This window comes from Carcharhinus amblyrhynchos, chromosome 1, assembly GCF_965287045.1.
Source record: "Carcharhinus amblyrhynchos chromosome 1, sCarAmb.v2.hapA, whole genome shotgun sequence".
Classification (NCBI taxonomy): Eukaryota; Metazoa; Chordata; class Chondrichthyes; order Carcharhiniformes; family Carcharhinidae; genus Carcharhinus; species Carcharhinus amblyrhynchos.
The window spans coordinates 33,110,319-33,229,104 of record NC_137324.1 but is presented as its reverse complement, the minus strand read 5'-3'; the positions used below and the strand labels follow the sequence as shown (position 1 = coordinate 33,229,104).

The 118,786-nt window shown below is 42.4% G+C and overlaps 1 protein-coding gene across 1 annotated transcript; it reads right to left on the bottom strand.

Annotated features, from left to right (window-relative positions):
* Window positions 1-10,287: 10,287 nt before the first annotated feature.
* smad4b (SMAD family member 4b) lies at window positions 10,288-115,074 on the bottom strand. The gene is made up of 12 exons (XM_080208208.1): window positions 114,901-115,074; window positions 86,886-87,322; window positions 70,172-70,346; window positions 66,353-66,382; window positions 60,361-60,591; window positions 53,106-53,225; window positions 47,505-47,618; window positions 43,694-43,744; window positions 27,228-27,411; window positions 24,744-24,912; window positions 21,221-21,359; window positions 10,288-13,728 (listed from the first exon to the last, which is right to left on the bottom strand). Exons 2-12 carry the CDS (start codon window positions 87,123-87,125, stop codon window positions 13,517-13,519), a joined length of 1,665 nt encoding a protein of 554 aa, XP_080064334.1. The 5' UTR covers window positions 87,126-87,322; window positions 114,901-115,074; the 3' UTR covers window positions 10,288-13,516.
* Window positions 115,075-118,786: the final 3,712 nt, after the last annotated feature.

Below are 118,786 nucleotides of genomic sequence, written 5' to 3'. Positions count from 1 at the left end.
CAATGGCAGGAGAGTCCAGAACCAGGAGTCACAGACCGATGATGCAGGGTAAACCATTTAGGATGGAGATGAGAAGACACTTCTTCACCCGAAGAGTGGTGAGCCTGTAAATTCATTACCACAAGAGATAGTTGATGCCAAAACATTGATTATATTCAAGAGGGGCTAGATATAATACTTGGGGTGAATGGGATCACAACTGATAGAGAGAAAGCAGGAATAGGCATAATCATGATGAATGGTGGAGCAGGCTCAAAGGGCTGAATTGCCTCCTCCTGCTCCTTTCTGTGTTTCTTCTACAATCATTGTCCGGTATATGGAGATCGGCTTACCTAGAAATTACCCAATAGATTTTGGTTTAAGCTGTCTTCCTCTGTGATGTGCAAACCTAACTTTACCTTGGGTCTAGTATCTACAAGTGTCGGTCAGATTTAAAGGAGCTTCAATGCTTCATGAGCAACATGGAACATGTTTGCAGAGGAGTTCATATTGCCTGGCCAGTGCTTAGCTCAGTAAGAAGTCTCACAACACCAGGTTAAAGTCCAACAGGTTTATTTGGTAGTAAACACCACTAGCTTTCAGGGTTTAACCCTTCGTCAGGTGAGTACTTAGCTCTACAGAAGGATCAGGCATTATTCTATTTGAAAGATACAATATTTTTAAGTGTGACAAAGAATAGTGTAATGTTTTAGCAAATTTGCATTTCACTGGAAAACCAAGTGTTTTGCAGTTTCTGAAAGCCTTTAAGCAAACATTCTGACATTATATATTCAATGCCCAAGGACTTAGCTGAACAATGCCAACTGACTGGGCTGCAAGGTTACTCATCAGCGCCCCCAGATGGAATAAGGTGCAACAATATTTCAGGATATATTTACTGTAATTGATTTGAATTTGTTACCAAGCTGAATACGAACAAGGAACAAGACTAGGCCATTTGGTCTCTTGGGTTTGCTCAGCCATTTAATAAAATCATGGCTGATCTGATGGTAACCTGTAATGGTAATCTGCATCCCACCAACCCCACCCCCACCCCTCCCTCAATAATCTTTCACATCCTTACTTATTGACAACCTATCCACCTCTGCTATAAAAATATTCAGACTCTTGAAGAGTTCTAAAGACTAGGATGATAAATAATAGTTAGCACTGCTGTGCCAGGGATGCGGGTTCAATTCCAGCCTTGGGTGACTGTGTTGAGTTTGCATGTTCTCCCGCACATTTTTTGCAGCTGATCTATCTAAGCTACACACCTTGGGACACTAAGGGGCAATTTAGCATGGCCAATCCACCTACTGTTCACACTTTTGGACTGTGGGAGGAAAACGCAGCATCTGGAGGAAACCCAGACAAACACAGGGAGAACATACAAACTCCACCTGACGTATTTCACACTCCTCCCAGTCCCTTTGCAATGATGCTGACCTTGCTTCACATTTCTCCCAGTCCCTTCGCAATTATCTCAGCCAACTTTACATTCCTCCCAGTCCCTTCACAGTGACCCTGACCTAGAACATAGAAAAATCACAGGACAAATAGGCCCTTCGGTCCATATGCTGCGCCGAACATGCCCCTACCTACTATGCTTACCTATAACCCTGTATCTTTTTAAAGTCCCATGTACTTATCCAAAAGTCTCTTAAAAGATCCTATCGAATCCACCTCCACCAGCACTGCCGGCAGCTGATTCCATGCACCCACCACCCTCAGTGAAAAACTTACTCCTAACATCTCTTTACCTACTCCCCAGCACCCCAAACCTGTGTCCTCTTGTGGCAGCCATTTCAGCCCTGGGAAAAAGCCTCTGAGAATTCACCCGATCAATACCTCTCAACATCTTATACACCTTTATCAGGTCACCTCTCATCCTTTGTCTCTCTAAGGAGAAAAGACTGAGCTCTCTCAACCTATCCTCAAGAGGCATGCCATCCAATCCAGGCAACATCCTTGTAAATCTCCTCTGCACCCTTTCTATGGCTTCCACATCCCTCCTATAATGAGGTGACCAGAACTGAGCACAGTACTCCAAGTGGGGTCTGACCAGGGTCTTATACAGCTGCAGCATTATCTTCCAACTCCTAAACTCAATTCCTCGATTGATGAAGGCAAGTGCTTCACACTGCTCCCAGTCCGCTTCACAGTGATGCTGACCTACCTCACACTTCTCCTGGACAATATCCAGGCTTAAGCTGACAAGTGGCAACTAACATTCACGCCACACAAATGCCAGGCAATGACCATCATCAATAAGAGACACTCCTTGATTTGGTTTGACTTGTTACATGTATTGGTATTCAATGGAAAACCATCCCTCGACATTCCATGGTGTTAATGTCACCAAATCCCCAGCTGTCAACAACCTTGGGGTTATTAATGATCAGAAACTCAATAGGATTTGTCACATAAACACAGTGGCTACAACAGCAGGTCAAAGACTAGGAATACTGCGGTGAATAACTCAGCTCCTGACTCCCAAAACCCTGTCCACCATCTACAAGGAACAAGGCAGAAGTATGATGGAATATTCCCCACTTGCCTGGGTGGGTGCAGCTCCAACAACACTCAAGAAGCTCATCCAGGACAAAACAGTCCACTTCATTGGGTTCATCTACGAACATCCACTCCCTCCACCACAGAAGCTTTATAGTAGCAGTGTGTACTATCTACAAGATGCACTGCAGAAATTCACCAAAGATCCTTAGACAGCAGCTTCCAAACCAATGACCGCTTCCATCTAGAACAAGGGTAGCAGATGCATGAGAACACCACCTGCAAGTTTTCCTCCAACTACTCACCATCCTGACTTGGAAATTTATCACCATTCCTTCACGATCACTGGGTCAGAATTCTGGAATTCCCACCCCAACAGTATTGTGGGTCAACCCATAGCACATGGACAGCAATGTTTCAAGAAGGCAGCTCACCATCACCTTCTCAAGGGCAAGTAAGGATAAGCAATAAATGCTGGACAGCCAGCAAAGCCCATGTCTCACAATTGGATAATAAAAATGCGGGCCTGTTTCACACTCCTCCTGGTCTGCTTCACAATGATACTGACCTGCTTCACATTCCTCCTGGTCTGCTTCAGACACCTCCTGGTCTCTTCAGTGAAAATGATCCGCTCCATGCTCCTCCTGGACCCATTATAGTGACACCAACATGCTTCATATTCCCCTGGGTCCAATCTAACATAAAATTCAACAGTTTACAGTATCTATCGTGATACTTTAATAATGGTCAAACATCATATTACTGTACTGCAAAGGTGAAATCTTAATTATAAATGTAATTTAGTACAGTATACTTTAAATAAGTTATGAATCCTTCAGGTGTCTCAGGAGTCCAAGATTCAATTGTCAGTGTTCCAGATACAGAATCCCTCTTAGTATGTATAATTAAACAGAATGATGGATGAATATATAGGATTAATTTACACAACACTGCAGCAAAACTACTACCATCTAAGGTTTGCTGCATGTATTCATTGTGCATTATGCCAGCACTTTTTTTTTCATTAATTCGTGGGACATGAGCATCACTGGCTAGCCAGTATTTATTGCCCATCTCTAGTTGCCTTTATTCAAAGGGCAGTTGAGTCAACTGCCCTAATTGAGAACTTCAAGTTTTTAGGAGTCCAGCTCACCAACAACCTGCCCTGGACCTTCCATGCCAATGCTATATTTAAGAAAGCCCACTAACACCTCTACTTTCTGAGGCGACTAAGGAAATTTGGCATGTTCACTATGACTCTCACCAACTTTTACAGGTGCACCATAGCAAGCATTCTTTCTGCTGTATGATAGCTTGGTATGGCTCCTGCTCTGTCCAAGACCACAAGAAACTACAAAGGCCAATTCAGCATGCAAACTAGCCTCCTACCCATTGTCTCTGTCTACACTTCCTGCTGCCTCAGAAAAGCAGCCAGCATATCAAGGACCCCATGCAGTCCAGACACACTCTCTTCCACCTTCTTCCTTTCAAAAAATTATAAAAAATAGTCTAAGGTCATGTACCAACAGATTCAAGAACAACGTCTTCCCTGCTGCCATCAGACTTTTGAATGGACCTACTTGATATCAAGTTGATCTTTCTCTACACCTATGACTGTAACACTACATTTAGCACCCTCTCGTTTTAGCACTTCTCTATGAATGGTATGCTTTGTCTATATAGTGCACAAGAAACCATACTTCTCACTGAATTTATTATTGTCACAATGTTTGTATATAATCAAAAACCACATTCCTGTGGTCTAGAATCACATGTAGGCCAAAGCAGGTAAGGATGGCAGATTTCCTTCCCTAAAGATGGGTTTTTCCAAAAATCAACAATGGTTTCATGGTGATCAGTAGATTAATTCCAAATTTCTTTTATAGAATTCAAATTCCACCATCTGTTCTGGCGCAATTTCGAACCTGGCTCCCCAGACCATTAGCAGAACTTCTTGATTAATAGTCTAGCTATAATACCACAATGCCTTACTCATTGTACAGGAACATCAATAAATGCTTATTTAAATTAACTTATATTTATTTATCAGAACAATCTTTTCATACTTATCCTTAGTAAAAGCAGAGTTAAATTCTCAATTGGCATATTCAGGTGAAAATTGACCTGAAGTGAATCTGTTGCCGTGACTGGGTATCTGTGTCCAAAGTCATATGGAAGGAAGGGGAGGAAGTCCTAATAGGGACAATCAGAAGTCAGGCATTATATTTAAAAATAGGAACTCAAGTGGTAATCTTGGGATTAATGACCACGTCCTGCTCTAATTGGTGATGGGAAAAGCAGATTAGGAAGGTGAACATATGGCTGATGAACTGGTATGAAAAGGTGGAGTTCCACTTCCTGGGGCACTGGCACCAGTACTAGTGATGGGACAGGAAGTAAATGTGCTACATAGAAAAAAATAGGCCCTTCCAGCCTGCTCCGCCATTCATTTTGATCATGAAATTCATTATGCTGATCCCACTTCCCCCACCCCAATGTTCAGGCCTCAAGTACTTTCTGTGGGACAGCATAGTGATTAGCACTGCTGCCTCTCAGCGCCAGGGATCAATTCCAGCATCGAGTCACTATCTGTGTGCCCTGCGCATGATCTTCCCATATTGGCATGGTTTCTTCCAAGTGCTCCAGTTTCCTCACAGTCCAAAGATGTGCAAGTTAGGTGGATTGGCCATGCTAAGTTGCCCTGGGGAAGTAGCAGAGTAAATATGTGGGGTTACGGGAATAGGGCCTGAGTTGGATTGTTTTCGGTGCAGGTTTGATAGGCTGAATGGCCTCCTTCTGCACTGTAGGAATTCTATGAATTCCACAGATTCACCATTCTCTAGGTGAAGAAAGTTTTCCTGAACTCAGTTTGAGGATAACGGGTAAACCTTTCAGGGCTATGACCCCTAGATCTGAACTCCCCCACCACTGGGAACATTCTTTCTGTATCTACTCTAATCCTGTTAGAATTTTGAGTTTAAGATCCCCTCTCACTCTTCTAAACTCCAATGAATCTAATCCCAACCAATTTAGTCTCTCCTCATGACAGACCTGCCATCCCAGGAATCAGCCAGGCAAAGCTTCACTGCATTTCCTCTATAGCAAGGGCATCCTTCCTCAGATAAGGATACCTAAACTGTACATGATACTTCAGATGTGACTTCACCAAGCCCCTGTACTGCTGAAACAAGCTGCACCTGAACCACAGTGGGACCAGTGTTGCAGCAGAAAGGATAAGTGCATGCTGCCAGTAGGACTTTTATTAACTAGTAAGAACATAAGAACTAGCAGCAGGAGTAGGTCCTCTGGCCCCTTGAGCCTGCTCCGCCATTCAATAAGGTCATGGCGGATCTCTTCGTGGACTCAGCTCCATTTACCCGCCCATTCACCATAACCCTTAACTCCTTAATTAACTTGCATCTGAATTGAATGGCAGCATATGCTCATGGGGCTTGAAGACCTACTTCTGCTCCTACTTAATATGTCAACGTACCCTAGAACATCCTGTGGTCTTGAAAGGTTCTATACAAGTCTGTCTTTATTCCATGATTTATTTTCAACCCCAGTGCCCTCAATTGTCTGGTCTCTCACACTTACTTTTATGACTTTTATCAATGCTAACAAGACAAAAGTGATGAAAGACCTGCAAGATTCCAATTAAAGGAGATCAGCTTGAACAGGCTGATACATAAGAACATAAGAAATAGGAGCAGGAGTAGGCCATCCAGCCCTTCGAGCCTGCCCCGCCATTCAATAAGATCATGGCTGATCTGTCGCTGCTCAGTTCCACTTTCCCGCCCTCTCCCCATAACCCTTAATCCCCTCTCCTATCAAAAACCCATCAACCCGCGTCTTAAAAATACTTAGCGAGGCAGCCTCCACCACTTCAACGGGCAGAGAATTCCAGAGATTCACCACCCTTTGAGTGAAGAAGTTCCTCCTCAACTCCGTTCTAAACCGCCCCCCTTTTATCTTGAGGCTGTGCCCCCTAGTCCTACTGTCTTTTTTGAGCGGGAAGAGTCTTTCCACCTCTATCCTATCCATCCCATTCATCATCTTATACGTCTCAATGAGATCTCCTCTCATTCTTCTAAACTCTAACGAGTACAAGCCCAGTTTATTCAGCCTCTCCTCATAGCTCAACCCCCTCAACTCCGGTATCAGCCTAGTAAACCTCCTCTGCACTCCCTCCAAGGCCAAAATATCTTTGCGCAGGTGCGGCGCCCAAAAATGCACACAGTACTCCAGTTGCGGCCTCACCAACGCCCTATACAGCTGCAGCAAGACCTCCCTACTTTTATATTCAATCCCCTTCGCTATGAAGGCCAGCATCCCATTCGCCTTCCTGACCACCTGCTGCACCTGCAAGCTGGGTTTTTGCGACTCATGCACAAGGACCCCGAGGTCCCTCTGCACCGTCGCCTGCTGCAGTTTTTCGCCTCGTAAGTAATAGTCCTTCCTACCATTTTTCCTACCAAAGTGGACCACCTCACACTTGCCAACATTAAATTCCATTTGCCATTTCCTGGCCCATTCGCCCAGCCTATCTAGATCCTTCTGCAGACTCTCCACACCCTCCGCACAATTTGCCGTTCCCCCAATCTTGGTGTCATCAGCAAATTTCGACACTCTACACTCGGTTCCCTCCTCCAGATCATCTATATAAATGGTAAAAAGCTGAGGCCCCAGCACCGACCCCTGGGGCACTCCACTAGTCACCATCCGCCAATCCGAATAGCACCCGTTGACCCCCACTCTCTGTCTCCTATTTGACAACCAATCCTCTATCCACGCTAACACCCTACCCCCAACTCCATGTCCCTCGACCTTCTGCAATAACCTCTTGTGAGGCACTTTGTCAAACGCTTTCTGAAAATCTAGAAAGACCACATCCACTGGCTCTCCTCTATCCACCGCCCTAGACACATCCTCATAGAACTCCAGTAAATTTGTCAGACACGACTTCCCTTTAATGAAACCGTGCTGCGTCTGCTCTATCAAGCAATTCCCTTCAAGATGCCTCGCAATTTCCTCCTTAATGACAGATTCTAACATTTTACCTACCACAGATGTTAAACTAACCGGCCTATAATTCCCCGCCTTTTGCCTGGCACCCTTCTTAAACAACGGCGTAACATTAGCCGTTTTCCAATCATCCGGCACTTCCCCGGAATCCAGTGACGTTTGGAAAATAACCACCAAGGCATCCACTATCACCTCCGCCATTTCTTTCAGAACCCTCGGATGCATTCCATCCGGTCCTGGGGACTTGTCCACAATCAGCCCCTCCAGTCTGTCGAGCACCGCCTTTCTAGTAACAGTAATGTCATTAAGACCCTCCAGTCCTACCACCTTTCTATCGCTAACACCCGGCAAATTATTCACGTCCTCCTCCGTGAAGACAGAAACAAAAAAGTTATTCAATACCTTAGCCATATCCCCATCCCCTACCACTAGGTCCCCTTTCTCATCCTCTAAAGGACCAACATTCACCCTAGCCAGCCTCTTCCTTTTTATATATTTATAAAAACTCTTGCTATCCTTTTTTATATTAAGCGCTAGCCCAGCTTCATAGTTTCTCCTACCCTTCCTTATCAACTTGTCAATCTTTGTTGACATTTAAACCTCTCCCAATCCTCTTCTCGCCCACTACTCTTAGCTACTCTAAATTCCTCCGCTTTTAGTTTAACACTTTCCTTCACCTCCTTTGTTATCCACGGCTTATTACCTCTCCTCCTACTATCCTTTTTGACCATCGGAATAAATTTCCGTTGAGCACCAAGAAAGATCTCCTTAAAGATCCTCCACTGCTCCTTAACAGACCCTCCCTCCAATGCGCTCTCCCAGTCCACATTCGCCAATTCTTCTCTCATCCTACCGCATTTCCCTCTATTCAAACAAAGGACGCGTGTCCGGGAACCCACTTTCTCCTCCTCCATCTGCACCAGAAACTCCACCATACAATGATCACTCTCCCCAAGATACCTTTAACATCACATAAGATGCAGAATCTTTTGAGCTAGAATTAACAGGAGTCATGGCTTTGTGAACTCATTTAAAGTAGTATGAAACCACAGCATCTTTATTATACAATGAAAATTTGTCTTCGGAAAGCCCTTGTGAGGCCAGTGACAATATGTGGCAATACGAAGTTGGCACATAAGAAAAATGATGAGGCTTAAATAAGAGCATTTGAAATGACTCAGATACTGTGTGCGTCAATGAATGCCAAGCCGTGGTTGCTTACAACGTGTAAGGCACTGACATCAAGGAAGTTTGCATACTTTGAACATACAAGGTGAACGGCAGGAGTGTTTGGAAAGAGGTAATGCAAAGCAAAGCATCTGGAAAACATGCACAAAGACGACCCAAGGTGGCATGGATGGATGATATAAGAATGTTAACCAGCATCACCTGTGGGACAGGCAGCAGAGAATAGAAATCAATGAAGAAAGATCATTCATATTATAGCCAATCCTCAAAATGAGGACCAATGAAGAGATAGACTAGGAAATGACGGTGTAAACTAGTCTCCAGAGACTTTTATAAGTTATCTAGACTTGTACCCATAAAAATTTTAGCATGCAGCGTGGTCTCCGTAGAGAAAAAAAATCATTAAAACATGAAGTATTATTACAAGAATGGTGAACCTTCTCTCTTTAGGGGGAGATGGCTGTGTCGTGGTAATGTCACTGAACTAGAAATCCCTAGGTGCAAGTTAATGTTCTGGGGGCATAGGTTCAAATTACACCACCATAGCCAGTGGAATTTAAATTCAGGGGATAAAATCTGGAATATAAAACTAATTTCTGAAATGCTGAGCATGAAACTACTGTCAATTGTTGTAAAACCCATGTGGTTCACTAATATCCTTTAGGGAAGGAAATCTGCCCTCCATACCTGGACTGGTCCACACTGGACTTTAGACCCACAGCAATGTGGTTGACTCAACTATCCTCTGAAATTGCCTTACAAGCCATTCAGTTCAAGGGTAATTACGGATGGGCAACAAATGCTGGTCGTGCCAATGATACCCATATCCTTTGAAAGAATAAAAAAGGTATCATATGCCATTCCTCCACCATTTGAGTATAGGCATCCCATTGACAAGCCTCCTCCAATTATAATCTGTAATTGATTAGTGAATGTGTAAGCACAACCTGAAAGATGCATCTTGCTTCTGCTCAATCCCCATCCTAAGTGGAGATAAATAACTCATAACTCATGCTAGTGCAAACTCATGTCACATCACTCTGAAGCACTGAACATAGTTGAGTTTTTCAGAAAAAAGTGGTGAAACGTTCAAATCCTCCCACAGCTGAATGTTGCTCTAAACTCCATTAAGGATAAAACTTCAATTATTGATAATGTTTAGTACTTTCCTATAAAAGTCTATCGCTGAATTCCTTTGTACTTGTTACATATTCAAAACACCACTAGAAGCAGCGTAAAAAGACAGCCTACCTGAGAAAGATGGTAAGTACCTGCATTATATCTCAGTTCAATATACACAATTAGTTCTGGTTTTTGAAATTAATCGACTGTTTATGCAAAAAAAAAATCAGCGTTCAGAGACACATGACTTGGATCTGTTAACTTAGCCAATGCAAATCAAATACATCAAGAGACATGATGCATCTGGAAAGCATTCTTACAGTCTACACCCACAGAATGTAATAGAATCAGGCTACATCATTTGGAGAAAGATTTACAATGTTTCAGACTGAACAGAATTATTGACTTTAGCTTCTTTTAGATAAACAAGGTAGGCTGGTAAAAGAAAAGGAGGAAATAGTATACTTTGCGAACATTTTATTTATACTAGTTGCTTAAAAGATAAAATGCATACATTGCTTGTTCCATTCAGAACATCTGGTGACATTTGCCAAAGTTGTTCTATTCCAGATTTCCATTGCTATCATGTGCAGTCAATGCCATTCCAATCATCAGAACAACAGACATCAGAATGCCTGATTCACTATGTGTTTCAATGTTAACGTCTTGCTATTTCAATACCGTAACTTTAAACAATTCGTTTGGTCTTAAGTTTGGGTAACATTTAATTGATCAATATAAACAGGCAGGATTTTTCACATACCTATAGCGATGAATAATTTCCCCTTTGATCCTAAACAAAATGCTCAGTCAGCTCAGAATCCTTCTGCTCAATCTTTCGTTACAAAGGAATAACATTGCAGATCTTATATTTTCCCCTTTTTTAGACTTAGAAGATCAGTAGTCCTTTGTTAGCTTGTTTTATATAATGATTCAAAAGATCTATGATTTCCATTTTCTTTCAGTTCTCTTAGTCAGAGAACTAAATAAAGATGTAAAAATCTGAAAGGATTCAAGTAAAAACTGACTTGGACCATGAAAGGGGAATTGAAAGTTTAATTTTTAAATCAGTTTTTAAAGTTGAATGCTTCTACAGCTCGAATGAAAAGTATCCCTAAATTTAATCGTAGACCGAGGAAGAAAATTATAATTTTCAAAATATCCACAATGTAAAATGCAGGATTTATTCAAAAATGTTCTCCCCCCACCGCCCCCCCCATTCAAATAATTAAAATATCTCTTAATTGCATGAGACAGGCACTCGGTTACTTTGAGCTGATAACTATTATTTCATCCAACTCCTGCAATGTCAATGAATGATCTCTTACACATTAGTTTTAATAAATATCATAACCCAATGCAACTTTAATGTAAGAAAAAAAGGCCATCTTAACTATTCCTAGATAGGCATTTCAGATCTTTAATCATATACTTTTTCTGTTCTTAACTACCCTAATAATACTTGGTTCCTAGTAGTCTCTACAAATGGTGCCGAAGCATAGTATAAAGATTTGCAAAATGTACACACATACACACGGCAAAAGGAAGAACTAAAAAGCTTATATCGGCAATTTCCCCACTCTTTTAGCAAACTGTCTTAAAAACTTTACAACAGCATATCACTTGCAACTTAACAGCTAGTAACCAGAAAACAGAAGTCAATCCAGATTCAAAATATTTAGAGTGTGAAAAGAAACATCTGTACTGGTGTTATGATTCATTACATTCCTAGGTGGTCACATTTCCAATACAGACCTTCCATTTGGCTGACAAGCATTTCAAAGGCATAGTAATTGGTTTTGTTGTTCAAATAATTAAAAAACAATCTAAATTAGTAGCTTCCCATGTTCAGTTTTAACTCCTGTAAAAATTACATTTGTTTCATAAAAGATACACTTCAATTTACATTTGGTTTCAACTGGAATTGTAACATCAATGCATTTCACAAAAACCAATCAATCAGCAGATGCAGTGAAGAGCAGTAAAAACAATAAAGCTCTTAAATTAATATTAAAAATGTTGTCACTAACATTTCAATAATGTGAAATGTTCACAGGCACACTTGTTTTGGGTGCATCCTCACTCTCTTCCAACCTGGATTTCAGTAAATAATGCAAAGCATATGAAACTTTTGTACAATGTCCATCTGCACTGTGAAAATATTAAACAATACAATTATAGATTGTGACTGTCCAAATTTAGATTCCATCTGGTGAGAGCATTTGCACTCTATAACACTGCTGGTAATAATGGCGGAATTAATTTCAGACAATGTCAAATAAGATGCATTTTGGTACCAATATTATTAAATAAGCCAAGGAAGACACTGCAGAACATCTTGTTAAAAAGAAAGTTCAAGCTTCCATTTCTACAGTATAAGAATGTGTTAAAAACAGACAGGGTCAAATAAAATTTGATCTGGCTACAAAACACAAATGTCCTTGATATTGATCTTAACAAAATTCGCCATCATCTAATGCCGAAAAATGTATTCCTTATAGGGAACATACTTAAAGAACACCTTTTCCTTGTCACCCCTAACTTGCTATACACAGATTTGGGTGGTGGTGGTGGGAGGGGGTCTGTGTGTGTGGTGAAGGGATGTTGACACAAAGAATAAACACAAATGTTTTAGCATCAGATGCGCCAGATAGCAGAGAAAAAAATGTTCCACCTTTTTTAGTGTTACTAACAAGATCTGGATTTCTGTAAAAAAATATAAGGTTTTTAATTTTTTTCTCCCAGATCAGAAACAAGCATTTCTTAAACCTCCTGTCTCTGGTCATAAGCTGTGCGTAATTTGAAAACTTTGGCCAAAGCAGCCAATGTTAAACAATGGCCAGACCCACATGCAAAAAAAATTAAAGAAAAAATATAGAAGCAAGCTACAGTATTAAAGGTGATGAACAAACTGTACAATACAAACATCCCTCTATAGAGGAATTCTCTCAAGGGTGCAGTATAAAAAAGAAATTTTTTGTTTGAATAAAGTGCAAATCAGGTGTTCTTTCAAATAAAGAAAGCCTGGATCTGTAAATGTGGCTGAAGAGACCACTTTGCTGTAATGCATGTATTCTTTTTTCAAAATCAGGTTGGCATCCACCTGTTCTTTCAACCAGTTTTTGACTGTTCTGGAAATTTCTAAATTGTGAACCAGAAATCAATTTTTACCCTCCCCCACTTAGTACTGCCTGTTCTGACATGGAGGTATTAGTTATTAAGGTTTTCAATGTACTATCAGCAAAACTATCAGAACTCAAACAATGATACCCTCATTGTTCCCACATTTTGCCCCATCCTCCCAGTTCAGCTTTGGGCTTGGAGAAAAGTGGCTAGCTGAATGATCTGAATAGCCTTTTGCAGCACCAAATCAAGCATTTTTCACAGCATTTGATTGTATGATAACCATTATTGGTAACTAATGCAGTCTGTAATAATTAATACAGGCTGTGAATCATACTGGTGGAGTTTCAAAGTAGGAAACAAAGACACAAGCTCGAATACTGAGGTTTCTGTCAAGAGAAAATAAACAGTAGTTTTGCTGTTTGAATTTTTTTTTGCATACCTACCAAAAAAGTTGTTCTGAAAGAATATGCTGAACAAAGGTAAAATATATCAGTTTATTATCAAGGTTGAACTCTAGTCTTCTTCCCACCCCACCCAAGCAAGACAATTACTGTTGCAGAACGACTTAGTCCAGGGGCTGTGGTTCTGCAATTGGCATGGTGTGAAGTACTTCATCCAGCAGCTGAAGGGCACGATGTAGGTGAATTTCAATCCAGCAAGGAGTCTCTTTGATGCTCTGCCTTGGATAGTCAGGTCCCCAGCCTTTAACAAAACTCATCCTGAGAATACAGAGACGGCGCAAGTCATCCACTCCTATTCCAGCTGCAGCAGATAAGCCTGAAAATACAACATAGATTAGGGGCTTCGGTTAAAAAGCATCAGAATAGTTAATACATTGGGACTATTCTTCAGAATAAAAACAAAGAACTGGTAATGCACATTAGGTTGTTCAACACATGAAAAGAGGATGTTTTGTTTAGAATCATCCAATGGTTATAGCACACCAAGAGGCCAAATATTAACCGGGATAGTTTTACGATAGAGAGGAAGCAAAATTTTTAAATTGCACTCAGGAGAATATTTTTAGCCAGTATGTAGAAAACTCCACAAAGGAGGGGCAATTCTGGACCTAATGTTCGGAAATGAGCCTGGGCAGGTGGAAGGCATATCAGTAGGTAAGTATTTTGACTAATTTTACTAAGATATGATTTGGCCCAAATAGACTGGGAGCAATAATTTGCAGATAAAACTGGGTCAGAGCAGTAGGAAGCCTTCAAGGAGGATATAGTGAGAGTACAGGGTAAATATGTTTCCCTAAAACCATAACAACAAAGACCAGAGAACCCTGGGTATCATAAGACAAAGATCAGATTGATATTGATTATAATCAATATTTGTGCGGACCTGGAAGATGTGGGTACAGTCTTTGATGAATACTTTGCATCAGATGTAGACAGGATGGAGGGCTGTGAAATATTAGAGGAAAGTGATTGAGAGAGGAGGTAATCACAAATTTAGCAGCCTTAACTGGATAAATCCACAGGCCCAGATGAGATGTATTACTGGCCCTTGAGGGAGGAGATACCAGGAGCACTGGCAGTAATTTTCAAACCCTTTTCGGCCAGAAGTGAGCTGTCCAATGACTGGAAGACTGCTAACATTATGCCATTGTTTAAAAAAAGAGGTAGGAATTGTCCTGGAAACTAAAGGCCAGTCAGCTTAACTTTGGTGATGGGGAAGTTACTAGAAATAGTTCTGAGGGGCAGAATATAACTGAACTTGGGTAGACATGGATTAATCAAGGATAACCAGCATGGATTTGTCAAGGCACAGTCACACTTGACAAAACTAATCAAATTTTTTGAGGAGGTAACCAAAGTGTTGATGAGATCAACATGTTTAATGTGGGCTATAGACTTTTTAGCAAGGCTTTTAGTAAGGTCGAGAAACTGGTCAAGAAAATAAGGTCCCATGGGATTCAAGGCAACGTGGCACATTGAATCCAAAACTAGCTGAGAGGCAGGAAGCAGAAAGCGATGGAGAGAGATGTTTTTGTGACTGAAAGTCTGATCCCACTGGCACTCGGTGCAGGGATCCTTTCTATTTGTGGTATACATTAATGATTTGAACTTAAACATGGGGGTATAATCAAGAAGTATGTGGATGACATGAAAATTGGTAGGGTGGTAAATAGTGAGGAGGATAGCCATAGACTGCAGAGGATATCAATGGACCGGTCAGGTGGGCAGAGGCATAGCAAATGGAGATAACAGACTTGGGGAAGACTAACAAGGCAAAGGATTACACGATGTATTGTGTGACCTTGGAAAGTGCTGAAGATCAAAAGGACCTTGGAGTTCATATCCACAGATCCTTGAAGGTGGCAGAGCAGGTACACATGGTGGTTAAATGCGGCATATGTGATACTTGCCTTTATTAACCGAGGCATGGAATACAAGAGCAGGAAGGTCAATAATTGAACTCTATTGGTTAAGCTGTGTACCGATCTAGTCACCACACTGGAGGAAGGATGCGATTGCAGAGGAGAAGGGTGCAGAGGAGATTTATCAGGATGTTGCCTGGGCTGGAGGGTCTGAGCTATGAGGAAAGACCGGATAGGCTGGGGCTGTTTTCATTGGAGATTGAGGGTTGAAGGTTTTAGATATATGGATCACTGGGATGTCTTCTGGGGAAGATGAGATTTGTACAAGGAAGGATAGGTTGCACCTAAACTGGGAGAGACACCAATATCCTGGGTGGGAGGTTTACTAGTGCTAATCAGGAGGGTTTAAACTAGTATGGCAGGGGGTGGGAACCAGAACAACAGGCCAGTATGTGTAAGGAGTGGGGAAAAAAGTGAGACTAGTGCAGGCAGAAGGAGGCCTCAGGGCTCAGCGGGTCTGGAAGTCTGGAATGTGTTTGCTTTAATGCAATTATAAGGTAAAAACGGATGAACTGAGAGCCTGGATTAATGCATGGAATTATGATGTTATTTCAAGTATAGAGACATGGTTAAAGGAGGGACAGGACTGGCAGCTTTACATTCTGGGATATTGTTGTTTTAGACTGGACAAAAGGGGAAACACAAGCGATGGAGGAGCTGCGTTGTTGATTAGGAAGCACATCACAGCTGTGTTGAGGGAGGACCAATCAGAGGGATCTTGTATTGAGACATTATGGGTGGAGCTCAGGAATAAGAAGGGTATCACAATGTTGGAAGTGTATTACAGACTTCCCAACAGCCTGCAGGAGAGAGAGGAGCAGCTGTGTAGTCTGATACTGAAAAGGTCTGAAAAAAACAAGGTGGCTGAGGTGGGTGACTTTAACTTCCTCCATATTGACTGGGAATCCCTTATAGTCAGGGGCTTGGATGGAGAGCAATTTGTTAGATGTGTTCAGGAGGGCTTTTTGCTATAGTATGTTGATTGTCCAACCATGGAGGGAGCCATATTAGACTTGGTACAGGAGATTGAGCCAGGCCAGGTGATCAATGTTTCACTGCGGGAGCATTTTGGGCTTAGTGACCATAATTCCATAAGGTTTCAGTTAGTCGTGGATAAGGTCAAAAGTCCTCGGATGAGGCTGCTTAATTGGGCGAGGGCCAATTACATCCAAATTAGACAGGAACTTGGGAATGTGGATTGGGAGTAGCTATTTGAGGGCAAATTCATGTCTGGAATGTGGGAAGTTTTTAAAGGCCAACTGTTGAAGTGCAGGACCGGCATGTCCCTGAAAAAAACGGAAGGATTCGGGAACCATGGATGACAAGAGGAATTGTAAGCTTAGTCAAAAGGGAAAAGGAAGCATACAATAGGTCTAGGCATTAAAAACTGATGAAGCCCTTGAGTGATATTGTGAAAGTACAAAGAATAAAGAACAAAGAAAATTACAGCACAGGCATAGGCCTTTCGGCCCTCCAAGCCTGCACCGACCATACTGACTGTCTGAACTAAAACTAAGTAGGAAGGAATTTAAACGTGGAATCAGGAGGGCTAAAAGAGACCATGAACTGTCTTTAGCAAACAGAGTCAAGAAGAATCCCAAAAGTTTTTATGCATATTTTACGAGCAAGAGGATAACAAGAGAAAGAGTAGGCCCCCTCAAGGACAATGGAGTTAAGTTATGTGTGGAGCCACAGGAAGTGGATGGGATCCTTAATAAGTACTTTGCATTGGTATTCACCAAGAAGGACATGATGGATGTTGAGGTCAAGGATAGGTGTGTGAATGCTCTAGAGAATGTCAATATATCAAAGGAGGAAGTGTTGGGTATCCTAAATTGCATTAAAGTAGACTGGAGCTGTGCCTGGAGCTGCATAAGATCTATCTCAGTTCACTGCAGGAGGCAAGGGAAGAAATTATGATGTTATTGCAATTACAGAGGCATGGTTAAAGGAGGCACAGGATTGGCAGTTTAGCTGGGGTCTTAACAGATATCTTCACATCCTGTTTGACCACAAGCAAGGTTCCAGAGAACTGCAAAATGGCCAATGTTGTTCCCTTGTTTAAGAAAGGAAGCAGGAATAATCCACAAAATTACAGGCCAGTGAGTCTGATGTCAGTGGTGGGGAAGCTTTTGGAGAAGATACTGAAGGACAGGATATATGCATATTTGGAAGAAAGTGGATTAGTTAGTGACAGGCAGCATGGTTTTGTACAAGGAAGGGCATGTCTCATCAAATTGATTTGAGTTTTTTTGAAGAGGTGACAAAGATGACTGATAAGGGAAGGACTGTGGATGTAGTTTATATAGACTTTAATAATGCATTAGACAAGGTCCCACATGGCAGACTGGTACAAGAACGAAAATCACATGGGATTTGGGGTGGGCCGACTAAATGGATACAGATTTGTTATAGAAGACAGAGTAGTGGTGGAAGGTTGTTTTTCCACAATGGAGAAAACATAATGGTGTTCTGCAGGAATCAGTGCTGGGACCTCTGTTGTTTGTAGCATATATAAATGATCTGGAGAAAAATGTGGGGAACCGATTTGTAAATTTGTGGATAACATGAAGATTAGTGGAGTTGCTGATGATGCCAGGAATTGTCAGAGGATACAACAGGATATAGATAGATTGAAAACTTGGGCACAGGAATGGCAGATGGAGTTTGATCCAAACAAATGTGAGGTGATACATTTTGGAGAATCAAGTTTAGACATGAATTATACTGTAAATGTCAGAACCCTTAGGAACATTAACACAGAGGGATCTGGGCGTGCAGGTCTACAGTTCCCTAAAAGCGGCAATACAGATGGCTTTTTACCATTTATATAAATGATCTGGAGGAGGGAACTGAGTGTAGGGTGTCGAAATTTGCTGATGACACCAAGATTGGGGGAACGGCAAATTGTGCGGAGGGTGTGGAGAGTCTGCAGAAGGATCTAGATAGGCTGGGCGAACGGGCCAGGAAATGGCAAATGGAATTTAATGTTGGCAAGTGTGAGGTGGTCCACTTTGGTAGGAAGAACTATTACTTACGGGGCGAAAAACTGCAGCAGGCGATGGTGCAGAGGGACCTCGGGGTCCTTGTGCATGAGTCGCAAAAACCCAGCTTGCAGGTGCAGCAGGTGGTCAGGAAGGCGAATGGGATGCTGGTCTTCATAGCGAGGGGGATTGAATATAAAAGTAGGGAGGTCTTGCTGCAGCTGTATAGAGCATTGGTGAGGCCGCAGCTGGAGTACTGTGTGCAGTTTTGGGCGCCGCACCTGCGCAAAGATATTTTGGCCTTGGAGGGAGTGCAGAGGAGGTTTACTAGGCTGATACCGGAGCTGAGGGGGTTGAGCTATGAGGAGAGGCTGAATAAACTGGGCTTGTACTCGTTAGAGTTTAGAAGAATGAGGGGAGATCTCATTGAGATGTATAAGATGATGAATGGGATGGATAGGATAGAGGTGGAGAGACTCTCCCCGCTCAAAAAAGACAGTAGGACTAGGGGACACAGCCTCAAGATAAAAGGGGGGCCGTTTAGAACGGAGTTGAGGAGGAACTTCTTCACTCAAAGGGTGGTGAATCTCTGGAATTCTCTGCCCGTTGAAGTGGTGGAGGCTGCCTCGCTAAATATTTTTAAGACGCGGGTTGATGGGTTTTTGATGAGAGGGGATTAAGGGTTATGGGGAGAAAGCGGGAAAGTGGAACTGAGCAGCGACAGATCAGCCATGATCTTATTGAATGGCAGGGCAGGCTCGAAGGGCTAGATGGCCTACTCCTGCTCCTATTTCTTATGTTCTTATTTAAGGAAGTATATGGCATGCTTGGGCACTGAGTACAAGAGTTGGGAAAGCATGTTGCAGCTATACAAAATCTTAGTTAAGCCGCATTTGGAGTAGTGCGTGCAGTTCTGGTCACTATACTACCAGAAGCTTTGGAGAGATTGCAAAGCAAGTTCATCAGAACGTTGCCTAGTCTTGAGGGTGTTGGCAATGAGGAACACCTGAATAAACTAGGATTGTTTTCTTTGTGAGCAGAGACCTGATAGAGGTTTACAAAATTATAAGAGGCATATGCAGGGTGGATAGTCAGAGGCTTTTTCCCAGGGTGGAAATGTCAATTACAAGGTGCACAGGTTCAAGGTGAGAGGGGGAAATTTTAAGGGAAATGTGCAGGGGAAGTTTCTTACACACAGAATGGTGGGCGCCTGGAAATTGCTGTCAGAAGAAGTGGTAGAGTCAGGAACATTAGCAGCATTTAAGAGGCATCTGGATGGATACATGAATAGGAAGAGAATAGAGGGATATGGACCAAGTTAAGGACAGAAGGTTTTTTTTAAGTTTAGTTAGAACATCATGATTGGCACAGGCCTGGAGGGCTGAAGGGTGAGTTCCTGTGCTGTTCTTTTGAATCTTATGCTTTCAATTCCTTCCTAAAGTGTGGTGTCCAGAAATGGATACACTATTCCAGTAGAAGCTGAATAAGGATTCTATACAGGTTCATCATAACTTCCTTGCTTCTGTACTCTTGCCTCCATTTATAAAACCCAGCATTCTGGATTGCTTTATTAACTGCTTTCTCAACCTTCCCTGCTTGTGGTCAATGAATTTAGCGCACATACACCAGGTCACTTCGCTCCTGTACCCCATCTTTTAAAATATACCCTTTATTTTATATTGCCTCTCCTTATTCCTGCCAAAATGTATTATGTCACACCTCTGCATTAAATTTCTTCTGCCATTTCTCCATCCATTCCACAAGTCCATCTCTGTCCTTATCACTATTCTCCTCATTGCTTGCAACACTTCAGTTTTCTGTCATCCAAAAATTTTGAAATTGTTGCCTTCATGCCAAAACTCTAGCTCATAAATATTGTTCAAGAGAAGATATGCTCCTAATACAAACCTCTGGAGAATGCCATTATACATCTTGCCCATTTCGAAAAACAACAACTCACCACTAATCTATTCCCTGTTGTTCTGTCAACTTTGCATCCTTGTTGCAACTGTTCTTTTTTTCATGGGCCTCAACTTACTGACAAGTCTATTACATAACATATGTCATCTGTCTTTGCAAAGAGAATCAATTGCATTGTAGCAAGCAAGCAATGTAGCAAGTATGTGTTACCTCATCAAAAACTCAAGTAAGTTTGTTACACACAATTTGCTTGTAACAAAAAGATAAAAGCAAAATAATGCAAATACTGGAATCTGAAACAAAACCAGCAAGTTTGACAACATTTGTGGAGAGAGAATAGAGCCCAATTACAGCTTCCCCCCTCTACATACAGAGCATAAATCTCGTCTGATTTTCTTTGCTCTTCACTCAGATTCGAAATGTTGGCGACCCCTTATTTTTAAACAGTGACTATTCGTTCTAGATTCTCCCACAAAAGGGAACATAAAGACTCCTGAGAATCTTACATATTTCAATTAGTCACCTCCAGTGGCTACAAGCCTAGCCTGTCCAACTTTTCCTCATAAGACAACCCAAGTCTGGTAAATTTTCTCTGAACTGCTTCAAATGCATTAACATCCTTCCTTAAGTAGGGTGACCAATACTGTACACTATTCCTCTGGCTTGCAGCTTCCCATGTCTGCTCCCTTCCTCCCAATCACTGCTTCCTTCATCTGCTCTCTCCCACTAACTGCTTCTCTTTCCCCACCCCCTCTCTCCCAAACTCTTGCTGCTTCCTGCTACTGCCCCTCTCCCAAGCACTTGCTATGAGCAATATTATAATTACATATTATATGCATACCACAAGCCAGTTGAACACTGGTGGTTTGCGAAAATACTGAACGAAGAACGAGTAAGTTAGGTCATTAATAGGCAAAGTGTCTATTTTCTCAACTTTATGTTTTGTGCAATATACTGAATGTCAATGGGCATGGTAACTTACTGATAGCCGGGGCAATGCCTCCCACTGAACCGGGTCCAGGGATGTTTCCAGCAACAGCTGCTGCTTGGGCAGCGGCGGCAGCCTGAGCAGTAGCAGCCTGTTGTTGCATCTGACGGTGACACTGACGCAAATCAAACACCTGGAACACAAACAAAATGGATTTTAAAATGGCTTCAATTGAAAACGCTGAATTATTAATTTAAAACTCCAGTCTTGCTTGAGTGAGCTCATCCACCCAAATGATCAATACCAGCAGTTAAACTTCTTCCTAGCCCTGTCTCAGAATAACAAACATTCAACTTCTCCCCCCCGTGGGGAAACTCTTGGCTCACAATAGCTCAGGGATTCTTCAGAATTCACCAAACTGGGAACTAAATGAGCCAAGTCCAGAGCTCAGAGCCACGCTGTGTAACTTAAGCTTTTTATTTAAAGCATGACGTGATCACAGCTGCTGTTTTAAATTCAATTCCAAGACTTCGGACAAACTTCTTTCACTGTAGAATACCAGGAGTGAGTGGTTTGGAAATTAGCTATGAAGTGTCATGTTTGGATGTCAAGTGCCTGATGATATTGGCCCCAGATGAGGGGCAAAAATCTTGCATTTTTATAAAATGTATATGGGAAATCCTTTTACCTCAGAGCAGAATAATGAAGAACATTTTCAAAGAATTTTCTATTAATCTATCACTTTGCACAACCAACAGTCTTACGAGAGAACATTATGCACTTATGTTAACCATGGCTAACAAAAACAATCTGGTGTCTACGATCATTTTTGTCACTCATCAGCTCAGCAAAGCTGTACATGTTTGTAGACAATTCTGTTCTGGTGCTTAATCTGTGCTCTGGAGTTTTGCATGCAAAACATGCAAAGCAGCACAACACTCAACGATCAACTGGTCAATGCTTTTGCTAAGGCACTGGCACAGCCATTGACCGATGACGACATCCTGTGATTTACTGTTGGTTGCCAATTGATGCAAAGTAGCAGACACTGACATTACACAGTGGAGGTGAATATTCACTGTAGGTGGATCACAATTAAATTTTAGCAGAAAACTACAACACTTGCTGTACAAAAATTTTAAACATGCGTCTAAAAACTAACTGATCCATTACAGGAGCTAAAAGTTGGAAGTGACAGATACGACAACAATATTGATTCTTTGGCTCACTTCTACAGTTAAGTTGTTGCTACCACGATAGAAAATTTCTCCGACTTAGTCGAGCAGCTAAGACCATCAGTGGAAAAGTACTGCTTTTGTCTCAAGACTAGCTGCATGACAAATCCCAGGCTGGCAGCTAATTAATGGGTTCCTTTTCTTTGTAATTCTTTTCTGGGGCATTTATCGCCATTTGCCGTCTTTTTCTCTAGTCTCTCCTCAGACTGATTCAACACTGAAAGAGGCCATTCATATGAACAAGGTGCAGGAATAGGCCATGTGGCCCTTCTCTACCATTCAATAAGATCATGGCTGAACTGATTGTAACCTCCTGCTAACAACATTTCACCCCCTTGTTTATCAAAATCTATCTATCTCTGCCCTAAAACCAAAGACTCTGCTTCTACTGTCTCTTGAGGAAGCAAGTTCCAATGACTCACTACCCCCAGCAAAAAAAAATTCTACTCATCTTTCTTAAACTAGCAACCCCTTATTTTTAAACAGTAACCTCAAATTCTAGATTCTCCCACAAGAGGAAACATCCTCTTCACATCCACCTTCTCAAGACCCGCAGAATCTATTATGTTTCAATCAAGTGCTTCTTGATCTACTAATCTCCAGTGAACATAACACTAGCCTGTCAAATTTTTCCTCAGACAACCCACTCATTCCTGGCTTAGTTTGGTAAGCCTTCTCTGAACTGCTTCTAATGCATTTTACATCCTTCCTTAAATGAGGAGACTAATACTATACACAGAACTCCAAGTGTGGTCGTACTAGTGTCCTGTACAACTGAGGCATAACCTCCCTATTTCTGTGTTCGATTTCACTCGTTAACATTCTATTAGCTTCCCAAATTATTTGCTGTATCTGTATAGATTCATGAACTGTGATGATAGCAGTGCATTTAACCTCCAGGGAGACAATGGCCTAGTGGTATTACCGCTAGGCTATTAATCCGGAAACTCAGCTAATGTTCTGGGGACGAAGGCTTAAATCGCGCCATGACAGATGGTGGAATTTGATTTCAATGAGAAAAAATCTGGAATTAAGAATCTCCTGATGACCATGATGCCACCGTCGATTGTTGGAAAACCCATCTCTGGTTCACTAACGTCCTTAGGGAAGGAAATCTGTCATCCTTACCTCGTCTGGCCTACATGCGACTCCAGAGCCACAGCAATGTGGTTGACCCTTGTCTGCCCTCTGAAATGGCTGAGCAAGCCGTTCAGTTCAAGGACAACAGGGGATGAGCAATAAATGCTGGCCAGACAGCATCACCAATGTTCCACAAAAGAATAAAAAAAGATATACACAAATTTTTAATGTTTATAGGGGATGTTTAAAAATTCAGCTTTATGGTACAGGCAGTTGGTACGTATGGATGGAATGCAACTCAGATGCTGGTAAAGCACATTAATTATTCATTTTAGCAATGCAAGGGGTTATGTTAAGTGGAGTTAATGGATGTTTGTTTACTTAAGTTCCCTTGGGATTTCTGACTGGAGTGATTGACAGGGTCATGTGACAATGTAGTTAATGTGCAGTCCTGGGTCTGGAGCAAAGAGAAAGGCTTTCACAGAATGCAGTTTAGTTTGCCGCTGAAGCCTGGTCAAAGTTAGAAGGATATTGCATGTTTCTAAAACTCTATGTTTCCCTGAAAGCTTCAAGACTGTATACACTCATTATAGCAGGCATATTTATGGCTGCTAACTGTATTTAAAGTGGCATTTAACTCTCTAAAAGGAATGTGGCTTATTTGGAATGAAACACTGATAAAGAGCACAAATGGACTACTCCTACTCTATTTTCTATATTTTTGAATAAAGGAGTTCCACTTGCTAATTTCCAATCTAATGGCAACTTTTCCAAACCTAGAGAATTTTGGAAAATTAAAATCAAGCAAGTAAATTTAAGTAAGTGAAATTGGGTAGCGTGAAAAGGGAAGATCTGTGCTGGGATGGAAGACAGAAGACTGGATTGGTGAAGTACCAAACAGACAAATAAAGAAACAAAAGATATGTCTAGAGGAGGTGTCATTGGCAGTATAATGAAAAGCTACCACTAAGAAATAAAAACAAAGGAAAAATGTGACTAAAACCAAAACAAGAGCAGAAATTATGGTCTGAAATTGCTGAACTCAATGCAAGGTCCCAAAAGCTGTGAAGCTCCTAATCAAAAGATGGGGTACAGTTCCTTCAGTCTGAGTCGTGTTTCAGTGGAACATTGCGGCCAGGATGATAGAAATGATTTATTCAAGAATAGCAGGTGGGAAGGGTGAAAATGGAGACAAAGTGAAAATGGAGACAAAGTTAAAAAGCAGACAAGAGCAAGAGAACATTTAATCCAATTCAACCAACCTTAATATATGCACTTGGATAAATCTTGTGAACTGCATCACCAGGAGCACGCCCAGCTTCTCGATCCAAATAGTAGCTCTGCACAAAGACTGCATGATCGCTCAAACATCGCACCCAGACATCTCCTTCCCCTTTGCATTCCAGCTGCACGCCTTTTCCAATATGCAATCTGATAACAAAAGCAATCAAGCAATAAAGAGGCTTTAATGCAAGCTCAAGTCAAAAGAAATATAACCAGTATTAAAAACTCAAGTTAAGAGTCAGAAATATTATGCAACTATTTGTGGCAATAATCTAAGTCTGAGAGATTTTAGACATTGTTTTTAAAAAAAGGACAGGCAACTATACAACCTTCGGCTCATTACAAATTGTTCCAATTTAGCCACGCAAGCCTAAAATAAACAGGTCTTACGGACACTGGTGAGCTCCAAGAGCAGCTTTTCGATACAAAATAGTTGTCTTAACAAACACATTCTGCTACATGTCATTCTGCCATATGTTTCAGTTGTAAATTTAATCAAAATTTTCCTCTTCAGATTTTCTATACTCATGAACTAAAATGGTAGCACAAACTTTCAGCAAAGTCAAACAGTGAGGAATCTGAAATCAAGACTCTGGTTATGATTTAAAAAAACTCAGTTTAAAGTTTATCTATTAGTGTCACAAGTAGGCTTACATTAACACTGCAATGAAGTTACTGTGAAAATCCCCTAGTCGCCACACTTCAGTACCTGTCAGGTACACAGAGGGAATTCAGCATGGCCAAAGCACCTAACCAGCATGTCTTTCAGACAGTGGGAAGAAACCAGAGCACCCAGAAAAAACACAACAGGCACAGGGAGAATGTGCAGATTCCGCACAGACAGTAACACAGCCGAGAATCGAATGCGGATTCCTGGCGCTGTGAGGTAGCGGTGCTAACCACTGTGCCATCCTTACGCCACAACCTCCTTATGTTTAATCTACAAATTGTCCCTCCCAAACACAGTCATATTGGATTTGAAACATTAACTCTGTTTCTATCTTCATAGATGCTGCCAGACATGTTGAGATTTTCCAGGACTTCTCATTTTTATTTCAGATCTCCAGCATCTGCAGTATTTTGCTTTTATATTACGAAACCAATCATTCGCATTGTTCTAATTAACTAAAAGATGGAATGCATAAATGTAAATAACAATGGGAATCCAAGATTCCCAGTTTCTCACTGATCTTACAACATTTTTTTCTGTGCTGCTACGTGGCTTTAAACATCTTCCCACTTACTAAAACTTAATGCAGTCAAAATTGGAAATGTTACAACTGTAGTGTAATTTTCCGAAATGACTTACAAATGAGTTGCTTTCTCGTGACATTACAAATGTGCTGGCTGTGAACCAACTATTAACGGAAAATCTAATTTAAGGGAAACAGGTAAGACAATGCTGAGTGGAAGTGAAGAAACCCAGTATACTGCCAAAACTTTTCAGAGGATGCATATCCTACTTTCAGCAGGTTTGTGCATCCCATTGGGACATGCAATCTGGCTAAAGCATATTTGGCATAATGGTGTCAGGATTATTAAATGCAAGGACACTTTTCTGTTTTTGTTTTTGTAGTCTGATTGGGCACTAACCACAAAACTAATATCCCAATTTGCATCAAACAAATGCCACTTATTGAGTCTAGGTTGAAAATGTTAATTAGCCAGACACACGTCCACTTGTACACAGATACATTTCATAGCTATTTATACTGTACCAATAATACAAACAATTGTCACATGCTTCATAAATGCTACGTATTAGCAGGTATGAGCACACACTTAGTCAAAGATATTGATTTTAAGGGCTGTTTTGAGAGTGAAGTGGAAGGGTTTAGATAGGGAATTCCAGATTGGTGGTCCTCTGAGGTTGAAAGTTGCTATTGGTGAGTGAATGAAAGGGAAAAATGTAAAATAAGCTGGAGTGAGAAATGAAGTGTTCGGGGTACATGACATTGTAGAACTAATGGTGAAGGATAAAGGGAAGATCTAGGCCATGAAAGCATTTAAATAAGTAATGTTTGTGCTGAAACAAAAACTTGTCAAAAATACATGCATTCCATTGTACTGGATTTGGAGTGATTATATCTTTAGAGACTGCATTAATGTAGTCTAACTATGATGGTGGCTATACAAGAACAATTTTCAAGGAATTCCTCTCATGAGCCTTGGACTAACCTGACCCTGCAAATGCATGCTGTGTTCACAGAGATATATCAATACTGCTAGCTTCACACTTCTCTCCCACAGAAACTAACAGGGACTATGCTACACAGTTTTGAACAGGTGAAGAGATTTCTTTTGCAGCAGTTGACATTTTCCTGAATTCAAAGACATCAGAAATCTACATTAGATTAAAACAGTATTTTACTGCAATGTTTTAGTTTGAAATACAACATATAATTCAAATAAATTGCATCAAAAACACTCTTCCACTCCTTCTCCCACACATTTTTTTTTACCTGGCTCTCTCAATGGCTTCTGTTCTATGAACATTGGAGAGTTGGCCCAGACAGAAGCGGTCACCTCCAGAGGGATCCACATATCCATCAACAGTAACCACAGGACAGCTAGATGGCACTTTGAAGGTTTCACCGACCTGCACATCCATCTCGAAGTAAGCAATTGAACACCAGTATTCAGGAACTAGAAATTGGATTACACATATACATTAAACCTTAACAAAATCTGTCTGTTGCATACTTGGAAACTTGTGTTTAATATTGCTGGATACACTAAGCGTTAGCAAGAAAAAAAAACTATGTTTTGTACCGCAACTGACAAACGGAGAGCCTGCTACTCAACATGTTTAGAATTTTCACATTACTGAAACTGAAAAAAAATTACAGATCTCAAAATAATTGGAATCCAAGGTCGCTTGGCTGGGTTGCACTGACAAGAAAGCATGTACCTATTTTAAACACGATAACTTCACACTCCTCTCTTAAGTGTGTAATTACTTGCACTCAGGTTATGTAAAAAAAACTAAATTTTTTCTTTGTTTGTCCTTTGTTCTTTGTTTTTCTTTTTCTTTGTCCAATCCAATCAAGTCAAATTAAAGCCAATTCAGAGTCCCAACAAGTTGGGACATTCCCGATCCAAGCTGACAAGACAGGGCTCTCACCACCTGTCTTGGGCTTGATCTACATGATCCAAGCTGATTGGAGTAGGCATAGCTCCTCCTCCAAGGCTTGATCTAATTTGCATCTTAGCCAAAAGGCCGAGATGCCGCTTTAAAAACATTGCTTCAAATGAAGCTGAAATGTAATCTAATGACTTCAACCAAGTGCAGCATGTCGATACTACACCTGATCTTAACCAAAAAAAATTAATTCCCTTTCACCTCCTGGGCCTGAATTCAAACAAAGTGCATGCCGTTTACATTGTTCATGATCCTAAAATGACCATACCTATTTATATTAAGTTTATTTAACGTGGGCTTACAATCCAAAACTTCTAAGGGTAAACACATATTTAGATTTTTCTTCTGTGACACTCAATGGAATAAAGGAACAGCAACACATTGATCAGGCATTTTGTAATCTTCTACATCAACACTTGATTTTAACAACTTCAAACATAACTGCTTTCTTTTTTTTAGCACTGCAGGTATTGATAACAGTTCTGTTGTTGCCAGTTACAGATCCTCTGGAGTTGTCTTTTTCACTACCTTAAAATGCAGTGAGTGGATGGTGGGGCACTGAGTAAATTTGAGGAGATACAGATTTTTAATTAGCAATTCCACAGATTCACACCCTTTGAAGGAAGTAGCTTCACCTCATCTCTGTTTTAAATCTGCTATCTCTTATCCTAAAACTATGACCTCTTGTTCTAGGTTACCCCACAAGAGGCAACAACCTCTCTTTATCTCACTTTGTACTTTGTTAATCCCCTTTATAATCTGGTATATCTCAACTAGATCTCTTCTCATCTGAACTCTGGAGAGTATCGGCTTAAACTGCTCAATCTCTCTTCATAAGACAAACCCTTAATCTCTGGAATCAATCTAGTGTGCCTCCTCTGAACTGCCTCCAATGCTACCACATTCATTCTCAAGGAGACCAAACAGTGCATACTACTTCAGATGCAGTCGCACGAATGCCATAAATAGATGCAGAAACACTTCCCTACTTTTATACTCCATTCCTTTTGCAATAAATGTCAAAATTCCATTTGCCTTCTTTATGTCCTACTGCATCTACATACTAAGTTTTCTGCGATTCATGTACAAGACATCCAGTTGCCTCAGAGAAACATTATGAAACTTCTCTTGATTTAGATAACAAATTGCCTTTTTATTTTTCTGACCCAAAATGGATAATCTCACACTTATCCACATTAAACTACATCTACCAAATTTTGGCCCACTCACCTAATTTATCCGCATCCATCTGTAAATTTCTTATTTCTTCATCGCAACTTAGTGTCCACCTATTTTACTGTCATCTGCAAATTTGACAATGGTACTTACTATCCCTGCATCCAAATCCTTAATATAGATTGTTTGATTTCATTTATTATTGTCATATGAACTGGGATACAGTGAAAAGTATTGTTTCTTGTGCACTATATGGTCAAAACAGACCGTTCATAGAGTACATATAGAAGGAAAGGATAGGGTGCAGGATATAGTGTTGCAATTACAGGTAAGAAGAAGAAAAAGATGAGCTTAATATATAACAGGACCATTCAAAATGTGATGACAATAGGGAAGAAGCTGTTCTTGAGTCTGTTGGTAAATGTTTCCAGATTCTTGTATCTTTTTCCCAACAAAAGGTGGAAGAGTATTGTCCAAAGTGCATGGGGCCCTTGATTACGCTGGCTGCTTTCACAAGGCACAGGAAGTGTAGACAGATTCAATGGATGGGAGGATGGTTTGCGTGACGAACTGGGCTACTTTCAGAATCCTTTGTAGTTTCTTGAGGTCTTGGTCAAAGCAGGAGCCATACCAAGTTGTGATACGTAGAGATAGGATGCTTTCTATAGTGCATTTCTAAAAATTGGTGAGAGTCATAGTGAACATGCCAAATTTCCTGAGCCATCTAAGGAAGTAGAGGCGTTGGTGGGCTTTCTCAACTATGGCATCGGTGTGGACCAGGACAGATTGTTAGTGATCTGAACACCTAGAAACTTGAAGCTCTCAACCATCTCCACTCCAACACTGTTAATGTAGATAGGGGCATGTCCTACCTCTACGTTTCCTGAAGTTGATGACTAGCTCCTTTATTTTAGTGATATTGAGGAAGAGATTATTGTCATTGCACCATTTCACTAGGTTCTCTATTTCTTTCCTATATTTTGTTTTGTCGTTGTTTGAGATCCAACCCACTGCAGTGGTGTCACCAGCAAACTTGAAAATGGAGTTGGAGGGGAATTTGGCCACACAGTCATAGGTGTAAGGGGCTGAGGACACAGATTTGTGGGGCACCAGCATTGAGGATAATCATGGAGATGATGTTTTTAACCTATCTTTACTGATTGCAGTCTATGGGTTAAGAAGTCAAGTATCCAGTCGCAAAGGGAGAAACAGAGCCCAAAGCCACAAGTTTGGAGATGAGTTTTGTTGGCATAATGATATTGAAGGCTCAACTGTAGTCAATAAGTGAGAGCCTGACATATGTGTCCTTGTTATCCAGGTGGTCCAGGGTTGAGTATAGGGCCAGGGAGATGGCGTCTGCTGTGGATTTATTCTAAGAACATAAGAAATAGGAGGAGTAGGCCATCTAGCCCTTTGAGCCTGCCCGCCATTCAATAAGATCATGGCTGATCTGAAGTGGGTCAGTTCCACTTTCCTGCTCTCTCCCCATAACCCTTAATTCCTTTGTCTGTCAAAAACCTATCTACCCGTGACTTAAATATATTTAGCGAGGTAGCCTCCACCACTTCAACGGGCAGAGAATTCCAGCGATTCACCACCCTTTGAGTGAAGAAGTTCCTCCTCAACTCCAATCTAAACTGCACCCCCCTTATCTTGAAGCTGTGCCCTCTAGTCATGCTATCCTTTCTAAGTGGGAAGAATCTCTCTACCTCTACCCTATCCAGCCCTTTCATTATCTTACACGTCTCTATAAGATCCCCCCTCAGCCTTCTAAACTCCAACAAGTACAGCCCAGTCTACTTAGTCTCTCTTCATAGTCCAACCCCTTCATCTCCGGTATCAGCCCAGTGAACTTCCTCTGCACTCCCTCCAAGGCCAAAATATCCTTGCGCAAGTGTGGCGACCAAAACTGCACACAGTACTCCAGCTGCGGCCTCACCAGTACCCTCTGCAGTTGCAGCAAGACCTCCCTGCTTTTATATTCTATCCCCCTCGCTATAAAGGCCAGCATACCATTCGCCTTCTTGATCACCTGCTGCACCTGCAGACTGGGTTTTTGCAACTCATGCACAAGGACCCCCAGGTCCCTCTGCACTGTAGCATGTTGCAGCTTTTCGCCCTTTAAATAGTAAACCCTCCTACTATTATTCCTGCCAAAGTGGATAACCTCACACTTGCTAACATTATACTCCATCTGCCAGGTCCTCGCCCACTCGCTCAGCTATCCAGATCCCTCTGCAGACTTTCCACACCCTCTGCGCAATTTGCTTTTCCACTCATCTTCGTGTCATCAGCAAATTTCATCACCCTACACTCAGCCCCCTCCTCCAGATCATCTATATAAATGGTAAATAGCTGAGGCCCCAGCACCGATCCCTGAGGCACTCCACTAGTCACCAACCGCCAATCAGAATAGCACCCATTGATACCAATGGGTATCAATTATTGTGACAATAGGCGAACTGTAGTGGATCCAGGCAATCTGGGAGACCGGAGTTGATGTGCACCATGAATAACTTCTTGAAGCACTACATAATGATGGATGTCAGAGCCACTGGGCAGTAGTCATTAAGACACGCTGCCTGTTTTTTTGGTACAAGAATGACGGTCACCTTCTTGAAGCAGATAGGAACCTCATATCAGAGTAAGGAGGTTAAAAATGAACACGAATATTCCTGCCAGCTGGTCCACACATGATCTAATTTCTCATCTGGGGACCCCAGCCAGGACAGTCGCTTTTCTTGGGTTGACTTTGAAAAAGGCTAATCTGACGTCTGAGATGGTAACCTTGGATAGCGGTTTGACTGAGTCTGTTGGGGCAGGTGGCATCTTCTTACTGATCTCCGATTCAAACAGGGACATCCAACTTGAACGCTTCAGATATGGACTTCAATAGACAGTGGATGTCCCCGTTCATCCATGGTTTCTGGCTTCTTTGGCGCAGTTTCCTACACATTTACTAATGAAGTCTGGTACTGCAGTGGCATACACATTTGGGTTGATCACTGAGTTTTTGAAAATTGACCACTCCACCGACTTGAAGTAGTCCCATAGGAGTGGTACGACTTTCTTTACTGGATTCTCCTGCTTCAGCTTTTGCTTGCAAGCCAGAAGCAAGAGCACAGCCTTGTGGTCTGACTTGCCAAAGCATGAACAAGAGATAGAATGATCAGCATGTTTGATGCTTGTGTAACAACGGTTGAGGATGTTGGGCGTCTGATGGGACAGCAGACGTGCTGATGGTATCATGTAGGACACCCTTGAGATTGGCCTAGTTGAAGTCACTGGCGACAATGAACAAGGCCTTGAGATATTTCATCTCAAAGCTATTTGGAGTGATATAAGATTGTAAGTAGTTGGGGCCATGGACTGAACCCTAGGCACCCTACTAATTACATCTTGCCAACTAGAAACTGGCCCATTCATCCCCACTCTGCTTTCTGCTGATTAGCCTGTCCTCTATCCAAGCTAATAAACTACCCCTAACCCCATATGATCTTATCTTGTGTACTGATTTTGTGCAGCACCTTACCAAATGCCTTCTGGAAGTTGAGATATTCTGCATCTACAGGATTTCCATTTTCTACTTTGCTTGTTGTATCTTCAAAGAATCATAAAACCCATTTGGCCCTTCGAGTCTGCACCGACCACAAACCCACCCATATCCCTACATATTTTACCCGCTAATCCCTCTAACCTAAGCATCACAGCACACTAAGGGGCGATTTTAGCATGGCCAATTAACTTAACCCGCACATCTTTGGACTGTGGGAGGAAACCGGAGCACCTGAGGAAACACACGCAGACACAAGGAGAATGTGCAAACTCCACACAGACAGTGACCTGAGTCGGGAATCGAACCCAGGTCCCTGGAGCTGTGAAGCAGCAGTGCTAACCACTGTGCTACCATGCTGCCCACCCTAATAAATTAGTCAAACACTATTTACCAATTATGAAACAATGCTGACTCTGATGGATTATGTTTAGACTTTTCAAATGTCTTGTTATTACTTCCTTAATAAAAGATTCTAACATCTTCCCAACAACAGATGTTAAACTAACTGATCTATAGTTTCCTACTTTCTGCCTCCCTCCTTTTTTTCAATAAAGGTGTTATATTAGCATTTTTCCAATGTACAGCCTTAGTTATGCGAATCGCCAAGATTCTGGTCCCAGCATGACTTGGGCGGAGTCTGTCTCATGGAATAGCTCCCACCTTTCCCAGTACTAGTGCCAATGTGCCATGAATTTGAATCCATTTCTCCCACACCAACCGTTCCCCACTATGTTAGTTTGTGGCTCAGGTAGTAATCCAGGGATAACTAACTTTTTGGTTCTGCTTTTTAATTTACACCCTAGCTGCTCATATTCCCTCAGTAGAAGCTCTATTCTTATCACAGAATCCCTACAGTGTTGAAAGAGGCCAGTGGACCTATCGAATCTGCACCAAGTGTCAGAAACAGCATCCCATCCAGACCCTCCCCTCAACCCTATCCCTGCTAATCCACCTTACCTACACGTCTTTGTAACTGTGGGATGAAACTGGGGCACCCGGAGAAAACCCATGCAGACACAGGGAGAACATGCAAACTCCATATTCACCCAAGGCTGGAAGTGAATCTGGATCCGTGGTGCTGTAAGATAGCAGTGCTAACCACTGTGCTCAGTCTTTGTTCTACCTGTATCATTGGCATCTACACGGACCACGACAATGGGATCTTTCCCCACCACAGCAGATGGTGAAATTTGAATAAAAAATATCCAGAATTAGGAATCTAAAGATGATCACAAAACTATTGTTGATTATTGGAAAAACCCATTTCGTTCACTAAAGTCTTTAGGGAAGGAAATCTGTCTTCCTTACCTGGTCTGGCCTACATGCGACTCCAGAGCGACAGCAACATGGCTGACTCTCAACTGCCCTCGAAGCAACTAGGAATTGGAAATAAATGCTGGCAAGCCAGCAATGCTCATGTCTCACAAATGAATAAAATACAACCCCAAGATGAATTTCAAGCTGCATATGCATGCCAGACCAGCTGCTTCTGCCTCTGAAACATGAACTGACTCTGCTCTACCTCAGCTTACATATGTTGATTAAACCATGATCTATGTCTTTGTTATATCCACACTTGACTATTTGATGTAGTCTTCTAAAGCCTCCATACACTTGAGGTAATCCAAAACTCTGCTGCTGGCAACCTAATGTGCACCAAGTCCCATTCACCCATCACTGTCTAACTGCTGACTTACACTGGCTCCTAAACAGTGCCTCAGATTTTAAAATTATCATCCTTGTTTTCAAACCATTCCATAGCCTCGCCCCCTCCTCACTTCTGTAATCTCCACCAACCACTTCAAAATATCTGCACTCATCAAATTCTGGCCTCTTCAGATTTTAATTGCTCTATCATTGATGGCTGTGCCTTTAGTTGCCTCAGCCTTTTGCTCTCCAAATCCCTCCTTAAAATTCTCTGCGTCTCCAGCATTCTTTCCTTCTTAAAGATCATCTTTTTGAACAAGCTTCTGGTCATTTTTCCTAATGTTTTTATATGTGGCTTAAGATCATATTTTGTTTTTGTGATACTAAGAGAATTGAGGGATGTAGGGATAGTGCAGTAAGATGTTGTTGAGAAAGATGATCAGCCACGACTCATTAAGGGCACAGCGGCCAAATAGCTTACTCCTGCTCCTATTTCTTGCGTTTTCATGTTCTTATATCTAGTAAACTAAATTCAAGTGCATGGGTTTCTGCACCAAAACAGAAAATTTATTTTATAAGATGATTGATTTTGCTGTTGATAAAAACAGCAAAGTAGATGTAGCTGCTACCTAAAAGATGCTGTGTTGATGTCATAAGAACATAAGAAATAGGAGCAGGAGTAGGCCATCTAGCCCTTCGAGCCTGCCCCGCCATTCAATGAGATCATGGCTGATCTGTCGTGGCTCAGTTCCACATTCCCGCCCTCTCCCCATAACCCTTAATCCCCTCGCTTATCAAAAACCCATCAATCTGCGTCTTAAAAATATTTAGCGAGGCAGCCTCCACCACCTCAACGGGCAGAGAATTCCAGAGATTCACCACCCTTTGAGTGAAGAAGTTCCTCCTCAACTCCGTTCTCCGTCATCCCTGTCCAATTTGGCCTCCATGTGGATATGCCGGTGTTGGACTGGGGTGGACACAGTGAAAAGTCTGACAACACCAGGTTTAGGTCCAGCCAATTTGTTTGATGGTAAGCTCGCAGGCTTTTGGGGTTTGTCCCTTCGTCAGGTGAATGGAGAGTTCGCCTGGCGAGGGGACGGGCCCCAAAGGCTTGAGAGTTTGCTATCGGGTGAATCGGTTGGACTTGGACCTGGTGTTGTCAGACTTTTTACTGTGTTTACCCAATTTGGCCTCACCAGACAATTGTCACCTGAACACTAGCATTTGTTTTTCCTTTGCTGTGATAAGTGCTACCCTGGGTCATAGATGTTTGCCTTTTCCCGTGCAACCTTGTAAGTGATCAGGATAACTGAGATATCACAATAGATTTTTGTGTTAATATGCTAATAACAATCAGTTATCTTTTCTTCTCAAAACATGTTCTCTTTCCCTATACTTCAACTTTCAGAAAGATTTTTCATTTCTTGGGATACAATTTGAGAGGTGCAATACAAAGTTACCACAACATGGTACTTGGAACTTCCTGTTGTGGTGCCTTGTTTGTCTTCAAGTCATCAGCCAGTCCAGTTTCCAGTTTTATTGTAATGTTGACTATGCCTGGCAAATGTGACTGATAGTAACATTTGCTTTGTGAAATATATATGGAGTTTTTTATTCGTTAAATAAACACCTGTTTCAATGCTAGGAGTGTGGCAGGGAAAACGGATGAGCTTAGGGCCTTGATGTTTGTGAGGCAGTTAGATGTGGTGGCTGTAACAGAGACATGGTTAAGGGAAGGGCAGGACTGGCAGCTGAATGTTCCTGGGTACAAGTGTTTTAGGTGTGACAGAGGAGGGTTGAAGAGAGGTGGAGGGGTGGCACTGTTAGTCAAGGAAAACATCACAGTAGTGCAGAGGGAGGACAATATAGAAGAGATAGGGATTGGGTCACTGTGGGTGGAGTTGAGGAATAAAAAGGGAGAGATTACGTTGCTAGGGGTGTACTATAGGCCACCCAACAGCCCGAGGTCAGTGGAGGAAGGCATTTGCAGGGGCATTTTGGATAGGTGCAGGAAGAATAGGGTGGTTGTAGTGGGTGACTTTAATCTTCCTGGAGTGAATTGGAGGGGGCTTAGAGCTGGGGGTACGGAGGGAGAGGAGTTTGTGAAATGTGTTTTGGAAGGGTCTCTAGAGCAGTATGTAACTAGTCCGACTAGGGGAAGGGCTATACTGGATTTAGTGTTGGGTAATGAGCCGGGGCAGGTGGTTGAGGTAGAGGTAGGCGAACATGTGGCTAATAGTGACCACAAGTCCGTCTACTTTAGGATAAAAATGGAAAGGGACGAGTGCCGGCCGAACGGGAGGGTGCTGAACTGGGGAAAGGCGAGCTATGGCAGGATTAGGAGGGAGCTGCAGGACACTGATTGGGAGGGACTGTTAGCTGGCAAGTCCACAGTTGGCAAGTGGGAGGCTTTTAAGGGCAAAATGAAATGGATGCAGGGGAGGTATGTTCCGGTTAAGCGGAAGGATGGGAAAGGTAGGATTAGAGAGCCGTGGATTACAGGGGGTATTGAAGACTTGGTCAGGAAGAAGAGGGAGGCGTATGTTAGGTCGAAACGACTGGGTACGGAGAGTGCGCTGGAGGAATATAGAGAGAGTAGGAGGGAGCTAAAAAGGGGAATTAGAAGGGCGAAGAGAGGGCATGAAATGGCTTTGGCTGGTAGGATTAAGGAAAATCCAAAGGCATTTTATTCCTATATTAGGAGCAAGAGAGTAGTTAGAGGGAAAATTGGTCCTCTCAGGGACAAAAGTGGGGAGATATGTATTGAGTCGAGGGAATGGGGGAGCTCCTGAATGAATACTTTGCGTCGGTATTCACGAAGGAGAGGGGTTCGGAATCGTGCGGTCTGTTAGAGGGAGCTGAGGATCAGCTGCAGGAAATATCTATTACGAGGGAGGAAGTGCTAGGGCTTTTAGGTAGCGCAAGGACGGATAAAGCTCCGGGGCCTGATGGTATTTATCCCAGGCTGCTTAGGGAGGTGAAAGATGAAATTGCTGGGCCTCTGGCGCAAATCTTTGTCTCTTCTTTGGACACAGGTGAGGTCCCAGAAGACTGGAGGGTAGCAAATGTGGTACCGCTGTTCAAAAAAGGTAGTAGGGATAACCCTGGAAATTATAGGCCGGTGAGTTTGACATCGGTGGTAGGGAAATTAATGGAAAAAGTACTTAGGGGTAGGATGTATGAGCATTTGGAGCGTTGCGGTCTGATTGGGGATACGCAACATGGCTTTGTTAGAGGGAGGTCTTGCCTTACGAATCTGGTGGAATTCTTTGAGGAGGTGACAAAAACGGTTGACGATGGGAGAGCCGTTGATGTCATCTATATGGATTTCAGTAAGGCGTTTGACAAAGTCCCTCATCGTAGGCTGGTAGAAAAGGTTAAGGTGCATGGGATACGAGGTCAGGTAGCTAGGTGGATCGAGAACTGGCTGGGTAATAGGAGACAGAGGGTAGTTGTGGAGGGGACTTTGTCCGGCTGGAGGCCAGTGACCAGTGGTGTGCTGCAGGGCTCACTACTGGGACCTCTCCTCTTTGTAGTCTACATAAATGACTTGGAAGAGAGCGTAGGTGGTGTGATCAGCAAGTTTGCTGATGACACCAAGATGGCAGGGTTGGCGGGTACCGAAGTGGATTGTGAGGTGATACAACAGGATATAGATAGGTTGGTGCATTGGGCAGATAGGTGGCAGATGGAATTTAATCCTGACAAATGCGAGGTGATGCATTTTGGAAGGAATAATGTAGAGAGGAGCTATGTGATTAAAGGTAGACAAATTAGGAATATAGAAACACAGAGGGACCTGGGAGTGCAGGTTCACAAATCCATGAAGGTTGCGACACAAGTGGAGAATGTTGTCAGGAAGGCTTATGGAATGCTAGCCTTTATAGGAAGGGGTATAGAGTTTAAAAGCTGCCGTCTAATGCTTCAGTTGTATAGAACGTTGGTTAGACCGCATTTGGAGTACTGCATCCAGTTCTGGTCACCTTACTACCGGAAGGACGTGGAGTCTCTGGAAAGGGTGCAGAGGAGGTTTACCAGGATGTTGCCTGGCATGGAGGGGCTGGGTTACGAGGAAAGGTTGGAGAAACTGGGACTGTTCTCCTTGGAAAGACGGAGATTGAGGGGGGGACATGATAGAGGTATATAAGATACTGAAGGGAATAGACAGAGTCAATAGTGAGAGACTGCTCCCTAGATTGGTTACAAATACAAGAGGACATGATTTAAGGGTGAGGGGGGAGAGGTATAATTTGGATATGAGAGGAAGGTTCTTTACGCAGAGAGTTGTGGGGGTATGGAACACGCTACCGAGTAGGGTGGTGGAGGCGGGAACGTTGGACTCGTTTAAGGTTCAGTTAGATAGGCACATGAGTGAAACAAGGATGGAGGGTTATGGTAGGGGTTATTAAATAAGGGTTAGAACCTCGGGAGACACCGGAAAGGCAGGCTTGTGATTAACGTTTTTGTCTTTTTATTCCGCAAGTGGAGGTCCACCTCGTTGTCAAACAAGGGGCATGCACACGGTGGGTCCTGCGTGGGCTGCTCTTGGAGGTTCCGGGAGTGGCCTAGTACTTCGTGTCGGGGTGTGTGCTTGATCCTGGACCGGTAGACGGGCGCCGCAACAGCTCGGTGACTAGCACTGCTAGCTGTGCAGATACATGGATTTGGGCCTGTGTCTGTGGGAGTTTGTGCATTCTCCCTGTGGATGTGTGGGTTTCCTCCGGGCACTCCGGTTTCCTCCCACACCCCAAAGATGTGCTCTTAGGCTGACTGGTTTTACCAAATTGACACTATTCTCCCCTGAATCTGGCTAAGTCAGGGGTTCTATTTGTAGATACGCAGGGTAGAATAGGTGTAGGGTGATGCGGCGGTGCGGGCTTGTTGGGCCGAAGGGCCTGTTTCCCGTGCTGGGTTGTTCTTTGTTCTGACTAATGACACTTCCATTAAATCTCCATTTTCCAAAGTTAGATTAGCCACTAAGTTCTAACGAACCTATTTAGCAACAGAATGTCACCAGTTTCTGCTGCGTCGCTGAGATGAATATATGTGCAACTGAATTCTGAGCAAGAATTGTATCAAAGGCATTCATTGTCACTGATTCAAATATAAAGTAATGACACGTGAATTGCACAAATTTCATCGTGAGTTTAAAGAACTATAAAGGATCGGTATTTCATTCCACCAATGATCAAAAGAGTGAAAGTGAAATTGAAATTGAGAGATGTGCAAAGAAAGAATGTGAAGGGATTGTGAATTTCACTTTAAAACTTCCTTAAATTTGCTCTTAATGACAACAGCAACATAGATTTAGAAGCTAACTAATGCAAGAACATGTTGAACCAGAATGATAGGCAGTGGGATAGCTTAATTTTGGTTTCAGAAAAAGCTCAGCACAACATCAAGGGCCAAAGGGCCTGTACTGTTCTAAATATGGTTTTTATGAAGTGAATTTTGGCACTGTGCATGACGGAAGAAGAGGTGAAAGGTGGTGGCAAAGTGGTAATGTCACTGGACTGGTAATCATGATGTGGGAATGCCGGCGTTGGACTGGCGTAAACACAGTAAAAAGTCTGACAACACCAGGTTTTAGTCCAACCGATTTATTTGATAATACTCACAAGCTTTCGAGGGGACATTGTCATCATTGTCATCAAACCAGCAGACAAAGGAGGGGCCATCGTCATACTGAACAGAACGGATTACTGTAAAGAAGTGTACCGACAACTAAACAATGAGGAACACTACAGACAGTTACCCACAGATCCGACCAAAGAACGCACTCGTCAACTCAACAATCTGATCAAGACCTTTGATCCGGACCTTCAGAGCACCCTCCGTGCTCTCATTCCACGTACTCCCCGCATTGGAGATCTCTACTGCCTCCCAAAGATACACAAGGCAAACACACCTGGCCGTCCAATCGTATCAGGCAATGGGACTCTGTGAGAGAACCTCTCCGGCTACGTCGAGGGCATCCTGAAACCCATTGTACAAAGAACCCCCAGCTTTTGTCGCGACACTACGGACTTCCTACTGAAACTCAGCACACACGGAGCAGTTGAACCAGGGACACTCCTCGTCACAATGGATGTCTCGGCGCTCTACACCAACATCCCCCACAACGATGGCATTGCTGCGACTGCCTCAGTACTCAATGCTGACAACTGCCAGTTTCCAGATGCAATTTTACAACTCATCTGCTTTATCCTGGACCACAATGTCTTCACCTTCAACAACCAGTTTTTCATCCAGACACATGGAACAGCCATGGGGACCAAATTTGCACCTCAATATGCCAACATCTTCATACACAGGTTCGAACAAGACTTCTTCACTTCACAGAATCTTCAACCAATGCTATACGCTAGATACATCGATGACATTTTCTTCCTTTGGCCTCATGGTGAAGAATTACTGAAACAACTATATGATGATATCAACAAATTCCACCCCACCATCAGACTCACCATGGACTATTCCCCAGAATCAGTTGCATTCTTGGACACACGCATCTCCATTATGGACGGTCACCTCAGCACCTCACTGTACCGCAAGCCCACAGACAATCTCACAATGCTCCACTTCTCCAGTTTCCACCCTAAACATGTTAAAGAAGCCATTCCCTATGGACAAGCCCTCCGTATACACAGGATTTGCTCAGATGAGGAGGATCGTGACAGACACCTCCAGACCCTGAAAGATGCCCTCATAAGAACAGGATATGGTGCTCGACTCATAGATCGACAGTTCCGATGCGCCACAGCGAAAAACCGCACCGATCTCCTCAGAAGGCAAACACAGGACACAGTGGACAGAGTACCCTTTGTCGTCCAGTACTTCCCCGGAGCAGAGAAGCTACAACATCTCCGGAGTCTTCAACATATCATTGACAAAGACGAACATCTCACCAGGGCTATCCCCACACCCCCACTTCTTGCCTTCAGACAACCACACAACCTCAAACAGACCATTGTTCGCAGCAAACTACCCAGTCTTCAGGAGAACAGTGACTACAATTCCACACAACCCTGCCACAGCAACCTCTGCAAGACATGCCGGATCATCGACATGGATACCATCATCACACGTGAGAATACCATCCACCAGGTACATGGTAAATACTCTTGCAACTCGGCCAACATTGTCTACCTGATACGTTGCAAGACAGGATGTCCCGAAGCATGGTACACTGGGGAGACCATGCAGACGCTACGACAACGGATGAATGAACATCGCTCGACAATCACCAGGCAAGACTGTTCCCTTCCTGTTGACGAACACTTCAGTGGTCACGGGCATTCAGCCTCTGACCTTCGGGTAAGCATTCTCCATGGCGGCCTTCACGACACACGACAGCGCAGAGTCGCTGAACAGAGACTGATAGCCAAGTTCCGCACACGAGGACGGTCTCAACAGGGATCTTGGGTTCATGTCGCACTATCTGTAACCCCCGTGACTTGCCTGGGTTTGCAAAACCTCACTTACTGTACTGTCTGGAGACAATACACATCTCTGTAACCTGTGATCAGTGCTCCTTCCACTCACATTGTCAGCAACTTCAGGTCTTGAACAGCAGGTTAGGTGTAAAGATTCGCATTCTAATCAGTAATCTCTAAACTGTCTGTGCTTTATATGCTCTGTCTGAGGCCAGAACTCTCCATTCACCTGACAAAGAGGCAGTCCCCTCGAAAGCTTGTGAGTATTATCAAATAAATCGGTTGGACTAAAACCTGGTGTTGTCAGACTTTTTACTGGACTGGTAATCCAGAGACCCTGGCTAATGCTCTAAAGACATTGGTTCAAATCCCTTTTGAACCAATATATAAATCTTAATTATGAAGCTAGTTTCAGTAATGATAACCATGACAACTATCACTGACTACTGTAAAAATCCATCGGGATCACTAATGCCCTTTAAGGGCAAAATCTGCCATCCTTGGTCTTGGGCTACATGTGACTCCAGACCCACAGAACTGTGGTTGACTATTAACTGCCCTCTGAAAATGGTCTAGCGAGCCTCTTACATCAAGGGCAAATATAAACGAGAAACAAATGCTGGCCTTGCCACTGCACCTACATTCTGTGACAAAATTAAAAAAAACTCTTAAATTTTAAGAATCTGTATATCAAATAATCTGTATAATTAATTTAGCTCCTCAAAGGCATTGGTCAGCAGCACAAACATGCTTAGAGTCTAAGATCAATTGCCATTAATATTAAGTTGCACACCTAAATGAACAGGGAAAATCTGGATGGCCATAAAACATTAGACAGGGGTCGTGGGTGGACAGGTGGTGTTGAGATGGCAGCGTGGGCTCGTTGGGCCGAAGGGCCTGTTTCCTGGGCTGATTTTGTTCTTTGTAATATGCTCTGACTCACATTTAAAAATATTTATAGTTGAAACTGCTCATTTTCTCCAAAAGGCTGAACAGTCATCTGATACTTCCTAGAGAAAAAAGTAGAAGGCTGGTTCTATCGGGAAAGAAATCTGCCATTCTTACAAAATTGCCTATAAAAGTAACTCCAGACTCATCAAACAACATGTTTGACTTTTAACTGTCCTCTGGCATGGTCTAGCAAACAACTCAATGATATTGCCAGTGATGCCCACATCCCTTGAATGAATAGAAATAAATTCCTTTTCCTCACGCAAAAGTGAAAAACCAAAAATGCACAATTAAGGATTGATATTTCCTCTACTGTAAGGGTATTGACCATCACTAAAATTATGAGTTCATTACATCAGCTTGCATCAAAAATAAACTTCATTTTAACGTGGGAGTGCAGCTTCCCCACACAGTTGGGTACGTAGTAAACTTCAACGCAGCTTTTAACACAACATTTTACACTCTCTTCATTTCCTGCTCTATGAATGGTGTGCTTTGTCTGTATAGCGCACAAGAAACAATACTTTTCACTGAGTACTAATACATGTGATAATAATAAAAAATCAAAATCAAATTAAATTCTAAGGGTTATTAATGTCAGCAAAAATTTATTCAGCAAACTGCATTTCATTATCTGAAAAATCAAAAATCTCACTAATTTTGGGTGAATTCAAAACACTAGAAACACGGAAACACTAGAGTTAACAGAAAGGTACAACTGAATTCAGAGGGGATAAGCTAATGTAACTCAAACATTTCAATGCACAAATTCAATTTGATATGTGCAATTATTGAACTCTCATCGCTACTGTTCCTAATGTAAGTAAAAGTGTAATTTTATTGCTGAATGCGTTTTGGTTCCCAGACATACATCTGATAAATGTCTAATTTTAAGATTTAATGCAAGGTGCTATCCTAACTTAGGATCAATTCTGACTCATAAGGTGGGATCATTATTATAAGGTGCCCATGAGTAACGTAAGTTATGCAATTATCAGATTTCATTTTTATTTTACTAACCTGGATGATTGGATATGGGAGGCTGGTAGGCAAGTTCATTATGCACTGCCCCTAAGGAAGAAAATTGGTACATAATTTCATACTTTAAACATACATAAATGAATAGAAGAGGTTTCTAATAAACAAAGCAGTAAGCTGGTAATTTTGTTTAATTTTGCATTACCATGAAAACCATTCTGAACTGATTGGCTAAACATTGTCAAACACAAATCTGACTGGATTAATAAGATCCACATGTTAATAAATAACGCAAGGCAGCAAGGGGGAATGGCCAGACAGATATGGAAAGTAATTCCATCCCTTCAACAAACTCAGGTGATGTTGAAGTACTCTTCTTTCTAGGTTCTTCTTCAGGCACAGTGTTGCAATTTCTTTTGTGCTTTGTTGTTTCTTGTACAATGTGAAGATAATACTCTCCTCCTTCCCAATATAATGTCATCCTTATAATTTATTTATACAGTGAACTTTTATGTTATGCCATAAGACTCGCAATATGTAACCATTTTCTATTTTAGCTGCTGTGCACCATCTGTGCTAAACGTCCAAAAAGGTAGGGGAGTAGGAAGGCGAACAAAATTTACACACGGAGACTGGGGGCATGGCTGAAAGGTGAATACTTTGCGTTTGTCTTTACTAAGGAAGCAGATGTAACCCAGGCCATGGAGACAATGTTAAAATTCTGTCTCTAGGGGATTTCATAAGGAGAATGTGTTAAATAGACTGTTGGCACTTAAAGTTGACAAGACACCAAGACCGGAAGAGGTGCATCCAAGGATATTGAAGGAAGTGACAATGGAAATTGTAGGGCACCAGCCATAATCTTCCAATCTTCTCTAGACTCAGAGGAGGTGCCAGAGCACTGGAGAATTGCAAATGTTATACCCTGTTCAAAAAAGTTGTAAGGATAGTCCCAGCAATTACAAAGCAGTCAGTGGTGAGCAAGCTTCTAGAAACAATTATTCAGGATAGCAGTAGTCACATGGAAAAACTAATTGATTAGTAAGAGCCAGCATTGGTTTCTTAAGGGGAAATCATGTTCAAAAAACTAGCTGGAGATTTCTGAAGAGGTAACAGAAAGGTTGATGAGGGTAATGCTATTGGTGTGGTATACATGGACTTTCAAAAGGCTCTCGATACAGGGTCACACAACAAACTTGTGAGAAGGCTCATGGAATAAAAGGGGCAGTAACAATATGAGTACAAAACTGGCTGAGAAATAGAAAACAGAAAGTAATTGTTTATGGCCATTTTTCGGGCTGGAGTAAGTTTTGCAGTGCAGTTCCCAGGGGTTAGTATTGGGACTCTTTCATTTCCTGCTATATATTGATGATTTAGACCTTCGAGTGCAGGGGAAAATTCCAAAGTTTGCACAAGTATTGTAAATTGTGAAGCTAATGTAGAACTTCAAAAAGGCTATAGTGGAGCAGATTGAGCTTCATCTGTCAGCTATCAAATGTGGAGAAGTGTGAAGTGATGCATTTTGGTAGGAAGAACATGGAGAGACAATAACAATGACTAAGGAGGGTCCGGGGTATGTGTGAGCGTAGAACTCTGAAGGTGGTAGGACAAATGGAGAGAACTGTTAATAAAGCATACAGTAATAAAGCATAAAGCATACAATGGAGAGAACTGTTAATAAAGCTTACAGTATTCTGGGCTTTATTAATAGGGACAAAGTGCCAGAACAAGGAGATTGTGCTAAACCTATATAAGAAACTAGTCAGACTTCAGCTAGTCGAGTACATACAGTCTTGGGTGCCACACGACAGGAAGGATGTAAACACATTGGAGAGAATGCAGAAGAATCGTCCTAGGGATATTAAACTTCAGTTATGAGGATAGATTGGAGAGGTTGGGGCTGTTCTTCTTGGAGAGAAGGGAGCTAAGAGAAGATTTGACAGAGTTGTTCAAGATCATGGCTGGGTTGGACAGAGTAGATAGGGAGAAACTATTCCCATGCATAAAAGGATCAAGAATGAGAGGACATAGATTTAAAGTGATTTTGACGTGAGAAAAAAAGTCTTTTCACAGTGGTTCGGATATGGAATGCTCTGCCTGGTAGTGTGATGGGGGTAGGTTCAATGGAGACATTGAAGAGGCCATTAACTGATTATTTGAATAGAAACAATGTGCAAGGGTAAGAAGAAAAGGCAGGGAAATGGCACTAAGTCATGACACTCATTTAGAGCGCTGGTGCAGACACAATAGGTCAAATAGCCTCCTGCTGCACTGTAACATTTCTGTTATTCTATAATTCATACATGCTATAATTTATTTACTGTTTATTCCTGCACATTTTCAAATTGTAGACCAGCAATATAATTTCTTCTTTCTATACCTTGTACAGTTATGATTGATTGATCATGAGCAGGGTTTCATAATTACACTACGAGAGACAGTATTGGCATTTAAAGAATACATTTACATATACATGCCATGAGACAGTGACCACCAGCAGATTATTCAATTATGGAGTATATCAGAAGCAATCCACTTTTGAGCCTTCATGCTAGTTTCCAGGAGGAATCTCAGCTGGGGTCAGCAGTGGTATCTGTTCTCCTTTCCCCACAGAAATCAACTGTAATGTGTCTTTCCACTGCCATGTTAGCTTGCACAGAACAGACGGAGCCTCGTTTATGTCTCAATATCGTACCACATGGTGTATTTAATCCAAGCCACTAGACAGAATTGTGGTGCTTAGTAAAAGAGAATCAGCAGCCATCTAAACTGCCACTTCATTTCAAACATTACAAGGGAGCCATTTTCTATTTTCTCTTTGATTTTGCCTCAGACATGAGCATTACTACCCATATCCTTTGTCTAAACTTAGACGTATCTAACTTCAGATCACTGCAGTAAAAGTTTAATCAGCATATATATTTCTAGGGCCTGAATGGCACATTACAGATTTTGTACTTGAGTATGTTTGCATTTAGCCTGATCCAACGAAAATCAGACGTACTGTGATTCCGAGTGGAATGGGTTGGGCAGTTTCCCATTAGGTTCCCGCAGTATAAAACTCAGAAATATTTCTCAAAAAAGCCACAACTGTTTTCATACAAGATACTGAATGTTTATATTGTGGCTACAGGAAACTTTGCTACTGTACAGCATGAGCTTTCAACTTGCATCTAACCATACTATGATCAGCCATGATCTCACTTAAAGGCACAGCAGGCTTGAGGGGTGTATGGCCTATCCCTGCTTTTTATGTAGAGCAGATCAGAACAGTCAATTTTAAGGATTCAAAACGAATATTTTGTCCACCATAGAGAAGGTTTTTAATGTAAAGGAAATGATCCACTATGCTGAGTCCAATTTCTTTAGATTCTCATCTGAAAGTAATCACTTTTTCTGTGAAGATTAGGCATTTCAATTGCCCACTGATTGCCTTTCTGAAATTAAGATTATTTTGTGCAAGTATTTTTTATTCTCGCTGCAATGCAAATGTCAGGGCAAAAATAAAAAACTGAAAAATGAAATAAAATTTCTAAATGTCAAAGGCTTTGTTAATAATAGGACTATTAAGTAAATACAAAGCCTGAAACATTTGCTCAAGGCAGTTTCATACAAAAAGGTTGAAAAGAGGAATGTAGGCCAACACCCAGCTCATCATTTAAACCAACATATTGAATAGACAATTCCCCTACACAAAATGGTGCTGTAATTCATAATTTGAGGGCAAGTATTGCATAATATTCTGGATAAGTTGCAATGCAATATACCATCACTTTCATTCATATAACACCAACAGGAAGATGCAAAATTAAGTACAAACTCATGGTTGACACAGTCCTGCATCAAGACTTACAGTAATGGCCAGCATGATGTATAGGGGTGTGGTGCTGAAGATGTCCATTCTGGTGGTGAGGCATATTAGGGGTAAATGCTGCCGTTCTGCTTCCAGTCCAAGTTGTAGTGCTATCTGTTAGATTACAAATTAGGAATATGTGGTTGTATATATCATTTTTTGTAACAAGTAATCAAACATCTTTCGCAAAAAAAATCAACCAGCATTAATCTTCAAAGTTTTAAATGATGAAGAAAGATAGCAGTGAAACATTACAATGGCTATTTGAATTGTTAAATTCTTTTGTAATAGCTGAAATCATGCCCAAACTATCACAAACAGAGGGCTAGAAAGCTGGATTATAGCTTTACCTGTTCTCAGGAAATAAAAACACATCTTTTCAAATCACATGCAAACTCCACACAATAAGCCTATGCGAATAACACAGGAGGCTCAAACATCTACAACGGCAGCCAGAAACTGGTCACAAATTGACATGAATATGAGCATTATAAGATTTGCAGATAAAAACAGTCCATTTGCCCCAACAGGTCTAGGCTGGTTATAATCAGTTACACAGTATGGCAAACAACAGACAACTCTCTTATGTAGCAGTAAATTCAAATAACTATCTTCACAAAAATTTTAAGATGGCAGTGAATAACGTGGATGTAAAATCACCAGATACAATGAGCAAACTTACAAAACTTAACAGGAACCAATCTTAACATTTACTGAGAACTCACACTGAACGTCTCTCAACCTTGTCTCACGCAGATTAAGCAACATATTGGTTTCATAGCATGCAAATAAGATTGCATTTTGATACACCAAAAGTTTCTCATGTAGTAAGATTCCAATACCAAAGGTGATTGTTATAAGCTAGATTTATTGGAGATTGAAACCAATCCAACAATATAGGGCAAAAGTACAATAAATGGTCAGAAAATGTTTAAACATTAAAAGCGAGACCTTTACTGCCACCTGCTGTTTTTCAAACATAATTAATAGAAATTTTAAGTTTAACAACGAGTAATGTTAGAAATATCAGAGCTAAAAGGTGTATTACTGGACTTTGAGCTTACTCAGTCTATAAACTGTATAGGAAATTATCAGGCTTATACCAAGACCAAATATTTCAAATGCACTCTTTTACACCTGTAAATTTCTAATAAAATTTTTCATAATTGTGCAAGTATCACAAAACATTCTTGTATTTGCATAAACAAAAAAGTGTAAATTGAAACAAAGGGAAGAAAATAACATGCTAACAGATGCAATAAAATCTGTGTAATAAAATGATGAATGGAACATAGCACAAAGAATATTTTTTAAAAATAGCTTACAAAGCATTAAGGTCTATTTTAAGAGGTATGGAGCAAAGAATTACTTTTGATTCAGTTTTATTTTATGGACCCAAGTTTGAAACAGAATTGCAACTCTTCAAAAGGCATCTATGACATAGAGCCTGAGTTGCAAGTGTCTCTAAGCCAACAAACTGTAACTAATTATTTCCAGATGTAGGATTTGCCAACATGTCAAAGGCTATGGGTAACAAATAGCAACAGATATGTCATGGTTAACTAAATCTCCCCTCACTCTCGTACACTGTTTACAGTACAAAATTTTTCCACAATCCATCTCGTTAGGTGCTTTCTTTTGAAGTACTCTGACCCAAGTTGCAAAGCGTACTTGAGGATAAATAACTGCTGGAAACTGCATTTCACAGGTATACACAGGCAGGAAATTATTCTTCTCAGACAAGGGATGGGGAGAATGGATGAATATGCAAACTAGTATGAAGCGTATGTCCAGCATAATTACTACCTCAAATAGCAACAGTTTGTGTGTGTCTGAGGTGTGTGCGTGCGTGCGTGCAGAGCTCAAAGAGGATTTGGAGAGTCCCACAGCCTAGTCATCTATGCTTTCAAAGTGAACACTGTGACAATGTCCCCATAACTGGCATGGGCACTTTCTAAAATAAATAAACTCAACTATATCAATTGTCCATGCCAATCTGTAACAGCCAGATTACAATGCCTTGGCAATGATGCTATTCAATCAATCAGCAAGCTTCGATCAGACACAGCAACAAAACATCAAACAGTTCAGTGCCCTATTCCAAAGCCCAAGGAGCAAAAGACCACCAAGCGCGTTGATAGCTGTGTACTATTGCACCCCAAGCATATCTGCAGAAACTGAAAAATATTTCCAGCTGATTAGCTGTGCAAACTTTAACATAATAAGCGCAAAATAAACCATGTATCTGTTGAATACCCTGGGCGAATGTTTCCCAAGATTGGTACAAATTACAGCTCTTGCAGCTCTTCAGTCTCCAATGAGGTTAGTTTAACCAGAGGTTACAAAAGCTGGCTCATGAAAATGTTGATCTGTAGAAGTCAGGAATCCTTGATCTTTGCAATCCAAGCACATCATTAACTCCACCTTTTGTTTGCCTTTTCTTTTTCAGATGCAAAGTTTTGAAGTCATCGATGAGGGATTGTTCAATGTTGCAGAGACATTCAAGTATAACCAATTACACTGCACCACAGTATGAGCTACTTAGATGTAGCTGGTGTTCCACAAAATGAATTTCATTTGTATAAACATAGTCTATACATTTGTTTGATAATTTATAGCGTTTTAAAATATTTTCCTGTTGCTAAGGCAACATAGCCAAACTTTCAGTTGTGGCAAGTTAAAGAGGGATAGATGCTGAAACAGTGCAACAATGATGGAACATTATCAGGCATTTTAATTCATTAATGAGCTTTTGGATGCAAAGGGGATTTTCGAGCGCAGCAACATAATAAAAGACAAAGACAGATTTTGTTTTTTTTTAAAAAACAAAAAAGGAAACCATTTTGTCCTTCTTTTGTGGGAAGCTCCCTCTGCAGATGACAAGACACTGTGGGTAAGACTTCCTCTTCCAAAAAAATTGTAACATATGGAAGATAAAAATGGTCTCCTGGTGACCCACACTATTATATATTTTCAATTAATTTTTTGTTTTTTGAAAGGTTTTGTTTCACTCTGATCAAGTTCTGTTTCTGAAGGGGTGTTGGAGGGACCAGGCTCCACAGTCTCTTCACCATATGAAGTTCCTGTATTCATCCTCCCTGGTTGCTGGTTGGCCCGTAAATGTAAGAGAAGGCCCTGAAGGGTTTGACCTATTAGCTGCAGGGGTGTACGGAGAGAGTCAATGGAGCCACACAAGTTCTCCATGTGCTCATTCATATCTTGGCGAAGTCCATGAATTCCGTCTTCAATCCTTTGGAAACCATCGATCAACATGGCATTGTGACATTCCTCGATTTTAAACAAAGTTTCTTCAGGTACCCAAGTTGAAGATCTCCATCTATTTGGCCCATTATCTGGATCATCCCCTGGAGAACCTGGGTGAATAATCTCCTGGGGTTCCCCATAATCATCCTCATCATCATCCTCATCATCATCTTCAATGGTCACAAGGTTCGACTCCGCCAGGGTATCTATGAGAAAAACAGTTGAAGGGGGAATCTCAGCATATATCGATTATCCAGGCGGACAAGTACAATCACATGAAAGGATTCAAAGAAGGGCAACAAGGATGGTTCCCAGCATAATGCAAGAGGCTAAGGAAGTTCATCTTGTTCTTATTTGGGCAAAACCTAATGTGGGGTGGGATGAGATGGGTTGGGGGGAAAAATGATTGTGTTAAAATCATGGAGAATTGGGTGAGATGCTTTCTGAGAAAACTGACAGAAGAAAATCACGTTGTGTTGCTACAAACTAAAAGTAACCACAAGCTAAATGTGCCTTAAAGTTGAAACTTTACATACTGAGAGCTGACTGCAACTGGCGCAGTACATGCTCATTAATTTGAGCTGGTCTAAAAGAAAATTGTCCCAATTCCTAACTTGAAAAGCTTGAAGGAAAGCGAAATTATCATCAATGACAAACAAGATAGTGATTTGCATGGATTCAAAGTTAATTAATCTGAATGGGATGATTGGCAGTGATATGATGTACAGAGACACCAGTGGTACCTCCTGCTAAAGGCTTTAGGAGGTTCACGATCTCAAGGGTGAACCTGCTTTCTCCACATCCCTCCTCCAATTACATCCATGTAGAAACAACACAGATTTAATACAGTTTCTGCCACCGTTATTTTCTCTCAAATATATCTTGGGTAAAGAGAAGAGTGCATTGATTTTCTCCAGAATTGACCACCATAATTTTGATTCATGCCACTTAGGGGACAATGTTTATGTTTTGTTTTCTCCTTCCTGAATAGCTCCTCCTCATGGCGCTGCACTTCTACAATCAGGCCACCCAACTTCTCTTCTCTGAAGTTTTGTTTTGCTGCATTTACCGAAGTTTCCTGTGCCGTTAAATTTGTGCAAGTTTTCCAGTCGCGAACTGTAAACAAACTGAAGCAGCGCATCATAACCATGCATTTCAAAATCAGCCAGTCACATTTCCTGTGAAAATCACAATGCTGGTGCAGCTCATGCAAAGAAATTCAAGAACCACCCCAAAACGCAACTGCATCTTAATGCAATGAGAAGTGCAACAAAAGAAATAGAAATTGGGCCATCTTTTTTGACGTACAGAAAATGGAAAATGCACAGATCAGTGTACTCGTCCTTCCCCTCTCTCCCTTCCCCATGTTTTAAACAATTACTTGCTCAAAGATCATGGCATTCCAGCATCTAAGTTTGTCTCCTGTTCCAAACCACAACGGCGGGAAAACTTGCATGAGAAACAGAATGTGATATTTAACTGGTAATTAGGATGATCCAAGTTTCTTGGTTATGGAAGCAATTGAATTTAAACAGTACTAGGATTTGTTGACAACCATGGAAAGGTAAATTCAAGCCATGAGCAACTACATAGAATCAACAGCACAAAAAAAGGCCTTTCAGCCCAAATGTTGCTATTCCACACTCTAATCACCACTTCTCATCTGCAAATAGCTCTTCTCTTTCATGTATACATCAAGTCTTCTCTTAAATGTTCAATTCTAAATGCTCCAACTATTTCAACGTGGTAGTGAGATCCACATGCCCATCACACACTGCATAAATAAATTCCTTCCAAATTCCTTATTTTATCAAGGAGTGGCTATCTTACATTTATGCACCGATTATAAACAATTTTCAATTTATTAATAGGACTCGAGGCCTATTGTTTTTAAAACAATTTCAAAACTAAAACAAAACCCAAGTATTTGTAAAATAGATTTTGAAATTAAGTCTGAAAAAAGAGCTTGAAAGCAGGATCAATGGTTTTAGAAAATTGTGGTAACATCTACTTGTCTGCCAATACAAAATAAAATTACATCACAGACTCTGTCAATGCACACATACGCACACAGACATGTGTAGCGCTTTTGGTCTGCAACCTGAACAAGATGCTTCCTGTGTAGGGGTATGCAGCATAGTAAGCATGGTTTGGGCTGAATCAGTCAAGTGCCATTTAGGCTTAACTATAGTGGACTGATTATAAATTGTGAGCAAAATGACCAACAATTTGATTGAGGTGCGTAAACAAAATGACCAACAATTTGATTGAAGCATGTGACCAGAGTTTACTCAAGACAATGACACTAAATATAACTCTGAAATACTGCTTCCTTACTGTGATGGTAGGTTGCTGGTTGTGCTGGAAAGCCATTCTGCTGTGTTGCTTGCTGAGGCCCCGATGCAATCTGTATTAATCCATCATTGTGGTTCACTGGCAACATGTTGCTTGGCTGACCTGAGGAAAAGAGAGTGCCAGACAAAATTCATTCTGTAGAACTGAGCAATCCAATTCTGAAACACTTGACGGAGGCTAACAAATATTGTAAAATTCTACCGATGCAACATCAGGTGAAGTCTGAGGTTTAAACTGATTTTACTCCATTTTTCAGATCAAAACAAAAGATTTTTTTCAAAATTCTCTCTCTCCACCCCCATCTTGAGCTTTGAGGTAGATATTGCAATTAACTAGAATGGGAAAAATGCAGTCTGAGAAAGCACATGAGATCACATCAGATTCACTATAAAACTGTATTTACTTTGATTTCAGTTTTTGAGGCTATGTTCTATTGGCAGTTTAAGTTCATTTTTAACTACCTCAATGACATTTTGTCAATTATAAAATCTGTTTTTCTCTAGTTATTAACATCTAAAAGAAAGACAGGAATGAAAGTACAAGAATCAAGGCAAATGGAGTAAAATCAGCAAAATTTTTATTTTGGACAGTACTGAAACTTTAAAAACAGCCAGGATTTAAAAAAAATCAAACAACAATTCACAATTATTTACATAATTCAGACATCAAGTCTCACCATCAGACTCAGCTAAACACTTGAAAAAAAAAGTAAAATTTAAGAGCCACAATTTACAGCTGTTTTTATAACCATGTGACATGATACATTTTTGCAGATTACCCACAGCTGTAATTTGGTTTTTAGTAAACAATGCTTCACTGTGTTGCTATTGTTGATGACCTCAGTTGTCAGGAGATCAGCGTGGCATCTGTGTCAGTGCAGAAATATCTTTGCTCCATACTACAAATGAAAGACAGACATTTGCTCCAGCACAGAGAATATACTCCACACAACTCAATCTGAACCTCGCCCAGATCCCCTTTTAAAATTCATTTTGCACAGTGCTCGTTTCTTGCCCTGCTGAAAATCTGTCTCGAGATGTACATGGATCATATCACTGGATTCTATTTTAGGTTAGACAACTTAAATCTTTCTTCTTGATTCAAAAGGAAATTATTCTTATGCTAATTCTTATGCTGATCTGCTAACAGATCAGCCATGATCTTATTGAATGGCGGGGCAGGCTCGAAGGGCCAGATGGCCTACTCCTGCTCCTATTTCTTATGTTCTTATGTTCTTATGTAATTTGTCAGCTGAGAGCAGTCATACTTTTCAGCCAACAAACCACAGTTCTCCTTCATCATCTCCCCTAGGTATGGCCTGTCTCACCTAAAGGTTAAGCCAACCAGATGCGATGGCAGAGCAGTATGCAATAAAGGAGGACTGGCTTTAGGAATGCCCAATATTGATTCTGGACTCCATAAAGAAATAGCATCAGGTAAAAGAAACCTGATGATCACATGTGAAGGATGTGGAGGCTTTGGAGAGAGTACAGAAAAGATTTACCAGGATGTTGCAAAGTATGGAGGGCATTAGCTATGAGGAGAGGTTGGAGAAACTTGGTTTGTTCTCACTGGAACGACAGAGGTTGAGCGGCAGCCTGAGAGGCATGGACACAGATGATAAGTCAGAAGCTTTTTCCCAGGGTGGAAGAGTCAATTACTAGCAGGCACAGATAAGAACATAAGAACATAAGAAATAGGAGCAGGAGTAGGCCAACTAGCCCTTCGAGCCTGCCCCGCCATTCAATAAGATCATGGCTGATCTGTTGTGGCTCAGTTCCACATTCCCGCCCTCTCCCCATAACCCTCAATCCCCTCTCTTATCAAAAACCCATCAACCCACGTCTTAAAAATATTTAGCGAGGTAGCCTCCACCACTTCAACGGGCAGAGAATTCCAGAGATTCACCACCCTTTGAGTGAAGAAGTTCCTCCTCAACTCTGTTCTAAACCGCCCCCCCTTTATCTTGAGGCTGTGTCCCCTAGTCCTACTGTCCTTTCTGAGCGGGAAGAGTCTCTCCACCTCTATCCTATCCATCCCATTCATCATCTTATACGTCTCAATGACATCTCCCCTCATTCTTCTAAACTCTAACGAGTACAAGCCTAATCTATTCAGCCTCTCCTCATAGCTCAACCCCCTCAACTCCGGCATCAGCCTAGTAAACCTCCTCTGCACTCCAAGGCCAAAATATCCTTGCGTAAGTACGGCGACCAAAACTGCACACAGTACTCCAGCTGCGGCCTCACCAATGCCCTATGCAGCCGCAGCAAGACCTCCCTACTTTTATATTCAATCCCCCTTGCGATGAAGGCCAGCATCCCATTCGCCTTCCTGACCACCTGCTGCACCTGCAGGCTGGGTTTTTGCGACTCATGCACAAGGACCCCGAGGTCCCTCTGCACCGTCGCCTGCTGCAGTTTTTCTCCACGTAAGTAATAATCCTTCCTACCATTATTCCTACCAAAGTGGACCACCTCGCACTTGCCAACATTAAATTCCATTTGCCATTTCCTGGCCCATTCGCCCAGCCTGTCTAGATCCTTCTGTAGACTCTCCCCACCCTCCGCACAATTTGCCTTTCCACCAATTTTGGTGTCATCAGCAAATTTCGACACCCTACACTCAGTTCCCTCCTCCAGATCATCTATATAAATGGTAAATAGCTGAGGCCCCAGCACCGACCCCTGGGGCACTCCACTAGTCACCAACCGCCAATCCGAATAGCACCCATTGACCCCCACTCTCTGCCTCCTATTTGACAACCAGTCCTCTATCCACGCTAACACCCTACCCCCAACTCCATGCCCCCTGACCTTCTGCAATAACCTCTTGTGAGGTACCTTGTCAAACGCCTTCTGAAATTCAAGAAAGATTTCAAGAAAATCAAGATTTAAGGTGCAAGGGGCAAGGTTTAAATGAGATATACGAGGCAGATTTTTTTTTTTAACACAGAAGTTGGTGCGTTCTTGGAACTCGTTGTTGGCAGATGTAGTGGAAACGGATACGGTAGTGACTTTTTAAGAGGCGTCTTGACAAACACATGAATAGGATGGGGATAGAGGATTATGGTCCCCGGAAGGGTAGGGGGTTTTAGTTCAGTCAAACAGCATGGTCGGTGCAGGTTTGGGGGACCAAAGGGCCTGTTCCTGTGCTGTAATTTTTTTTGTTCTTTGAATCATTTTGACCACCACTTGGAGGAAGCATTGAGGATGGGAAGGACACATAATGTACTCTATGTGGGGAATTTCAATAATCATCACCAAGAGTGGCTTGGTAGTGACCAAACTGGTAAAATCCTAAAGGAAAAAGCTGCTGATCAGACTGCAGCAGGTGAGGAGGACACAAATGGAAAAGCCTACTTGACCTTGTCCTACCAATCTATATGCTGCAGATGCATCATCCAGAAGAGTACTGGTAGAAATAATCACTACACAATTCTCATAAAAAAGATGGTAACATCCTCCGACACGTACTGCAGTACTACTGGGCTAAATAGGATTGATTCAAAACAGCTATAGTAGCTCAAAACAAAGCATCCATGTTGCCATCGACAGAACTGTAAACAATCACAAAACGTCACCTGTTGGCTCAACACGTCCCTATTAAAATTGAGCAAGGGGGCTAACATTGATTCAATATGGGTCAGCACTGTTGCCTTACAGCACCAGGGATCTGAATGGCTGTATGGCAGTCGAGAAGGTGTGCAATTACCACCCTATCAGCCTTCTTCAAAACTGGAAAGGTGTGATCAACAGTGCTAACAAGTGGTATTTCCTCAACAGCATTAACATATTTCCTCAACAACATTAACATATTGACGAACTACCACTGACTAGATATTTTACTGCAACAGCCATACAAATACCGTGGCAAGAAACCCACCTCCTGACTCCCCAAAGTTCCCTGGCATCTACAAGGCACAATTCAGGAGCGTAACGGAACTCTGTCCACTTGTCTTGATGAATACAGCTACAAAACACTCAAGTAGCTTGACATTATAGGGGACAAGGCAGACAGCTTGATTGGCACCTCACTGGTTTTCTCTCTGGGTACTTCTCACTGCAGTACAATGCGTTGTGATGTCAGTGTGCCTTTAAGGAAAGTTTTTTGAAAAAAAACATGATTTCTGCAGCTCACAGCTTCAGTGATGTCATTGTTGCTGGGCTGACTGCGATAGTCTTTTTATTGCTACTTAAGTGGTTTAAATGGAGTTGTTTGTGCTTACTCTGGGATTAGAGTTATGATCCTGCATTGTTAGAATAGTTGTGTGTTTTCTGGACAGGTTTTTTTCATTCTCAGTATGGAGCTGCAGGTTTGAGTTTCATTTTTAGAAGGGATAGCAAGCTAAAAAGAATTTTCCCTCCCTGTTTTATTTGGAAATTTTGCTGGTGGTCTTAAAACAAGGTTTTGCCTTCCAAAACGAAAAATCTGCTGTCATTAGGGGCTGGACCAGACTCTCTCTAGTGTTTTGGCAAGCTGTCTTGTGTTCAAATTGTTCTGAGTCTCAAGAGCATTTGACTGCAGAATTCAACTGTCTCATAAACTAGGCTTGTACTCGTTAGAGTTTAGAAGAACGAGGGGAGATCTCATTGAGACGTACAAGATGATGAATGGGATGGATAGGATAGAGGTGGAGAGACTCTTCCCGCTCAGAAAGGATAGTAGGACTAGGGGACACAGCCTCAAGATAAAGGGGGGGCGGTTTAGAATGGAGTTGAGGAGGAACTTCTTCACTCAAAGGGTGGTGAATCTCTGCCCGTTGAAGTGGTGGAGGCTACCTCGCTAAATATTTTTAAGACACGGGTTGATGGGTTTTTGATAAGAGAGGGGATTAAGGGTTGTGGGGAGAGGGCGGGAATGTGGAACTGAGCCACGACAGATCAGCCATGATCTTATTGAATGGCGGGGCAGGCTCGAAGGGCTAGTTGGCCTACTCCTGCTCCTATTTCTTATGTTCTTATGCTCAATCCCAGTATTGTGTGAGCATTATTCTGTGCTGTATTAAACCTGTGAAACAGATCTTTTGTCCATGAGACTTGTTTGATTGGAACATTGTAGAGATCTTTGTTAACAGTTATACATTATTATGATTGTTCGTTTTTTGTTTGTAACTGATAACATTTCCTGCTAATTTTCTGACTATACATGTTAACTATATTCTTAAATAAACTTTCTTTGGTAAAAGCTCCCTATAGTGGGCCACTTGAATGATATCTGAAGTGAAACATGTCACGCTTATCCTAGCCAAATTCAAGTTGCAAAACTTATTGTTCAGGTGGGTTTCTAACCTGAACCATAACAGTATGATCACATTGAAGCAAGAATAAGCAGGTCGGCGCACTTGTATGTGCACTTAGCACCAAGGGTCCAGTACATGCATCAACTTAGCACTAATTCAAAATTTCATTTTCTAGTAAGCAGACTTGGATCATTTTGTTAAGCGCAAGAGAGGACCAGAGACACCAACAGCCAATAAACCTACTGCCCACGATTATGCATCTGAAACTGCTGGAGAGAGCATGAGCTGCTCTGCCATGTCCATGACAGTAAGAAGTCTGACAACACCAGGTTTTAGTCCAACTGATTTATTTGATAGTAAACGCACAAGCTTTCGAGGTTTCCCTCTTCGTCAGGTGAATGGAGAGTTCTGGCCTCGGACAGAGCATATAAAGCACAGACAGTTTAGAGATTACTGATTAGAATGCGAATCTTTACACCTAACCTGCTGTTCAAGTCTTGAAGTGGCTGACAATGTGTGTGGAAGGAACACTGATCACAGGTTACAGAGATGTGTATTGTCTCCAGACAGTACAGTAAGTGAGGTTTTGCAAACCCAGGCAAGTCACGGGGGTTACAGATAGTGCGACATGAACCCAAGATCCCTGTTGAGACCGTCCTGTGTGTGGAACTTGGCTATCAGTCTCTGCTCAGCGACTCTGCGCTGTCGTGTGTCATGAAGGCCGCCTTGGAGAACGCTTACCCGAAGGTCAGAGGCTGAACGCCCGTGACCACTGAAGTGTTCGCCAACAGTAAGGGAAAAGTCTTGCCTGGTGATTGTTGAACGATGTTCATTCATCCGTTGTCATAGCGTCTGCATGGTCTCCCCAGATGCTACGACAACGGATGAATGAACATCGCTCGACAATCACCAGGCAAGACTTTTCCCTTCCTGTTGGCGAACACTTCAGTGGTCACGGGCATTCAGCCTCTGACCTTCGGGTAAGCGTTCTCCAAGGCGGCCTTCACGACACACGACAGCGCAGAGTCGCTGAGCAGAGACTGATAGCCAAGTTCCACACACGAGGACGGTCTCAACAGGGATCTTGGGTTCATGTCGCACTATCTGTAACCCCCGTGACTTGCCTGGGTTTGCAAAACCTCACTTACTGCACTGTCTGGAGACAATACACATCTCTGTAACCTGTGATCAGTGTTCCTTCCACACACATTGTCAGCCACTTCAAGACTTGAACAGCAGGTTAGGTGTAAAGATTCGCATTCTAATCAGTAATCTCTAAACTGTCTGTGCTTTATATGCTCTGTCCGAGGCCAGAACTCTCCATTCACCTGACGAAGAGGGAAACCTCGAAAGCTTGTGCGTTTACTATCAAATAAATCGGTTGGACTAAAACCTGGTGTTGTCAGGCTTCTTACTGTGTTTACCCCAGTCCAACGCCGGCACATCCACATCATGTCCATGACAGGACAGAGCAGTATTAATGTTAACTATGAACTGACTGTTGGAGCCTCTGCTGAACAGCCTACAAAGAAACAACTAAAATCAGGAATATACGGATGATTTTTTGAGGTATGGTTTTGTCAATTGTGTCAGTGCAAAGCAATGGCAGCAGATTCATGGCCATCACTTCCAAACCATACACCATTCGGACTTTGGAACTATATCATCACTCCTTCACTGTCACTAGATCAAAATCCTGGAACCTACTTCCTAACAGTATCTTCACCACATGGACTGCAGCAATTCAAGAAGGCGACTCACCATCACCTTCTCAAGGGCAATTTCAGATGGGCAAAATGCAGGCCTAGCCAGGGACTCCAACATAGTATCAACAAATTAAAAAAAGTTCTACATTAGTTTCTCAGCAATGAAATTTCCACACTGTAAAACAGGACTGAAAATTTACATGGAAATAATTCCTTGATATAAGAGACACTTTTCTACAATATATTCATAAACCTTGTCTTCATTAACCCCAATCACAATTCCACTTACTTGTAGTGGCAACAGGAATGCTGGGAAAATTGGTGGTGCTGGGAGTACTGGACTCTGCTGGTGTTAACAAGGCTGGTCCGCTGTAGGTTTCAGTTGGTTGCCTGGTGCTGGGTGGATGTTGGATTGTCTGCAAAGAATGTCCTTCAGTATTCAACAGAGACTGCTGTCCTTCAACTTGCCCGTATTCATTCACAAATTCATCTTTAACTAAAAGGTTTGAAGGAGCTGGAACTAATTTGAAAAGGCATGTCAATAAACATTTATGAAAGCAAGATTGTTATTAATATTCAGCTATTTTCTATCTTTTAGCAAGGTCGTTTTTTTAAATTAACTTCTTTAGTTCCAGAAACCGGGAGAAGTTGCAGGGACGCCTGGGTAGGTGTTTTTTTTTCCTCTCTCTCTTTAAAAGTTACTCACCTTACAGAATCAACCTCATTGCTCCTTGGGAGACAGCAGAGAGGGAGCGACTCGTGAGAGGAGTGCTTGAGGGCAAGCTACATTAAATTTTTTTAACTAACTTCTTTAGTTTTTTCAAATTTCAAACCGGAAGAAGTCACAGGGAGGCCTGGGTAGGTGTTTTTTCTCTCTCCCCCGCCCCCAATAAATTGGAACGGTGAGGAATCTACACGTATAGAGTATCCCCCCTCCTCTAGCCTAAAAAAGAGAGACTGACTCGGAGTGAGAGCAGGTAAGTTTTTTTTTCTCTTTGTTTCTTGGTAAGGGACGTAACAGGGATGGCAGTGCAATGTTCCTCCTGTGGGATGTTTGAGGTGAGAACGCTGGTAGTGTCCCGGCTGAGTACACCTGCAGGAAGTGCATCCAATTCCAGCTCCTTGAGGACCGTGTTAGGGACCTGAAGCTGGAACTGGAGGAACTAAGGATCATTCGGGAAGCAGAGGCAGCTATTGATAAAAGTTACAGGGAGATAGTTACTCCTAAAAGTGATACGTGGGTGGCTGATAGAAGGGGTAAGAAGCAGTCAGAGCAGCTATCCCCCGTGGCTGTTCCTCTCCAAAACAAGTACTCTGTTTTGGATGCTGTTGGGGAGAAAGACTCAACGGGGGTAAGCCATGGGGTACAGGTCTCAGGAGTAGAGCCTGTCCTTGATGCTCAGGTGGGAAGGAGGAAGAAGAGAACAGGATCAGTGATTGGGGATTCCATAGTTAAGGGGACAGATAGGAGAGTCTGTGGGAACAAGCGAAATTCGCAGTTGGTATGTTGCCTCCCAGGTGCCAGGGTCCGTGATATCTCTGATCAAATGTTCCAGATCCTTAAGGGGGAGGGGAACCAGCCCCAAGTTGTGGTTCATGTAGGCACCCATGACATAGGTAGGAAAAGGGATGGGGATGTAAGACAGAAATTCAGGGAGCTAGGGTGGAAGCTTCGGGCTAAAACAAACAGAGTTGTTATCTCTGGTTTGTTATCTGTGCCACGGGACAGCGTGGAGAAGAATATAGAGAGAGAGAGAACATTTGAGCTCGTGGCTAAAGGGATGGTGCAGGAGGGAGAGTTTCAGATACTTGGACAATTGGGGCTCATTCTGGGGTAGGTGGGACCTCTACAAAAGGGATGGTCTGCACCTGAACCAGAGGGGTACCAATAGCTTAGGGGGAAAAATTTGCCAATGCTATTTGGGGGAGTTTAAACTGATTCAGAGGAGGGATGGGAACCTGAATTGTAGCTCCAACGTACAGGAGGATGAGAATAGGGAGGTCATGGATAAGGTTTCTAGGTCGCAGCAGCGTATTGGCAGGCAGGAGGGTGGTTTGGAGTGTGTATACTTTAATGTGAGAAGCATACGCAATAAGGTGGATGAACTTGCAGCCTGGATTGGTGCATGGGACTTCGATGTTGTGGCCATTTCAGAGACATGGATAGAGCAGAGACAGGAATGGTTGTTGCAGGTTCTGGGGTTCAGATGTTTCAATCAGAGCACAGAAGGCGGTAGAAGAGGGGGAGGCGTGGCACTGTTAGTCAAGGACAGTATTACGGTGGCAGAAAGGACGTTTGATGTGGACTTGTCTATTGAGGTAGTATGGGCTGAGATTAGAAACAGGAAAGGAGAGGTCAACCTGCTGGGAGTCTTTTTATAGGCCTCCAAAAAGTTCCAGAGATGTAGAGGAAAGGATTGCAAAGATGATCCTGGATAGGAGCGAAAGTAACAGGGTAGTTGTTATGGGGGACTTTAACTTTACAAATATCGATTGGAAAAGCTATAGTTCAAGCACGTTAGAGGGGTCAGTTTTTGCCCAATGTGTGCAGGAAGGTTTCCTGACACAGTATGTAGATAGGCCAACAAGAGGTGAGGCCACAATGGATTTGGTACTGGGTAATGAACCAGACCAGGTGTTAGACTTGGAGGTAGGTGAGCACTTTGGTGATAGTGACCACAATTCGGTTACATTTACCTTAGTGATGGAAAGGGATAGATATATACCGAAGGGCAGAAGTTATAGCTGGGGGAAAGGTAATTATGAGGCTATTAGGCGAGATTTAGGATACATAGGTTGGAGTAGGAAACTGCAGGGGCTGGAAACAATTGAAATGTGGAGCTTGTTCAAGGAGCAGCTACTGCGAGTCCTTGATAAATACGTACCTGTCAGGCAGGGAGGAAGGGGTCAAGCGAGGTAACCATGGTGTACTAAGGAAGTTGAATCTCTGGTGAAGAGGAAGAAGGAGGCTTATGTAAAGATGAGACGTGATGGCTCAGTTAGGGCACTGGAGGGTTACAAATTAGCCAGGAAGGAGCTAAAGATAGAGTTAAGAAGAGCTAGGAGAGGACATGAGAAGACTTTGGCAGGTAGGATCAAGGAGAACCCTAAAGCTTTCTATAGGTATGTCAAGAATAAAAGATTGGTTAGGGCGAGATTAGGGCCAGGCAGGGACAGTAGTGGGAAGTTGTGCGCAGAGCCTGAAGAGATAGGAGAGGAACTAAATGAATATTTTTCGTCAGTATTCATGCAGGAAAAAGTCAATGTAGTCAAGGAGAATACTGAGATACAGGCTTTTAGACTAGATGGGATTGAGGTACATGAGGAGGTGTTAGCAATTCTTGAGAGTATGAAAATAGATAAGTCCCCTGGACCAGATGGGATTTATCCTAGGATTCTCTGGGAGGCTAGGGAGGAGATTGCAGAGCCTTTGGCTTTGATCGTCATATCGCCATTGGCTACAGGTATAATGCCGGAAGACTGGAGGATAGCAAATGTTGTTCCCTTATTCAAGGAGAGTAGAGACCATCCTGGGAATTATAGGCCAGTGAGCCTTACTTCTGTTGTGGGCAAAGTTTTGGAAAGAATTATAAGAGATAGGATTTATAATCATTTAGAGAGAAATAAATTGATTAGGGATAGTCAACACGGTTTTGTGAAGGGTAGGTCGTGCCTCACAAACTTTATCGAGTTCTTTGAAAAGGTGACCAAAGAGGTGGATAAGGGTAAGGCAGTTGACGTGGTGTATATGGACTTTAGCAAAGCGTTTGATAACATTCCCCATGGCAGGCTACTGCAGAAAATGCAGATGCGTGGGATTGAGGGTGATTTAGCAGTTTAGATCAGGAATTGGCTAGCTGATAGAAGACAGAGGGTGGTGGTTGATGGAAAATATTCAACCTGGAGTTCAGTTACTAGTGGTGTGCCTCAGGGATCTGTTTTGGGGGCCACTGCTGTTTGTCATTTTTATAAATGACCTAGATGAGGGTGTAGAAGGATGGGTTAGTAAATTTGCTGACAACACCAAAGTCAGAGGAGTTGTAGACAGTGAGGATGGATGTTACAGTTTGCAGAGGGACATAGATAAGCTGAGAGGTGGCAAATAGAATTTAATGCGGAAAAGTGTGAGGCGATTCACTTTGGTAAGAGTAACAGGAATACAGAATATAGGGTTAATGGAAGGACTCTTTGTAGTGTCGACGAGCAGAGAGATCTTGGTGTACATGTGCATAGATCCCTGAAAGCTGGCACCCAGGTTGATACGGTTGTTAAGAAGGCATACGGTGTATTAGCTTTTATTGGTAGAGGGATTGAATTTTGGAGCTATGAGATAATGTTACAACTGTACAAAACTCTGGTGCTGCCGCACTTGGAGTATTGCGTACAGTTCTGGTCGCCGCATTATAAGAAAGATGTGGCAGTATTCAAAAGGGTGTAGAGGAGGTTTACCAGGATGTGGCCTGGTATGGTGGGAAGGTCTTATGAGGAAAGGCTGAGGGACTTGAGGTTATTTTCATTAAAGAGAAGAAGGTTAAGAGGTGACCTAATTGAGGCATACAAGATGATCAGAGGGTTAGACAGGGTGGACAGTGAGAGCCTTTTTCCTTGGATGGTGATGGCTAACACAAGGGGACATAGCTTTAAATTGAGGGATGGTAATTATAGGACGAATGTCAGAAGTAGGTTCTTTACTCAAGACGGTAGTAAGGGCATGGAATGCCCTACCTGCAGCAGTTGCGGACTCGCCAACTTTAAGGGCATTCAAATGGTCATTGGATAGGCATATGGATAATATTGGAATAGTTTAGGTTAGAGGGTCATTACATTCGTTCCACTGGTCGGCGCAACATCGAGGGCCGAAGGCCCTGTACTGCGCCATAATGTTCTATGTTCTTTCATGCCATCCACCATTTAGTAATTTATCTGATGTAGGGACAGACAGACGTATAAACTTTCTTCCAGGCCGTCCCCAAAAATCACTCTAATCAGACACTGGCAACTGCTGGAAAAGTATGGCTAATCTTAATGCAGAGAGTTGCTCCCATTCGATATGCTAAGTATCTGCTTACAAACTGCACTCTGCAGATAGTTATAGCACAAGCCTACATTTCACCATCTTGTTACAATATACTAATACACAAACTGTATTGACATAAGAACATAAGAAATAGGAGCAGCAGTAGGCCATCTAGCCCTTCGAGCCTGCCCCGCCATTCAATAAGATCATGGCTGATCTGTCGTGGCTCAGTTCCACATTCCCGCCCTCTCCCCATAACCCTTAATCCCCTCTCTTATCAAAAACCCATCAACCCGCGTCTTAAAAATATTTAGTGAGGCAGCCTCCACCACTTCGACGGGCAGAGAATTCCAGGAAGTGGTGGAGGCTGCCTCGCTAAATATTTTTAAGACGCGGGTTGATGGGTTTTTGATACGAGAGGGGATTGAGGGTTATGGGGAGAGGGCGGGAATGTGGAACTGAGCCACGACAGATCAGCCATGATCTTATTGAATGGCGGGGCAGGCTCGAAGGGCTAGATGGCCTACTCCTGCTCCTATTTCTTATGTTCTTATGTTGATTCAATTCACTTTAGCTTTTTGGATAAAAACAGAAAACGTTAGAAACATTGAGAACGTCTGGCAGCGTCAGTGGGGAGAAGAAGTTATGGTTTCAGATTGTTGACCTTTCATCAGAACCCCAAGTTCAGACTGGTATTCACTTCACTATGTAAAATGCTTCAAAGTGTGTGTGTGTGTGTGTGTGTTTGCGCACACGCGTGCACGCAATTACTTAATAAGCTCTCCTTAGTTGAGGGTATTGACTGAGGTTATTGCAGCAACTTCTGTAAACTATGATGTACATTTTAAATCTTCATTTGAATTTCCGTGAAATTCAGAGAATGCTGAATTCAAATGAAATGAAGTATTTAACTAAATTTAAAATATGATAAATTCATACACGTTAACACTAAGAACACAGTATTGCCAGGAGGAGCCTATCTCTGAGACATCTTTTAAAAACTGTCTCACACTAGTGAACCAAACCCAGCAGTACACCATAACAACTCCTACATTCTGTACATAACATGTTATTATTACTCTCTAGTTGAAAGAGATTTATACTGAACATCCCACAGCCTAAACTCTAAATGAACTCATGCAATCAAAAAAGATGAAAGAAAAACCTAGCAAGAAAGTCACAAAATCCAAAAGGATGCAGCAAATTTCAGTCATAGCACACAGATAGATTAACCCATAATGCAAATCAGTGATGAGCTCCTTACCTGAACTTTGCAGCGTCAATCCTGACAGATCTTCATTAAAAGAAAATTAAATATTAGTACCATTTCATTTTATCCAAAGATTGCAATATATATTTTTGAAGTTTGAATGTCTAATTAATTACATTTTTCTGGGGACAAGAAAAACTTAAATAAAGCAACTTAAATTTAGTTCTACAACACTAATTGAAATCCACTCACCCCATAGAGTCCATAGGAAGCTGCAGAGACAGTTACCCAGGATGAAGTTGAGATCATTGATACCATAACAAATGGCACACAGTTCTTACATAATTTCATTTTGGCTTATCAATTTTTGGTAAATTTATTCATGCATCCCAATATTCTGTTGCAGTTAGATATTTCATTACACTAATATTTTTATGTTCTGCTTCAGAAGATCCATCCTAACAAACTAACTCATGCAAAGGCTCAGTAGCAATCCTTCTCCTAACTCGCCCACAAAGATTTAGTGCCATAGATGATGGATCATCATTTTATCTGCAGGAAGGGGCCAAAGATTTGAATAGTGAGCCATACAGCAAACTCCAGAAAACTGCAGTGTGACATCAACAAATCCTATAATGAATTGTTAATAATGAGATTCATCAACTCTAAACATCTCACACAAGCACAAAATGTTATCCTTGAATATAAGCAAATTACGTAAGTAAATAAATGTTACAGACAAGTTACTTTGATATTTCATTATTATAAATTCTATTAAGCAAAATCAACCCTGTCAAATTTCACTTGCCATTTTGCTGCTGTCTTTAATAGTCATTACATAGAATTAAATGGCCTGCAACAATAATATTTATTTGTCTACCAAGCTATCATCTTCAAATGCTTCATTTTTTAAAAAAAGTATGCATATGGTGTAATCAGGGCAAAGATCTTTCCTTTTATATATCAGTTTACTTTGGCAAACAATGGGTGACAACAGTGATGCACAAGTATCAAATGTGTTATAAACTTAAGCTTTATTCAGCAAGAACAAACAGAGCATGCATAATATAAATGGTGTCATGGAGTTATTTCTAGTTCTAGTCTGACTACAATCAAAAATCTTGAGCACATTACATAACTGCTGTATTTTACAAAGACAGCTTTCAGTCTTTGGCAATGATCTGTTTTCTCCTGAAAAAGAAAAAAACTTGCCTTTTTCCACTGGCACATACAATTAAGGATGTTCAGGTTGCTAGAAAAGTCCATTCATGCTTCCCCCCCATGACACCATTTTGCAATGAAAATCCATTTCAACAATGAGTGGTTTCTATCCTCATGTCATAAATATTAAGTATTTAAGGACTTAAGAAATAGGGGCAGGAGTAGACCACACAGCCCATCCAGCCTGCTTCACCATTTATCATGGTCACAGCTGATCTTGGGCTTCAACTACATTTTCATGCCTACTCCCCATATCCCTAAATTCCCTGAAACACCAAAAATCTCCATCCTTACCTTAAATCAACGAAAAAGCATCCACATCCCTCTGGAGCAGAAAATGCCAAATACCCACCTGACTGCACATTTTAATTCTAGTTCTAAATGATTGATTTCTTATCCTGAGACCATGCCCCACCTTACACACAGCACCATAGTCCATAGGGCCACAAGACATAGAAGCAAAATCAGGCCATTCGACCCATCAAGTCTGCTCCGCCATTCAATAATGGCTAATAATCATGGCTCATCCCTGTTCTCCTGCCCTCTCTCCATAACCCTTGATCCTCTTATTGATCAAGACCCTAGCTATCTGGGAACTGAGCCACGACAGATCAGCCATGATCTTATTGAATGGCGGGGCAGGCTCGAAGGGCTAGATGGCCTACTCCTGCTCCTATTTCTTATGTTCTTATGTTCTTATCTCTGTCTTGAAGACACTCAATGACCTGGTCTCCACAGAACTCTGTGGCAATGAGTTCCACGGATTCACCACTCTTTGGCTGAAGAAATTCCCCCTCATCTCAATTTTAAAGGAGCGTCCCTTCACTCTGAGGTTGTGCCCTCAAGTTCTAGTCTCTCCCACTACTGGAAACATCCTCTCTATGTTCACTCTATCTAGGCCTCTCAGTATTTGTAAGTTTTCAATTAGATCCCCCCCTCATTCTTCTAAACTCCATCACGTATAGGCCCAGGCTACTCATCCATTTCTTATATGAAAAACCCTTCATTCCAGGAATCATTCTTGTGAAGTTCCTCTGGACTCCCTCCAAGGCCAGCACATCCTTCCTTAGGTATGGGGTCCAAAACTGCTCACAATATTCCAAATGGGTCTGCCGTGTACAGCCTCAGCAGTATTTCTCATATCCTGTATTCTAGCCTCCTAGAAATAAACATTTCCTCCCACGAAGCCCCCCCACTCCATGCTTTAGAATCCCTGACTCATGGAAATAATTTGTCAGCGTCTATCAAGCCTCTTCAGAATTTTGACTGTTTCATTCTTCTAAACCCCAAATAATACAGCCCCAACTTACTCAGCCTCTCATCATGGCACAACCCACTCATTCCATGGACCAATTTAGTGAATCTTCCACCTCCAATTTAAGTATAACCATCCTTAAATGTGGAAACCAAAACTACATAGTTCTCCAGATGCGGTCTCACCAAAACCACGTACAACGGTAGCAAGGCTTCTTTATTCTTGTACTGCAATCTGTTGGCAATTAAGGTCAACATGCCACTTGCCTTCCTAATTGCTTGCTGCACCTACATGTTAACTTTTTATGTGCCTTTTACAAGCATATCAAGTCGCTCTGAAAATCAATACTTACAAATTCCTCATCTTTTAAAAAATATTCTGCTTTTTTATCCTTATGACCAAAGTGAATTTGATCTGGATTGTATACAAGTCACTAACCCAATTTTTTTTGAACTTATACTAACAAATCATGAAAAATTCCAAAATATGGTGTACTGGAGCTGCACCTTCAAACTTAATTTCAAATTGTGGTTGAGCATTGCTGAATCTATTAAGACAGTTCACATTATGCTGATTCTCTATTTATTACCTGACAGATCTTGCTTACATGAATGTCAGGAGTACACAACTAAAAAGACAGACAGCATTCTTCTCCTTGTCCCTTAACTGTTGAGTTCTTCTTCTCTTCAATGTAAATATATCAATCATTTCGAAGAACTGGTGATACAACAATGTGAGTTCTTTATTTGAAGATAAGACTATATATAGATAATGTTCACTGGGAGCTAAGTATGGTACATTTGATCTCTGCTGCTTGCGGACTGACAAGTCATGGGACTAATATATCCTGTTGAGCTGTGTAATGATTCAAAGTAGTCTAACATGTCTCCTTTAGAGGTATACGCACATCATATCACCAACTTTCTCACTGTGATCTTTCTCACCTGTAAGGTCTAATCTCCCAAGTTTTTAAACCAACCTGACTTTCTCAATTTTACTGATAGTTCCAGTTGCCTCTTTGAACATTCCTCACATTTATCCCAAACTCTAAATGTCCCACTGTCTCCCCCACATATTCTCAGTTTTGGCATCACAGCTCAACACTCTCATTTCTATTTACCTCCATAATTTCTCCCATCTTCCACACAGTCACAAAATTTTAAAACCCAAAAGCTTCACGATCTATCCTTCAATTCACCTGATCTTCTTTACTTTGCTGAAGATTGGTAGTGCCCTGCACTTTGAAACTAACCTCTTAGATTTCTCATCAGTAAAAATAACATTGTGTCACAACTATCTTTCCATATACGACTAGATAGTTCCAATCACATGAAATTTCACCTAATAGGTAGTGTTAGCACAAAAGGATAGAACAGTGAAAGTAAAATAACCCTTACCAATGCCAGGTGAAACCACACGTTCATAGTGATAAGGATTCACACAGACGCTGTCACATTTCAGGTCAAAGGCATACTGACAATATTTTACATGTTTGAGTTCATTTTTATGAAGGTCAGGCCATCTCCAGAGCCTAGCATAAATCACATGTGGAAAACCTTTACGTCCAGCCACCTGGGAAAGAATGTCATTTTTAGAAAGGAGATCATAAAATGCATAAATGCTTTATAAAATCTACATAAACTCACCAGTTTCATAAAGAAGGTAGTGACTAAGCTGTTAATGTAGAAAAGCACAATAAAAATATACCAGAGGAAATAAATCAAGATGCTGAAAAATAAACGTGGCCAAGATTTATAATTTTTGATATGCCAAATCATCCTCCTTTCCTAACTTTTAAAGTGAGGCACTGGTGTTCTCAAGTTCTAACCCATCACCTATTTTTCTAGATCTAAAATACTTTTCTCCTTGCAACTTGATTTTGAAGTAAAAAGGGGACACGAGAATGAATACAGCCTTCAGGAGCACACTGTAAAGCTAATTGGTGTGACAAAGGGCAATCCTAAACATGCTTAACAAAACAGCCAGATATTCTTCCAATGTTACATGAATTAAAAGGTCTTGGGGATATGTGGATACTGATGAATGCAAAGAGGTCCAAAACATTGGACAAGCATTAAACAATTAATACATTCTTTATTATTTCTACTCAGGAAGACTTGAGTAACATGTTTAGTACAATGAAAAGCAGGATTTTTCTTTAATAGGCTGCCAGCAAGGCCATCTTTACTGTCCATTACTAATTGACCCAAGATACTTTTTTAATAACTTCAGGGGCTTACTATCTAATTCAGAAAGCAAAAAGTATTAACCACAATGTGAGACTAGGGTCTTTTAAAGGCAAGACCTGGCCAAGCAAAAGGTTTTTTTTCTTATTGATGGACATTAGCGATTGAAGTTAATTTAATATACAGAGGGATCTGGGCGTGCAGTTTCACAGTTCCCTAAAAGTGGCAACATAGGTGGCCAAGGTGTTTAAGAAGGAATATGGCATGCTTGCCTTCATTAGCCAGGACACTGAACTACTAGAGTTGGGAAATCATGCTACGGCTATATAAAACCTTAGTTAGGCCACATTTGGACTACTGTGTGCAGTTCTGATCGCCACACTACCAGGTGGTGGTGGACGCTTTGGAGAGAGTGCTGCCTGGTTTCGAGGGCGTTGGCTAGCAGGAGAGGTTGAATAAACTAGGATTGTTTTCAATGGAAAAACAGAAGCTGAGGAGAGACCTCTCTGAGGAGAGATGCAGGTCTACAAAATCATGAGAGGCATAGCAAAGTACGCAGTCACTTACAAGGAGGCACACGTTCAAGGTGAGAGGGGGAAAGTTTGAGAGAGATGTGCAGAGGAAGTTTTTCACGCAGAGAGTGGTGGGTGCTGCTGGAGGTGGTAGTAAAGGAAGGCACACCGGCAACATTTAAGATGCATCTGGATGAGTACATGAATATGGAGGGAATAGAGGGATACAGACCGAGTATTGGTAGAACGGTTTTTTAAAATTTAGTTAGGGCATCATGATTGGCATGGCTTGGGAGAGCCAAAGGGCCTGTTCCTGCGTTGTACTTTTCTTTAAGAACATAAGAACATAAGAAATAGGAGCAGGAGTAGGCCATCCAGCCCTTCGAGCCTGCCCCACCATTCAATAAGATCATGGCTGATCTGTCGCTGCTCAGTTCCACTTTCCCGCCCTCTCCCCATAACCCTTAATCCCCTCTCCTATCAAAAACCCATCAACCCGCGTCTTAAAAATATTTAGCGAGGCAGCCTCCACCACTTCAACGGGCAGAGAATTCCAGAGATTCACCACCCTTTGAGTGAAGAAGTTCCTCCTCAACTCCGTTCTAAACCGCCCCCCTTTTATCTTGAGGCTGTGCCCCCTAGTCCTATTGTCTTTTTTGAGCGGGAAGAGTCTTTCCACCTCTATCCTATCCATCCCATTCATCATCCTTGTATGTGAACGATACCAAAATCACTTCATTCTGCAATCTCTTTCCATTTAAATAATATTCTGCTATTCGTTCTTTCTGCCAAAGTAAACAAGCTCACATTTTTCCCATATGAAACTCCATCTGCCAATATTTTGCCCACTCACTTAACCTATATCCTTTTGCAAATTCTTTGCATCCTCTTCACAATATACTTTCTTACTGATCTTCATAATTTGTTAATGTGGTTATAATAGTCTGTCCCTTCAGTTAATACATCAATATAGATTGAGGCTCAGCACTGATCTCTGACCAACTCTTGTTACAGTTTGCCAACCTGAAGAGAACTATTCATCCTGCCTTTGTTTTGTTAGCCAGCCAAATCTCTATACATGCTAATCTGTCACCCGCAACACCACAAACTCTTATCTTGTGCAGCATCGTTTTGCATGACACCTTATAGAATGCATTTTGCAAATCCAAATGGACTACATCTACAGGTTCCCCTTTATCCACACTGCCTACTACATCCTCAAAGAACTCCAATAAATTTGTCAAACACAAATTCCATTTCACAAAACCATATAACTTATAACTTTTCTAAATGTCTTGCTACTGCCACTTTAATAATGCAATCTAGCATTTTCACAATGACAAATGTTAGACTAAGTGGCTTATAGAACATAGAACAGTACAAGAAAGTATAGGCCTTTCGGTCCTCAATGTTGTGCCGAGCTATGTCTGAACCCAAGATCAAGCTATCCCACTCCCTATCATTCTAGTGTGCTCCATGTGCCTATCCAATAACCGCTTGAAAGTTCCTAAAGTATCCGACTCCACTTTCACAGCAGACAGTGCATTTCACACCCTAACCACTCTGAGTAAAGAATCTACCTTGGACATCCCTCCTATATCTCCCACCATGAACCTTATAGTTATGTCCCCTAGTAAAAGCTACATCCACCCAAGGAAATAGTCTCTGCACGTCCACTCTATCTATCTCCCTCATCATCTTATAAACCTCTATTAAGTCTCTCATCCTCCTCCACTCTAAAGAGAAAAGCTCCAGCTCCCTCAACCTTTCTTCATGAGACCTACCCTCCAAACCAGGCAGCATTCTGGTAAATCTCCTCTGCACTCTCTCCAATGCTTCCACATCTTTCTTACAGTGAGGTGACCAGAACTGCACACAATATTCCAAATGTGGTCTTACCAAGGTCCTGTATAGTTACAGCGTAACCCCACGGCTCAAACTCAAACCCAAACCCCTCGTTAATAAACACTAACACACTATAAGCCTTCTTCACAGCTCTGTCTACTTGAGTGGCAACCTTCAGAGATCTGTGGATATGAACCCCAAGATCTCTCTGTTCCTTCACGTTCTTCAGAACCCTGCCGTTGACCCTGTAATCCGCATTCAAGTTTGTCCTACCAAAATGAATCACCTGGCACTTATCAGGGTTAAACTCCATCTACCACTTTTCTACCCAGCTCTGCTCCTATAGTTTCCTCTTTTATGTCTCCTTCTTGAATAGTGCTGATACATTATGGTTTTCCAATCCACTGGGATCTTCCAGTATTTAGGGAATTTTTCTTTCCACATACTTTCTTGGAATTAGATATCACTAGCAAAGCCATCATTTGTTGCCCATCCCTAATTAGCCCTGATCCAAGCAGAATGCTGGCTATTTCAGCCAGTTAATAATAAATCACACTGCTGTGGATCTGGAATCACATGGATAGGGATGGTTAATTTTCTTCCCTAAAGGACATTAATGAACCAGATGACTTTTTACGACCATCCGAGGTGATGCACTTTGGCCGGAATAATGTGGAGGGGAGTTATACGATAAAAGGTAGAACTATCCGGAGTATAGATACGCAGAGAGACCTGGGGGTGCAAGTGCATAAGTCCCTGAAGGTGTCGGTACAGGTGCAGAATGTGATGAGGAAAGCGTATGGTATGTTAGCCTTCATAGGAAGAGGTATAGAATATAAGAGTAGGAGTCTGATGTTGCAGTTGTATAGAACGTTGGTTAGGCCTCACTTGGAGTACTGCGTCCAGTTCTGGTCGCCGTACTACCGGAAGGATGTAGAGATCCTGGAGAGAGTGCAGAGGAGATTTACCAGGATGTTGCCTGGTATGGAAGGGCTGTCTTACGAGGAAAGATTGGATGAACTTGGGCTGTTTTCCCTTGAGAGACGTCGGCTGAGGGGGGATCTAATAGAGGTTTATAAGATTATGAAGGGGATAGATAGAGTAAATGGTGGTAAGCTTTTTCCGCTACAAGAAATGGATAGAACGAGGGGTCACGGGCTTAGGGTGAGGGGGGCTAGGTATAAGACAAATATTAGAGGGCAGTTTTTCACGCAAAGGGTAGTGGGGGTGTGGAATGCACTGCCGAGTAAGGTGGTGGAAGCAGGCACGCTAGGGTTGTTTAAGAGTCACTTAGACAGCCATATGAGCGGGCTACATATAGGGGGATATAGTAGGCCTTACTGAACATTGTAGGCTTGGGAATACGTTTTGCCTCAGGAATGTTAGTCTTTGCCTGTTTAATAATGAATTTTTTTGTCTCCACAGGCATTTAAGTCCAGCAAGGGGCATGCAGGCGGCAGGTTGTGGTGGGCTGCTCTTGGATGTTGCTTCGGGAGTTGCCTATTGCTTCATGTCGTTAGTGTGCTTAAACTGGACCATCTCGAGGGCAACATGACAGCTCAGAGACTATCTCTGTTGCTGTGCGGACACATGGATTTGGGCCTGTGTCTGTGGGAGTTTGCACGTTCTCCCCGTGGTTGCGTGGGTTTCCTCCGGGTGCTCCGGTTTCCTCCCACATCCCCCAAAGATGTGCTTTTAGGCTGATTGGGTACTAAAATTGTCCCTAAATTGGACCTCCCTGATCCTCGCACGTTAGGCGTAGACTAAAATCATGAATAGGTCACTGAGATAGTAGGACGGCGGCGCGGGCTCGTTGGGCCGAAGGGCCTGTTTCCCGTGCTGTTTTTTGTTCTTTGTTCTTTGACCATCCATTATATCTAGCTTATATATTATTTTATTGAACAAATTTAAATACCACCAGCTGCTGTGGTGGGAACTGAATCTATATCCTCTGACATTCTGGGGTTCTGGGTTACTAGTCCAGCGATGGTACCACTTTGCCACATCTTCCCTATATATTGAGTTATTACATCCAATGCATCCACTATCTCGGCAGCCACTTCCTTTAAGACTCAAAGGTCTTGGGGACTTGCCAATCTTCAGTCCTTTGTTTTTTCAGTAGGAAGTTTTGTGGCACAGTTGGTTCATCCCTGTCTCTGAGCCAGAAGGCTTGGGTTCAAGCCTCACTCCAGGACCTGATGATCAAAGAAGATACAGCCAAACAGGGCAGTATGAATCTGCAAATCCTTCTGATGCATGTCAATGGCAGATTATAAGAGCAGTCAGCCTTGTGATGGAAAGTAAATTGGAGCTTCTACCATTGCTACTGCCAAATTGCACATTGCCACAGCAACTCTCACTCCTTAGGGGGCCAGTTGGCTGGACAGTCTGTATGGATCAAATCAGTGCCAACAGCATGGGAAGTAAAGAGCTGGCGTAAATGGGTCTTTTTCTGATTGGCAATCAGTGACCAGTGGGGTTCCAAAAAGATCCCAACTGCCCACATTATATATTATGTATCCTCTTAGAATGAAGGGCAAGGCTGGCAGAAGTTAGGAACCCTGGATGACTTGGGATATGCCCCGGTCAAGAAGAGGCACATGAAATGCATAGGCGGCTGGGATCAAGTGAAGAGTATAGGGGGTGTAGGAGAAGAGTTAATAGAGAAATCAGGAGGGCAAAGAGGGGACACAAAATTGTTTTGGCAGATAAGGCAAAGGAGAATCCAAAGAGCTTCTACAGGTCCATAACGGGCAAAAGAGTAACAAGGGAGAGAGTAGGGCCTCTTAAGGATCAACAAGGCAATCTACATGCGGATCCACAAGAGACAGGTGAGATCCTAAATGAATATTTCTTGTAGTAGTAGTATTTACTGTTGAGTTTTTAATTTTAAGTTTCTCCCTCCTTTACGCTTTATGAATTTCTTCTACTCTTTGTATGCTTTCTCTGTCTGCTACTGCAAAGACAGATACAAAATACTTGTTCAAAGTTTCTCCCATTTCCTTGTTTCCCATTATTAATTCCCCAGTCTCACCATAGTAATGGTAGAAGCTCTCATTTACTTTCCATCACAAGGCTGACCGCTCTTATATATGCCAATTGAGACGTATAAGATGATGAATGGGATGGATAGGATAGAGGTGGAGAGACTCTTCCCGCTCAAAAAAGACAGTAGGACTAGGGGGCACAGCCTCAAGATAAAGGGGAGGCGGTTTAGAACGGAGTTGAGGAGGAACTTCTTCACTCAAAGGGTGGTGAATCTCTGGAATTCTCTGCCCGTTGAAGTGGTGGAGGCTGCCTCGCTAAATATTTTTAAGAAGCGGGTTGATGGGTTCTTGATAAGAGAGGGGATTAAGGGTTATGGGGAGAGGGCGGGAAAGTGGAACTGAGCCACAACAGATCAGCCATGATCTTATTGAATGGCGGGGCAGGCTCGAAGGGCTAGATAGCCTACTCCTGCTCCTATTTCTTATGTTCTTATGTTCTTATATCAGAAGGGTTTCCACTAGTGACTTTTTTACTTTGCCTTTTCTTATCTCCTTCTAACTGAATATGCACTTCAATCCTCCCAACCAGGACAATTTCTCACCACTTTATTGATTCCATCTTTTATGAACAAAATCATCTCACTTTCTTCCCATCCCTCCCTCCCTCCCTCTCCCCACTAAGTGCCTGAACGCTTGCAGTGGGAGCTGAAATAAATGGCCTTCAACAATTACAACCATCTTTCTTTGTGTTAGGCATATCTCCATCTACTGTAAGAGGTTCCCTTCACTCCCACTGCCTTTAATTTTACCAGAGCCCCTTTATGTCACAGTCAGTCAAAACTGTCTTTATGTCAACAGCAGTCACTCTCACCAAACCCTCAGACTCCAGCTCTTTTGTCTACATTTGGACCTAGGCTATAATGAGGTCTGCAGTATGAACAGGGTGTTGCTGAATAAGTGCCACTTGACAGCACTGTTGACAAAACCTTCTACCACTCTGTTAATATTTGAGAGTAGACAAATAGGGTAGTAACTGGCCAGATTGTTTTGTCCTGTTTCCTGTGGAGAGGACATACCCAGAGTTTTCCACATTGTCAGGTCAGAAGTCAGTTTCACAGCTGTCCTCCAACAGCCTGGTTAGGACTATGGCTAGTTCTGGAGCACAAGTCTTCAGCAAGGTGTTGAGAATGAGTTGGTGGCACAAATCAGCACAAATGGGTATGATCTAGTGGCCATTACAGAAACGTGGTTGCAGGGTGACCAAGACTGGGAACTGAATATCCAGGGGTATCAGAACTTAAGAAAGGATAGACAGGAGGAAAAAGGAGGAGGGGTAGCTCTGTTAATAAAGGATAATATCAGGACGGTAGTGGGAGATGATATAGGCTCCAAAGAGCAAAACGTGGAATCGTTGTGGGTGGAGATAAGGAATAGTAAGGGGAGAAAGTCACTGGTGGGTGTGGTCTATAGGCCCCCAAATAATAACTTTGAGGTGGAGCAGGCTATAAACAAGCAAATAATTGATGTGTGCAAAAACAGAACGGCGATAATCATGGGGGATTTTAACCTGCATATTGATTGGTTGACTCAAGTCGGACACGGCGGACTTGAGGAAGAGTTCTTAGAATGCTGTCGGGATAATTTCCTTGAACAGTATGTTACAGAACCTATGAGGGAGCGAGTTATCTTAATCTGGCACTGTGTAACAAGGCAGTGGAATTAGGGATCCTCTTAGGTCAAGTGATCACAATATGGTTGAATTTCTGACACAGATGCAGGGTGAGAAAGTAGGGTCCCAAACCAGTGTCCTCTGCTTGAACAGAGGGGAGTATGATAAGGGGGCACAGCCTCAAGATAAAGGGGAGGCGGTTTAGAACGGAGTTGAGGAGGAACTTCTTCACTCAAAGGGTGGTGAATCTCTGGAATTCTCTGCCCGTTGAAGTGGTGGAGGCTGCCTCGCTAAATATTTTTAAGACGCGGGTTGATGGGTTCTTGATAAGAGAGGGGATTAAGGGTTATGGGGAGAGGGCGGGAAAGTGGAACTGAGCCACAACAGATCAGCCATGATCTTATTGAATGGCGGGGCAGGCTCGAAGGGCTAGATGGCCTACTCCTGCTCCTATTTCTTATGTTCTTATGTTCTTATGTAATTGGCTAATGTAGACTGGGGGCGGAGACTGGTTGGTAGGACAGCTGAGGAACAGTGGAGGATTTTTAAGGAGATCTTTTTCAGTACTCAGCAAAAATATATTCCGGTGATAAAGGAGGACTGTAAGAAAAGGGTTAACCAGCCGTGGCTATTGAAGAAAATAAAGGAGAGTATTAAGTTAAAAACCGATGCATACAGAGCAGCTAAAAATAGAGGGAAATTAGAAGATCGGGAAAGTTTTAAAAAAACAAAGAATGAGTAAGAAAGCAATAAAGAAAGGAAAGATAGAGTATGAAACTAAACTAGCTCTAAATATAAAAAATGATAGTAAGTTTTTACAAATACATAAAGAAGAAGAGTGGCTAGAGTGAATGTTGGACCCTAGGAAGAAGAAAGGGGGGATTTAATGGTGGGAAATGAGGAAATGGCTGAGGCTTTAAATAAAGTTTTTTGTGTCGGTCTTCACGGTGGGGGACACAAATAGCTTACCGAATATTAAAGATAGAGGGTTGGTAGAAGAGGTCCTTAATACAATTACTGTTACTAGAGAGGTAGTGCTTGGTAGGCTAATGGGACTGAAGGTAGGCAAGTCCCCAGGACTGGATGGAATGCATCCCAGGGTTCTGAAAGACATGGCAGAAGTAATAGCAGATGTGTTAGTAGTTATTTATCAAAATTCGCTGGATTCTGGGGAAGTGCTGGCAGATTGGAAAACAGCTACTGTTACGCCGCTGTTTAAAAAAGGTAGCAGACAAAAGGCGGGTAACTACAGGCCGGTTAGCTTAACGTCAGTAGTTGGGAAAATGCTAGGATCCATCACTAAAGAAGAAATAGCAGGACACCTAGAAAAGAACGGTTCAATCAAGCAGACGCAGCACGGATTCACGAATTTACTAGATTTTTATGAAGATGTGACTAGTGCGGCAGACAGAGGGGAACCGGTGGATATGGTGTTTTTAGATTTCCAGAAGGCGTTCGATAAGGTGCCTCACAAAAGGTTGCTGCAGAAGGTTACGATACACAGAGCTGGGGGTAAAGTGTTAGCGTGGATTGAGGATTGGCTATCTAACAGGCAGCAGAGAGTTGGAATAAACGGGTGCTTTTCTGGTTGGCAGTTGGTGACTCGTGGCATGCCACAGGGATCGGTGCTGGGGCCTCAACTGTTTACCATAAACATAGACAATCAGGAGGAGGGGGCTGACTGTAGGGTAACAAAATTTGCTGATGACACAAAGATGAGTAGAAAAGCAAATTGCGCAGAGGACATGAAAAGTCTGCAGAGAGATTTGGATAGGCTGAGTGAATGGGTGAGGACCTGGCAGATGGAGTATAACGTTAGCAAATGTGAGGTTATCCACTTTGGAAGAAATAATGGTAGGATGGAATATTATTTAAATGGTGAAAAGCTGCAGCACGCTACTGTGCAGAGGGACCTTGGGGTCCTTGTGCACGAATTGCAAAAACTCAGTCTGCAGACGCAGCAGGTGATCATGAAGGCGAATAGAATGTTGGCCTTTATCGCGAGAGGGGTAGAATATAAAAGCAGGGAGGTCTTGCTGCAACTGTACAAGGCACTGGTGAGGCCGCAACTGGGGGACTGTGTTCAGTTTTGGTCCCCTTATTTGCGAAAGGATATACTGGCCTTGGAGGGTGTACAGAGAAGTTCACCAGGCTGATACTGGAAATGAGGGGGTTAGCTTATGAGAGATTAAATAGACTGGGCCTATACTCGTTGGAGTTTAGAAGGCTGAGGGGAGATCTTATAGAGACTTACAAGATAATGAAGGGGCTAGATAGGGGAGAGGTAGAGAGATTCTTTCCACTTAGAAAGGAAAGCTGAACTAGAGGGCACAGCCTCAAAATAGGGCGGGGGGGTGCAGTTTAGAACAGAGTTGAGGATGAACTTCTTCTCTCAGAGGGCGGTGAATCTCTGGAATTCTCTGCCCATTGAAGGGGTGGAGGTTACCTCGTTGAATACGTTTAAGTCACGGGTAGAAAGATTTCTGATCGATAAGAGAATTAAGGGTTATGGGGAGCAGGCGGATAAGTGGAAATGATTCACTTCAGATCAGCCATGATCTTACTGAATGGCAGGGCAGGCTCAAAGGACTAGATGGCCTACTCCTGCTCCTATTTCTTATGTTCTTATGTGTCAACAGGGCTAATAACCTTGGCTGTATTCAGTGCACTAAGCCATTTCTTGATTATCACATTGAGTGAATTGGTTGAAGACTGGCATCTGTGATGGTGGGGACCTCAGATGGAGCATGGGATGCTAATCTCTTCCTTTTTGGAAGAGGTTTCACAATCTATTTTCAAATTTCTTTATATATTTATCACTTTTTTGGTCATCCTTTGCTGATTTTTAAAACACTCCCAATCTTCAGGCTCATTTTAGAAACACTGTAAAAGCCTTTCTGTTTAATTGCATTATGTCTTTAACATTTCTAGATAGTCACGGTTGTATTGCTTTTCCACTGAAGTCTCATTGGCTGAGCAAGCTCAAGGAGCGAAGTGGCTACCCCTGCTTCTAATTTGTATGTTCTCCTCCGTTTATTGCCATGAATCCAGATATAGTGTCTTCAATTTAAGCTTACTATTTTTCACTGATGTGAGTAAGTAAAAGTAAAGTTTACTTATTAATCGCAAGTAAGGCTTACATTAACATGAAGTTAACATTATTATACATATTAACATATTAATATAACAGTAGTGAAGTTACTGTGAAATTCCCATGGTCACCATAGTCCAGTGCCTGTTCAGCTTAATGCACCTAACCAACACAGCTTTCAGAATGTGGGAGGAAACCAGAGCACCTGGAGGAAACCCATGCAGACACGGGGAAAACATATCAACTCCACACAGACAGTGACCAAAGCCACGGAATCGAACCTGGTCTCTGTCGCTGTGAAGCAGTAGTGCTAACCATGGTGTTACTGTGCCGCTCTAGTGGCCTTAGTGGCTAATGTTCGAGTACCATTTTTAAATTGTCTCTTCCTGACAAAACCTACCTGTTTTAACCAAATTGCTGCTTTGCTCTACAACCTTAATTTGCCTCCACAGGCTTATAAATTTACCCTTATCTGAACCCTTCCACCACAATGTGCCTTCACACTGCACTGCAGAAAGATAGTAAGAGTGTTTATAAATATATAAAAAGGAAGAGGCTGACTAGGGTGAATGTTGGACCCTTAGAGGATGAGAGGGGGGACTTAGTGGTAGGGGATGGGGAAATGGCTGAGGCCTTGAATAACGTTTTTGTTTCGGTCTTCACGGAGGAGGGCATGAATAATTTGCCGGGTGTTAGCGATGGAAAGATGGTAGGAGCGGAGGGCCTGAATGACATTATTGTTACTAGAGAGCAGTGCTCGAAAGACTGGAGGGACTGATTGTGGACAAGTCCCCTGGACCAGATGGAATGCACCCCAGGGTTCTGAAAGAAATGGTGGAGGTGATAGTGGATGCCTTGGTGATTATTTTCCAAACGTCGCTGGATTCCGGGGAAGTGCCGGAAGATTGGAAAACGGCTAATGTTACGCCGTTGTTTAAGAAGGGTGGCTGGCAAAAGGCAGGGAATTATAGGCCGGTTAGTTTAACGTCTTGTAGGTAAAATGTTAGAATCAGTGATCAAGGAGAAAATAGCGAGGCACCTTGAGGAGAATTGTTTGATAGAGCAGATACAGCATGGTTTCATTAGGGGGTAGTCGTGTCTGACGAATTTATTGGAGTTCTATGAGGATGCGTCTAGGGCGGTGCATAGAGGAGAGCCGGTGGATGTGGTGTTTCTTGATTTTCAGAAGGCGTTTGATAAGGTGCCGCACAAGAGGTTATTACAGAAGGTTAGAGGGCATGGAGTTGGGGGTAGGGTGTTAGCGTGGATAGGGGATTGGCTGTCAAACAGGAGGCAGAGAGTGGGGGTCAATGGGTGCTATTCGGATTGGCGGTTGGTGACTAGTCGAGTGCCCCAGGGGTCGGTGCTGGGGCCTCAGCTATTTACCATTTATATAGATGATCTGGAGGAGGGAACCAAGTGTATGGTGTCGAAATTTGCTGATGACACCAAGATTGGTGGAACAGCAAATTGTGCGGAGGGCGTGGAAAGTCTGCAGAAGGATCTAGATAGGCTGGGCGAATGGGCCAGGAACTGGCAAATGGAATTTAATGTTGGCAAGTGTGAAGTTGTCCACTTTGGTAGGAATAATGGTAGGAAGGACTATTACTCACATGGCGAAAAACTGCAGCATGCGACGGTGCAGGGGGACCTCGGGGTCCTTGTGCACGAGTCACAAAATCCCAGCCTGCAGGTGGTCAGGAAGGCTAATGGGATGCTGGCCTTCATAGCGAGGGGGATTGAATATAAAAGTAGGGAGGTCTTGCTGCAACTGTACAGGGCACTGGTGAGGCCGCAGCTGGAGCAGTGTGTGCAGTTTTGGTCGCTGCACTTACGCAAGGATATTTTGGCATTGGAGGGAGTGCAGAGGAGGTTTACTAGGCTGATACCGGAGTTGAGGGGGTTGAACTATGAGGAGAGGCTGAATAAACTAGGTTTGTACTCATTAGAGTTTAGGAGAATGAGGGGAGATCTCATTGAGACATATAAGATGATGAATAGGATAGAGGTGGAGAGGTTCTTCCCACTCAGAAAGGACAGTAGGACTAGAGGGCACAGCCTCAAGATAAAGGGGGGGCGGTTTAGAACGGAGTTGAGAAGGAACTTCTTCACTCAAAGGGTGGTGAATCTCTGGAATTCTCTCCCGTTGAAGTGGTGGAGGCTGCCTCGCTAAATATATTTAAGACGCGCGTTGATAGGTTTTTGATAGGCAAGTGGATTAAAGTTATGGGGAGAGGGCGGGAAAGTGGAACTGAGCCATGACAGATCAGCCATGATCTTATTGAATGGCGGGGCAGGCTTGAGGGGCTAGATGGCCTACTCCTGCTCCTATTTCTTATGTTCTTAACCCTAATGCACTTCAATTGCCAGCAACTGGCTATTATATAGAATTCCGTTTCTCCACACCCCCTCCCCCCAAAATGATCAAGTGTGTTCAACATCGAGACTCAAAACAAATGACACCAGATAAAACGGTGCACATTGCTGAGGCTAAAACATTGTCTGATTTCAAAAAGAAATTAGATATTGCTCTTGGGGCTAAAGGGATAAGGGAGCAAGGCGGCGGCGGCGGCGGCGGGGGGGGGGACAGAATACTGAATTTGGTGATCAGCCATGATCAAAATGAATGACGGAGCAGGCTCGAAGGGCCTACTCCTGCTTCTAGTTTCTGTCTATTATGCACAAAATAAGTGTAACACTCCACATATTTCTAATTTCTCACAGGTCAGCATTCACATTTTATGGGAACTATGAAGTCAATGGCTTCCAAATTTCAGGCATTATTCACTGATACACATTTGAGTCACCACAAATCTTAAATTTATTAAAACAAAATATTCTTGAATTTAATACATTTAAATGAGTTTTAAAATAAAGATTAACTTGGAACCAATTTGTCACCCAGGGAAAATAGTATTGAGAATAAAATACAGATGTAATTATATGTGGCTGAAAGTATGAGCCTTTAAGAATTTAATTCAACGCTTAAAATTTGTTAAGCACAGCTTAATCATGAATTACTTCATGATATTAAGTTCTATTAACAGATTTTCCAACTCCCATGGTAAAACAGAAAGGAAAGCATTTTTTTCTAACAGTAAGATGACTTAATTATCTTCCTTCATATTTTACCAACAGTTTCTCTAATTAATTAAAACTGTTAAAGAGTTCACTTAGGACCACACTGACGAAATATGATATCATTTTTAATATTTTTGAAGTTTGTGGCTGTGCGTCTGTGTGTGTACATTATTTAATAAAGCTGGGAGACTGACTGTCTACAAGGCTGAGAACATCAAAGAAATCAAGGTGTGAAAAGCATGCACTTGATGTAAATATGGCAAAGTGAATATTCCATAAAAAGCCATGTGTAAAATCTGCATGTGGAGAGAAAGAAAGTTTGATGCATTCAGTTGTTAAACTTCAAAGAGATGCAAAAAAAAAGTTTATAACTTGGAAAGGGTCATAAGTAAATGGGGCAAGGTTATTACATTTTACTTGATCTGAAAAAGTGGGGGCAATAGGGGCAACAGGAAATATTGTAATATTCTGGAAAAGTCAAGTCTCAAAAGAAGGGCTATGAACAATGGACTCAAACACAAAAGAGGCAAAAGAATACTCAAAGAGAATCCAGACAATCCCTACAGTACAGGGCAATATTTGGATCATCGTATCTGCACCAATTCCCTGAGAGGGCATTTTACCTAAGCCCAGTCCAGCCCATGATAGACAAGGGAATTAAGGGTTATGGGGAGAAAGCAAGAAAGTGGAACTAATCCACTTCAGATCAGCCATGATCTTATTGAATGGTGGGGCAGATTCGAAGGGTTTGATGGCCTACTCCTGCTCCTATTTCTTTTGTTCTTATGTTTTGTAAGTTTCTTGAATTTCCATAGCAGAGTGGGATAGAGTGAGAAGCTTTGTGACATACATTTCCTACAGCAACAGTGGATTTGCCTTGTGGTAATATTACTGGATTTTTATAGTTAAACATATGGCCTATTTGTGAGTCTAACCAAGTAGGAAGTCTTTTTGGGGAATGTTCTCCAAGACTAATTTTAACTGCGTAAATGCAACTTGTGTGTTTAACATAGAAACAATAGGAGCAGGAGGAGGTCATTCAGCTCTTGAAGCCTGCGCCACCGCCATTCATTATAATAATGACTGATTATCCAACTGATCCTGCCTTACCACCATATCCTTTGATCCCCTTCACCTTGAGTGCTATATCTAACTGTTTCTTGAAAACATACCATATTTTGGCCTCAACTACTTTCTGGGGTAGTGAATTCCGTGGCCTGACCACTCTGTGGGTGAAAAAAATCTCTTCTCATCTCAGTCATAAAATGGTCTGCCCTGTATCCTCAGCCTGTGGTCCCTGGCTCTGGACACCCCCATCATTGGGAACATCTTTCTTGCATCTGCTCTGTCCAGTGCTGCTGGAATTTTATAGGTTTCTATAAGAGCACCCCCCCGCCTCATCTTTTAAGTCCAGTGAACACAATCCTAATTGACTCAATCTCTAGTTCTTTTTTGTTAATAAACGTTTAATCCCAAAAGTGTTACTGGAATTTGTGGCTTCTGTACTCAGTAAACATGTCTTGTTGCCAAAATACAAAAAGAAAAAGAAGTTGTGAAATGTAGCCTAAGCTTCCCTTTGGGAAACAAGTAAGTAACGTGGCTAGTAATATCTGCCAGATCATAACACCACTCTTCCAGTTATTGTTAGCTGACCTGTGAAGACCAGTGAATGCTAAGAAATTCTTTCAAAAAAATCTTAAAAGCTAAGAGTTTGACTTTTTAAATAAATCAAATTATTGTGTCCTTAACAAAACAGAACTAGGAAACCACAGATTCTGTTCTGGCTCTAAACTTTATGTGATCCTCATCACATTACCTTCCTTCCTCAAAAAGGTATTTATGAGTTTAATGGTATGAAACACAGTCTGTTTTAAGTAAACAATATAGTAAATTATTCTATTTCCTTTTAAAAGCCTGACTTCACTTGTGGGGAAAATTCTAGACTCCATTATCAAAGATTTTACAGTACAGCACTTGGAAAGCAGAGATAGAATCGGACAGAGTCAGCATGGATATATGAAAAGGAAATCATGCTTGACAAATGTACTGGAATTCTTTGCAGTTGTAACTAGTAGAATTGATGAGGGGAAGCAAGTAGATGTGGTTTATTTGGACTTTCTAAAGGCTTTTAACAAAGTCCCATATAAGAGATTAGTGTATAAAATTAAAACGCATGCGATTGGGGGCAGTGTTTTGAGACAGATAGAAAACTTGTTGACAGACAGGAAACAAAGAACACTGTCTTTTTCCAAAATAGAAGGCAATGACTAGTGGGATAATGCCAACAAACAGTGCCAGGTGCTCTGCTATTCACAGTATGTATTAATGATTTAGATGAGGGAACTAAATGTTAAACCTCCAATTTGCAGATGATACAAAACTGGGTGGGAGGGTGAGCTGTGAGGAGAATGCCAAGATGCTTCAGTGTGATTTGGACAAGCTGAGTGGGTGCACAAATGCAGATGCAGTATAATATGGATAAATATAAGGTTGCCCACTTTGGTTGCAACAAAAAAAGGAAGGCAGATTATTATCGGAATGGCTATAAACTAAGAGAGGGGAATGTGCAACAAGGTCTGGGTGCCCTCATACACAAGTTGCTGATGGTAATTATGTAGGTCCATAATCTCTATAGTATATTACATGTCCATGAGGGTTGCTTAGGATATTTTTCTACATTAAAGGCTGGCATACAAATGCAAATTGTTATTTTTGAATCAGTTCCCCACTTGACACTTACCTGGAGTCTGCCATCTAGCGTTCTCTGTATTGTGACACACTTGCTGGGGTGAGCTCCATTTGTTGTTATAGCTGTGATCAGTGAATCAAGCTCATCTTTTTTCTCTTTCAGCTTTTTCACCAAGCTTTCAATTGCCCTCTTAGCGAAAGTTTCACTTTCTCCACCTTGTCGATGACACATCAAGCTATGCACAATGCTCAGGCATGCATCGTTACTGGTTGGGGTGTTGGTGATCGACATGTTGCTGATCTTGTATCAGTTTCACCCCCTCAAAAACACAATCTTTCTGTGTTAACAGGTTCTTCCACAGTTAAGAAATGGGGCCCCCTTGCAGTAACTGTTCCCGTGTCCTAAAAGGCACACCACCAGATGTCTCAATTGTAGCCAGAACTTCAGCAGAAGCAAAGCAGCAGCTTTTAAGAGTTCCTTAGAGCAACCTTGAAAACAAAAGCACAGATAGAACATGTAACACACAATAGAGAGTCATAGAGATTTACAGCATGGAAATAGGCCCTTTGGCCCAACTTGTCCATGCTGCCCTTCTTTTTAAACTCCTAAACTAATCCCAATTGCTCGCATTTGGCCCATATCCCTCTATACTCATTTTATCCATGTAACTATCTAAATGCTTTTTAAAAGACAAAAAAAACTGTACCCACCTCTACTACTATCTCTGGCAGCTTGTTCCACATAAATTGTTCACACAACTCATTTTAATGTAATTTAAAGCATTACGATTATTAACAAATATTCCGATGTACAAAATTCTCCTATCTGCAACTAAGTTTCTGGAAACATTCTGATAGAAACCTTTTTGATTTTATTTCTTTTCTCTTGAAGATTGATTTATAATCGGAATACACCCTCATAACCTCCTAGTGAATCACTGAAGTAGCCACCGTAGATTTACAAACCATGGCAGGAAGGATCAAGAGATTATCTGACTACTGAATGCTTCACAGTTAAAGGTTAATATTGTTCTAACCCAATGTTCAGACAGGTCCATTTTCCAACATAAATTCACTGAACAGTAATTATGAAGAAACTCAGGGTAACTTCTCCTAATTTGTCCAGGCGATAATACGTATTAAATAATTTACTGGTTCTAATCCTAGCTAAAACAGTTAGCACATAAAAGATCAGATTATCCAATTTTTTCTGGACTACATGGCTTGTTATGACAGTGGGTTTTGCTTTTTATCAGTTAAATTTCATGGAGAATTTAAATTAAAAAAGCGCAATCATGAAATGTTTAAAATATTCACATCATATTCAGGAACCAGAAATTTGCTGGGAAATGCAACAAATACAAATGGAAAGGAACATGTCCATTTTGGCAGGGAAAATATTTTAAAAAGCATATGATCTAAATGGTGAGACAGTGCAGAGCTCTGAAAGTGCAGAGGAATCTGAGCTTCCTAGTGCATGAATCTCAAAAGACTAGTATGCAGGTACAGCAAGTATTTGAGCAAATTAAAATTCTCTGGATTAATAACTCAGACCCAGGAAAAGAGAAACTAAGTTAAAGCTTCAGATCAATAACTATTCACCAGAACAGGAAGATATTGTAAGTACAGGGCCAGGAATAACGACAGGTAGGAAAATAGGGTACAATGAAGGAAAATAAAAGCAAGATCTGTAATACAATATAAGGAAGGAATAAATGGCAAAAGGAATGATGTTGCAAGCCAAGATGCGGCAATGAAAATGGGGCAATTAGATAAACAAAAATATACTGCACTTCCGGTGGTGCAAATAGTACAGCACAGTGGTAAGTTAGAGAGAAGAATAAAAAGAGTCTTGTAAAGCAAAGAAGCATGCCATGGCCTGAGGTTGTGATGGAACACCCCAGCAGTCGTGTTTCAACACGGACTCTGAATGTCAAGCATCATTGCACATCTCCTTCACTTGCTGGCGCCACCATTCTCCATTATTAGTAGCTGTTGTCCACGAGAAAAAGAAAGTATTGGTTAAATTCTAAACTTAATCAGGTCGGAAGGCAGTGAAGTGTCTAGTACAAAGATAATTTGATGTTCCTGCTTTCCTTGGAACAGTGTGGGAGGCCAAGGACAGATGTCAGGAGTGAGTTGGAGAATTGGAAGTGTCAGCAGTTGATAAGGGTCACAAAGGAGACATTAACCTGAATTGCCAATATTGATTAACCTGCTGTAACTGCACATAGATATGTTTTGTTGCCTTATAGGATGCACTTTAATATAAGCAGGAGCTTTTATAAGCAGGTCAATTAGTAACTTGAAAGATTTACTTGCTGTTGATCACTCATTTTTTGTTATCTTTAATTCAGAGCAGAGCTGAAAATATTGAAGGTAGAGAGTCATTTTATCTTGAAAGGAGATATCTGATATGAATGAAGTATTTTTAATGATCACATTTACAATTGGAGAAGTGCAAATGTACTAGTTATACAATCCTTTTTAGGTTTATAACAGAGAAAAAATGACTTTCAAAGAGAAATAGCTTTCATACTTCATTGACGCATAAAAAAAATTAAATCTATCTTAATCCAACATTTAGATATATTCTTTTTCTATTCCTTAACGGCAGGAATTCTTGCCAATGATCCATACAACAGATAAAATTACTGAATTTAGGAATATAGGAATATGCCATTTAATCACCTCCAATATCCCCCAAATCATCATGCAAGCCGGTTCTGCCATCCAGTTAGCTCATGAGGATCTGCAACTTCTAAACTTCGTCTCACACTATGATGAACAAAAATCTATCAATCTCAGTTTGAAAATTTAACAACTGACTCTAGCAACAATTCCCATTTGAGAGTTCCAAACTTTTACCACCTTTGCATGAAGCATTTCCAAATGGTCTAATATTTTTGACTATCCCCCTAGTTTTCCATTCCCCAAGTAACAAAAGTAATTTCTCCAATCTAACCTATGCAATTCCCTTAATTTCTTGTAAACTTTAATCAAATAATTGTGCAACCTTCTAAATTCCAGGACACAACCCTAGTTTTATGTAATCACTCATAATTTAACACTTGACAGCCAGAAATCATTCTGATAAATAAAAGCAAAGTACTGGGGATGCTAGAAACCTGAAATAAAAGCAGCAAATGTTGGATAAACTCAGCAGGTCTGGTAGCATCACTGGAAAGAAACAGAGTTAACATTGAGTTCAAATGGCCCTTCTGCAGAACTGAAGAAAATTAGAGATGTAATGAATTATATTGTAGGAGGTGAACTGAAAATAGGAGAACTGTGGCAGGCCAGGGCAAATGAGGGATTGACAAAGCTGTCGGCATAATACAAAGGGGAGTGCTAATGGTGCCATTAAGGAATGAAGAGTGCTAATAATGACAAAAAGATAACAGAATGTCAAGATGGAAAGCAACATTCAGGCTAAAGTTGCTGAACCCACTTTCAAGTCCAGAAGGCTGTAAATGTGCCTCATGTGTTGTTCTTCTAATTTGCGTAGAACTTCACTGGAGTGCTGCAGCAGGCCTAGTATGGACACATGGGCATGACGGCAAAATGCTGAGTTAAAATGGCAAGTGACTAGAAGATTTGGATCATGCTTGCGGATGGAGTGAAGGCACTCTGCAAAGTCTGCATTTAGTCTCCCTAATGTAGAGGAGACTGCATTGGGAGCAGCAAATACTGTAGACCAAGTGGAAGGAGATGCAAGTGAAACGCTGCATCACCCAAGTGTTTGGGTCTGTAGTAACAAGAACTCCAGGCGACCATCTGCGAAAAGGCAGCTATTTATTTATAAACAAAAAATCTATTTGCAGGATGCAGTAACAGCAATCCAGCTAGGCTCTCAGTCCAGACAAAAACTATGGACTTAAAGCACATGCTCTCCTTTAACCCATGTGTGCTGCCACCCTATTTTTTTCTTACAAGAAGCCGAGATTCACTGCGACATCCTTTCTTGTCCAGGTCCCCTATTGGATAGTGATATCCCAATCTATTAAGAGATTTCCTTTCATGCAAGTGCGACTAAGTATCACTGGTTATTTTTTTCTTATTTTGTTTATTAGTGTCACAAATAGGCTTAATTAACACTGGTGGAATAAGCTGCCAGAGGTAGTAGTAGAGATGGGTACTATTTTGTCTTTTTTAAAAAAGCGTTTAGACAGTTACATGAGTAAGATGGCTATCAAGGGATATGGGCCAAATGCAGGGAATTGGGACTAGCTTAGGGGTTAAAAAAAAGGGGCTGGCATGGCCAAGTTGGGCCAAAGGGCCTGTTTCCATGCTGTAAACCTCTATGACTCTAAATCACTATTAACATTCTGAGGGTTATTACTGACCGGAAGCTGAACAGGCCCAGCCAACTAAATACCATGGTTAAAAGAGGTCAGGGTTTGGGAATTCTGTGGACAGTAACTCACCTGCCCAATGACTGTCATCTTACATGGCACAAGTCAGAATGTGATATGGCATGCTTGCCTTCATCGGCTGGGGTATCGAGTTTAAAAGTTAGCAAGTCATACTGATGCTTTATAGAACCTTAATGAGGCTGCACTTGGAATATACGTTCAATTCTGGTCATGACACTACCAGAAGGATGTGGAGGCTTTGGAGAGGGTACAGAAAAGATTTACCAGAACGTTGCCTGGTATGGAGAGCATTAGCTACAAGAGGTTGGAGAAAGTTGGCTTGTTCTCACTGCAGCAACGGAGGTTGAGGGGAGACCTGATAGAAGTCTACAAGATTATGAGAGGCATGGGCAGAGTGGATAGTCACAGCTTTTTTCCAGGGCGGAAGAGTCAATTACTAAGGTGCATAGGTTTAAGGTGTGAGAGGCAAGTTTTAAAAGTGATGTACGAGGCAGATTTTTTTTTTAAACACAGAGTGGTAGGTGCCTGGAACTTGTTGCCAGGGAAGGTAGTGGAAGCGGATACGGTAGTGACTTTTAAGGGGCGTCTTGACAAGTACATGAATGAGATGGGAATAGAGGGACATGGTCCCCAGAAGCGTAGGGGGTTTTAATTAAGTCAAGTAGCAAGGTTGGTGCAGGCTTGGAGGGCCTAAGGGCCTGTTCCTGTGCTGTAATTTTCTTTGTTCTTTGTGATAAGGTACACTGCACTTACCCAGATGAGAGCAGCTCCAGCAACGGTCAAGAAGATTGACAGCATCAAGACAAAGCAATCTACTTGACTGGCATTCATCCATCGCCTTCCCCACTGGCACACAGTAACAACCATTTACAAAATGCACTGCTACAACTCACCAAGGCTTCTTCAACACCATCTTCCAAACCCACAATCTCTACTACTTACAAGGAGAACAGCAACAGATTCATGGGAATCTGCAAGTTTGTCTCCAATCTAAACATGATCTTAACTTGGAACTGTACTGCCATTCTTTCACTGTCCCTGGATCAAAATCCTGGAAACATCCCTCTCTAACAGCGGGTAGATCTGCACCACATGGACTGCACCACCACTTTCTCAACGGTAATTAGGAATGGGCAATAAAAGTCCTGGCCTCACCCAGCGGCCCCATATCCCATGAAAAGTTTACAAAAAATGTAAATTTTTAAGAAGTGGAGGACAAGTTGATATGTTGGGTAAAAGGTTAACTGAGTTTACAAATAGAAGTGATCACGCTAGAACCTTATAAATCACTAGTTAGACCACAGCTAACCACCGCAGCACTGGGGACAATTCTGGGCACATTACTTCAGAAAAGATGTAATGGCCTTAGAAAGTGTACAGTGGAGGTTTCCCAGGCTTGAGAATTTCAGTTATGAAGAGGTTCAAAAAGTTAGGACTGTTCTTTCATGAGCAGATTAGGGATCTTAGGCTTTCAGGATGAGAGTGTTTTAGAAAACAGAAAAAAATTTCCACTGGTGACTGAATCAATAAGCACAGGTCATAAATTTAAAATAATTTAAAAAAGACCCAGAGGGAAGATGAGTATAAAAGTTTTTACTCAGTTGTTAGGATTAGAGGCAAGGGATGAAATTGCTGGGGTCTTGAGAGAAATCTTTGTGTCCTCACTGGCTACACGGGAGGTCCCAGAGGATTGAAGAATAGCCAACATTGCTCCTTTGTTTAAGAAGGGTAGCAAGGATAATCCAGGTAATTACAGGCTGGTGAGCCTTACGTCAGTAGTAGGAAAATTAATGGAAAGGATTCTTTGAGACAGGATTTACTCCCATTTGGAAATAAGTGGATGTATTAGCAAGAAGTAACATGGTTTTGTGAAGGGGAGGTTGTGTCTTACTAACATGATCAAGTTTTTTGAGGAAGTGACAAAGATGATTGACGAGGTTAGGACAGTGGATGTGCTCTACATGGACTTCAAGGTCCCTCACAGCAGACTGGTACAGAAGGTGAAACTGCACAGGATCAGGTGTGAGTTGGCAAGATGGATACAGAAATCACTCGGTTACAGAAGACAGAGGGTAATAGTGGAAGGTGCATTTCTGAATGGAGGGCTGTGACAAGTGGTGCTCCACAGGGATCAGTGCTGCAGCCTTTGCTGTTTGTTATACAAATAATTTGGAGGAAAATGTAACTGGTTTGATTAGTAAGTTTGCAAACGACACAAAGGTTGGTGGACTTGCGGATAGGGATGAGGACCGTAGGAGGATGCCGCAGGACGTAAATCGGTTGGGCACTTGGGCGAGAGATGGCAGATGGAGTTTAATCCGGACAAACGTGAGGTAATGCATTTTGGAAGATCTAATACAGATAGGAAATATACAGTAAATGGCAGAACCCTTAAGCATATCGATAGACAGAGGGATCTGGGTGTACAGGTACACAGGTCACTGAAAATGGCAACGCAGGTGGAGAAGGTAGCTAAGAAGGCACTCAAGAAAGCACACGGCATGCTTGCCTTCATTTGCCAGGGCACTGAGTTTAAAAATTGGCAGTCATGTTGTAGTTTTATAGAAGCTTAGTTCGGCTGCACTTGGAATATAGTGTTCAATTCTAGTCACCATACTACCAGAAGGATGCGGAGACTTTGGGCAGGGTACAGAAAAGATTTACCAGGATGTTGCCTGGTATGGAGTGCATTAGCTATGAGGAAAAGGTGGGAGAAAATTGGTTTGTTCTCACTGGAAAGATGGAGGTTGAGGGGCGACCTGATATAATCTTGTAGACTTCTAAGGAGCATAGACAGAGTGGATAGCCAGAAGCTTTTTCCCAGGGTGGAAAAGTCAATTACTAGAGGGCATAGGTTTAAGGTGCGACGGGCAAGGTTTAAAAGAAATGTACAAGGCAAGTTTTTTTTTATTCAGAGGGTGGTGGGTGTCTGGAACTCGCTGCCAGGAGAAGTAGTGGAAGCAGATACAATAGAAACTTTAAAGGGGCATCTTAACAAATACGTAAATAGGATGGGAATAGAAGGATATGGTCTCTGGAAGGGTGGGGGTGGGGGTGGGGGGTTTAGTTCAAATGGGCTGCATGGTCAGTGCGGTTTGGAGGACTAAAGGCCTGTTCCTGTGCTATTCTTCTCTTTGAAACAATTTACCTGAAAAAATGGCATAGGTTGATTCAAATAATTTTCAAAGGGAGTTGTGCATGTATTTGAGGATGAAGAACTTACATGGTTAGACAAAATACAGGGAGGCCAAGCATAACTGTTTGCTCAAATAGTCAGCACAGGCATGTGGAGCCAAATTACATCCTCCTGGTAAGTTTCTATGATATTATAGCTATCCAAGGATTTCTTTTTATCCACTTGACTTTTTTTCTATCTTCATGTACTTGCTTTTGCTACCTAGCTAAATCCATGCCCATTCAACTCCTTGTGACCTGTCTTGTCCTGTCACCCAGTTATATTATGTTTAATTTCTCCTCACTCACATAAAAAATCCCCCTCATAAACATTAATATGTTGCCTTCCAGCTCTCCTCTGGCCAAACTAGGCTCAAATCCATAAACTTGAACTCATCAAAAACTCTGCTGCCTATATCCAAACCTATACCAAGTGCCATCTTCCTTTGTTCATTTGCTTTCACCACTACAGATAGAAAACACCTAAAATTTAAAATTCAAATCCCTTTGCGGTCTTGTCTGGAAATTCTTCCTACCCTTAAACAGGAAATTCTGCGCTTCATCTACTTTTCACACAAACCCTATGATCTCCTTCATCGGTTTACTATCCATTTTCTTGAACAAAAGAACTTCAATACATATTGTCAGCCATCTCGGAATACACCAAAACATTTTATAGCTAATGAAGTACATCGGGAGTGTTGTCCCCCGTGTAATGCAGAAAACGCAGCAGCAAATTGACATCCAACAAGGTCCACCAACAGCAATGAGATAATGAACTAAACTTTTTTTGAGCAACACTGGGCCAATATGCCAGAAGAACTTATCTGCTCTTTGAGGAATGCCAAGGAATCCCTTACATCCACCAGGGGAGGGCAGTTAGGACCTCAGTTAAACGTCAGTTCTGACAACATCGTGTGTCATCTTTTCTGTTAAAAAGGTACTAATAACTGCAAGTTGTTGTTTCTGTATTTATAAAGTAACAATTTCTACCTTACAATTTGCACTGCTACATATGGTTACTAACTTAACCAGCATATATTTTATAGTTATCCATAGATGCTGCAGACCTGCTGAGATTTTCCAGCATCTTCTGTTTTTCTTCCAGATTTACAGCAGTCCACAGTATTTGTCGGCACCAAAAACAAATCGTAGACACTTGGCAAAAAAAGGGAAAGGTTAGAAACGCAATCTGAAGGGGGCTATATAATTTTCCTAAGCAGTCTCTTGAGATTGGGGATGGCTTGCTGCCAGTCCGGTTTGACAGTTTTGGATATAGCCAATAAGTCCAATCCGAGATTGGCAGACTCTGCCACACGGGAAGGCGGTGCTTGAGGTAATTTGTTTGAAGGTTCATGTGCTTCTTTTTGTGAACATAAGAAATAGGAGCAGGAGTAGGCCATCTAGCCCTTCGAGCCTGCCCCACCATTCAATAAGATCATGGTTGATCTGAAGTGGATCAGTTCCACTTTCCCGCTTTCTCCCCATAACCCTTAATTCCCTTGTCTGTCAAAAACCTATCTACCCGTGTCTTAAATATATTTAGCGAGGTAGCCTCCACCACTTCAACGGGCAGAAAATTCCAGAGATTCACCACCCTTTGAGTGAAGAAGTTCCTCCTCAACTCCGTTCCAAACTGCACCCCCCCCCCCCCCTTTATCTTGAGGCTGTGCTCTCTAGTCCTGTGCCTCAACTTCATCTCTGTACATTTGATATGTTTGACACCTTTCCGAATGAGCTGCCTTCATTTTGGCTATTTACAAGCCAGGTTCTCCCATGAATCAACCAATACGTTTGACTTCTTTAGGGATGAGAAAATGGACCTCAAGGACATCCCTAAAGTGTTTCCACTAATCTCCGTGTCCAAGTTCAGAGTAGAGTAATTACTTCAGGGGTCTGGTGTCAGGCATACAAATACCATGTCCTGCTCAGGTGGTTTTGAATGATTAACAAATGACTTGAATGAAAATTTTCTTATACAGTTCAGACAAGAAATCAACCATGACCTGGAGCTCAGTTTCTGAGTGAGCACACATACGTGTTATTTGCAGACTGAAGCTCTTACAACTGAGGTGTTCAGGAGTGGTTTTGGTTTGAAGGTAGCCTAGCTTGAACAGTTTCCCATCTGTTCTGTACATTATCTCCTCAGCTGTGGGTAATTTGCTGGAGGTGAGGTATAGTATAGTATTGCAGCCAGGAAAATGGAGATGACAACTGGCGCAATGACACAGCCTTGTTTGACTCCAGTTTTCACTGATAAACTTAATAGTGGTTCTGTTGGTAGAATTATGGCTTACACATTATCATGGCATACACAAAGAATGGTGTCAAATTTCTCTGGGCAGCCAAACTCGAGTGTTGTAATTGCTCAATTTCTCTTGTATATACATCTGTTTTGTCTTCTGATTTAATCCCAGTGACTTTCATTAATAAAGTATTCAGATGTGAATGGCCCAACTAAAGAGGGGGCAAAACTTGACCTCCTCTTGAGGAATAAGAAACAGCAGGTGACAGAAGTGTTAGCGAGGAATTACTTTGGGACCAGTGACCATAATTCCATTAGTTTTAAGATAGCTGTGGAGAATGACAGGTCTGGCCCAAAAGTTAAAATTCTAAATTAGGGCAAGACCAATTTTATTGTATTTGACAGGAAATTTCAAAAGTTGCTCAGGGGAGTCTGTTGGCAGGCAAAGAGACGGCTGATAAGTGGGAGGCTTTCAAAAGTGTGTTAACCAGGGTTCAGGTTAAGTACATTCCTTTTAGAGTGAAGGGGAAGGCTGGTAGAAGTAGGGGAATCTGGATGACTCGGGATATTGAGGCCCTTGTCAAAGAGGCATATAATATGCACAGGCAGCTCGGATCAAGTGGATTCCTTGAAGAGTACAGACGGTGTCGGAATGAGGGGAGAAATCAGGAGTGCAAAAGGGGAACACAAGATTGCTGTGGCAAATAAGGCAAAGGAAAATCCAAAGAGCTTCTACAAATACAAAAAAGGGCAGAAGAGCAACTGGGGAGAGAACAGGGCCTCTTAAGGACCAACAAGGTCATCTACGCATGGAGCCATAAGAGATGGGTGAGACCCTAAATGAATATTTCTCATCAGCATTTGAGAAAGGCATGGATGTTAGGGAACTTTGAGAAATAAATATTGATGTCTTGAAGTGTGTACATATTTCGGAGGAGGTGGTGCTGGAATTCTTGAAGTGCATCAAGGTAAATAAGTCCCCGAGGCCTGATGAAGCGTATCCCAGGGAGACTAGGGAGGAAGTTACAAGTCCCTTAACAGACATATTTGAATCATCAATTGCCACAGGTGAGGTGCCTAAAGCTTGGAAGGTGGCAAATGTTGTGCCTTTGTTTAAGGAGAACTGCAGGGAAAAGCCTGGGAACTACAAGCCGGTGAGCCAAACGTCTGTAGTGGTTACGTTGTTAGAAGGTATTCTGACAGGCAGGATCTACAGGCATTTAGAGAGGCAAGGACTGATTAGGGACAGTCAGCATGGCTTTGTGAGGGGAAAATTATATCTCACGAATTTGATTGAGTTTTTTGAAGGGCTAACCAAGAAGGTAGATGAGGGCAATGCAGTCAGCATTACCTACGTGGACTTTAGCAAGGTACTGCATTGTAGATTGTTGCACAATGTTAAATGTCATGGGATCCAGAGTGAGGTAACCAATTGGATACAAAATTGGCTTGATGACAAAAGACAGAGGGTGGTTGTCAAGGGTTGTTTTTCAAACTGGAGGCCTATAACCAGTGGTGTGTCTCAGGAATTGTTGCTGGGTTCAAAGTTATTTGTCATTTATATTAATGATTTGGATGAGAATTTAGGAGGCATGATTAGTATGTTTGCAAATGACACGAAGATTGGTGGCATAGCGAACAGTGAAGAAGGTTATCTAGGATTGCTCCGGGAACTTAGTCAATTGAGCCAGTGGGCTGATGAATGGCAGATGGAGTTTAGTTTAGATAAATGCAAAATGATGCATTTTGATTTGATTTGAAGTATTGTTTCTTGCGCACTATACAGTCAAAGTACCGTTCATAGAGAAGGAAAGGAGAAAGTACAGAATGTAGTGTTAGTCATAGTTAGGGTGTAGAGAAAGATCAACTTAATGCAAGGTAAGTCCATTCAAAAGTCTGAGCAGCAGGGAAGAAGCTGTTCTCGAGTGAGTTGGTACACGACCTCAGACTTTTGTATCTTTTTCCCAATGGAAAAGAGAATGTCTGGGGTGTGTGGGGTCATTAATTATGCTAGCTGCTTTACCAAGGCTGTGGGAGTACAGACAGAGTCAACGGATGGGAGGCTGGTTTGCATGATGGATTGGGCTTCATTCACGAGCTTTTGTTGTTCTTTGCAGTCTTGGGCACAGCAGGAGCCATACCAAGCTGTGATACAACCAGAAAGAATGCTTTCTATGGTGCATCTGTAAAAGTTGGTGAGAGTCGTAGCTGACATGCCAAATTTTCTCAGTCTTCTGAGAAAGTAGAGGCGTTGGTGGGCTTTCTTAACTATAGTGTCGGCATGGGGGGACTAGGACAGGTTACTGGTGATCTGGACACGTAAAAACTTGACCCTCAACCCTTTCTACTTTTGTCCCTGTTGATGTAGCCAGGGACATGTTCTCCTTTACATTTCCTGAAGTCGATGACAATGTCCTCCATTTTGTTGACACTGAGGGAAGGATTATTGTTGCCGCACCAATTCACCAGATTCTCAATTTCATTCTTGTACTCTCTCATCATTGTTTGAGGTCCACTATGGTGGTGTCGTCAGCAAACTTGGTGGTAGATTGAACCAAGACAGGTCTTACTCAGTTAATGATAGGGCGCTGGGGGGAGTTATAGAACAAAGAGATCTGGGGGTACAGATTCATAGCTCCTTAAAAGTGGAGTCACAGATGGACAGGGGGGTGAAAAAGGCCTTCAACATTTTTGGTTTCATTGGTCAGAACATTGAATACAGGAGTTGAAACCCATCTTGTTGACGTTGTACATGACATTGGTAAGGCCACACTTGGACTACTATATTCAGTTTTGGTCACCCTATAATAGAAAGGATATTATCAAACAAGAAAGAGTGCAGAAAAGATTTACTAGGATGCTACCTGGACTTGATGGTTGAATTACGAGGAAGCTGGATAGGCTGGGACTTTTTCCCCTGAAGCATACGGGACTTAGGGGTGAACTTATAGAGGGCTATAAAATAATGAGGGGCATAGAATAGATAGAGAGTCAACATCTTTTCCCAAAGGAAGGGGAGTCTAAAACTAGAGGGCATAGGTTTAAGGTGAGAGGGGAGAGATACAAAAGAGTCCAGAGGGTATTTTGTTCCCCCCCACACAGAGGGTGGTGAGTGTCTGGAATGAGCTGCAAGAGGCAGTAGCAGAGGCAGGTACAATTTTGTCTTTTAGAACATAAGGACATAAGAAACTGGAGCAGGAGTAGGCCATCTGGCCCTTCGAGCCTGCCCCGCCATTCAATAAGATCATGGCTGATCTGTCGTGGCTCAGTTCCACATTCCCGCCCTCTCCCCATAACCCTTAATCACCTCTCTTATCAAAAACCCATCAACCCGCTTCTTAAAAATATTTAGCAAGGTAGCCTCCACCACTTCAACGGGCAGAGAATTCCAGAGATTCACCACCCTTTGAGTGAAGAAGTTCTTCCTCAACTCTGTTCTAAACTGCCCCCCCTTTATCTTGAGGCTGTGCCCCCTAGTCCTACTGTCCTTTCTGAGCGGGAAGAGTCTCTCCACCTCTATCCTATCCATCCCATTCATCATCTTATACGTCTCAATGAGATCTCCTCTCATTCTTCTAAACTCTAACGAGTACAAGCCTAGTTTATTCAGCCTCTCCTCATAGCTCAACCCCCTCAACTCCGGTATCAGCCTAGTAAACCTCCTCTGCACTCCCTCCAAGGCCAAAATATCCTTGCGTAAGTACAGCGCACAAAACTGCACACAGTACTCCAGCTGCGGCCTCACCAATGCCCTATACAGCCGCAGCAAGACCTCCCTACTTTTATATTCAATCCCCCTCGCTATGAAGGCCAGCATCCCATTAGCCTTCCTGACCACCTGCTGCACCTGCAAGCTGGGTTTTCACGACTCATGCACAAGGACCCCGAGGTCCCTCTGCACCATCGCCTGCTGCAGTTTTTCTCCACGTAAGTAATAATCCTTCCTACCATTATTCCTACCAAAGTGGACCACCTCGCACTTGCCAACATTAAATTCCATTTGCCAGTTCCTGGCCCATTCGCCCAGCCTATCTAGATCCTTCTGCAGACTCTCCACACCCTCCGCACAATTCGCCTTTCCACCAATCTTGGTGTCATCAACAAATTTCGACACCGTACACTCAGTTCCCTCCTCCAGATCATCTATATAAATGGTAAATAGCTGAGGCCCCAGCACCGACCCCTGAGGCACTCCACTAGTCACCAACCGCCAATCCGAATAGCACCCATTGACCCCCACTCTCTGCCTCCTATTTGACAACCAGTCCTCTATCCACGCTAACACCCTACACCCAACTCCATGTCCCCTGACCTTCTGCAATAACCTCTTGTGAGGTACCTTGTCAAACGCCTTCTGAAAATCAAGAAAGACCACATCCACCGGCTCTCCTCTATCCACCACCCTAGACACATCCTCATAGAACTCAAGTAAATTTGTCAGACACGACTTCCCCTTAACGAAACCGTGCTGCGTCTGCTCTATCAAGCAATTCCCTTCAAGATGCCTCGCTATTTCCTCCTTGATGACGGATTCTAACATTTTACCTACAACAGACGTTAAACTAACCGGCCTATAATTCCCCGCCTTTTGCCTGGCACCCTTCTTAAACAACGGCGTAACATTAGCCGCTTTCCAATCTTCCGGCACTTCCCCGGAATTCAGCGACGTCTGGAAAATAACCACCAAGGCATCCACTATCACCTCCGCCATTTCTTTCAGAACCCTCGGATGCATTCCATCCGGTCCTGGGGACTTGTCCACAATCAGCCCCTCCAGTCTGTCGAGCACCGCCTCTCTAGTAACAGTAATGTCATCAAGACCCTCCAGTCCTACCACCTTTCCATCGCTAACACCCGGCAAATTATTCACATCCTCCTCCGTGATGACCGAAACAAAAAAGTTATTCAAGACCTCAGCCATTTCCCCATCCCCTACCACTAAGTCCCCCTTCTCATCCTCTAAGGGTCCAACGTTCACCCTAGCCAGCCTCTCCCTTTTTATATACTTATAAAAACTCTTGCTATCCTTTTTTATATTAAGTGCTAGCCCAGCTTCATAGTTTATCCTACCCTTCTTTATCAATTTCTTTGTCAATCTTTGTTGACATTTAAACCTCTCCCAGTCCTCTTCTCGCCCACTACTCTTAGCTACTCTAAACACCTCCGCTTTTAACTTAACACTTTCCTTCACCTCCTTCGTTATCCACGGCTGATTACCTCTCCTCCTATGGTCCTTTTTGACCATCGGAATAAATTTCCGCTGAGCGCCAAGAAAGATCTCCTTAAAAATCCTCCACTGCTCCCCAGCAGACCTACCTTCCAACGCGCTCCCCCAGTCCACATTCGCCAATTCCTCTCTCATCCTACTGTACTCCCCTCTGTTCAAACAAAGGACGCGTGTCCGGGAACCCACTTTGTCGTCCTCCATCTGCACCAGAAACTCCACCATACAATGATCACTCTCCCCAAGAGGATCCTTTACCGCAACGTCCCTGATTCTACCCGCCTCATTACATAACACCAGATCCAAGACAGCTCGCTCCCTCGTCGGCTCCAACACACATTGTTCAAGGAAACTATCCCGGCAGCATTCCAAGAACTCCTCCTCGAGCCCACCGCGTCCAACATGGGTCGACCAATCAATATGCAGATTGAAATCCCCCATAATTACGGCCGTCCCATTCCTGCACGCCGCACTTATTTGCGCGTTAACAGCCCACCCCACCTCCAGATCATTATTCGGGGGCCTATAGACGACACCCACCAGCGTCTTCTTCCCTTTGCTGTTCCTAATCTCCACCCACAACGATTCCACTTTCTGCTCTTTGGCTCCAATATCATCCCTTGCTACCACCCTGATGCTATCCTTAATCAGCAGAGCTACGCCCCCCCCTTTTCCCTCCCGCCTATCCTTCCTAAACACTTGATACCCCTGGACATTCAGCTCCCAGTCCCTGTCACCTTGCAGCCACGTCTCTGTAATGGCCACCAGATCGTATCCATTTGTGTCGATCTGCGCCACCAGCTCATCCACTTTATTCCGAATGCTTCGTGCATTCAGAGAAAGTGCCTTCATCCCAGCCTTCCCCTGGACCCTATTCATACTCACGCCCCCTACTCCCTTTATTATTGGGACACCCTCGGCCTCCACCCTTACCTGTACCCCCTCCTTAACTTTAGGCCTCGTAATGTCACCTACCCTCGCACCCTCCCCCCCCAATTAGTTTAAAGCCCTGTCTACAGTCCTCTTTACACGATTTGCCAGGACTCTGGTCCCAGCACGGTTCAGACCCACCCCATCCCGCCCGAACAGGTCCCACCTACCCCAATACTGATGCCAATGCCCCATAAATTCAAACCCATTCCTCCCAGCATTTAGACAGTTACATGGGTAAGGTGGGTATAGAGGGATATGGACCAAATGCAGGCAACTGGGACTAACTTAACTGTAAAAACTGGGCAGCATGGACAAGTTGGGCTGAAGGATCTGTTTCCATGCTGTAAACCTTTGTGATTCTACGTATTTAAAGGTACAAACTACAGCTAAAAACATCCTCCATATTGTGCTGTCCAAAGTTTTGATTTGATTTATTGTCACATGTATTAGTTTACAGTGTATTGTTTCTTGCATGCTATGCAGATAAAGCATACCATTCGTAGAGAAGGAAATGATAGAGTGCAGAATGTAGTGTTACAGTCATAGCTAGGGTGTAGAGAAGGATCAATTTAGTGCAAGGTAGTTCCATTCAAAAGTCTGACGGCAGCAGGGAAGAAGCTGTCCTCAAGTCAGTTGGTATGTGACCTCGAACTTTTGTACTTTTTTTTAACCAACAGAAGAAGGTGGAAGAGAGAATGTCTGGAGTGTGTGAGGTCCTTAATTATGCTGGCTGCTTTTCCAAGGCAGTGGGGAGTGTAGACAGAGTCAACAGATGGAGGGCTAGTTCGCGAGATGGGCTGGGCTGTATTCACGATCCTTTGTAGTTTCTTGTGGTCTGGGGCAGAGCAGGAGCCATACCAAACAGTGATACAACCAGAAAGAATACTTTCTATGGTGCATCTGTAAAAGTTGGTGAGAGTCGTAGCTAACATGCCAAATTTAACCATGAATCTTCATGGGGGGGTAGTTATAGGACTGATGTCAGGGGTAGGTTCTTTACCCAGAGGGTGGTGAGGGACTGGAATGCCCTGCCAGCTGCAGTTGTAAATGCGTCTAGTTTGGGGGCATTTAAGAGATCTGTGGATAGGTTTATGGATGATATGGGATTGGTTTAGATTAGTGGGTTAGTGTTGTTTTCTTTAAAAGCTGGTCGGCGCAACATCGTGGGCCGAAGGGCCTGTTCTGCGCTGTAATGTTCTATGTTAACATTGGAATCCAAACAGACTGCCATCAAATTACCCTAATCCATGATTCCATTCCGTCTCCACTTACTCCCTCAGGCTCAACTTAAAGTGCATCATCTCAGCATAATGCAGCATACTAGGTGTTGCCTGGGGGAGTTAAACAACAAACCTGTCTACTTCCATATCTAGAACAAAGCCACACGTCATTCTATTCCTACTGCAGCCTTAATCCTTTTTTTTTGTCATCTCTGGACAACTTAATTGTTCTCCTTACAGCATAAGGACATAAGAAATAGGAGCAGGAGTAGGCCATCTAGCCCTTTGAGCCCACCCCGCCATTCAATAAGATCCTGGCTGATCTTAAGTGGATCAGTTCCACTTTCCCGCTCTCTCCCCATAACCCTTAATTCCCCTGTCTATCAAAAACCTATCTACCCGTGACTTAAATATATTTAGCGAGGTAGCCTCCACCACTTCAACGGGCAGAGAATTCCAGAGATTCACCACCCTTTGAGTGAAGAAGTTCCTCCTCAACTCCAATCTAAACTGCCCCCCCTTATCTTGAGGCTGTCCTCTAGTCCTGCTATCCTTTCTAAGCAGGAAGAATCTCTCTACCTCTACCCTATCCATTCCCTTCATTATCTTATATATCTCTATAAGATCCCCCCTTCAGCGTTCTGAACTCCAACGAGTACAGACACAGTCTATTTAGTCTCTCTTCATAGGCCAACCCCTCATCTCCAGTGTCAGCCTAGTGAACCTCCTCTGCACTCCCTCCAAAGCCAAAATATCCTTGCGCGAGTGCGGCGACCAAAACTGCACACAGTACTCCAGCTGTGGCCTCACCAGTACCCTGTACAGTTGCAGCAAGACCTCCCTACTTTTATATTCTATCCCCCTCGTTATAAAGGCCAACATTCCATTCGCCTTCTTGATCACCTGCTGCACCTGCAGACTGGGTTTTTGCGGCTCGTGCACAAGGACCCCCAGGTCCCTCTGCACCGTAGCATGCTGCAGCGTTTCGCCTTTTAAATAATAATCCCTCCTACTATTATTTCTGCCAAAGTGGATAACCTCACACTTGCTAACATTATACTCCATCTGCCAGGTCCTCGCCCACTCGCTCAGCCTATCCAGTCTCTCTGCAGACCTTCTACACCCTCCGCGCAATTTGCTTTTCCACTCATCTTCGCGTCATCAGCAAATTTTGTCACCCTACACTCAGCCCCCTCCTCCAGATCATCTATATAAATGGTAAGAAGTTGAGGCCCCAGCACCAATCCCTGCGGCACTCCACTAGTCACCAACCGCCAACCAGAATAGCACCCATTGATACCAACTCTCTGCTTCCTATTAGACAGCCAATCCTCTATCCACGCAAACACCTTACCCCCAACTCCGTGCACCCTAACCTTCTGTAGCAACCTTTTATGAGGCAGCTTATCAAATGCCTTTTGGAAATCTAAAAACACCACATCCACTGGTTCCCCTCTGTCTACCGCACTCGTCACATCCTCATAGAAATCCAATAAATTCGTCAAACACAGCTTTCACGGCATCCTAAATTCAATCCTGCATAAACTACAACATGACCAAAGAACAAACCACCGACTCTTCAATTATATCTTGGATTAACTGCCAGTCCTTCCCCATCATCAGCTTTAGCCAATCCTGCAAAATTTGGCTTCAGGTTCCAACCATGCAGACTCTTGCGCTGAAAGCTGACAGCAGTAGCACAGAATAACAGCTTTGAGGTAAGATCAAAAAATGTGCCTGTCCAGAAATTACTTAAGATAAAAGGTACAGACTCAGAAATCTCAATAAACTTCAAAGACATGGACCCAAGTTCAGAAAAACGATCACCAACATTAAATGTTAATTTCGTTTTTCTCCTTCGCTGCTACCTGGTCTGCCGAACATTTCTAGTTTTAATTCAGTTTTCCAACATCTGCAGCATTTTGCTCTTGTTCACAGACTTGGACACTGCCATTGATTAATTTCGAAATAAAGAAGCAGCCGCCAAAGAAATCCATAGCAAAGTGTGTGACAGTACAGAAGATTACTTTTAAAAATTTGTGAGACTTCTTCCAATGTACTTTTACATTGGAAGAAGTCTCACAAATTTTGCATCAGCACACCTGGAATGCAATGGATTGCCTTGTCCTGGGCGAACCATCTGCTTGATCATGGTTTCACCCCTGAAGTCTCTCAACACCAGGTTTAAGTCTAATAGGTTTATATGGTAGTAAATGCCACTAGCCTTCGGGACGCTGTTCCTTCGACAGGTGAGTGGGAAGTTCTGATCACAAACAGGACATATAGAGGCACACACGGTTTACAGAATACCGATTAGAACACAAGTCTTTACAACTAATCAAGTCTTAAAGGTGCAGACAATGTGCAGATATCTTTAAGACTTGATTAGTGATTAGCTGTAAAGACTCTCATTCTAATCAGTATTCTGTAAACTGTGTGTGCCTTTATATGCCCTCTCTGTGATCAGAACTCCCCACTCATCTGATGAAGGATCAGAGTTCCGAAGGCGAGTAGCATTTACTACCAAATAAACTTATTGGACTTTAATCTGGTGTTATGAGGCTTCTTACTGTGTTTACCCAGTCCAACGCCAGCATCTCCATATCACTTTTACATTAGAACCCAGAAACAAACTAGAAGCAGACATAAGTAATTCAGTCCTTCAAGCCTGTTCCGTCAATCAATGCAATCTCATATCCGCCTCAACTCCACTTTCCTGCCCTTTCTCCAAAACCCTTCAAATCATTGCTAATTAAAAATCTGTTGATCTACTCCTTAAATTTACTCAACGTCCTGGCTCCAACACACTCTGGGGTAGTGAATTCCACAGATTTGAGACCCTTTGAGAAGTAATTTTGCCTTATCTTGGTTTTAAATCTGCTACCTTTTATCCTAAAACTATGAACTCCTGTTCTAGACAGCCCTACAAGAGGAGGCATCTACTTTGTCATTACCTTTTATTATTTTTATACACCTCAACTCAGGTCTCCTCTCATTCTTCTAAACCCTAAAGAGTATAGGCCTAAACTGCTCATTCTCTCCAACACTGGAATCAACCTAGTGAACCTCCTCTGAACTGCCTCCAATGCCACTATATCCTTCCTCAATTAAGGGAGCCAAAATTGTACACAGTACTCCATGTGTGGTCCCGCCTTGTACAGTTGAGGGATAATTATGAGGAGTCGGGATCAGCTCAGTTGGCTGGATGGTTAGTTAGTGATGCAAAGTGATGCCATTCAATTCTAATACTGGCTGAGGTTATTCAAGAACAAAGACCAAAGAAAATTACAGCACAGGAACAGGCGCTTCGGCTCTCCAAGCCTGCACCGACCATGCTGCCTGACTTAACTAAAACCCCCTATGCTTCCAGGGACCATATCCCTCTATTCCCATCTCATTCATGTACTTGTCAAGACACCCCTTAAAGTAACTACCGTATCCACTTCCACTACCTCCCCCAGCAATGAGTTCCAGACACCCACCACTCTCTGTGCAAAAAATCTGCCTCGTACATCTCTTTTAAAACTTGCCCCTCGCACCTTAAACCTATGCCCCCTAGTAATTTACTGTTCCACCCTGGGAAAAAGTTTCTGACTATCTATTCTGTCCATGTCCCCCATAATCTTGTAGACTTCTATCAGGTCTCCCCTCAACTTCCGTCACTCCAGTGAGAACAAACCAAGTTTCCCCAACCTCTCCTCGTAGCTAATGCCCTCCATGCCAGGCAACATCCTGGTAAATCATTTCTGTATCCTAAGAACATAAGAAATAGGAGCAGGAGTAGGCCATCTAGCCCTTCGAGCCTGCCCCGCCATTCAATAAGATCATGGCTGATCTGAAGTGGATCAGTTCCACTTTCCTGCTTTCTCCCCATAACCCTTAATTCCCTTGTCTGTCAAAAACCTATCTACCCATGACTTAAATATACTTAGCGAGGTAGCCTCCACCACATCAACGGGCAGAGAATTCCAGAGATTCACCACCCTTTGAGTGAAGAAGTTCCTCCTCAACTCCAATCTAAACTGTCCCCCCTCACCTTATCTTGAGGCTGTGCCCTCTAGTCCTGCTATCCTTTCTAAGCAGGAAGAATCTCTCTACCTCTACCCTATCCAGCCCTTTCATTATCTTATACGTCTCTATAAGATCCCCCCCTTCAGCCTTCTAAACTCCAACAAGTGCAGCCCAGTCTATTTAGTCTCTCTTCATAGTCCAAGCCCGTCATCTCCGGTATCAGCCTAGTGAACCTCCTCTGCACTCCCTCCAAGGCCAAAATATCCTTGCGCAAGTGCGGCGACCAAAACTGCACACTGTACTCCAGCTGTGGCCTCACCAGTACCCTGTACAGTTGCAGCAAGACCTCCCTGCTTTTATATTCTATCCCCCTCGCTATAAAGGCCAGCATCCCATTCGCCTTCTTGATCACCTGCTGCACCTGCAGACTGAGTTTTTGCAACTCATGCACAAGGACCCCCAGGTCCCTCTGCATCGTAGCATGCTGCAGCTTTTCGCCCTTTAAATAGTAATCCCTCCTACTATTATTCCTGCCAAAGTGGATAACCTCACACTTGCTAACATTGTACTCCATCTGCCAGGTCCTCGCCCACTCGCTCAGCCTATCCAGATCCCTCTGCAGACTTTCCACACCCTCTGCGCAATTTGCTTTTCCACTCATCTTCACGTCATCAGCAAATTTCGTCACCCTACACTCAGCCCCCTCCTCCAGACCATCTATACAAATGGTAAATAGTTGAGGCCCCAGCACCGATCCCTGCAGCACTCCACCAGTCACCAACCGCCAATCAGAATAGCACCCATTGATACCAACTCTCTGCTTCCTATTAGACAACCAATCCTCTATCCACGCTAACACCTTACATAAACCTGCGCAAAGATATTTTGGCCTTGGAGGGAGTGCAGAGGAGGTTTACTAGGCTGATACCGGAGTTGAGGGGGTTGAGCTATGAGGAGAGGCTGAATAAACTGGGCTTGTACTTGTTAGAGTTTAGAAGAATGAGGGGAGATCTCATTGAGACGTATAAGATGATGAATGGGATGGATAGGATAGAGGTGGAGAGACTCTTCCCGCTCAAAAAAGACAGTAGGACTAGGGGGCACAGCCTCAAGATAAAAGGGGGGCAGTTTAGAACGGAGTTGAGGAGGAAGTTCTTCACTCAAAGGGTGGTGAATCTCTGGAATTCTCTGCCCGTTGAAGTGGTGGAGGCTGCCTCGCTAAATATTTTTAAGACGCGGGTTGATGGGTTTTTGATAGGAGAGGGGATTAAGGGTTATGGGGAGAAAGCGGGAAAGTGGAACTGAGCAGCGACAGATCAGCCATGATCTTATTGAATGGCGGGGCAGGCTCGAAGGGCTAGATGGCCTACTCCTGCTCCTATTTCTTATGTTCTTATGTTAAACACGACATCCCTTTAACAAATCCGTGCTGCGTTTGCTCTATCAAACCCTTCCTTTCTAGGTGCCTCGCTATTTCTTCTTTGATGACGGATTCAAGCATTTTTCCAACTACAGACGTTAAACTAACCATCCTATAATTCCCTGCCTTTTGTCTGCTACCTTTTTCAAACAGCAGCGTAACATTAGTCGTTTTCCAATCTTCCGGCACTTCCCCGGAATCCAGTGAATTTTGGTAAATTCACTGGATTCCCGGGAAGTATCCTCTGGTAGCCTCTCCAAAGCCTCCACATCCTTCTGATAGTGTGGCGACCAGAATTGAACACTATATTCCAAGTGCAGCCTCGCTAAGATTCTATAAAGCGGCAACATGACTTACCAATTTTTAAACTTGATATCCCGGCCAATGAAGGCAAGCATGCCATATACCTTCTTGACTATCTTCTCCACCTGCATTGCCACTTTCAGTGATCTGTGTACCTGTATACCCAGATCCCTTTGCCTATCAATATTCCGAAGGGTTCTGCCATTTACTCTATTAGACCTTCCAAAATGCATTACCTCACACTTGTCCAATTAAACTCCATCTGCCATCTCTCTGCCCAAGTCTCCAACTGATCTACATCCTGCTGTATCCTCTGATGGTCCTCATCACTATCCGCAAATCCACCAACCTTTGTGTCATCTGCAAACTTACTAATCAATCCAGTTACATTTTCCTCCTATATATATACACATTACAAACTGCAAAGATCCCAATACTGAATGCTGAGGAACACCACTTGTCACAGCCCTCCATTCACTGCTACCCTCTGTCTTCTATGACCGAGCCAGTTTTGTATCCACCTTGCCAGCTCACATCTGATCCCATGCGACTTCACCTTCTGCACCAGTCTGCAATGAGGGACCTTGACTAAGGCCTTACTGAAGTCCACGTAGACAACATCCACTGCCCCACCCTCATCAATCATCTTCGGCACTTCCTCGAAAAACTTGAGACACGACCTCGCCTTCACAAAACCATGTTGCCTCTCACGAATACGTCCACTTACTTCCAAGTGGGAATAAATCCTGTCTCGAAGAATCTTCTCCAATAATTTCCCTACCACTGATGTAAGGCTCACCGGCCTGTAATTATCTGCATTATTCCTGCTACCCTTCTTAAACAAAGGAACAACATTGATTATTCTCCAATCCTCTGGGACCTTCCCTGTGGTCAGTGAGGATACAAAGATTTCTCTCAAGGCCCCAGCAATTTCCTCCCTTGCCTCTCTCAGTATTCTGGGGTATATCCCATCAGGCCCTGGAGACTTATCTACCTTGATGTTTCTCAAGAACCCCAATACTTCCTCTTTTTTGATCTCAACATGACTCAAACTATCTACATATCCTTTCCCAGATTCATCATCCGCCAAGTCCTTTTCTGTGGTGAATACTGACACAAAGTACTCATTTAATACCTCGCCCATTTCCTTTGGCTCCACACACAGATTCCCTCCCCTGTCCTTGAATGGGCCAACCCTCTCGCTCTTTATAAATTAAGGATTTTCCTTAATCTTGCTGACCAATGCTTTTTCATGACCCCTTTTAGCCCTTCTTACTCTTCGCTTAAGTTTTTTTCTACTTTCCTTGTATTCCACACTCGCTTCGTGTGTTCCCAGCTTAAGAACATGAGAAATAGGAGCAGGAGTAGGCCATCTAGCCCTTCGAGCCTGCCCCGCCATTCAACAAGATCATGGCTCATCTGAAGTGGATCAGTTCCACTTTCCCGCTTTCTCCCCATAACCCTTAATTCCCTTGTCTATCAGAAACCTATCTACCCATGACTTAAATATATTCAGCGAACATGGGGAGATTGTGTAAACACAGTCACCCGAGGATGGAATTGAATCCCTGGAGCTGTGACATTTCAGTGGTAACCACTGCGCCACACTGTATGCAAAATCATGAGGGGTATAACTGTTCCCACTTGTGAAAGGATTCAGAACAAGAGGGCGAGATTTAAACTAATTAGTAAATGAAACAAAAAAAAAAGTGATGAACAGAAACCTCTTTACGCAGCTAATGATTGGGGTTTGGAATGCACTGCCTGAGTGTGTGAAGACAGGTTCAACTGATGTATCTAGAAGGGAATTAGACTGTCATCTGAAAAGGGAGAATATGCAGGGTTACATGGCGAAGTCAGTGGAATAGTACACACTTGCCTAACACTGAGCAACCTCACCAGGATGCTTTTCCTCATCTTAATATTTGATATACAAACATCATTAGTAATTATAAAACAAAATAACATTCATTCTGCTTTCCATTATTGAACACATTTAAGTCATTCCTCTGATTTGACAAATGCTTCCTTTTTCTCTTTGAAAAGACTCACAATATCTCTCGTTATCCAAGATTCCCAAAACTTGCCATATGTATCCTTCATCCTTACAGGAACGTGCTGGTCCTAAATCCCTATCAACTTACACTTGAAAGCCTCCCACATGCCAGATGTTGATTTGCCCTCAAAAATCTGCTCCCAATCTACATTCTCCAGTTCCTGCCTAATATTGTTGTGATTAGCCTTCCCCAATTTAGCACCTTAACTTGAGGACTACATTTATCTTTATCCATCGGTACCTTAAAACTTACTGAATTGTGGTCACTGTTCCCGAACTGCTCCCCTACTGAAACACCAACTACCTGGCTGGGCTCAATCCCCAATGCCAGGTCCAGTATGGCCCTTCCCTAGTTGGACTATCTACATACTATTTCAGGAAGCCCTCCTGGATGCTCCTTACAAACTCTGCCCCATCCATGCTCCTAGCACTATGTGAGTCCCAGTCAATATTGGAGGAATTAAAATCTCCCACCACCACAACCCTGTTACTTTACACCTTGCCAAATCTGCCTATACATTTGTCCCTCAATCTCCCACTGGCAGTTGAGTGGCCTAAAGTAAACCCCCAACGTTGTGACTACACTTTTCCTATTCCGAGCTCTACCCATATTGCCTCACTCTGTGAGCCCTCCGAGGTGTCCTGCTGGAGTACAGCACTGATATTCTCCTTAACCAATAGTGCAGCCCCCCACCATCACGCCTGAAACATCTACATCCTGGAATGTTAAGCTGCCAATCCTATCCTTCCCTTAACCAAGTCTCTGTAATGACAATTACATCATAGTTTCTAGTACTAATCCAAATTCATTTGCCTTACCCGCTACACTTCTCACATTGAAACAAATGCACTTCAGTCCACCAGAACCCCTCTGATTTGCAATCTCACCCTGCCTGTTTCTCCGAGTCTTACTAACCCTACTCTCATTCCCCTTCAGCTAATTCACCTTTGCTTTGGGTCCCACCCTCCCGCCAAACTAGTTTAAATCCCCCCCCATGTGACACTAGCAAACCTCCCGGCAGAATATTTGTGCCCCTCCAGTTTAGATGCAACCTGTCCTCCTTGTACAGGTCCCATCTGCCCTGGAAGAGACCCCATGGTCCAGATATCTGAAATCCTCCCTCCTACACCATGAAGGCCTGCCTTCCCAACCTTGACCCTTACCTATAAATGTCTAAATTCCATTTGCTTTCCTTATCGCCTACCATACCTGCATACTAGTTTTCTGCGAGTCATGCACAAGGATACCCAGACCCCTTTGCATCAAAGCACCAGGAAGATGCTCTGCACTTAGATAAGTTGCCTTTCCAATTTTCCAACCAAAACGTGGGCAACCTCACATTTATCCACATTAAACTCCATCTGCCACATTTTGATCCACCTGCCTAACCTATCTATACCATTTGTAAATTTCTTGTTTTCTCATTGCAACTTACTATCTCATTTTCACAAAGACAATCAAAACAGGGTTGAGTGGTATCTCACAAAGGTATCTCACTTGGATCCTAATTGTTGATAACTGGACTTGATGACTTACATTAAATCTGAAGAAGTCATACCTGACTCGCAATATTAACTTTGTTTCTCTTTCCACAGATGTTGCCAGACTTGCTGAACATTTCAGCACTTGGTTTTGAGTTCAGGTTTCGAGCATGGTATTTTGCTTTCATCAAATTTCTAAACAGCTCATAATATCAGTATGCAGTAAGATCAAGGGAACAGAATACACAGAAAAATACCTGTAGCAGAGGAATTTAGACGGTGAAACAAATCTGGGAAGCAGAATTGGGATTTTCGATTGGCTTATCACTTTTGATAGCATAAAGTTGCTTCAAAAGTGAGAATTCTAGGATAGAGAAACAGAATACAAATCTAGAAAACTTTCTGAGACCGTTAAATTTTGGTTAACCTGTACAGAAATGTGGAGAGAAAAGTAAATAGGCTAACTCAAATTAGAGAAACTTAAGGTTTACAACGTTGTTTAAAGTTTATGTATTGGTGTCACAAATAGGCTTATATTAACACTGCAATGAAGTTACTGTGAAAATCTTCTAGTTGCCACACTCAGGCACCTGTACAGGTACACTAAGGGAGAATTTAGTATGGCCAATGCATCTAACCAGCGTGTCTTTTGAACTGTGGGAGGAAACTGCAGAGCCTAGAGGAAATCCACGCAATGTAGAAAGACAGTAAAGTTGGCAGTTAGTGTGGTTCAGGACATGGGCTGGGGTCAGGGGGCACAAGTGCCTTGGATGTTTCAGCAGATACATGTCTGTGTTTCCAAATTCTAACCGAAATGCTGGTTTTATTATACTATTTGAAACATTTAGCAGAATACTTTAAATTGAGACAGATGCAAAAATCAGAAGATGCACTTTAAAAAAAAGCTATTTGACAAAAAACTAAAATATGGAGTATCTTGCACACAAGGCACTTGCTTTTTTTAAAAATGTATTTGCATACAAACGAATTCACATCATGAATGAGATCAACGTTTGCATCGAAGAGGTCACACAACATTTAAATACTGTCAACCTTTTATAGGTGCAGAGATTATTTTGAGATAAACGTAAAGATCACTCAACAGTGTCCACGCAAAACAACAAAAACAAACCAGGCCAATTATTTAATCAAAACAGACTTACGACAACTCGTAGCAAAGCTTTAACTCTACAGTGAAACCTCTGCTACTTCCCAGAGGCACCGCGGTGTGAATAGGAGTTAAACACCCCGAGCGAGGGAGAACTGACAGAAAATCAAGCGCAGGATTTCAAACTACTTGTCTTTTTGACGGGTGTGTTTGGGGAAGGCAGGAAACACTCCCCCCTCCCCGTTCTCATGTTGACGGCGCCGCGACTTAACGCCCCCCCCCCCTCCTCCTCCTCCTCGCCTTTCAAAAGCGGCCAAAACTCGCGATGAATAAATAAAACGTTTGTTTTCAGAATCACCAGAGCAGCGGGTATTCAGCCAGTGGGCCCCGGGATGGGAGTTGAAGCTTTGAAGTTGTGTGACTCTCTGGGCCTAACCCGGGCCTTGAGACTCCCGCCTGCTCCTCCCCGGCGGCCCGGAGAAAGTTGCCGGGGCCCCGCATCGGCCTGCACTTACCGTCGCTTCTTTTTTAATCCCTCCACTCGACCTTTCCACACAGAGGAAAGGCACCAGCTATCCGATGGATCGCCTGGAATCTCCGATCCACCATCCGATGGTAGCCGCGGCCGGTTGTTTGTTTATTTTTTTTCCTGATTATTCCTCACCCTGGGCTTTTTTTTAAGGACACAACATGGCGGTTTCCGAGGCGCATGCGCCCTGTCAGGGAGGAGCGGTTCCGAGTGACCTCGGCAATCTCCGGTAGGCCGACCCGAAGCACAGAAAGGTAGTTTCAGTCTGCATGCTGCACAGGGCTCAACTGGGCTACAAGGCACATCGACAGCCACACATCAACAACATCACTCATTCTCTTGCAAATTTTGATTTGTTTTATTATTGTCAAATGTATTAGGATACAACGAAAAGTATTGTTCCTTGCGCTATACAGACAAAACACACCGTTCACAAAGTGCATAGTTTTCAAAGATAAATTTTAACGTTAAAGTTTTAGTTTAAAGTTTATTTATCACTGTCACAAGTAGGCTTACGTTAACACTGCAATGAAGTTACTGTGAAAATCCCCTAGTCGCCACACTCTTGCACCTGTTGGGGTAATATTAAGGCAAATTTAGCATAGCCAATGCCCCTAAACAGCACAGCTTTTGGACCGTGGGAGGAAATCCACTCAGGCGCAGGGAGAACGTGACCCAAGCTAGGAATCAAACCCTGGTTCCTGGCACTGTGAAGCAGCAGCGCTAACCACATGCCACCCCAGGGAAGAAAGAATGGAGAGGGTGCAGAATATCTTAGCAGCATGGGGCTAGCTGTCTCAATTTCACCCACCTCTCCCGTAAAAACAAATTACTGTGGATGCTGGAAATCTGAAACAAAGACGGAAAATGCTGGAAAATCTCAGCAGGTCTGAGCATCTGTCAGGATAGATGACCCATCTGAGGAAGAATCATTCAGACTGTTAGCTCTATTCTCTGTCACAGGTGCTGTCAGACCTACTGAGAGTTTTCACTTTTGTTCCACCCATCTCTCCTTAATTTTCAAACATTTCATTCTTTCCCAAATAGTTGACTCCCTTTTGAGATAATCCCTGCTCTCTGCATTTCAACCACTGGTCACAATCTTTGTAAATGAACTTTTTCTCCCACCACATCCCTGTTAATTCTTTGATGATTGTCATAATCATCTAGCCCCTGACCACTGGAAAGAATCCATTATTAATGACTTTAATGCAAAACTTGATACTATTGAATACCACTCATCCTTTGCTAATCTTCTCAGCCATACAGGAGAAAACTGCAATTTCATGATTCTCAGCATTACAGCAATCACTTCAATGCAACATCCTATTGCATTCACACTGCATTTGTCCTTGTATTATCTGTGACGTAACTGAGTTAGTAGCTTCCAAGCTGTTACTCCCACAAACGTGTAAAAAAAAATCATTGACATGTCACCTGAACCACTGCCACTCGAGTCCTAATCATCCCTCATCTTCCAAATTTCTCATAGATAGAATTAAATAGCTACAGAGCAGGAGGCCATTTAGCCCATCGAGTCTGCACTGACCACAATCAGAAGTCTCACAACACTAGACTAAAGTCCAACAGGTTTATTTGGTAACATAAGTTTTCGGAGTGTTGCTCCTTCTTCAGCTGAAGGAATGATGGTCCTAAAGCTTGTGCTACCAAATAAACCTGTTGGACTTTAACCTGGTGTTGAGAGACTTCTTACACTGCTTATCCCAGTCCAATGCCAGCATCTCCACATCCGTGGCTACCACCGACCACAATCCCACAGGCCCTATTCCATAACCCCACATATTTACCTTGCTACTCCCCGACACTAGTCAATTTAGTTTGGCCAATCAAACTAACCCGCACATCTTTGGACAAATCTGTCAAAGATAAATGCGTCAATTTCCATTACGTTGTCAAAGTTTTATTTATTGAATTTCTCAATAGAACAAATGTTTCATTTTTCAAAAAGTTATGAGAAAATAATCAATGATCCAGCATCTTGCTCATTATAAAAATATGTTGAACATTGGAGAGGTATTAAATGAGGGTGGTGCCCTTTTAACAAAAGTCAACAAACCAGGTAAATTATTAGTTTAACAATGTAAGGATAATGGAGTGAACCACAGCAAACTAGAGCATTTTACATGCAAATAACTTGTATTTCCAAAGCATCTTTGATGCAATGAAATGTCCCACTCAACTCAAAAAAGCATTATGAAGCAAAATGACATTGAGCCACAAAGTGCTATGTTAGATCAATGAAGCGTTTTCAACAAGTACCTTAAAAGACAGAAGTGGTTTGAGGGAATTTCAAAGTTTAATAGGCAAGCTTTTAAACAGCAGCCATCACAAGAACACTTTAGTTGTTGTTCGTCCATCGTCATCCATGAGGATCACAACACCATTAGTCATTTTGACGCTGAATGCGATGTGTCCGAAGGTGATTGATCAGGTCAATTCGGGCACGGAGTGTCCTATCACATATTGGACAGATTTGTGTAGACACTGTAGTTGTTGCACTGGTGGCTCTGGACTTGCGCAGCTCGTGCTTAAGTTGTGCTTCAACAATGCACTGTGCTTCGGAAGCTTGATAGCCCTTGTGGATGAGGCAGCGCCAGGTAGAGCGGTTTTGTACCACCGTTTCCCAGGTAGTCGTGTCTATGTCAAGCGACTTCAGTGAGGCTTTGAGTGTGTCTTTGTAATGTTTCTTCTGCCCGCCATGCGAGCATCTTCCAGCAGAGAGTTCCCCAAAAAGGAACTGTTTGGGTATGAGCTCGTCTGGCATACGGATGACATGACCTGTCCACCGGGTCTGCACTCTCATCAGCAGTGTGTGGACTGATGGTAGACTTGCTCTAAAGAGAACTTCAGTGTCTGGTACTTTGTCTTGCCATCTGATGCATAATATTCTGTGAAGACAAGTCATGTGGAAACGATTGAGCTGTCTTGCATGCCTTCGATACACAATCCACATTTCACAGGCATAAAGGAGGATAGTGAGTACCACGGCACCGTAGATCTTCAGTTTTGTTGCTGGGCTGATTCCTCAACGTTCCCATACAGTGGAGCAGAACTTGCCTTTGCTATTCTGCAGTTAACTTCTGTATCAATAGTCACTGCTTGGGAGAGAGTGCTGCCAAGATAAGTGAACTGGTCCACTGCCTGTAGTTTCTGCCCTTTGATTGTGATTATGGGTTCTGTGTATGGTGCATGATGAGCAGGCTGGTGCATGACTTCTTTTTAATGTTGATGGTGAGTCCAAAGTTGTCACAAGCCATGAAAAATTTGTCCACACTGATTTGCATCTCTGGCTCTGAGCCAGTATGCAGGGTGCAGTCATCGGCAAAGAGAAAGTCTCTCAGAACAGTCTCCCTTCACTTTGGTAATAGCTTGAAGTCTCCTCAGGTTGAAGAGCTTCCCATCCACTCTGTACTTGAGGCTGATTCCAGCAACGCTGTCCTGGAAGGCATCATTCAGCATGGCCGTAAACATCATGCTGATCATTGTGGGTGTGAGCATACAGCCCTGTTTGAATTTCAAACTTTAGTAGGCAAGCTTTTAAGCAGCAGCCATTACAAGAATACATAATAATGTAAGGAATAGGATCAGGAGTCAATCATATGCCTCCAGAGCCTACTCCACCATTCATTATGATTATGACTCATCTTCAGCTTCAACTCCATTTGCCCACCTGTTCCCCATATCCCTTGATACCCTGAAACACCAAAAAATCTATCTATCTCAACTATATGCATATTAAAGGATGGAGCATCCACAGCCGTCTGGGGTAAAGAACTCCAAAGATTTTCAACGTTTTGAGTGAAGAAATTTCTCATCGTCTTATTTTGCGACTGTTTGTGTTTGACAATCCA

Coding starts and splice junctions, on each gene's coding strand:
- smad4b (XM_080208208.1), bottom strand. CDS start 87,125: ATGTCGATCACCAACACCCCAACCAGTAACGATGCATGCCTGAGCATT. Junction 70,347..86,885: donor CGCTAGATGGCAGACTCCAG/GTAAGTGTCAAG, acceptor ATTCTTTCCCAG/GTGGCTGGACGTAAAGGTTT. Junction 66,383..70,171: donor TGTGGTTTCACCTGGCATTG/GTAAGGGTTATT, acceptor CTTTTAATGAAG/ATCTGTCAGGATTGACGCTG.